The sequence below is a fragment of the Papio anubis genome, chromosome 8 (assembly GCF_008728515.1).
Source record: "Papio anubis isolate 15944 chromosome 8, Panubis1.0, whole genome shotgun sequence".
Lineage (NCBI taxonomy): Eukaryota > Metazoa > Chordata > Mammalia > Primates > Cercopithecidae > Papio > Papio anubis.
The window spans coordinates 98,372,479-98,516,657 of NC_044983.1; the positions used below are offsets into that span (position 1 = coordinate 98,372,479).

A 144,179-nucleotide genomic window follows, 5' to 3' on the forward strand; every position below is an offset into this window, starting at 1 on the left:
CTATATACATACCTATATACACATACATATATAAATATACAACATATGTGTGTGAGTGTATACACATCTTACTGGTTATATGGGGAGGTAGAGAAAATATAAGTTATGATCTTTGTCTATTTCTGAGAAAGATGTTTTGATCTAAGTCCTTAGGAAGTTCTACTAATTACCCCTTCCTACTAGGGTTTCTTTTTTTTGTTGTTTTTTGGTTTTTGTTTTTTGTTTTTTTGAGATGGAGCCTCACTCTGTCACTCAGGCTGGAGTGGAGTGGCATGATCTCGGCTCACTGCAACCTCCGCCCCTTGGGTTCAATTGATTCTCCTGCTCAGCCTCCTGAGTAGCTGGGACTACAGGTGTGCGCCACCACGCCCAGCTAATTTTTGTATTTTTAATAGAGATGGGGTTTCACCATGTTGGCCAGGATGGTCTCCATCTCCTGACATCTTGATCTGCCTGCCTTGGCCTCCCAAAGTGCTGGAATTGCAGGCGTAAGCCACCGCGCCCGGCCCCTACTAGGGTTTCTTAGGGGAGTGGTCTCTGCAATGAGGGATCCGGATGCCTGAATCTTTCTCCTCCTAGTGCAAGAAAGAAGCTGTAACCTTGTGGAAGTGATTAATTTCTCTGGATTCAGTTTCTTCAGTTACACAAGGAACTAGAGGATGCCCGAGGATGGGGCTACTGCAAACGTTCTGAGACTCTGACTCCCTTCTTGATTAACCTCTCTTTCCCCCGACCCCCCACCGCCTTTCCCTTAGAGCCATCTGAGTGAAAAATGTGTGAACATTGGTGGTTGTCTTGCCATCTGGCATTCTGTGTGAGGAAGGAGTATAGAGACCACCCAGCAGCCATACCTCCTTCTAGTGTAGCGGCACTCTACATTGCTTTAGGGGAATGCACTCTCTGTCCATGTGCTTGGGATGGGGGAGCTCTGACTCAGACGCCAGGCCAGGACAATCAGTGCCTCGAACACCCAGGACCCATGACTGGGCCCAATCAAAGTGAATCCCAAAACCTCTGCTCTCCCAGGAAGAGACTGCCTTTCCACCTGAGCTGGGGGACTGTGGAGCTAGTGGTGCTATACTCAGCTTATCACCAAAGGAGAGGGAATGTCTGTCTCAGAAATAAGCCAACAAAGCCAAAAGCTGGACAGACATAAACAGATTTGATGCATAATTTGAGTGCCTGAAGCCTTGGACTTTTCAGGCTTTTTGGTTTGTTTGTTTTTGAGACAGGGTCCCACTCTGTCACCCAGGCTGAGTACAGTGGCTTGATCATGGCTCACCGCAGCATCATCCTCCCTGGGCTCAGAAGATCCTCCTGCCTCAATTTCCCGAGTAGCTGGGACTACAAGGTACACCACCATGCCTGGCAAATTTTTAAGTTTTTTGTAGAGATGGGGTTTCATGGTGTTGCCCAGGCTGATCTCGAACTCCTGGGCTCAAGCAATCCTCCCGCCTTGGCCTCCCAAAGTACTGGGATTACAGGTGTGAGCCACTGCACCTGGCCCAGATTTTTCGGTTCTTAAACCATCAGGCTTTCTTCTTGGCTTAACTTAGGTTGGGTTTTCTGTCACATGCAGAAAGAGCCCTAATTTTCCAGATTTTGTTTTAATAATACCTAATTTTATTAAAAAGGACACAATAATCTCATGTGTTCGTATTAATTGTTATATCCTGATGTAACAAGCCAGTTTCTCTTCATTCACTGAGGGTCTATCTGAGCTTCTTCAGGTATTTTGAATCTTTTATCAATGTATGTGTAAGAAGATGGTAAGAGGAACCAATGATGGCTGCTGTCTCGTGACATCCAGTCACTTGAGAAGGGTTTCTAAATATTCTTAAATAAGCGGCATCTCATCTTCATCCTATTTTACAGTCATTATTGTGACAAAGGCTAAGTCAAAGAACCTCGGGGGAAAATCAGTGTTCCTTCGCTGGGCATGGTGGCTCATGCCTGTAATCCCAACACTTTGGAAAGAGGCCCAGGCAGGCTATCACTTGAGGTCAGGAGTTTGAGACCAGCCTGGCCAACATGGTAAAACCCTGTTTCCACTAAAAATCCACAAATTAACCGGGCGTGGTGGCATGCGCCTATAGTCCCACCTGCTTGGATGGCTGAGGCACGAGAATTGCTTGAACCCAGGAGGCAGAGGTTATAGTGAGCCAAGATTGCACCACTGCACTGCAGCTTGAGCTACAGAGCTGAACTCTGTCTCAAAAACAAAACAAAACAAAACAAAACAGTGTTCCTCTATTCCCTCTTATTGTTTTATTTTATGTTTCTTTTTTTTTTTTTTGTAGTGTACTGTTTTGATTTTTTTCTTATTTCCTTTTCTGTATTTTGTTAGTTACATTATTAGTGGTTATCTTGGAGATTTTAATTCAACTCTTAAAAATTCAACTCATGCAACAATCAATTTTGAATTCACATCACTTAGCTTCAATCATACACAAAAACTCTTCTCCTATAGCTCCATCCCCTTTTTATGTTATTAGTAATGTCACAATTGTTTTTTCTTTTCTCTTTTTTTTTTTTTTTTTTTTGAGACGGAGTCTCACTCTGTCTCCCAGACTGGAGTACAGTGGCGCGATCTCAGCTCACAGCAAGCTCCGCCTCCCGCGTTCGTGCGATTCTCCTGCCTCAGCCTCCCAGGTAGCTGGGACTACAGGTGCCTGCTACCACGCCCGGCTACTTTTTTATATTTTTATTAGAGACAGGGTTTCACCGTGTTAGCCAGGATGGTCTCAATCTGCTGACCTCGCCATCCGTCTGCCTCGGCCTCTCAAAGTGCTGGGATTACAGGCGTGAGCCACCGTGCCCGGCCGTATTGTCACAAATTACGTCTTTAGACATTATGTGGCAATTAATATACACCTATAATTATTATTTATGCACTTGTGTTTGAAATCATACAGGGAAGAAAAGGAATTACAAACTAAAAATATAATAACACTGGCTTTGTTTTTACCTAGGTAGTTACGTTTACCGGTGCTCTTTATTTCCTCACGTGGTTTCAAGTTACTGTCTAGTGCCCTTTCATTTCCACTTAAAGGACTCCCTTTAGCGTTTCTTGTAGGGTAAGTCTACCAGCTGCACATGTCAGAACAAGGAGGTGGGAACCAACCTAGGGATGTCTGGGAAAGACACTCGGCAGCTCTTTTCTAGAAGCCAAAATCGGAGCCAAACTCCACCAAGCACCCCATTTGGAACTGGACTCAGAGGGAAGCTGTGATCTCTTCTGCCTCACTCGACCTTTGAACTGGGAGTCAAGGCATCTAAGTTTTTGTTCTGGTTCTGTCCTTAACAAGCCGTATGACTGTGGAAAAAGTCACCTATCTTATTTGGGCCTTTTTCCTTATCTGTAAAATTAGGTGTTCCAGATCAGGGGCTGTCAAACTTTTTTTCTGTAAAAGGACAAATAGTATTTTAGGCTCTGTGGCCATAAAGTCTGGCACAACTACTCAATTCTGCCATTGTAGTGCAAAAAGTGGCCATGGACAATAGCTGAACAAATGGGCATGGCTGTGTCTTAATAAAACTTTATTTATAAAAACAGAAGGGAGGTCAGATTTGACTTGTGGGACCTAGTTTGCCAACCCCTATTAATATATAGCCTTGGAGAGTCCTTTGTTTTTTGAGACAAGTCTCGCTCTGTCGCCCAGGCTGGAGCGCAGTGGCGCCATCTCAGCTCACTGCAAGCTCCGCCTCCTGGGTTCACGCCATTCTCCTGCCTCAGCCTCGCGAGTAGCTGAGACTACAGGCGCCCGCCACCTCGCCCGGCTAGTTCTTTGTATTTTTTAGTAGAGAGGGGGTTTCACCGTGTTAGCCAGGATGGTCTCGATCTCCTGACCTCGTGATCCGCCCGTCTCGGCCTCCCAAAGTGCTGGGATTACAGGCGTGAGCCACCGCGCCCGCCGGAGAGTCCTTTTAATTTGAAACTATATAAGGTCTGATGATCTTCATTGTTACGATCAATGTCCTTTCACTCCTTTATACCATCCTAGGGCATTACCCCTATCAACAATACAATGGTAAGAATCACTGTTATTTTTAGGTGACTATGAGCCAAGCATTTTTTTTGTACTTTATTCATTCCTCCCAACAAACCTATTAGGTGGGTATTTGCTGTGGTCTGAATGTTTGTGTCCGCTACCAAATTCATATGTTGAAATCCTAATGCCTGTGTTGATGGTGTTAGGAGGTGGAGCTTTTGGGAGATGATTAGGTGATGAGGGTGGATTTAGTGCTCTTCTAAAAGAGACCCGAGGCCAGGTGCGGTGGCTTATGCCTATAATCCCAGCACTTTGGGAGGCGGAGGCGGGTGGATTACGAGGTCAGGAGTTCAAGACCAGCCTGGCCAAGATGGTGAAACCCCATCTCTACTAAAAATACAAAAGTTAACCGGGCGCAGTGGCAGGTGCCTGTAATCCCAACTACTTGGGAGGCCGAGGCAGGATAATCGCTTGAACTTGGAGGGTGGAGGTTGCAGTGAGTTGAGATCAAAGTGAGATTCCATCTCAAAAATAAATAAATAAATAAATAAATAAATAAATAAATAAATAAATAAATAAAAGAGACCCAGAAAGCTCATTCACCCCTTTCACAACGTGAGGACACAGTGAGAAGGCACCATGTATGAACCAGGAAGCCCTCACCAGGCTGAATCTGTTAGTACCTTGATCTCAGACTTCTCAGCCTCCTGAACTGTGAGACATAAATCTCTCTTATTATAAGCTACTTCGTTTATGACATTTTCTTATAGCAGTCTGAACAGACAGTACTATTATAATTCCCATTTTACATAAGAAGAAATTAAAGTCAGAGATATCCGCTAATAGATCCAAGGCCACAGAATTAGTGAGAGCAGAAAGCAGGCCGGTGTGACTCTAAAACCTTTGCTATGCTTTTTCCATCTCACATCATATATATGTATTTATATATATTTATATATTTATATATATTTATTTATTTATACTTATATATTTGTACTTATGTATACTTTTATATGTATATTTATATATGTATTTTTTATATTTTATATATATATATATTTTTTGAGACAGAATCTTGCTCAATCTTGGCTCACTGCAACCTCTGCCTCCTTGTTTCAAGCAATTATCCTGCCTCAGCCTCCTGAGTACCTGGGATCACACGCACCCACCACTACGCTTGGCTAATTTTTGTATTTTTAGTAGAGATAGGGTTTCACCACGTTGGCCAGGCTGGTCTGGAACTGCTGACCTCAGGTGATCCACTTACCTCTGCCTCCCAAAGTGCTAGGATTACAGATGTAAGCCACCATGCCTGGCCTGATTAAAGAATTTTTTAAAAGCACAGTAGAGAATCCAATTGTCTTGACAGGGAGGAAATCAAACCTTAAATACATTAAAGATTAAGAGTCAAAAATTCTACACCAACCCTTTTTTTTTTTTTTTTTTTGAGATGAGGGGCTTGCTATGTTGCCTAGGGTAGAGTCAAACTCCGGGATGTAACAAACTTTCCTCCTCAGTCTCCTGAGGAGCTGGGACTACAGGCACTCCAGGCAGGTGCCTGGCTCCACACAGACTATTTTTGAGTTATAAATACTTCAAGTGATTAGTTACCCCTTGAAGATGCTATCTCTCAAAATGCAAAGTCAGCAAAAGAACCTGTTGATGCTCTCAGAGAACTTGCCATCTGTTTGGCAAGACATATGAAAGAACTAGTGAACAAAAATACAGTCCCAGATTAACTGCAGAAGTGCTTTCAATTACCCTTCACTTACTGCAGCTGCCAGACAGATGAATGCATTCCCTCAGCACCACAATGCACTCTGAGTGCCTCTTGAGAACAGGACATTTGGGTACTGTATTAAGTTTCCTTTGGCTGCTGTAGCAGATTATCACAAACATAATAGCTTAAAACACAGATTTATCACATTGCAGTTCTGGAGCTCAGAAGTCAAAAATCAGGTTCAGTGGGCTAAAGTCAGGGTCTTGGACAGGCTGTTTCTTTCTGGAGGTCTGAGGGAAAAATTGGTTTCCTTGCCTTTTTCAGCTTCAAGAGGCTGCCAGCATTCCTTGGCTCATGGCTCTTTCTTGGTGTCACTCCAACTTCTTGCTTCTACCATCATTGCTATGGTTTGGATATTTGTCCCATCCAAACCTCATTTTGAATTTAATCCCCAATGTTGGAGGTGAGGCCTAATGGGAGGCATTTGGGTCATGAAGGCGGATCCCTCATGAATACATTAACGTCCTCCCTCAGGAGCTAGTGAATTCTTACTCTATTAATTCTCATCAGAGCTGGTTGTTTAAAAAGGGTCTGGATAGCCAGGCATGGTGGCATGCACCTGTAGTCTCAGCTACTTGGGAGGCTGAGGCAGGAGGATCACTTGAGTCTAGGCGTTTGAGATTGCAGTGAGTTGTGATGACACCACTGCACTCCAGCCTGGGCAACAGAGCAAGACCCTGTCTCCAAAAAAAAAAAAAAAAAAAAGGTCCTCGCACCTCCCCTACGTTTCCACTTCCTCTCTCACCACGGGATCTCTGCATAAGCCAGTTCCCCTTTTCTTCCCACTGTGAATAGAAGCAGCCTGAGACCCTCACCAGGTGCAGATGCCCAGTCATTAACTTTCTGAATTGTAAGCCAAATAAACCTCTTTAAAAAAAAAAAGATTTCAATAGTTTTTAGAGAACAGGTGGTTTTTGGTTACATAGATAAGTTCTTTAGTGGTGATTTCTGAGATTTTGGTGCACCTGTCACCCAAACAGTATACACTGTACGCAGTGTGTAGTCTTTTATTCTTCACCTCCTTCCCACCCTTCCCCCCAAAGTCCATTATTATCATTCTTATGCGTTTGCATCCTCATAGCTTAGCACCCACTCATAAGTGAGAACGTATGATATTTGGTTTTCCATTCCTGAGTTACTTCACTTAGAATAATTAAACCTCTTTTTCTTTATAAATTACCCAGCCCTGGGTATATACTTTTATAGCAACACAAAAAGGTTAAGATAGTCACATCTCCTACTACTTACTGACCCTCTTGCCTGCCTCTTACAAAGACTTTTGGAAGTACATTGGGCCCATCCAGATAATTCAGGAAAGATCCTTAACTTAATCACACCTGAAAAATCCCTTTTGCCATACAAGAAACATTTGTAAGTTTCTAGAATTAGGACATGAACATCTTTGAGGTGCCATTATTCAACCCACCACAGATACTATCCCCCATCTTCTCCTCCCACAGCTGAGCTGTATGCCTAGGAGGAGTTGGCTGTGTTTGTTTCTGGACTTGATTTCTGTTTGCTTTTGTAACTAATTTTAAAAATTAAGAAACCAATGAGGCCGGGCGCGATGGCTCACGCCTGTAATCCCAGCACTTTGGGAGGCCGAGACAGGCGGATCATGAGGTCAGGAGATTGAGACCATCCTGGCTAACACGGTGAAACCCCATCTCTACTAAAAATACAAAAAATTAGCCGGGCGTGGTGGCGGGCGCCTGTAGTCCCAGCCACTCAGGAGGCTGAGGCAGGAGAATGGCATGAACCTGGGAAGTGGAGTTTGCAGTGAGCCGAGATCGTGCCACTGCACTCCAGCCTGGGCGACAGAGCAAAAACTCCGTCTCAGAAAAAAAAAAAAAGAGAGACCAATGAAATCTGAGGGCAAAAAGAAACACTTGCAATGTGTATGGAAAACAAGTAAAATGAACTAAGGCAAGTCACTAAAGAAATACGGTCACATAGGGTATGTAGCATGCGCCTGTAGTTCCAGCTACTCAGGAGACTGAGGAGGATCGCTTGAGCCCAGGCATTCAAGTCCAACCTGGACAACATAGCAAGGAACTATCTCAAAAAAAGAAAATATGGTCAAATTAGGTGTGGCCAGGAAATCTGTGAAAGTTTTAGGAAATAATGCACAACTCAAGAAGGATTAATCAATATATATAGGAATGGCTTGTGTAAGAAAGAAGAGGCAGTATATTTCTCAAGGGAGATCTACTCAAACAAAAGGACTAGGCCCCATGTCAAAAAACTGGCCAACATGCACATTTAAATGTTCTTAAACGTTTAAAGTAGGTATGTTTAAATTATGATTTGCCTGCCTTAACCAACTTTTCAGGTTAACTAAGCAACTTCTTACCAATTCTGATAAGAGGAATCCAATTAAATTTGATTCAGAGTTTTAGAGACAATACTAATCAGTTAAGATAATAACTTGGCAGAAAGGTTTAATCAAGAGAGTGGAGCATAAACTGTATCGTGGATGTTATGTGGGATCTGAACGGATGGTTGGGGGTCAAAGCAAGGCACGTGAGATGAAACAAACAGCATACAACTGTAGGGTTAGAAATGAGTAGGAACGGTCATTTCAACCTATGAGGTAGAACCCTGATAATTCCGAGTGTGGTTCTCATTCCAGCAGTATCAGCAACACCTGGGAGCTTGTTAGAAATGCATATAGGGTGAGAGGAGGGAGAGGATCAGAAAAAATAATGAATGAGTACTACGCTTAATACTTGGGTGATGAAATAATCTGTACAACAAACCCTCATGACACAAGTTTACTTATGTAACAAACCTGCACATGTACCTGTGAGCTTAAAAGTTAAAAAAAAAAAAAAAAGAGAGAGAGAAAGAAAGAAATGCATCTTTCTGAGCACTGTGGCTCACTCCTGTAATCCTAGCACTTTGGGAGGCTGAGGCAGAAGGATTGCTTGAGTCCAGGAGTTCGAGACCTGCCTGGGCAACATAATGAGACCCTGTCTCAAAAAAAAAAAAAAAAGAAAAAAAAAAAGAAATGCATCTTTCAGATCTTTCAGGCCTCAGCCCAGACCCACTGAATCAGAACCTGCAATTTAACAAAACTCCAGGTAATTTAGCTGCACATTAACCTGTGAGAAAGGCTGGTTTAGAGAGAGCAAGAGTCTTCCTAAACTGCACTGTAGAGTTAATATGGTATATATAAAACATAATGACAACTGAGTTATTAAGCACCTTCTATATGCCAGGCAAACTACCAGGTGCTTTGCAAACCTTGTCTTACTTAATTCTGAAAGATCCCAGTCTTGTAAAATAGAATTGATCTTTATTCTCAATAATGAAACAATCTTTTCTGCTTTCTGCCATCCCTTTGGTTGAAGTTGGTATAAAGAATACATTAGTGTCTAAAAAATCTCAAATAATTGCTTTTTGAAATTCAGTATGTAAAATATTTTGACATAATATTTTTTTACTCCCTTCGTTGGCTGGGTTGCAAACTCTTACAGGTAGGAAGATCTCAGACTCCTTGATAATTTCAACCTATGAGAGAGAGAAAAAAAACAAAAAACAAACAAACAAAAAACACCAGGGGAAACTCAAAAGCATTCTGGTTAGGATAGGGTAAAAAATAAATTAAATAAAATCAGCAAGAAATACACTCTACTAAGTGGAATTTGTAAATGATAAATCAGATTGAACCAAATCTTGGGGAGTTTGCAATAAATTCTGGGTATTCCTACAGTGCTGCATGTCTCAGCAGTTTATGCAAAAAGGGAGGGTCAAACCTTCTGTTTCCAAAGAAGGCCTTAAGACAATCTGCCCTTTCCTTGCCCAGACTGGAAAATATGAAGTCCTTGTACCTTCTTGCTGCTCCCTGAGCTCAGTGCCCAGCCCATACCAAACAGGGTAGAAGGAGTACCAGCAGCAGCCCCGATGATGGGATGTTGGGATGTTGGGCAATAGTGGGGCACCATTAGTATGCCTATGCTTCACTCACAAGGGTGGTTTTCAGTAGGCCTCCAGTTCTGACTAAGCTCCTTTCAGCAAGATTCAGCCAGACACTGTGGCACACGCCTGTAGTCCCAGCTACTTAGGAGGCTGCTGCAAGAGGATCGCCTGAACCCAGAAATTTAAGGCTGCAGTGAGCTATGAGTGTGCCACTCCAGCCTGAACGACATTGCAAGACACCAGCCTCTAAAAGAAAACCCAAACAAAATTTAAGAAACAAGACAGATTCAGTGGTTCTTCACCCACTTGCAGACAGAGGGCCCCTAAAACAGACAGGGTCAAGTGCTGGGTCCTAGTGCTCCTTGCCGCTGTGCTTAATTGTGACAGGAGTGGGGGCGGAGGGGATAGGAGGGCTGGGGTGGGTGTGGGAGGGCATTCCTTTCCCTCAGGCTTTCACAGTGTACGTTTTGTATTCCAGAATCAGAAATCTGAGTGTAGGAAGAAGTGGGTTAGCCCTGGAGAAAGGAAAAGGAGGATCATGGTTCTCTGCAAAGAGCTGGAAGCTAAAAAGCAGGCTGTGTTTACTTACCAACCAGGACTAAGTAGGATCTTTGCCAGCTTCCAATACGGCCTTAAAAGTATATGAAATCCAATAAATATTTCTGCAAAGCAAGACATCTTCACTGCTTTACTCTCCACCACCTGAATCCTTGCAGGGAGTGTAGTGTGTATCTAATCAATCTATTAAAAAATACTTTAAAAGTTCTATATATGTATCAATATTTAATATTGTTTTTACATTATTTAAATGTTTTTCTAAATAATATTATAGTATATATATTCTGAAGCATTCTATTCAGTGACAAAGAATTATGTTTAGACATTTACATTTATATAGGAAAACTCATAACCTGAATATGTCCTGTGGGATCAAACCACTGACCCTTCCAGGATGGAAGAGACCTAAGGTAGTCAGCTTCCATCAAGTGGCCAGTTGGTCTCGTTGAGGAAAGGTGTCACATCAGGGGCTCAGTGTTGGTCTCTGTTGCAGATGTATCGGACATTTGATAATGGCAGCAGCTGGATAAGTCTTGGTAAGGGTTGAAAGTATAGTTAGTCCTCACTTTGCATGGTCCCAATATGCACAAATCTTAGTTACTACCACTTAGTTAAATCACACCAGAACCCCAACAACATGGTTTAAATTTCAGCTACAACGTTATTAACTGTGCACAATTACCCAAAGTACAAACCTCACTGTCAGCTCTTTTGTCCACAAATCACTATGTAAATAACAAATGCATAGCATGATCAATAACCAATCACACCACTCCTTTCAAAGTCCACTGATGATTGGCCACTGCACATATGTTCAGTTCATACACAGCAAAGCATGTAGCTGTGTTGCTGATTTTCCTGTGAATGAAGACACAGGATGATTTACAATAATGGATACTCAAAAGAGGAAATTGGCCAACAAAGATGAAAGCGCAGAAAAAAGTCCAAAAAGTGGTAACGCTGGAAGTGAACTCCGAATTGAATGAGTTACAGAAAAACAGTTCACTGTGAGAATGTGGCCACTGCGTCATTCAAAAGTCCCAGCCAGAGGAACTTAGAAAGGCAAACAACATAAATGGGGAAGGAAGTGTGGCAAAAAGCATGCTGTCGCAGAAGAAGTTGTCCTGGCAGAAACTTCACATTGAAGCAACTCTGGGAGATTTTTCATGATACTGAAGAAACAAAGGATACAATGTCAGAAGCTGATCCAGTCTTAGAAACGAGAGCAATTCATCAAGTCAGAGAAAAGATGCTCGCTCCATGTCGTAAGTTACATAAGAAGGTAAGCACTATCCAAATGACTCCTGTTGTTTCATTTACAATTTATTTACCCTTGCTATTTGTTTTCTTTTTCTTTTTTTTGAGAGGGAGTCTTACTCTGTAGCCCAGGCTGGAGTGCAGTGGTGCAATCTCGACTCACTGCACTCTGCCTCCAGGTTCAAGCAATTCTCCCGCCTCAGCCTCCCAAGTAGCTGGGATTACGGGTGTGCACCACCATGCCCAGCTAATTTTTTATATTTTTAGTGGAGACAAAGTTTTACCATGTTGGCCAGGCTAGTCTCAAGCTCTTGACCTCAGGTGATCCACCCGCCTTGGCCTCCTGAATTGCTGGGATTGCAGCCATGATCCACCGTACCCGGCCTACTCTTGCTATTTATTTTCTATGTTGTTTATTTACGTAGAAATTTAATGTTTCTAATGTTTAAATTACTAACATTTCAAAACCTTAGATAATATACATTTAATAGTATATTTTGAGCAAAGAACAATTCATGAATTGGTAGCTCTCAGAATCAAAAGAAATTCAGAATGCTTTATTGCAGCAGCATGGGCAGTGAGCTTTTACACAAAGGGAAGATGAAAGTGTACTTCACTGGATTAGGTGGAAAGACCCTAGTTAGAGGTTAGCTGGTGTTTTCTTATTGGTAGTCTTGAGTTTTGTTTTACTCTTTACATTGGGCTCCAGTCTGCTTACACGTAGGAACCTAAAGTACTAGGGTTGCCTCTGTCTTGTTAAAATAAAAACTTCAGCCGAATTAAATTTAAAGGAGTTTAATTGAGCAATGAATGACTCACGAATTGGGCAGCCCCCAGAATCACAGCAGATTCAGAGAGACTCCAGAGAAGGCTTGTGGTTAGAACAAATTTATAAACAGAAAAAGGGAAGTGAGGTACGGAAATCAGCAGTGAGGTACAGAAACAGCTGGATTGGTTACAGGTTGGCGTTTGCCTTATTTGAACACGGTTTGAACACTTAGCAGTCTATGAGTGGCTGAAATATGGCTGCTGGGATTGGCCAAAACTCAGCTATTGTTACAGGCGCATGCTTCTAAATTAGGTTTTCAATTTTGTATGCCTATTAAGCTAGGTTACAGTTTGTCCACAAGGACTCAAATATAGAAGCACGAAGTCTTTCTCAGGTCATATTTAGTTTGCTTTAACAGTCTAATGCCCTCCCTGTTAGAATTTTTGTTAAAAACAATTATTCTGTGTTTTTGGTGAGCCGCTTATGAGAGACTGAACAATACTTAAGCATAGGCACCCCTCCCTGTTACCATCACAGGTGAATTGTCTTTGTCTCTGTGGAACTCACAAGTCATGATGTCAGGCTCATTGAAGAAAGATTCCTTTTGTTGTTCACATCATTATTGTCACTCTGATCAAGGTGAGAGCATCTAATGTACCGCTGATGGCTGAGAGCATGCATTTAAGACTCTTGACAGAACACAGCAAACCAGGGTGATTACAATGATGACCATCAGGAGGATAATACCAAGAGACTAGAGTATGCTCCTTAGCCAAGGTCCTCATGAATCAAAACAGCTAAAATTGAATAAGTCAAGGAATGAACCAGAGGGGGATTCAACTTGTTTTAACCAGGTGGCCTGTTTGTTAATTTCTTGTGATCGAGTTTCTAATAAAAGAGGTATTTATCCAGGCACAACAGGAGGAACAGGGTAAAATGAGCTCATTGCATAGACTCTTCCTTGTTCACCCAATAGTCCAATGCAAGCCTATTATCTAAAACTACTTGAGTAAAAGAATTTAGAGATTTTTGTTGGATAGCTATAGCCTTAGCTGTAGAACCCGCAATAGTAACTAATGTCAAAGAAAAATTTTTGACCTTTATTTCATTTGTAGTCATCCCAAGCCATGGGAGAATGGACCTAACATATGATGCCCCCTTGGCAGGGTTGTCATCTGCTGGTCAGTTTCTTTTTAATCTATGATGCAGGTTTAGAGGGGTGTACCAATGTTTAGCTTCTGACTGGTTATGTAGTGACAATGGCACCTTTAAAATCCCTAGTCCCCACTGGCCTTTCATTCTCCGTCTGTCAAGGTATGGGGTGGTCCAAGCATATGGCTGACAGTTAAATTCTCTGCTGATGAAGATGTACCTAGGACATTCCTGAAAGCCTAGGGGGTGGGGGGGGAAGGATGTACCTAGGGTGAACAAGGCTCCTCCTTGGGAAACTTCAGTTATGGAGTAATTAGTTGGCATCACCTGTTTCTAACCAAGAGACTGATACGGAGTTATTACGTCCTAGAAGTCTGCCAAAATACCTATGTAGATAGGCATTCTTGTAAATAGCTCTGTTAATGTTCTCCTTTTTGTGCATAGCCTCCTTGCAATATGGTCAGCAGACCTGGCCATCCTATTCCATGGTTGGGTTAAAAAAGAAGAATAAAGGGGTCTAGAAGTTTAACTCTATAAAGAGACCAACGGTATAATCTAAACAGATTGTTGCATTTGAGATTCTGGCAAATTGAGTCACAAGATACACTAATGGGTCTCTAAAAAGCCATGCAAGTATTTTGACTTAGCATGGAAAATCCAGAATTTAGCAAAATTTTCTGCAGAAGCTATAGACTGTGAGATTCTAATTATGGCATTATCATGCTATACACAGATAGAAAGGAAGAGTAAGAAACAGGAGAGAAAAAGAACAGGGGTTCCATGATAGGAAGAGGAGGTTCTTTTTTGAGATGGAATCTCGCTCAGTCACCCAGGCTGGAGTGCAGTGGTGCGATCTCAGCTCACTGCAAGCTCTGCCTCCCAGGTTCACACCATTCTCCTGCCTCAGCCTCCCGAGTAGCTGGGACTGCAGGTGCCCGCCACCACGCCCAGCTAATTTTTTGTATTTTTAGTAGAGACGGGGTTTCACCGTGTTAGCCAGGATGGTGTCGATCTCCTGACCTCGTGATCCGCCCGTCTCAGGCTCCCAAAATGCTGGGATTACAGGTGTGAGCCACGGCGCCCTGCCCAGGAAGAGGAGGTTCTTGATCTCTGATCTTGGGAAAGCTGTCTACATTCAAGATGCCATCTGTTTCGGGGAGAGATGTTCCTGGTCAACTTTACCTTGAGATCCCTAACTGGTTGTCAGTTCTAAGAGTCTGGAAGGGCCCTCTTGAGTTGAGAAGCATTGGTCCAAAACTCAAGGCTTTACTGTATTGTAAGTGGTGAGAAGTTGGTGTGGTCCCTTCCAGTGAAACTCAAGGGCAGACTTTCTTTGATATAAATTCCAAAAGACGCAGTGTCCAAGTTCTAGACCATGAGGATTCTGATAATCAATCAGTGGGTCACAGAAAGCTACTATTATTACCTGATGGAAATACAGTAAGTTCTCAATTGATGCCATCATTGATAGTGTTTTGGAAACAATGATTTTAAGCAAAACAATGTTCCTTGAATAATGTGTTTCATTCAATGTTGCTTCATTTTAACATTGATGAGAAAAATAAAATTTGTTTTATTATACTTCTTTTTTGCTTAAAGTCACAGTTTCCAAGAGCTGATCAATGATTTTGTGAGAACTTATTGTATGCTTCAGCATAATTTATCAAGGTCTAGCAACACTGAGTCATACCCCAGGTTACAAATATGGGAGATACATGAAGCTCTATTATTAAGGGCATAGGTCTTCCAGTACAATTTCATGAGGTGTCATCTTGCACTTTCCAGCATGGGTAGATATAATTGCCATTAAATCCAGTGTTCAAACTTTTGGCCAGGCAATCCAGAAGATTCCATCATCTTGGCCAATTTTAGTTTTAGGATGCCATTTGTCTATTCAGCCTTTTCAGAAGACTAGGGATAAGGACAACAGTCATGCTATTTTGTTTGTAAACCTTTAAAAAATTGTTTAATAATTTGTCCAATAGGCCAGGCTTGGTGGCTCATGCCTGTAATTCCAGCACTTTGGGAGGCTAAGGCAGGCAGATCACCTGAGGTCAGGAGTTTGAGACCAGCCTGGCCAACATGGTGAAACTTCGTCTCTACTAAAAATACAAAAATTAGCCAGATATGGTGGTGCATGCCTGTAATCCCAGCTACTTGGGAGCCTGAGGCAGGAGAATCGCTTGAACACAGGAGGTGAAGGTTGTAGTGAGCCAAGACCATGCCACTGCACCCCAGCCTGGATAACAGAGTGAGACTCTGCCTCAAAAATAACAATAATAATAATAGTAACAATAAAGTTGTACAGTAAAATGAGTTCCCCTATCACTGGAAATCTTTCTAGGGATATCCCATAAAGGAAACACATTCTTTGTTTTTTGTTTTTTTGGTGGTCTTTTTTTTTTTTTTTTTTTTTTTTTACTACTGTTGTGGCATCAGTCTCCCTGCATGGCAAGGCCTCAATCCACCCTGAGAACAGGCATACAGTTACAGGAACATACTGATAGCCCATTTAGGGTGGCAACTAAATTAAGTTCTTTTGTAGGTGTTCACATGGTCCAGCAGGTGGTAGAAATGTACTGTTTGAAACCTTAATGGTTTTCACAGAATTATGAATCTCATAAATCAGACATGTGTTATAAACCATTTTTGCAACTTTAGAACAATTACTCCACCTATACTTTTTCATAATTTGAACCACTTTGTCTACACTATGGTGAGTTGTGGAGTGCAGAGCCTTTAACACTGGTAGTTTTAAGGACTTGAGGAGGACTAGGTGGCTGTCAGGGCCCTCAGTGAGTTCATGTTTAGTATTACATTTGCATCCTTTTAAGTGCCAATTTTGTTTTTCTAATTCAGGTGCATAGAATCGTTTATTGAACAAATTATCATAGGTGATTTGATCAGAATTAATGTTATAGAATTCGACCAAATTGCATACCGTAACATGTTTAGTGACAGCTACCTTAGCGTGGAAGTTCACTAAGGCATTGTCTTGATATTCAGGTTCAGTTTTACAAGTGAGCTTTAATTTTAATAACAGCAACTTGTGAGGGCAGCAAAATAGCAGAAAGAAGTTCATTTGCCTGGGGCTCATTTTCGGTGGTGGACCCACTAGAAATGAGGAAACCTCTTTGCTTCTAAAACATGCCAAAATCATGGACTACCCCCAAAGGCTTATCTACTGTCTGTATAAATGTTGTCTGATTTGCCCTGGGATATTTGACAGGCCTTGAGTGAGAGCATGCACCTCTGCTGGTTGGGCTGACTTCAACTGGGGAAGAGCTCCCTTTTCTGTTAATTCATTCTGGGTAGTCCAGGCATGCCCTCCTTGGTATTTTACTTCTGCATTTTTAGCATAAAATCCATCAGCAAAATGTATTATCTTAAGGTGTTTAATGGGACATCTTATAAATCAATTGAGGAGTCAATAGCTGTGATATGAGATTTACATAGTTGTGGTCCTCACCTTTGTCAAGTAAGGGTAGTAGGGTAGAAGGGTTAAGTAGATTGCAGCATTATTTTATTTATTTATTTATTTATTTATTTATTTATTTATTTATTGTTTTATTTTATTTTGAGATGGAGCCCCTGTTGCCCAAGCTGGAGTGCAGTGGTGCAATCTCAGGTTGCTGCAACCTCTGCCTCCCAGGTTCAAGCAATCAACTTGAGGCCGAGTTAGAGACCAGCCTGGTCAACATGGTGAAACCCCATCTCTATTAAAAATATAAAATTAGCTGGGTGTGATGGCACGTGCCTGTAGTCCCAGCTACTTGGGAGGCTGAGGCATGAGAATTGCTTGAGCCTGGGAGGTGGAGACTGCAGTGAACCAAGATTGTACCACTGCACTCCAGCCTGGGCAACAGAGCAAGTCTCCATCACACACAAAAAAAGAAGTAAGTTGAATCTATTTCTGACTCTTCCTTAGTATGAGAAAGAACATAGCAGTAGGTTATCAACATATTGAATAAGAGCAGAATTCCTAGGAAATTGCAAATTTGGCAAATCCTGATGCAAAGTCTGAGAAAAATAAGATGGGCCTTGGTAAATCCCTTTGGCATTATAGTCCAATTATATTGTTGATTTTTTTCCAAGTAAAAACAAATAAGTAGTGACTCCCTTTATCAGCTGGAATACTGTGTGTCCTCACTGTGAACCATTTTAAATTTTGGGGTACCTTATACAACAAGGTATTAGAATTTGGAACTACTGGTAACCTTAGTATTACAATCTTATTTCCTGCATGTAGGTCTTGAACAAATCTCCAATCTTGTCCACTGGGTTTTTAAAGTGGTAGACTGGGGTGTTACAAGGACGAGTGCAAAACATTAGAAATCTTTGTATAATTAATTCCTCTGCAATTGGTGACAGCCCCTGACTACATCTGGTTTTAGTGGATATTGAGGTAATTTAGATAGCAGCTTAGAATGACCTATTTGGGTTTTTTTTGTTTTGATTTTTGTGGGTTCAGCACTTTAAATATTTCCTATGTCATTTAAGGAGGAAGCCCACAAATATCTAGGTTCTTCAGAAAGAACAGGTTTTTATAGATTTGAGTTTCAGTGTTATCAGCTTCTGCCAGTATGTAACAGAGCAATTCAGGTTCAGGAAAGTCAGGAAATTATAAGATTATCTCTTTCCGAAGATAATTTTGTGTAAATTTTAGCAAGTCTTGTCCCCATAGATTCACTGGGGCAGCATCACAAAGTAAGAAGGCATATTTTTCTGAAAATGGTCCAAGTATCATTTGAACAGGTTCAGACATGGAGACATTTGGACTTGATTTTAAACCTCCACCATGAAACTATTCTTTTTATTGCAAGGAATTTGCTGATTTATGAAGGTGGGGTTTTAAAGTATATAAGGTGGGCCAGGCACGGTAACTCACACCTGTAATCCCAGCACTTTGGGAGACCAAGGCAGGTGGATCACTTTGAGGTCAAGAGATCAAGACCAGCCTGGCCAACATGGTGAAACCCCGTCTCTACTAAAAATACAAAAATTAGCTGGTATGGTGGCATGTGCCTGTAGTCCCAGATACTCAGAGGTTTAAGTAGGAGAATCGCTTGAACCTGGGAGGCAGAGGTTGCAGTGAGCCCAGATTGTGCCACTGCACCCCAACCTGAGCAACAGAGAGAGACTCCATCTCAAAAAAATAAAAATAAAAAAATTTAAAGAAGTACATAACGTGGCCAGGCACAGTGGCTCACATCTGTAATCATTACACTTTGAGAGGCCAAGGAAGGGATGATCACTTGAGGCCAGGAGTTTGAGATCATCCTGAGCAACATAGCAGGATTCCATCTCTACAAAACGTTTTTAAAAAAATTAGCCAGGCACAGTAGCATGCACCTGTAGTCCTAGCTACTTGAGAGGCTGAGGTGGGATGATCCCTTGAGCCTAGGAGGTCAAGATTGCAGTGAGCTGTGATCATGCCACTACATTCCAGCGTGGGTGACAGAGTGAGACCCTGCCTCTTAAGACAAAAAAAAAAAAAAAAAGATTAATGGGAAGTCTTATACAGTTTTGGTAAATACTGGAGCCACTTTATCTACTTTTTTTTTTTTTTTTTTTCCTTTTGAGACAGGGTCTCCCTCTGTCACCCCGTCTCAAGTGCAGTGATGCAATCATAGCTCACTACAGCCTCAAACTCCTGGGTTTGAGTGACCTTCGCACCTCAGCTTCCCAAATAGCTGGGATTACAGGCATGAATCACCCTGCCTGTTTCCCATTAATCTTAATTTTTGTTTCCCCTTGTTCATTTAAAGGTATTATGGAAAAAAAACCTGGGAGCCTCGTTAGTGTTATTATTCCAGGAGTCAAACCCTCAGGGGCTTCATCTGGAGGGGAAAATGTCTGGGTCAAAAGAAATGGGTTCATCACATGCCTAGTGCGAGACTGAACAATTTTGGCCAGGCATGGTGGCTCATGCCTGTAATCCCAGCACTTTGGGAGGCTGAGACGGGCGGATCACCTGAGGTCAGGAGTTCGACACCACCATGGCCAACATGGAGAAACCCCATCTCTACTAAAAATACCAAAATTAGACGGGCATGGTGGTGTGTGCCTGCAGTCCCAGCTGCTAAGGAGGCTGAGGCGAGAGAATCACTTGAACCCAGGAAATGGAGATTGCAGTGAGCCGAGATTATACCACTGCACTCCAGCCTGGGTGACAGAGTGATACTCCGTCTCAGAAAAAAAAAAAAAAAAAAAAAAAAAACTGGACAATTTTGATTCCAGTGGCCTGGCTGTTTACAATAAAGAAGGACATTTAGAGGCACAAGTTTCTTTGGTCCTCCTTCAGTATATTCATGTATTTGAAATCAATACTAAGAGGCCCCAAACTAAAGAAACTTGTGCCTCGAGATGTCTTCCTTTATTGTAGTTGCTGTGAGTATTACTTAAACCAGCCCAATCGTCCCATGTAACTGATGTTTATGGTTTCTTTTGAATAAACATAGAAATTAACCCTCCCAGGCTGGGCATAGTGGCTCATGCTTGTAATCTCAGCACTGTGGGAGGCCAAGGTGAGTGGATCACTTGAGGCCAGGAGTTGGAGACCAGCCTGGCCAACATGGCAAAAACCTGTCTCTACTAAAAATACAAAAAAAAAAAAAAATAGCTGGGCATGGGTAGCGTGCACCTGCAATCCCAGCTACTCGGATGGCTGAGGTAAGAGAATTGCTTGAACCTGGGAGGTGGAGGTTGCAGTGAATCCAGATCATGTCACTGCACTCCAGCCTGGGCAACAGAGTGAGACTCTGTCTCAAAAAAAAAAAAAAAAAAGAAAAAGAAAAAGAAAAAGAAATTGACCCTCCCAGTCTTGAAACTTGAGAAAGTTTCATTTGTCTTATCTGAGTTCTTTTTTCAGGAAATCAACCATCAGGCCTCCCAGATACTATTAAGGAGCTGAAACTTAACAGATGACCATATCTGGACAATGAAATCCAGACGCTTTGCTCATCATGATTGCCTACTAAGGGGTCCCCAATCCCCAGACCATGGACTGGGATCCATGGCCTGTTAAGAACTGGGCTGCACAGCAGGGAGTGAGTGGAGGGTGAGTGAGCATTACCAACTGAGCTGCATCGGCAGCACCATTAGATTCTCATAGGATCAGGAACGCTGTTGTGAACTGTGCATGCAAGGGATCCAGATAGCACACTTGTTATGAGAATCCAACTAATGCCTGATCATCTGAAGTGGAACAGCTTCATCCTGAAACTATCCCCTATCCCCCACCCCTACCACCATGTGTGGAAGAATTGTCTTCCATGAAACTGGTCTTTGGTGCCAAAAAGGTTGGGGACTGCTGGCTTAACTGACCACCTGCTTCCTGATTGACCAACTCCTCCTCCTTACCCCTTCCTAATCCCTGTTTGCCCACACATGGCTACATTTCTTCCCTGCTATATAAACTTCCAATTTTATTTGGTCAGGGAGATGGATTTGAGACTAAGCTCCCATCTTCTCGGCTGCGGCAACTGATGAAAGCCTTCTTCTCTGGCGATACTCACTTTCTCAGTGATTGGCTTTCTGTGCAGTGAGCAGCAGGACCTAAACCAAACCCCTGGCATTTTGGTAACATGAAGACATGAGCCTATTTGCCTCTGTTTGTGTTGTTGTTGTTGTTGTTGCTTTTGAGACAAGGTCTTGCTCTGTCGCCCAGGTTGGAGTGCAGTAGCACAATCAGGGCCCATTGCAGCCTCAACCTCCTGGGCTGAAGTGATCCTCCCACCTCAGTCTCCTGAGTAGCTGGGACTACAGGCACATGTCATCATGCCTGGCTAATTTTTTCATTTATTTTTGTAGAGATGGGGGTCTCTCTGTGTTGCCCTTTATTTGCCTTTTGATTTTTCTCTTGCTTTAGAATCCTCTCAGAATGTTCAACTGGGGCCACCAATTCAGTCATATCTATAACTTTCCATCCTGGTGTATGTTTTCTAATTAAATCACTAAATTTAGGATGAAGTCCATTTACAAATGCAGAAGCTAATGCCATTTCAGTCTCTGCAGGAAGTGCCCCTTGTGGTATTTCAAGTCCAGCATGTTTTATAAATAGTGTTTCTAAATGGGCTCTGTAATTTGAAATTGGTTCATCTTTTTCTGTCTATAAGATTGTATGATGGACCAATCAACTTTTTGTGGAAAAATCTTAGGAACTGAATTTGAAAGTCTTCGGCAATTCTTCCAGCTTTTTTCTGCCTTTCTTTTCAGGAGGTTTGGAGGGTCTTTCACATCCTCTGCAGGTTGGTCCCATTCCACTCCTGCTATCCATCTTCAAGCATCACCAGCTCGCAAAAGCACATGAATAAATTGGTAAAGATCAGGGAGTACTGGATCAAATGCTCCAATAAGGTTTCTGAATTCCTTAGTACATTTCCAGGAGGTTTTCTTGGGGCTAGGGAAATCATTTACAATGGCCCTAAGCTCAATTTTAGACCATGGAGTGAAGGTGATTATGGCAGGCATGCCTGCCTGATCAGAGGGTCTCCTTTTGCAAGCATTTGCCTAACTTCCCTTTTTTCATTGTCTTCAGGGTGAAAGGGTAGCTGGGCAAAAGGGTTAGTGAACTCAGAGTATTGAGGTAAGGACAGATAAAGAGAAGGAACAGTCAGGGTTAATTCAGTCAAGGTAGAGTCCTTTTTTTTTAATGTCCTGAGTTTGTTGCTTAAGATTTTCCTTTGCCTCCTGTAAGGAATTTTTTAGGGAGGCAATTTTTAATTCATTTTATCTTCTAGATGTTTCTTTGTACCAATTAAAAAATGCATCCCGTTGCATTTTAGATTCTTTCTTTTCCAATGTACCTCACAGGTGAACGATTTCATCTGGGTTAAAAGTTCCCCATAGTGACCACTCTAATTCTAAGTTATCTTTGTAAGATTAACCAATTTTTCTAAAAATGTGCAAGTCCTGGGTCTGTAATTCTTATACATAAAATTTGCTGGAGTTCCAGAAGATAGAGTGCCAGACTCATTTGATTCAGATGAACCTATTGTCAACAGGTACCTAGCCAAGGCCTGTATCTGGATCCAATCTGGTTAATCATCAAATCCAATTTGATCCTGGACCCTGTTTGCTCAAATGAAGTTCTAGGGAGCTCAAAATATAATTCATGGAGCTCAGTCTGAGAGGGAATTAATCACAGCATCCAGTTACAAACAAGAGAACAGTGAGCACAGTGTGGTCTGTGGCTACCTCCCCTGGTAGCTCTGTGTTCCTGGGGCTGCCAGAGAATGCCTTGGATCCCATTTCTGACACCAAATCTGTTAAAAATAACACCTTTAGACAAAATAAATGTAATAGAGTTTATTTTAAACAAAGAACAATTCATGATTTAGGTAGCGCTCAGAATCAAAAGACATTGGGAGTGCTTGGCTACAGCAGCATGAGCTGTGAGCTTTTACAAGGAGGGAAGACAATGAAAATGTTCCTGATTGGTTTAGTGTGGGAAGGCCCTGGTTAGAAGTCAGTTGGTGTTAGTTTTGTTTTATTGTTTTACATTGGGCTCTGTTTACCTAGAAGCTAAAATACTGGCCTGTCTCTGTTTAATGCCCTCCCTATTATGATTTTTTTAAACAATTGATAAGAGTATACTAAGTAGGCCAGGCGTGGTGGCTCACACCTGAAATCACAGCAATTTGGGAGGCCGAGGTGGGTGGATCACTTGAGGTCAGGAGTTCGAGACCAGCCTGGCCAACATGGTGAAAACCCATCTCTACTAAAAATACAAAAATTAGTGAGGCATGATGGTGGGCACTTGTAATCCCTGCTACTTGGGAGGCTGAGACAGGAGAATCACTTGAACCTGGGAGGTGGAAGTTGCAGTGAGCTGAGATCATCCCACTGCACTCCAGCCTTGGTGACAGGGTGAGACTCCATCTCAAAAGAGAAAAAAATATATATATACACACATATATATATTGTAAATATATATGTGTATATATAAAATAAATATATGTAATAATGTATATTATTATAAAATATATATTAAATAATAAATAATATTAAATAATATAAATAATATATAAATAATAAATAATATATAATATATGTATATATAAAATAAATATATGTATATATATACACACACACTAAGCAAATATTAGTTTTACTATAATTTTTCATTTCCTCTTTCATAACTGACAGAAAGACAGTTTTTAATATTTTGACAAAACTTTTTACAAGTTGCAGAACAATCATAATTCTTCCCATTGAGTATTAAGATCGCGTTGCACTATTCACAATAGCCAAGATATGGAATCAACCTGTAACCATCAACAAATGAATAAAGAAAATGTGGTGTATACCCAGAATGGAATAATCTACAGCAATCCATTGTGAAAGAGAAGGAAATCCTGTCATTTGTGACAACATGGATGAATCTGTAGGACATGTAAGTGAAATAAGCCAGGCACAGAAACAGATATCCTTTCAAACACATGGAAAAAGAAAAAAGACAAATTCTGCATGATTTCACTTATATGTGGAATGTATAATAGAGTTAAACTCATAAAGAGTAGAGTGATGGTTACTAGAGTCTGGGGGATGAGGGTTGGATTGGGAAGATGTTGGTTAAAGAGTACAACATTCTAGTCAGGGCTGAGTACAGTGACTCACGCCTGTAATCCCAACACTTTGGGAGGCTGAGGCAGTAGTATTGCTTGAGCTCAGGAGTTCAAGAGTAGCCTGGGCAATGTAGGGAGAACTGGTCTCTACAAAAAATAAATAAGCCGGCATGGTGGCATATGCCTGTGGTTCCAGCTATTGACTTGGTGCAAAAGTTATTGCGGTTTTTGCCATTATTTTAATGACAAACCTGCAATAACTTTTGCATCAATTTAATACTTGAGAGGCTTAGATGAGGGGATCACCTGAGCCTGGTAGATCACCAAGGCTGCAGTGAGCCATGATCGTGCCACTGCACTCCAGCCTGGGTGACAGAGTGAGACTCTATCTCAAAAAAAAATAAAAAAATAAAATTTTAGACAGGAGGAAAAAGTTCAGGAGATCTATTGTACAACATTGTGACTACAGTCAATACCAATGTATCATACACTTGAAAATAGCTAAGATAGTAGATTTTAAATCTTTTCACCACAAAGTGAGATAGTAGGTATGGTAGCTTGATTTAGACATTCCACAAGATATACATATATCAGATCATCATGTTGTATGCCATAGATGAGGAATCCCCAAGTGCCAGACCACGGACCGGTACCAGTCCATGACCTGTTAGGAACCAGGCTGCACAGTAGGAGGTGAGCAACAGGTGAGCAAGCAAAGCTTCATCTGTACTTACAGCTGTTCCCCATCGCTCGCATTACCACCTGAGTTCTGTTGCCTGTCAGATCAACAGCAGCATTAGATTCACATGGGAGCATGAACTCTACTGTGAACTGTGCATGTGAGGGATCTAGGTTGCGTTCTCATTATGAGAATCTAATGCCTGATGATCTGACACTGTCTCGCATCACCCCCACATAGCACCATCTAGTTGCAGGAAAACAAGCTCAGGGCTCCTGCTGATTTTACATTATGTTGAGTTGTATAATTATTTCATTATATATTACAATGTAATAATAATACAAATAAAGTGCATAATAAATGTAATGCACTTGAATCATCCCAAAACCATCCCCTCCCTGGTCCACGGAAAAATCATCTTCCATGAAATCAGTCGCTGGTGCCAAAAAGGTTGGGGACCACTGCCATAGATATATCTAATTTTTATTTGTGAGTTAAAAATAAATTTTTAAAATGTGCATTAAAAAAAGATGTCTGCATAGTTTCAGGTTGAACAGTTGTTTTTACCATCCCTCACCACTATGCAAAGCGAGGACTGCTTTATTTTTATTTTTATTTTTGAGACTGAGTCTCGCTCTGTTGCCCAGGCTGGAGTATAGTGGCGTGATCTCAGCTCACTACAAGCTCCGCCTCCCGGGTTCACGCCATTCTCCTGCCTCAGCCTCCCGAGTAGCTGGGACTACAGGCACCCACCACCATGCCCAGCTAATTTTTTGTATTTTTAGTAGAGATGGGGTTTCACCATGTTAGCCAGGATGGTGTTGATCTCCTGACCTCGTGATCTGCCCGCCTCGGCCTCCCAAAGTGCTGGGATTACAGGCTTGAGCCACTGCGCCCGGCCGAGGAGTGCTTTTATATGCTCTGGGAAGTATATACGGCCTCCATTTCTGTCACTGTGGCGATTCCACTTATGCATTCACCATGCCAGTCCAAGGCAACTGATGGCTTAGGAAGGTCAGAGACTGAGATGTTAAAATCCTTGGGGATATCTACCAACATGTCTCCATTCCATCTATTAGGGTTAAAGGTTTTTCTAACCTGGGCCCTGACCTTAGCACAGATCTACCTATATTTTTTTGAAGTTCAGCCACTTGGACTATTAGCCTTCAACTTTTTCTGTGCTGTCACTGCAGGGCTGAAGGAGCTTTGCATGCATCCACCAAGTCTGGCTTTCACATCTGAATTTCACACCTGGCTTTCACCCTAAGCTGTTCCATCTTTCTGTGGAACATCAGCGTCACTTAGCAATAGCCATCCAATCCCATTATCCTTATATCTACCTTTCCCTTCAACGTCTTGGATGCCTGATACATTGCACCTGCTAGTGCATTCACTGCCATTGGTACACTCCCAAGTCATTCCAGTGAAAGATTTAACAATTGAATGGGGCCAGGTGCGGTGGCTCACACCTGTAATCCTAGCACTTTGGGAAGCCAAGGTGGGCGGATCACGAGGTCAGGAGATCAAAACCATCCTGGCTAACACAGTGAAACCCCATCTCTACTAAAAATACAAAAAAATTACCCAGGCCTGGTGGTAGGCACCTGTAGTCCCAGCTACTCGGGAGGCTGAGGCAGGAGAATGACATGAACCCGGGAGGCAGAGCTTGCAGTGAGCCAAGATCATGCCACTGCACTCCAGCCTGGGTGACAGAGCGAGACTCCATCTCAAAAAAAAAAAAAAAAACAAAAAAACAGTTGAATGGCCACCATGCCAAAGGTGCCTGGGCTCTACCTGCCACCAGTGATGGGGTCCTCACAGCCAACCCAGTGGTGTGTGATCCACTTCCAAAACCATCTTACTGCCTGTTTTCTTGGACCACTCCTGGCATCAACTGTTTCAGGTTAGAGTCATCTAAGATATTTATTAGAGATCAATACCTATAAAAAATGTGAAAGGAAGCAGGATTGTGCTGAGGAAGAAGATAAACAACAAAGATAACTACAATGTCAGCCCATCAAAGCCTTTGGCCAACCCAGCAGAAAAATCTGGAGCAGGTGTAGCTTTTCAGAGTCTCCCCAGTTAGGTCAAAATGGTTGCGCCTTTACACCCGCAATTCCCTCAGTCACGGGCTTCGGGCTGTCCTGGGCATGACCTCAGATGAAGTGGCAGCTGAGGCTAGCCTTGTCGGAGCTGACAGCTGAAAGCTGTTTGCTGACCACACTCCCACAGCTGAGCAGCACGCCCTTGCTTGAAGGAGGATTTGGATGACACAGCCCTGTCTACCATATTTTGGGGGTCACATTCCTCACACCCAGCTCTGCCTCAAATAGCAACATTGACAGAAATTAATTCCAGTTGCAAACCAATTGTAGAATACTATAAAACCAGAGTACAAGTCTAATAGCATAAATCCAAATCTCATCCTAAGTGGAAAAGAAAGGGTCATTTATTCACATATTAAAAAACAAACAAAAAACAACCTTTGCCATGTCTTTATTACAACATGGAATCACAAAAAATAGTCATGTATATTTTTCTCTTTTAAATCTTCTAGGAAAAAAGATTGGGCATGGTGGATCACTTCTGTAATCCTAGCACTTTGGGAGGCTGAGGCGAGTAGATTACCTGAGCTCAGGAGTTTGAGACCAGACTGGGCAACATGGTGAAACCTTGTCTCTACTAAAAGTAATAATAATTTTTAAAAGCCAGACGTGGTGGCAGGCACCTGCAATCCCAGCTACTAAGGAGGCTGAGGCAGGAGAATTACTTGAACCCGGTTGGCAGAGGTTGCAGTGAGCCGAGATAGCACCACTGCACTCCAGCCTGGGCGACAGAGCAAGACTCTGTCTCCAAAAATTAAAACAAAAGTTAAATTTAAAATAAAATAAATCTTCTAGAAAAAAAAGGAATAATTTTTCCTTTTCAGTATCACTGGAAAAGCAGAGTCATCTAGTAAACCCTGTTACTAACATGCAGTTAAACTGTACAAAATTAAACACATCTCACATGACTGTCATGGGTTCCCTCTGCAGAGCTGAATCACATCTACAAAAGCAAACTCCCCTAGGAGAATAATAGAAACATGGAAAATGGGAGGAAGGCTCACTGTTACAGACACAGCAGGAAAAGAGCTCGGAGGTTAACCACAGCCTGAATTCCTAACATGCTGAAATAATAGAATGATTTCAGTCCACCAACAAGTGTTTCCTTAGTGTCTTCAGCATTGCCTCTGAGGCTCCAGAGGTCCTGAGGGGATGCTGAGGACCACAGGGACTAAATGACTCCCCCAAGGTCATGTTGCTCATTTCTGGCAAAATTGGGACCAAAACCCAGCCCTACTGACACAGGATGGTGCTTGTTTCTCTCTTCAGGTTTCTCTTCAGCGCTGAATGATATGTGTGGTATACGTAGGGTTATAAAACAAACCAAGGTAACAGCTTTGCTTCTTGTTTTTTTATTATTATTATACTTTAAGTTCTAGGGTACATGTGCACAATGTGCAGGTTTGTTACACATGTATACATGTGCCATGTTGTTGTGCTATACCCATTAAACTCGTCATTTACATTAGATATATCTCCTAATGCTATCCCTCCCCCCAGCTTTTTGCTTCTTTTCATGATGCTACTCCAGTTTCAAGATCACTGAAGCAGATGCCATCAGTGCACACTGGCTCTGGGCATGCCTTCCTCCCACCCTGAGCCTTCTCTGCCAGAGCTCACATTACCTGTGATCATAACAGAGCCTTGTGTGCCTGGAGATTATCCCTCTCCCCATCCCCTAAAGCAGCCCTTAATCAGTAACTGACAGGTATGGAATAGAAATATTTCCATTCCTGGACCAGGCACTGTGGCTCACGCATGTAATCCCAGCACTTTGGGAGGCCGAGGGGGGCAGATCACCTGAGGTCAGGAGTTCAAGACCAGCCTGGCTAACATGGTGAAGCCCCGTCTCTACTAAAAATACAAAAATTAGTCGGGCATGATGGTGGGCACCTGTAATCCTAGCTATTCAGGAGGCTGAGGTGGGAGAATCGCTTGAACCTGGGAGGCAGGGGTTGCAGTGAGCCAAGATCTCGCCATTGCACTCCATCCTGGGCAACAGAGGGAGACTCCATCTCAAAAAAAAAAAAAAGTTTCCATTCCTTTTCCTCTGAGGGGACAACTCTGAGATGAGACCTACCCCGTCCCCGAGACAACTCTGCTTGCTGTCACCCCATTCCCTTATTTGGCCTCTTCCCTTTCCTGCTCCATTTTCTTATTCACCTAATGATTTTTCCTGAGAATGCTCTCTATTTAAACCATTTTCATATGGATTATCCTTGTCTCAGAATGTGCTTCCGAGGAATCCAAATGAAAAAAAAACACCAACTCTGGAATTATTATTATTACTATTAAACAACCACGTTTTCTTTTTAATTTTATTTTGGTTTTTTATTGCAATATCATGGTTGTACATATTTATGGGGTACAGGTAATATTTTGATACAGACATACAATGTGTCATGATAAAAGCAGGGTAAATGGGATATCCATCACCTCCAACATTTATCATTTCTTTTTGTTGGGAACATTCTAAACCTTCTAGCTATTTTGAAGTGTATAATAAATGATTGTTAACTATGATTTCCCCACTGTACTATCAAATACTAGAACTTATTCCATTTAACTGTATGTTTGTACCCCTTAACCAACTTCTTTTCATCTTCCACCCCTTCCCTTCTCAGCCTCTTGTAACTACCATTCTACTCTCTGTCTCCATGAGATCCACTTTTTTAGCTCCCACATGTGAGTGAGAACATGCAATATTAGTCTTTCTGTGCCTGGCTTATTTCACTTAACATAATGATCTCCAGTTTTATCCATGTTGCTGCAAATGGTAGGATTTCATTTTTTAATGACTGAATAACTATTCCATTGTGCATACATACCACATTTTTGTCTTCTTTTTTTTTTGATGGAGTTTCGCTCTTGTCCAGGCTGGAGTGCAATGGTGTGACCTCAGCTCACTGCAACCTCCGCCTCCCGGGTTCAAGTGATTCTCCTGCCTCAGCCTCTGGAGTAGCTGGGATTACAGGCATGCACCACTACACCTGGCTAATTTTGTATTTTTAGTAGAAACAGGGTTTCTCCATGTTGGTCAGCCTGGTCTCAAACTCTCAACCTCAGGTGATCTGCCCGCCTTGACCTCCCAAAGTGCTGGGATTACAGGCGTAAGCCACCGTGCCCAGTCACACATTTTCTTTATTCATTCATGCATCAGTGGGCACTTAGGTTGATTCCCTGTCTTGGCTATTATGCCTACTGCTGCAATAAACCTGGGAGTGCAGAGATCTCTTTGACATACTGATTTCCTTTCCTTCAGATATATACCCAGCAATGGGATTGCTGGATCATATGGTGGTTCTATTTTTAATTTTTTGAGGAACCTCCATACTGTTTTCCATAGTGGCTGTACTACTTTACATTCCCACCAACAGTGTATGAGCATTTCCTTTTCTGACAACCACCCCTTCTTGAGCACTTACTGTGTGGATCTGGGTATCAGAATCTTGGTTAAAATCCTGGATCTGCTACTGACTCATTGTTTGACTTTGGACATGTTATTGAGTCTCTTATATCTAAGTTCCTTTGTAAAACATGGAAAATAATTTCTCTAAAGGATAGTAAGGACCTGTTTTATGTGGATGTGTGTTGAGGGTACTCAATTAGACAGTGAGCTGGGCTGCGGCCTTGGCACACAGTGAGGCTGCAGCTAAATAACTTTCCAAAGTGTCTATCACTGACATCTGTGGCCACGGAGTAAGTAAATTATTTCCAAGCTTTCTGATCACCAGGGCAAGATAAATAGTGATTTTCTGTATCCCTCATGAGATTAGGCCACTGAAAGGTTTTTTGTTGTTGTTGTTGTTTGTTTTTTTGTGTGTGTTGTTGTTTTGAGACAGAGTTTTGCTCTTGTTGCCCAGGCTGGAGTGCAATGGTGTGATCTTGGCTCACCGCAACCTTCACCTCCCAGGTGCAAGGAATTCTCCTGCCTCAGCCTCCCGAGGAGCTGGGATTACAGGCAGGCACCACCACGCCCAGCTAATTTTGTATTTTTAGTAGAGACGGGGTTTCTCCATGTTGGTCGGGCTGGTCTCGAACTCCCGACCTCAGGTGATCTGCCTGCCTTGGCCTCCCAAAGTGCTGAGATTACAGGTGTGAGCCACCGCCCTTGGCCACTGAAGGGCTTTGTAAGCATTTGTTGACAGACTGGTGACCATAGCCGGGTAAGCTCCCCAAGAGGATAAGAGTATTCTTGGGACACAGGGGGAAGAATAAACTGAAGGGGAGGGAATGGACCAGGCAAGAAGTGGAGCATCAGGTTGGTATATCAATATCAAAGGGAAAGGGCACCTGGTCCACTGAGGTCCTCCGGAGCAGCTGAAGATTTCAAAACAAGATAATGGTGATGGGGGTGGGATGGCCTGGGGGGCACAAATAGAATAGGTGAAACTGGATGTAAAGTGTGGGAATCTGTGTTTTCAACAAGCACCCGGGTGATTTGGGGATAAAGCCTAAGTAGAGGATCTTGTTTTTATGAGAATGTTGGGATAGAAGAAAATGCTGTAGTTTTCCAGGGAAAAACCTCAGCTGCCCTTGACATGCTAATTTGTATCTGAATTTCCAAGAAATGATGATTGCAACCCCTGCGGGGTTATAATCCAGCCCCCTACTGGGGCAGGTGGACCTTCCACCCCCAGGAATTTTAATTCCTGTGCCATTCATGAATGTATGCTGCCATATTTTTCAAAGCCCTAGGATGGGGCTTTCCTTGGACTAGATGAATCTTTTAAAATAGGTCTGAGCTCTTACTACACTTCCCATCCCTGTTTTATAAATGTAAGGTATTTACTTATTAATTATTACTTACGTAAATCACAATATTCTAATAGTATAAATGAATTCAGTTTTTTATTTTTATTTTTTATTTTTTAGAAGCTCTGAGGAGTGAATCCATAATACAGTTCAAAGAGAGATTTAAATTGCTAATTTCCCGGCACTGGAATGTGGGAAAAGATTGTCACAGATTTAGCATGAAAGCCATGTATTTAACATTCCTATGTAATAACCCTCTCTTAAATTGCACTTTGGTTTGAGAAACAGCAAGAACAAATTCCGCACTGGGGGAAACTTTGCTGTTGATTTCAAAGGGAATGAGAATTTATGGAGCACCTCTGCCCACCAGGAAAGAGCTTTCTCTTGAGTCTCCCACATGACTGTATACTATGTATCACGTTGGAAAGAACTTCTCTTTTTCCTAATGCTATCTGAGTTCTGCATTTTGCTGCCAGAACAGGGAAGTGAAGGGATACATAAGAGACATACGTAATAGAAATGTAAAAGACAAGCAATACCACCAGAAGATAGATATAATTTGGAACAAAGATACTTTTATTTGCCTAAGGCTCAGAAAGTCGTTTGCCAGGCGATGCTGGAAGGAATTAGTTGGCTTCCTCTCCCAAACCACTTCCTTGGCGCTCATTCTCTTTCAGGTGGACAAGATATGGCATTTTGACTGCTAGCAAATGTCAGATGTCATTGTGACATTTCAGTGGCGCAATTGGTGACAATTCAGCCAATTTTGGGGGGCACCTTCCACATGCCCCAGGGTCTGCGTTCAGCCCTTTATGTACATGGGCTCATTGATTCTTCCATATTTTCTAGAATGGGATTTTACCCTGGCTGGCACAGAGCAAATGCCCAAAGAATGGTAACTATTGTTTTGAATCATCATTATTATTTTTATAAATAACTTCCATATGAGGTGATGGAAAAATTTCAGATTTTGACTTGGGCCTTGGAAAACAGGTTCAATTTTAGTAGATGGAGGTAAAAGGAGGCAAAGAGTGACCTTATATAAACCCAAGGCTGAAGGAAGGCGGCTCTAAGGGGTGTGTGGGTGGTTAGGAGTATCTTGTCTGAAATGAAGTTTGTATACAGCAGGCTTATTTGAAGTCATGCCTAACAAGATTACTTTGGGTCTAATTTTGGAGGCTTGGTAGGCCAGGGAGCTTGGACATGAATTTAAAGACAATGGGAACTCACATTAAAGTTTCCGAAACGGCTGGGTGCGGTGGCTCATGCCTGCAATCCCAGCACTTTGGGAGGCTGAGGCAGGCGGATCACCTGAGGTCGGGAGTTTGAGATCAGCCTAACCAACATGTAGAAACCCCATCTCTACTTTAAAAAAAAAAAAAAAAATTAGCCAGGTGTGGTGGTGCATATCTGTAATCCCAGCTACTCGGGAGGCTGAGGTGGGAGAATCACCTGAACCTGGGAGGCAGAAGTTGCAGTGAGCCAAGATCGTGCCATTGCACTCCAGTCTGGGCAACAAGAGCAATACTCCATCTCAAAAAAAAAAAAAAAAACAACCATTTTCTGAAGGGGGAGCTGTTCTGGAGTATGCAGGAAGGATTGGAGTGGGAGGAGAACAAGGAGAGGAATACGTTTTAGCGATATTGCAGTTATTTCAGGTTAAAAGTGATAGAGTCAGGGGCTGAACCAGGATATAGGCTATAAAAACAGAAAGGAAGGGATATGTGTAAAAGAAATTAAGAAAGAGGACTTGTTAGGACTTCACGTCAGGTGAAAATTATGAGGAAGATGGATACATTAAAGAGAGTATAAAGGTCTTAATCTTGAAAGTATGGTAGTATCATTTCCAGAAAAGGGAGATGATTTTTAGATATAAATTGGTAACCTGACTTTGAACACATTGATTCTGATTAGAGTGGACCATCTCAGTGAAACTGTCTACTAAGCAATTGCAAGTGGAGGATGGGTAAATAGTGTAAACTCTAGGAGAAGAGAAGAATGGAGAATCTATTGTGTGGAAAGACTCACTTTTTGTGGGTAGAGGAGGAAGGGAGCCATTGCGGGAGAAGGAAGAGAGGTTTGATATGTGGGAAGAGAAGTGACATAGAAAGTAGCATCACATAAGTCAAGAGAGGAGGTAGATTAAAGCCAGAGGATGGGGAGTGGTCAGAAATGAAGAGAAAAGCTTGGGGCAGTAGACATCTGTGGGGGGCACTCCTGTTCTCCTGACCTCCCTGCTTCTGGATGATATATCAGAAGGCATTACTTCTATGATATGTGTTTATAACACCACACTAATTCTGACACCAAATGTGTGTGTGGTTTATTCCCCCAACACCAACCAATTCTTCAACTCTCCAGATGCCAACTGGATGTCCTACCATTTAATTAAATTCTGATACTAATTACTAGGAGTTAGCACAGGCCCCACAGGTTAAGGACTCATTCCTAAAGACCTCCCTCACTTCAGATGCCAATCAAAAGTCTGGGCCACTTATACTTCTGTCAATGAGAAGAGTCAAACTCTGTAAAATATTGGAAGAGATTTATTCTGAGCCTAATGTGAGTGACCAGTGGCCTGTGACACAGCCCCAGGAGATCTTGAGAATATGTGCCCAAGGTGATCGGGCTACAGCTTGGTTTTACACATTTTAGGGAGACATAAGACATCCATCAGTACATGCAAGATGTACATTGGTTCAGTCTGGAAAGACGGGACAACTTGAAGTTGGGGGGAAGTGGGGAAGGGTTCCAGGTTATAGGTAGATTCAAAGATTTCCTGATTTCCAGTTGGTTGAAAGAGTTAAGTTATTGTCTAAACACCTAGAATCAACAGAAGGGAATGTCTGAGTTAGGATAGGGGTTATGGAAACTGATATTCCCACTATGCAGAGGAAGCCTCTAGGTAGCAGGCTTCAGACAGAATAGATCATGAATGTTTCTTATCAGAGTTGATTCTCTCCTGGATCAGGAAAAAGAAGGAATGGGGATTCTCTACAAAATGTAGATTTTTCCTCACAAGAGACAGCTTTATAGGGCCATTTCAAAGTATGGCAAAAAATATAATTTTGGGGGTAAAATACTTCAATTTCTTTCAGGCCTGCTATTTGTCATGTGATGCTATACCATAGGCTGAGATTTGGTGTCTTATTGCTACAAAGAGTCTGTTTTGTCCGTCTTAAGATCTGTTTTAATGTTAATGCTGGTCAACTGTGCCGGAATTCCAAAAGGGAGGACGGTATAATGAGGCCAGTCCAACTCCCCCTTTGCATCATGGCCTGAACTAGTTTTTCAGGTTAACATTGGAATGCCCTTGGCGGAGAGGAGGGGTCCATTCAGCTGGTTGAGGGGCTTTGAATTTTATTTTTGGTTTACATAGCCAACCACTTATAAAGTCAGGGGGTTCCCACAACTCCCCTTTGGATTGGATAATTTGCTAGAAAGTCTCACAGAACTCAGGAGGACACGTTACTTACTACTGCTGATTTGTTATAAAGGATATTCTAAAAGATACGCATGAACAACCAGATGAAGCGATACATAGGGTAAGGTTGGGAAGGGTTCTGAGCATAGATGCTTCTGTGCCTGTGGAGTTTGGGGTGTGCCACCCTCCCAGCACATGGATGTATTCACCAACCCAGAAGCTTTCTGGACCCACAAACCCCACTTAAGGTTTTTATGGAGGTGTATTAGCATATGATTGATTAAAGCATTGGACATTGGTGATTAACTTAATCTCTAGCCCCTCTCCCTCCCCAGAGGTTGGGGCTAGGGGTGGGGCTGAAAGTTGCAACCTAATCACTTGGTCTTTCTGCTGATTCGCCCCCAACCTGAAGTTACCTAGGAGCCCCAGCCACCAGTCATCTCTTTGGCATAAACTCAGGTATGATTGAAAGGAGCTTACTGTGAATGATGAAGATGCTCTTCTTATACCTATCCTTCAGAAATTTACAAGGGTTTTAAGAGTTCAATGCCAGGAACCAGAGATGAAAACCAAATATGTATTTCTTAGTGTATCACCATATCACAAAGTGTTCCGAGGCTTAGAGAAAGAGGGTAGCTCTGCGGAGTCAAGATTGTAAATCTTGGTTGATAACTTTACTCAAAACCTCATGAATAAATCTTTTGTTTTTTTAGACTGAGTCTCACTCTGTTGCTGAGGCTGGAGTGCAGTGGCACCGTGTTGACTCACTGAAACCTCTGTCTCCTGGGTTCAAGCAATTCTGTCTCAGCCTCCCGAGTAGGTGGGATTACAGGCGCCCACCACCATGCCTGGCTAGTTTTTATATTTTTAGTAGAGACAGGGTTTCACCATATTTGCCAGGCTGGTCTTGAACTCCTGACCTCAGGTGATCCACCCACCTTGGCCTCCCAAAGTGCTGGGATTACAGGCGTGAGCCACCGCGCCCGGCACAAATAAATCTTAATCATGGTCAGTAGCAACATCCTTGAAGATGGCAATTCTGTCATTTTATTTTTCACATCATTGTCAGCATCATCTGGAACCGATATTTACTGACCCTCAGTTAGGATACCTTGGATGCAAATACAGAAATACAGTCTTGGCCAGGTGCTGTGGCTCATGTCTGTAATCTCAGCACTTTGGGAGGCCAAGGCAGGAAGACCACTTGAGCGCAGGAGTTCAAGACCAGCCTGGGCAATATAGTGAGATCTTATCTCTACAAAAAATTTACAAATTAACTGGGCATAGTGGTGAGCACCTGTAGTCCCAGCTACTCAGGAGGCTGAGGTGGAAGGATCACTTGAGCCCCGGAGGAGGAGGTTGCAGTGAGCTGAGATCATGCCACTGCACTCCAGCCTGAGCAACAGAGTGAGATACTGTCTCAAAAAGAAAAAGAAAAAAAAAAAAAAGTGGGTCGGGGGGGAGGGTAATTAAGGACTCATATTTTTTTCCATTTCTCCAGTGGAAGCCATCCCCAGTGGAAGCTTCATTCTCAGGGAGGTAGCAAGATGGCTGTAGCATTTCCAGATTGCAGCAGAAGCATGACTATTTTGAGGCAAAGGAAAGACCACCTCGTCCTGTAGGTCTCTCTTAAGAGCAAGAGAACTCCACGGAAGCTTTCCAGCAGATTTCCCCTTATGCCTCATCTGCCAGAATTAGGTCACAGGCAAATACCCGAAGCAATCATTGGCAAGAGAAATGGCATTACCTTCAAACATTAGAACCATTCCTGACAGTTTCCTCTGACATACGTGGCTAAAGAGATGGGTCCCTGAACAAAACTGTGGTTCTGTTAGAAAGGAAGAAGAGGGAATTGGACTCTGGGTGGGACCCTGGGTGGAGGGTACATTGCTTATCAGTTTCTAGGACTACAAAGACATGTTTACTTAGGATCCCTATTTGAAAGAGGCTTTTAACTAGTTGCGGGTAGACACACCAAAAAATGACAACAGAATGTTTAGTAAGGTTCTAAACACACAGTAGGCACCTAAAAATATTCACTGAATGAATGAACACATACTAATATTACACCTTGGGTGCTAAGTGAGTAACACAGCTATGCCGCAGAGGTTCAGAAGAATGACTGCTCAAGAAGTTCTAGTGCAATGACTCATCAAATTTCATGAGGTCCTGTGACAATGCAGATACCCAGGCCACAACCTCCAAAACTTGGATTCAGTGTTTTCATGGACTGCAGATTTAACAAGAATTTCAGTACAACCTCCATTAGTGTTAGGGAAGGTAGCTGCAGGATGTGGTTAGGGTAAACAGGTATTGTTTCCCCACTCCCAAAATCATTTAATGAATCATCAGATTAAAGACCTAGGAGTTTACCTTCTGATATTTATAAAGTGATTGCTAAGATCCAAAACATAGTGTTTGGCCAGGCTCAGTGGCTCACGCCTATAATCCCAGCACTTTGGGAGGCCAAGGTAGGCGGATAACAAGGTCAGGAGTTTGAGACCGGCCTGACCAACATGGTGAAACCCCATCTCTACTAAAAGTATAAACATTAGCTGGGCATGGTGGTGCGTGCCTGTAATCCCAGCTACTCAGGAGGCTAAGGTGGGAGAATCACTTGAACCCGGGAGGTGGAGGTTGCAGTGAGCCGAGATTGCTCCATTGCACTTCAGCCTGGGTGACATAGTAAGACTCTGTCTCAAAAACAAAACAAAACAAAACAAAAAGTGTTTAATAGTTCTTTTTTTTACAGACATGTAAAAAAGACATGAGCCACAACACCTGGCCACCTGTTATAGCTTTGGGGAGTTCCTCCAGGTAATCAAAGGAAGCTTTATTTTGGAGAAAGCTCCACAGTCATCTGAGGGCTATGTGATCTACTAGTGGTGTACACTTGAAGGTTTTTTATTATGACTTATAAGGTATAAGTCACTATATTTTGTGGAAAGAGTAAAGATAATGCCTGCCTTCCATACAGTCCTGGGATGCACATGGCAGCTCTGGGGACAAAGTGTTGTTTACAGGGCCGGGCACGGTGGCTCATGCCTGTAATTCCAGCACTTTGGGAAGCCGAGGTGGGAGGATTGCTTGAGGTCAGGAGTTTGAGACCAGCCCGGGCAACATAGTAAGACTCCATCTCTACCAAAGAAAAAAAAATCAGCCAGGTGTGGTGGTGCACACCATAGCTATTCAGGTGGCTCAGGGGAGAGGACCCCTGAGTTCGAGGCTACAGTGAGCTATGACGGCACCAGTGCACTCCAGCCTGGCTGACAGAGTGAGACCCCATCTCTAAAACAATTTAAAATTAAAATTAAAAAAAAGAAAGTGTTGTTTGCAATTGTTGGGATCCCCCAAATGAGACTTATACCATTCGGTGGGCACAGATTGACAGTAATGCCAACGTGACCTCAGGGTCAGCTGTTAAATCAAAAGTTCTAAGGTCACTTTACTCAACTGAATCTAGTCCTTATTTATGGAGGAACTGCCTGAGGGCAGTCAGCCCAGTCGCTCCTGTTTGTTCATGTTGCCAGCAGGGTGACATTATCAACCCCATGGAATGACTGAGCAATGGCAATAGGAATGAGGCTGAGGAAGACATTTGGAGGTATTGACAGGTGATTTGCACGGGAGGTGCAGGAGCTGGGGCCATCCCCCGCTGTTTTGGTAAGATTAAGAGGAGTGATGGTCAAACTGTGGTCACAGCCATCTGGCAGGAGATGGCTGACCCAGCAGTGAGTTAAATTTAGGGCACTTCTCCTAAGGTGCAAGTTCAAGAGAATCACACTAAGATGTTTTCCTTCCTGAAGAAAGCTCCGGTGATGATTTCAAAAGACAATGGTCGTTAAGGTCTCTCTCCCCAGCACTGGCTGAGGTCTAAGGTGTTACTTCCCAGATGCTGGGGTTGTTGTTCTCAAAGTGTGCTTAAGACTAGTATTCATTATTTCTGTTGGTAATTTTTTTTTTTTTTTTTTTTCCAAGATAGGCTCTCACTTTGTCACCCAGGTTGGAGTGCACTGGCAGGAACACGGCTCACTGCAGCCTCAACTTCCTGGGCTCCAGGGATGCCCCCACCTCAACCCTCAAGTTGCTGGGACTATCGGTGCCTGCCACTACACAAGGTTAATTTTTATACTTTTTTGTAAACACATTGTTTCACCATGTTGCACAGGCTGATCATGAACTCCTGAGCTCAAGTGATCAGCCTGCCTCAGCCTCCCAAAGTGCTGAGATTATAGACATGAGCCATCAAGCCTGGCCTCCTGTTGATAATTTTTTAACCACACCCTCCCCTTTAGTAAATCAGTTGCCCTATGTATCGTTAACTATTTTGAAAGACATATGTTTGTACATTCACGAATTAGGTGTAACAACACATAGGGGACTAAAGGGATGCTGCTTATAACCATTAAATACAGTGCATCAGTGTTTTGTGTTGTTTTTCTAGAGACAAGTTCTTACTCTGTCACCCAGGCTGCAGTGCAGTGGTACAATCATAGCTCACTGCAGCCCCCACCTCCTGGGCTCAAGTGATCCTGCTGCTTCAGCCTCTATAATAGCTGAAACTACAGGTGTGCACCACTGTGTCTGGCTAATTTTTTAACTTTTATTAGAGACGAGGTCTTGCTATGTTTCCCAGACTGGTCTCAAAGTGCTGGGCTCAATCTTCCCATTTTGTTCTCCCGAAGTGCTGGGATTACAGCACTTTGTGAACCATCTTGCCCTGCCAGTTTTTTTTTTTTTTTCTTTTCTTTTTTCTAATCAGATTGGTACATTATAACTACTAAATACTAACTTCCAGTTCTGTCACTTTTAGACTATTTGGTGTAAATAAGATGAAAATCAGATTTAGTCCAGAGGTGACTACTTCTTAGTATAGCACAGTACTAAGAACTGTTCAAAATCTTTTCCACTGTGTCATGTAAGCAAAGTAAAAAGTAGTAATAAACGGAACAAAATCCTGAAATGAAGGCGGGAGAGCAGAACTAATTTTTTAAGAAAATATATTCCTATTTCTATGAACATTTGCTGCTCCTAAGATTTCATGCTATTTCTAAGGAGATAATGACAAAAATGATGTTTTGTGCCGGGCATGGTGGCTCACTCCTGTAATCCCAGCACTTTGGGAGGCTGAGGCGGGTGGATCACTAGGTCAGGAGATCGAGACCATCTGGCTAACAGAGTGAAACCCCAACACGGTGAAACCCCATCTCTACTAAAAATACAAAAAATTAGCCAGGCGTGGTGGCAGGCACCTGTAGTCCCAGCTACTGGGGAGGCTGAGGCAAGAGAATGGCGTGAACCTGGGAGGCGGAGCTTGCAGTGAGCCGAGATCGCGCCACTGCACTCCAGTACGGGCGGCAGAGCGAGACTCCGTCTCAAAAAAAAAAAAAAAGATGATTTCTATTAGTTCAAGGACCAAGACTACGAGGGACCAGAGGAAAGGAAGTGACGGTTTTAACTACTCAGAAAACACCGTACCTCTTCCCTTCCCCATCCTCTGTCATAAAATGTTTGAAATCTGCTCTTTCATTTGATTGTGAAATCTGTTCAGCTACCCTTACTGAATGCTTACTAGGTGCAATGCATATTCAAGACTCTCTGGTACAAGGTGGTCTTGGTAAGGCTGATAAAATATAATGCAAGTGGAATTAGCTAAATGCCAATAAGTGCCACAAGAATTCGAAGTATAAAAGGAGTATGTCTAAGAGACGATAAAATAAACGAATAAATAAGAAAAAAAAAAAAAAAAGGAGGCCAGGCACGGTGGCTCATGCCTGTAATCCCAGCACTTTGGGAGGCCAAGGTGGGTGAATCACTTGAGGCCAGGAACTTGAAACCAGCCTGGCCAACATGGTGAAACCCCATCTCTACTAAAAATACAAAAAAGAAAGAAAAAAAAAAAAAAAGAAAGAAGTGAGAAGAGGCTTCACACCGCAGAGGACATGGGTTCATGCTAAAGCATGGCCCAAGGGGCCAGACAGCCTTGGTTTAGAACTCATACCTGCCACTTACTAACTTACTGAGCCCATGGTGCAGGTTGCATAAGTGCATGAACATGAATAGAAATATTCTAGAAGAGGCCAGCCGCGGTGGCTCACACAGTAATCCCAGCACCTTGGGAGGTCAAGGTGGGTGGATCACCTGAGGTCAGGAGTTCGAGACCAGCCTGATCAATATGGTGAAACCCTGTCTCTACTAAAAATGCAAAATTAGCCGGGTGTGGTGGCATGTGCCTATAATCTCAGCTACTTGGGAGGCTGAGACAGGAGAATCGCTTGAACCTGGGAGGTGGAAGTTGCAGTGAGCCGAGATCGTGCCACTGCACTCCAGCCTGGGCCACAGAATGAGACTCCATCCCTCCCCCCTCCAAAAAAAGAAAGAAAGGCCGGGCACGGTGGCTCACGCCTGTAATCCCAGCACTTTGGGAGGCCGAGACGGGCGGATCACGAGGTCACGAGATCGAGACCATCCTGGCTAACACGGTGAAACCCCGTCTCTACTAAAAATACAAAAAATTAGCCGGGTGTGGTGGTGGGCGCCTGTAGTCCCAGCTACACGGGAGGCTGAGGCAGGAGAATGGCATGAACCCGGGAGACGGAGCTTGCAGTGAGCCAAGATTGCGCCACTGCACTCCAGCCTGGGTGACAGAGCAAGACTCCGTCTAAAAAAAAAAAAAAAAAGAAAGAAATATTCTAGAAGGGTGTACCCAAGTGATTTTTCCTGAATGGAAGAATAATGTGTGATGTTTATATCTTCTTTTTGCTTGTCTATACTTTCCAATTATTAAACAGCTAATAAGTATTAATTGTTATAACAAGAATAAAGAAAAACATAGTTTAAAAAGCTGGTATTCACCGCTTGAACCAGGCAGGCAGAGGTTGCACTGAGCCAAGATCTCGCCACTGCACTCCAGCCTGGGCAACAGAGTGAGACTCTATTTCCAAAACAAAACAAAACAAAACAAGACAAAACAAAAAAGGCTGGTATTCACTAAATACTTGACATTTATTGCTATGACAATTTCTGTTCCTAGTCTTCTCAGCAAGGGACATGATCTATAGAAACGTGTGACCGTGTCGAGTCAGAAATTCACTATGAGGCTGGCATTCAGGAGCGGATCTCTTAGCTAGTGAGTGAACCTGAGGTGGGAGGCGGGACTCGACTCCAGAGGCAGGGCTCCAAATCGGATGGAGGACTAGCTAAACCAGGGCAGGGGCAAAAGCAGCTTTTAATCAGACACACCTACCAGTGTGCCATGTCAATTTACAGCTGCCATGGGAACAGCCAGGCGTTACCACCTCTTTCCATGGCAATGACATAATGACCCAAAAGTTACTACCGCTTCCCTAGAAATTTCCTCATAAACCGTTCCTTAATCTGAATGCCATTAAAAGTGGGTATAAATATGACCAAAACTGCCTTACTCTGCCTACTGGGTAGCCTCGCTCTCCAGGAGCAATCATCAAACTGTAACACTGCCTCCTCAGTAAAGCTGTTTTCTTCTACCTCTGGCTTGCCCTTAAATTCTTTCCTGGGAAAAGTCAAGAACCCTCATGGACTAAGCTCCACTTTGGGGCTTGCCTGCCCTGCATCAAACCTAGCTGACATCTCAAAGTGGCAAAGCAACTATAATTTATTATATGATTCAATTTTATTCTCATAACAATAGAGGTAGATATTATTGTCTCACCTTACAGATTAAAAAATTGAGGGTATTATACATTATGCAGTAAGTCACAAATTTGGGAATCTGAGAGTGTTATAAGTCAAGTACTAAGTTTCTCAGCCTCAGCATGGTTGACATTTTGGATTAGATAATTCTGTTTGGGGTCTGTCCTGTACATTTTAGGATGTTTACCATCATCCCCGGCCTTTACCCACTAGGTACTAGTAGCATCCCTACCCCTAGGTTGTGACAACCAAAAATGTCTCCAGACATTGCCAAATGTCCTCAGGTTGAGAATCATGAGTCTAGTATATTCATTAACCTTGAGCAATGAACTCCAAAAATTCAAGATATAAACCTCATACCATTTTCAACACTTCACCTTCACAGAGGCTTAGTTCTTAATTAAATCTTTAATAAATAGTGTTGATGATGAAAATGAACATAAATAATGATGTAATAAACATATTTTGCATAAATACTTTTCTATCTTTTGCATTATTTCCATTCTAATGACAGTCAAACAGAACAAACATTTTAAAGGCTTCTCATTCATACTGTTAATCACTGACTAAAGAGTTGTACAAATTTACATTTCTACTATCAGTTTAAGAGTCTGTCTTACCACACCCTCACCAGCATCGGTTTTTTCTGTGTATATTTCTATCTTTGCTAATATGAATTCTTATTTCTATTTATTTCAATATTTATGTTTATACAAATTTGTATTGTTCTTATTTATATTTTTGAGCACTAATAAGAGTGAATATTTCCCATATGTTATAGCCAGTGGCACTTCTTTTTTTCTCAACTGTTTTGTGCTTTTTGCTCATTTGGCTTTCAGGTGGTCTTAGTATTGTTCTTTTTTTTAGAGACAGAGTCTCGTTCTGTCACCCAGGCTGGAGTGCAGTGTCGCCATCTTGGCTCATTGCAACCTCTGCCTCCCAGCTTCAAGTGATTCTCATCCCTCAGCCTCCTGAGTAGCTGGGATTACAGGCATACACCACCACACCTGGATAATTTTGTATTTTTTAGTAGAGACAAGGTTTCGTCATGTTGGCCTGGCTGGTCTTAAACTCCTGGCCTCAAGTGATCCATCCACCTTGGCCTCCCAAAGTGTTGGGATTACAGGCGTGAGTCACCGTGCTTGGCCCTTAGTATTATTTTTATCAATTTGTTCAAGCTCTCTGTATATTGTAACCTGGATAGCATATATTTCTACAAAAAAATATTTTGCATAAAGGCATTAGAGCTTAGACTTTATTAAAGCTCTGGGAAGATGGCAAAGGATTTAAATCACAGCAACTGAAGGAAGCTTAAATTGAATTCTAAACACTTCTCTTTTTATAAGTCCTTTGTCATTTGTCTTTCTCTTTTCTCTTTCTTTCCTTCTCTTCCCTATGCCTCCCTCCCATCTCTTCATTCCCTAATTTCTGTTGCTTTTCAGTGGAAACTAGCTTAGTTATTTCTTTGGTCTTTGCCTCCATTTACCGATACTCTCTGTTTGTCTTCCACCCTAGTGGAAGGTATTAGTTTATCAAGGTATTTTCTTAAACGAGGACACTTAGTTTAAGTGTTACGCCAGTAACAACTTTCAAGATATCTTGATTATTATACCAGAGTGAAAAAGAGTTCTGAATCCTGTTGCCCTATTTGTTTCAAATACTTTCTCCACTTTGTTTAACTAATGGGTAATAGGCTTAATACCTGGGTGATGAAATAATCTGTACAACAAACCTCCATGACACAAGTTTACCTATGTAACAAACCTGCACATGTACCCCTGAACTTAAAAAATATTTTAAAAATTAAAAAAAGAAAACAGTAATCAAAAAACAAAATAATTTATTGCTGGTATGATTCCATCCTGCACAGCTGTTCTCTGGAGTGTGGTCGTTTACCTCTGTCTGGCTTCTCTCCTACCTAAGTGCTTGCTGCCACCCATGGAAGATTTGATGGACATGGACATCAGACTCCTGAGGCTCCAGAACTATCTTTTTGGTTGTGAACTAGAGGTCAACAAAGATTATCACTTTAAGGTGGATAATGATGAAAATGAGCACAAGTTATCTTTAAGAATGGTCAGTTTAGGGGCTGCTAGAAAGGATGGATTGTATATTGTTGAAGCAGAAGTAACGAACTATGAAGGCAGTCCAATTAAAGTAATACTAGCAACTTTAAAAATTATGTACAGTCAATGGTTTATCTTGGGGGCCTTGAAACAACATCTCCTGTGGCCTTAACACTCAGTGCGTTTCAGGGCCTGGGCATAGGAGTACACAGCACTTACTAGGTGTGAAGGAAGACGCAAAGCAGGAGATGAAGAGGAGGGAGATGTGAGACTCTTTAGTATATCTGGAAAGTGATCTGCCCCTGGAAGTGGGTGCATTTCCACAAGAAAAAAATAAAACTTCTTGCTGATGAAAATCACGATGATGATGATGAAAAGGAAGAAGATTTTGATAAGGGGAAAGCTGAAGAAAAAGCTCTAGTGATCTATACAGGATACTCCAAAAAATGCACAAAAATAAAACCAAAATAAAAAAGACTCAGAACTATCAAGATTAAGAATCCTTCAAAAACAGGGGGAAAAAACCTCTTAAAACACCAAAAGGACCTAGTTTTGTGGAAGACATTAAAAGCAAAAATGCAAGCAAGTATAGAAAAAGTTGGTTCTCTTCCTAAAGCTAAGTACATCAATTATGTGAATAATTCCTTCTGGATGACTGACTAGGAAGCTATTCACGATCTCTGGAAGTGGAAGAAGTCTCTTTAAGAAAATAGTTTAGGTCAGGTGCGGTGGCTCACGCCTGTAACCCTAGCACTTTGGGAGGCCAAGGTGGGCGGATTACTTGAGGTCAGGAGTTCAAAACCAGCCTGGCTAACATGGTGAAACCTCATCTCTCCAAAAATAAATAAAATAAATAACAATACAAAAAATTAGCCAGGCAAAGTGGTGGATGCCTATAATCCCAGCTATTCAGGAGGCTGAGACAGGAGAATCGCTTGAACCTGGGAGGTGGAGGTTGCAGTGAGCAGAGATTGCACCATTGCGTTCCAGCCTGGGCAACAGAGTGAGACTCTGTCTCAAAATAAATAAATAAATAAATAAATAAAATAGTTTAAACAGTTTGTTAAAATTTTCTCTTTCTTTTCTTTCAAAAAATTCTTTTAACCAAATGGTTCTTATAGAGACAAAAATTATCTGTCATTTCATTTCTATAACAGTTGATCTCTAACTGTCCTTTTTATAATTCAGAGTGAGAAGTTCCCTACCGTGTTGGATAAATATTGTCCAGGTTCCATCGGCAAAAATGTGTTGTCCAAAATGCCCCTTTAGTTTTTAAAGACGAAACTCCATCCTTTGTTTTTTTTTTTTTTTTTTTTTTGAGAGAGTCACACTCTGTCACTCAGACTGGAGGGCAGTGGCACTATCTTGGGCTCACTGCAGCCTCTGGCTCCCGGGCTCAAGCGATTCTCCTGCCTCAGCCTCCCAAGTAGCTGGGATTACAGGCATGCACCACCACACCCAGGTAATTTTTGTATTTTTAGTAGAGATGGGGTTTCACCATGTTGGTCAGGCAGGTATCAAACTCCTGGCCTCAAGTGATCTGCCCACCTCAGCCTCCCAAAGTGCTGGGATTACAGCTGTGAGCCACCGTGCCTGGCTCTTTGCTTGGTTTTCAGTATATATGTATGTATGGAATATTATGATAGGACATAGTAGTAGCTGTGGTCAGACAAATGGAAATCATGGGAAGACAAAAATATACAAGTGAAATACACTCAGTATTTTAATAAAGGAAAAAATAAATTTTTTCCCTTGAAAAAGTTGTAAGAAAAAAACAAATCTTCTCGTATGCATCTTAGGAGTGCTTTAAACTTAGATGTTTCCAGATGAGTCGTGTTTAGATAGGTGGAAATGGAGGAAAAGGTGTGGCATGCCCATGGATATCTAGTATGCTTATATACATAGTACAGTATTAAAAAAGTGAGTTGCTTCTCTGTAAAAACATATTACTTTACTATTAGAAACCATTGGAGAGCAATCATGCCCTGCTTATATTAAACATCTTTGCTAGATTCTTATTTGATTTTTTGAGATGGGGTCTTGCTTTGTTGCCCAGGCTGGAGCACACGGCGCACTCACTGCAGCCTCAGACTCCTGGGCTCAAGGGGTCCTCCCATCTTAGCCTCCTGAGTAGCTGGGACTATAGGCATGCACCACCATGCCCAGCTATATTTGCTAAATTTTTAAGTGAGATACATTCAACTTCATAAAAATTAGAGCTAACATTTATTGAGCACTCTGTTATACTGCCTCCCAAGTATAACATGGTAATTAAAACACTGGAGCCCAGGCACGATGGCTCACCCCTGTAATCCCAGCACTTTGGGAGGCCCAAGTAGGCAGATTACTTGATCTCAGGACTTGGAGACCAGCTTGGCCAACATGGGAAAAACCCGTCTCTACTAAAAATACAAAAATTAGTTGGGTGTGGTGGTGCACGCCTGTAGTCCTAGCTACTCAGGAGGGCGGGGCACAAGAATCACTTGAACCCGAGAGGTGGAGGTTGCAGTAAGCTGAGATTGCACCACTGCTCTCCAACCCCGGCGACAAAGCAAGACTCCATCTCAAAAAAAACCCCGAAACTAAAAAAAAACCCCAAAAACATTGGAAAGTGCTGCGAGGTATAATTCAGTTTAGCAACTAAGAATCCAAGACAAATTCCAGCACTTTGGGAGGCCGAGGCGGGCGGATCACGAGGTCAGGAGATCGAGACCATCCCGGCTAACACGGTGAAACCCCCTCTCTATTAAAAATACAAAAAAAATTAGCCGGGCGTGGTAGCGGGCGCCTGTAGTCCCAGCTACTCCGGAGGCTGAGGCAGGAGAATGGCGTGAACACGGGAGGTGGAGCTTGCAGTGAGTAGAGATCGTGCCACTGCGCTCCAGCCTGGGCAACAGACCGAGACTCCGTCTCAAAAACAAAACAATACAAAACAAAAAAAAATCCAAGACAAAAAGTCTGCTTCAGGACCACACACAAGCACGAAGAAATCAAGATAGTTCAAGCATAGACCTAACAAAAAAAAAAAATTGCCTTTAGGCTCATTTTGTGATGGCAGATAAAAGCCTCTGGAATTCTGACAAGTTTGTGAAGCCATGTTACAGAACTGGTTATTGTAATTGCGTGAACTTCATCCAAAACTGGTGAAAGCATCAGGCTGGGGATAGTCTGGTGGTTGTTACTTTCTGTCCGACCTAATACTGAGGCTCTAAGAAATTCTGTGGTGAATTTCTGTAGGGGGACACAGCAGAAAAGGTGTAACATAGGTCAGAAAACCTGGGTCCTATAATATATAGTAATAATGACGACCATTTACTGGTTGTTTCCTAGGTACCAGGCATTGTGCTAACCGCATGCTTCATTTAATCCTTACAATACCTCTGTAAGGTATTTATTATTACCACCACTTTGCAGGTGAATAGGCTGAAGTTCAGAGGTGTAAGGTCACACAACTAGTAAGTAGGAGAGCCTGGATTCAACACCTGGTGTCTATTCCCTTGTGCTAAACAACACCGTGCCCTCTGATTCTTCACTTTCCTCATCTGTAGATCTAAAAGGATTAAATTAGAAAATCTCAAAATTTCTACTGCTTCTAAAACTGTGTTCTAAATTACCACATTACTATCTATCTTCCAAAGCTAATGAAATATGCAGGGTTCCGGGGAGCTTGATACCTATTTTTCTCCAAAGGACATGATTTCCCCTGTCTACGCCTCTGTTCTAAAACCTTCTTTGGTTTCCCACTATCTAACATGGTTTCAACTATTTATGAGGCACTTTCGTGGCAAGGAGTGATTCTTCCCAGTGGACAATCCTAAGAACCAGCGCAGTGCTTGGCGCACAATAAATGCTCCATAGACCATTTATGAAATTAAGTCTAAGTGGACTTCAAGGAAAATGTGAATCTGCTGAAATGAACCACTAGCCAGGATATTAGGTAGAAAACCAGGCTGACGAAGAAAACCCCAAGTGGAGAAGCCCTTTTAGGGGGCTGGAGACAATTTCTGACCCGCAGAAACCTGAAGTGGAGTGCCGTTAGGCATGGTGGCGGTGACGTTTACAGGTGGCGGACAAAACGCCGCCTGCGACACTGGAAGAAGCGGAAAACCCCACCCATCCTGGAACAACCGCAACCAGCCCCAACGCTGGGGTCCCCTTGCCGCCCTATAGCCTCCTAGTCCCGCCCCTCTCCCAAGACCCGAGGGAGGCAGCGGCTGCGGCTGCGCAATGGCGCCCGCGTAGGCGGAGCGGCGCGCGCGCGGTCAGCTGACTGCTGGGCTGGCACGTGACTTGTTCTGTGGGCGCTGGGGTAGAGGAAGCCTTGAGGCCGGAGCTTAGGTCGGGAGGGGATGGAGCGCTGAGCCGATAGCGTCCGCCAGGCCGCCCGCCTCCGTACCTGTTACTGCTGTCACTTCCTCGTTTGACACCTTCCTGGGTCAGTGAGCGATGGCTCTCCCCGGATGGGGAGTCCTGGTCAGGCCGAAGCTTGCGCTGCGATCGCCGTCTGGGAAGGACGGGGGTGGGTGCGGGGGCAGAGACCGTGGCGTTGGAGCTGGAGCTGGCTGGGTGGCTGTGTCTGCTTTCTCGGCGCCAATTCACCGTCTGGGGCCTAGGTTCCGTCTCTAAGGAAGAGAAGGAGGGAAAAAGAGAAAGCTCTCGTGGGTAGTTAATGACAGGCTGAAAGGAGAGATACAGCGATTTGGCACCTTTCTTCTTGGGTAGGAATGCACGCCGCCTGATTGAGGGGGATGAAGTGACAGAGAGGTCCAGGTGAGGCTATGGAGTGGTGTGTGTGAGGGCACAGCTAGCTCAAGTGCCTTCACTGGGTGTGTGTGGGGGGGAGTTCGCGGGTGTCAGGGGGTCGGGGGTGGTGGATGACAGTTTAAAGGCCTAGTAGCCCGTCACTGCAGGCAGGGAGCCCTCACAGAGTACACAAGGTCCCCCTAGGAATGGGAAAGAAGAGGAATCCAGAGAACCCAACTATTTTTTAGTAGAATGGGGGAGGGTAGGCAAAAAACCAAAACAAAACCCTAGAAGAGAACTTGGTGAGAGTCACGTAAGGCATATTGAATCACTTGAGAAACAGGAGTGTGGGGGAAGCTAGTACTCTTTTCAGAGGAAAATTCTGATATGTTAGGGAAAAATCACATGCTTCAGTGAGAGCCCAGTACTTAGCACCGCTCTGGGAATGGAGCGGTGGGATGTAAACAGTCTATCCTTAGGAGTTCACACTAATGTTGGAGAGAAAAGTTACACACAGGACACGTTAAAATACGATGCAGTTTATATATAATTACCAAAAAGAGAATGCGAAGTGCTTAGAAAGTGTGGAGCAACGACACGTGTAAACTGGCACTATGGGAAAATATTCTGGAGGAAAGAAAACTTGAGTCTTGGCAAGCCCTTAGGATTTGAACAGGTTGAGAGAAATGGGAGTAATTTTACAGACGGGGAAAGCCACAGTATTTGAAAGCCTGAAGACTGGGATAGGGAATGCTTCTTGGGGAGTCAGAAGTCTAGCTTTTGTAGTGGATTGCACTGTGGAGAAGTGGGAAAGAAAGTTGGGAGTCAGGTAATGAGGACTTTTGAATGGTAGTCATTTACTTATTCATGCAAATAATGTGTATTGAATACATGCTATATGCAGGTACAGTGCTGATGGTAGGGTTTAGAAAATTGTCTTTATGGAGCTTACAGGGAAGCATAGGGGATGGATTTTAAAAATCAAGCGTGAAATGTGCTTTGAAGGAATAACGGTGGTATGAAAGAGTGTACTGGGGCATGTGTATTATGGAAGATTTAAAAAAGGCATTGCTAAGAATATGACTTTTTAAAAATTAAAACAATTTTGTTTATTTTCTTCATACCCTCTCCCTCTGAGAGGGTATGACTTCTGACCTGAGATCTGAAAAGAGACTGAAAAAGGAATGTGAAGGTGTAAATGAAAAGAACATTCCAGGCCTGTCAGAGTGGCTCATGACTGTAATCCCAACATTTTGGGAGGCTGAGGCGGGAGGATTGCTTGAGGCCAGGAGTTCAGGAACAGCCTGGGCAACATAGTGAGACCCCCGTCTCTACAAAAAATAAAAAAATAACTAGCTGGGAGTGGTGCGTGCCTGTAGTCCTAGCTGCTAGGAAGGCTGAGGCAAGAGGATCATTTGAGCCCAGTAGTTCGAGGCTGCAGTGAGCTATGATCATGCCACTGCACTCCCTCCTGGGAAACAGAGCTAGACCCTGTCTGTGAAAAACGAAAAAGGAACGTTTCAGGCTGAAGCAACAGCGTATGTCAAGGCCCTGAAATGTGAAGAGGAAAAAAGCTTTTCAGCGTTTTTGAAAGGCTAGCGTGGCTGACACGGGGAGGGAGAGAGGCAGGTGGAGAAAGCTGGGGTCAGGCCAAGCAGAGCTTTTATTCTAAAAACAGAGGGAAGCCAGTGAAGATTACAGGCAGTGGATTGAGACAGGTTGTGGCTTTTTTTTTGGGAATAATGGAGGGTAGCAAAAGTGAATGAGGGGAGACCCGCTCAGGGAAACATTGTTGTCATCCACTGAAGGATTTGAAGGCAGGATACCTTCTCTCTCCACTGAGGACTTAAGGAGAACGTTTAACTGTACTCACTTTTAGGGGGTTCAGGAGTTGGGGAAGGGAAAGAATGATTAGATTCTATCTACACCCTTCACAGGGTAGTTGTAACTACCCTCGAGGCAGTCCTGAAGTACGTAGCGGAGGCTCTTTTGCAAAAATTTGTTTTGGCTTTTCAAATTTATCCTTTTGTAAGGTCGTCTATTTCAGAATATCTTTTATTGAAATATGTTAGTTACAGGGAGGGATCACTTTCATGTCTATTTTGTTCTTACAGTTCTTTGAAAAACAGTGAATGAAAATGCTATTCTTTATATAGATGGGAACCTGGAACTAGAAACAGGTAAAGTGATTTGGCTGAGTCCGGAGTAACTGCCACAGTTTCTGACTGCTGATGTATTCCTGCTGATTACCTACACAGTACTAAAACCACAGTCACATCTAGAGAAAAGGGCAAGTTTTTTGAAGTGCACAGTAGTCTTTGATTCAGCATTTTTTTTTTTTTTGGCGAACTTCTCCCTGAAGATTCAGCACTTTTGATGAACTTTTTCTGGTAGAACAGCTTCAAAGGAATTGGCAGTGGTGGGCTGTGTCTTATCTGTAATCTTGGGTAGAGCTGTTCAATTTACATTTCATCTGGAGGAGACAATGAACAACAAGGTGAACTGAAAGTGCTCCGGTTGTCAATCACAGTTCTTTGGCAACAAGTGAGTCTCAAATTATGCTGAAGAGTGAGTCTCAGGGTTCTGTCTCAGAAGTCCTGGATCTTTTTCTTTTTTGGTATACCTTGCAGGGACTAGATAAAATCTAAAGAAACAGTACTCAGGATCTAACTAAATGTTGAGAGCTAGATAGTGTAATTCAGCTTTTAAAACTTGGCACAAAATACTCATTTTTATTTTTTTGGTATATTGGTCTTAGGAGCCTCATGTACATTAGTTTTTGCAACTTAAAAAGAAACTTTAGGGCTTCAAAAATCTGATTTTGTGATTATTTCCACAACTCATGAGATAATACCATTGGCCAACTGGAATGCCAAAGTAAACCTTTGCCAAAGGTCTCCATGCAGTTCACCCATCCCTAAGCAGTAAGTCTTCTTTTGAACTTGATTCTGCTTAGGAGTACTACAGTTTTGACTGAGTACCTCCTACTTACAGTTTTGCTCTTGGACATATTTAAATCTATCTACAGGTTACACCTTTTTCACTTTTTGGATGTGCAATTATATATCATTTTATTTATAAATTAATTCATGTTAGATTTCCATTTTTCATCAATTTTTTAAGAGAGAGTATAAACATTAGCATAGTGCCCTTGGGAAGCTTAGGCAATAAACCAAGGCAATCTAAAATTTCCTATTGACGTGAGTGATTCTTGGAACTAGAAATTTCAAACTATATTCTTGATGCTGAAACAGAATTTTTTTCCAGCGGTACATCTACTTCTAACATTATACCATGTGCAAATGTGCTATGCATTTATTGAGTTAAAAAAATGAGCCAGGTAGGCAGTGGAGGAGAGGTGCTTTGGTTATATCAGGGGATGAAAGTGTTAACTGTATATCTAAAATGTGGGGGTTTGTGTGTCTGTGTGAGTATGTGTGTGTATTTGAAAATGCTAGGTAAGTGATGTTTTATAGAAAGGGATCAATGTATCTTCTAAGGTATTTTAAGCAGACTATCAATGAATAAGAAGTTATAAATTAAGGCATGTTAACAGGTGGTTTAACTTTACCATGAAAGGTTTTCCTTTTGAATCAGCCCATAGTTTAGTGTTTCTGTGTGGGTGCTATTGGCAGTTTGGAGGTCTGTTTCGCCCCTCCCACTAAATGCTGATTAGCGATCTCCACATTGGGACAACCCAAAATGCTCCCATACATTTCCAAACTCCTCCTAGAGGAGAGAGGCACCATTTGGTTGCAAAACATGCATGTGGTGTCATTGTTTATTTGTTGGGCAGCTATTAAGATGTTGAGGATACAGAGGTTAAAAGTAATATTTTAATAAACTGCATATAATGGAATTCAAGTAATTTAAAATCCAGTTTTTGATGTTTTAATGTAACTCCTTTAGTGTAAAATTACTGAAACTATATGCTAATATTTATTTGAGGCACTTGTCTTTCGTAAAACTGCATGAATAACTCAAATAGAGTCCCCTCAATCTCAATAAAATGTAGTCACTAACTGACTTTGGGCAACTAATTTCACCAGCTGTTCCCTCGTTTGCAAGTGGGGGTGGTGATAACATCTCTTTTGAAGGAATTAAGTACAAAATTGCTTCAGTAGATGGAAGTGCTTATCACTGGGCACGGCACATGGTACATATTCAGTGTTACCTGTAAACAGAATCTCAACCTTACTTAGAGTCATGAATTGGAGAAAACTAACTTATCTTAAAGTCTTTAAGTTGGTGAATTTCATGCCAAAATACATTGTATTAGAGATACACCTTCTAGCAGAATGTGGTACCGTACTCCAGTCACTATTATAAATTACCGTCCCTGAAGAAAAGGGAAGTCATGTTTTGTGAGCCATGAGTGTAGATTCAGGGAATCCCCTGGCATGGAAGGAATTATTTGCCCTCTGGGTCACTGCTGAGTTGCCTGTGCAGAGGAGGAGTCTCTAGAAGCTGAGAAGGTTTTGGTGATTACTTGCAGTAATGGGTGTTTGACAGGGCCCTCCTGGCCACGTCTGCCAATTCAGCAGCTTTACCAGAAGTTACTAGAAGTTTTTCCAGCATTGTATTGTGTCTGTGTTACATCCCCAACCCCACTCCACGATGTCACAATGTGTTTCCAGTTTTTATGATAGGCATCTATGTGAAAGTAAGGCTTTGCTTTTACATATTGCTTTCTAGGCAAATGTGGAATAAAAAAAACTGTAGTTGTTGATAAAATGTATCTAATAAAGATTAAATTGTCTTTCATATTTAAGTATACTTATGGCAATAAATTATGGTAGACTTAATAGGATTATAGAGCATTTATAAGTGTTGTTTCCATTGAAAACAAAGCATGGAATATTTAAGATTTATTTAAGAACGGCGGGGCCGGGCGTGGTGGTTCACGCCTGTAATCCCAGTGCTTTGTGGGGAAAAGGCGGGCAGATCCCTTGAGGTCAGGAGTTCAAGAGCAGCCTGGCCAACATGGTGAAACTCCATCTCTACTGAAAATACAAAAAATAGCTGGGCATGGTGGCTCGTGCCTGTAATCCCAGCTACTCAGGAAGCTGAGGCAGGAGAATTGCTTAAACCCAGGAGGCAGAAGTTTCAGTGAGCCGAGATGGCGCCGATGGCACTCCAACCTGGGCAAAGAGTGAGACTGTCTCAAAAAACAAAAAACAAAAAAAAAAAACTACATCATATATTCTGACAATTTAAACATCTCATTTCATATGAATCGTGGAAGTATTCCTTGAAAGGTAAAGTTACTGAAAATGTTTAAACAAATTGTATTATGTGCAAGCCCCTGCCACAATCCCAGTTAAGATGCTTCTGTTTTGAAGGATAGAATTTTTACATTCAAAGAGGAAATAGTTATTTTTACTTTTTATTTGTATGGTGTTAGTGATTTCTAGGGTAGGATGTGGCAACTTTTTACCTGAGTGGATTGTGGTAAATGTTTCGCATAGATCAGTTCTGTTAAAAGTTGATGTACACATTTAGAAGACTAAATGATACTTCACTGATAGCTGAGGTATGCCTTCTTATGCTTCTTAAAATAAGCTGCTTTAGTAAACTTGGTATTTTCAAGTATTGAAAAGGAAGTTGTTTTGCATGGAGACTACCTTTTAGGCTTAATTTATTGTGAAATTTAATTTACCGTGAAAGGTGATTGCATTTCAGAGACCACGGTTTGGTTTTCTTGAAAGCATTAAAATCAGTTAAGTGTTGGAGCGCTTAGTGGAGTGCGGTACTGTTTTCTGCAGTTGCCCCTATCTTGGGTCAATCCCATACCTTCCATTCACAGAAGCAGTGCCAGCAGCTGTCTTGTTCAGGTTTATAACCCCCCCCCCCACCACACACACACCTTTTGTGTTGTAATCGTTGTTGTTTTGTTGTCTTTGTATGCAAATCAATTGTGGTAGGAAAATAATCCATAGCCTTCAAACTCTCAGAAGTGGGAGATAAAGTAAATGAAATTAACAGTCCCAGAGCTTTGGATCCAGGTTTTTTTGTTTTTTGTTTTTTCCCTTTCCCCTTTCCTCACACTTTTTTCCCTTCCATGTTGAAAAATAATTGTTACTTTTTTTTTTTTTTTTAAGCAGCACACTTACTGCAGTCAGACAAAATAGAAGTGCCTACAGAATTGACTAGTGTTTCCCTTTTACCTGCCTGTATCTTCAGTGTTTTTTTCTGTCTTGACATCTGTATGAAGTCTTCCTCCCACCCTCCCTGCACACACACAGACCTGCCTACTCATAAGACCTGCCACTCTCTCCCACCCCCAGTTGTAAGCTCCATGAGGACAGGTTCTACATTTTATTTGTTTTGTTTCTCAGAGCCTGCTACAGTTTTGGGAACTTAAGCACCCAAAATATTTTGTGAGATGAATAAGAGCTTAAATTGAGAACAGTTACAGTCAGATGAGATGTGTGACAAAATATAAAATAGATGTCTGCCTGATGCTGTTAATGACATGAGTGTAAGTAGACATGTGGGAGAAGTAGTGGAATTACAGTAACAGGTTTTGTGCATGGATGGACTTAGCTGGGAAAATCATTTTGTTAAGGGAGGCTTGGGTTGGCTTAAACTGGAAGAGAGAAGTTTGTTTTGTGCGAAACAAGCAAAGGCAGAGTAGGAAAGAGAAAGGAGACCTGGGGTCAAGATGGATTAAGAGAGCTCAGGAGGAATGCGAGGATAAGGCAGAAAAACTCAGACAGGGACACTAGTAGTGATGACAGTAAAGACTGGCAGATTTGAGTTTTGTTTCCAAGAAAGAAGCAGGACTAGGGGTGTATGTTTTTGTGAGTTGTTCAGCCTTCTGTCCATAGCCTTCAAGAGTATTGCCATTTCTTGTAACATTAAATATACTGTATAATCATAGAAATGCCTGTTTTGTTATAATGGTTCTGAAATTTGGGTGAATTACCTGAGGGACTTAAAATAGAAAAAAAGAATCCTGGGCCTCACCTAGTATAGGTTCAGGTAATGAGTATAGGAGCAGAAGAGGATCCTGGATATTGCAATCCAATCCTCTCGTTTTACAAGTGAGGACATTTATGCAGACAATTATATGCAGAACTGGGATTAGATTTCGAGTCTTCATATCCTCAGTGCAGTGCTCTGGCAATTACATTGTGCTTCCTGAAATTGACGTTTTGGTTTCCTTTGGCTGTGATTCCCAGTGAGGTAAAAGGACTGTTTACCAACTTTGATCACATCTTCAGAGGTAGCTGCAATTAACCACATTTGCCGTTCTCTTTTGTATGGACTCCAGGACTCTTTGTTATAATGCCATTTAATGGTCTCTAAACTTTTTAGTGTTTTCAATTATGAGGATACTGCCCTAATAAAGATGTGGTGGGGCATTTTTGTGTGTGTGTTTACATGTAATAATTTATTATTAAAGAATTAGGAAAAAGAAATATACAGAAAGGATGAAAACAAATGTTCATAATCACTCCCAAGAGGTAATTGTTAACAGTTTTTTTTTTTATAATTTAATGTTTATACCTATACATATCCTTATTTCCTTTCTTAAGATTGGCATAGCTAGGTCAAAGGATATGCACATTTTGTGTGTTTTGATAAATATTTCCCAATTGTGTTCCAGAAATTGTCCATCTTTTGTTTCTTTTTTTTCTTTTTTAGACAGAGTCTCTCTCTGTCACCCAGGCTGGAGTGCAGAGGTGTGATCTTGGCTCACTGCAACCTCCGCCTCCTGGGTTCAAGTGATTCTCCTGCCTCAGTCTCCCAAGTAGCTGAGATTACAGACGTGTGCCACCACATCTGGCTAGTGTTTGTATTTAGTAGAGATGGAGAATTTCACCCTGTTGCCCAGACTGGTCTTGAATTCCTGTGCTCAGGTGATCCACCCACCTCAGCCTCCCAAAGTGTTGGGATTACAGGCGTGAGCCACTGAGCCCAGCCCATCTGTTGTTTCTCATCTGCAGAATTTTCTTGGGCTCTCGTGTAATATACAATTATTTGAGATTATTTTAGAAATAGATGATGCAGTGTATTTAAGATATATCTTAGGTATTTTATTAATGATGACAAGTTGTTCTAGCTATATTAATGCTTTTATTTTATTTTAAAAAAAATTTTTTTGAGATGGAGTCTTGCTTTATCGACCAGACTGGAGTACAGTGGCACAATCTCGGCTCACTGCCACCTCTGCCTGCCGGGTTCAAGTGATTCTCCCACCTCAGCCTCCTGAGTAACTGGGACTACAGGCGTGCACCACCATGCCCAGCTAATTTTTGTATTTTTAGTAGAGACAGGATTTTACTATGTTGGCCATAGTTGGTCTCGAACTCCTGAGCTCAAGTGATCCACCTGTCTTGGCCTCCCAAAGTGCTGGGATTAAAGGTGTGAGCCACTGCACCTGGCCTATTAATGCTTTTAAATAAATTTATATTTTACCCATCAAGATAACACGCCTTACATCTGCAGATTAATGACACATAAGTAAATGTTGGAGACATTTATTCAAGCTGCAGCTGTTTTTCTTTTTAAACAAAAATGAACATTTTCCTTGTTAGTACAAAAGCAATACATGTTCATTGTGTTCCATTTTTCACAAACACAGTAGTACACCAGTCTTTTAGCCTAGATTTGGTAAATTTTTGCCTTTTATTGTTGTCAATCTTGTTTTCTGGTAAATGTTAGGACATGGGGCTGAGAGAGGCTGGGAAGTTGTGGCTGAATCCCTGCATAGAAACAAACAGAACAATTAGCAAAACTGAACACTTGTGAATAATACGTACAACAAAACTAGATGAGACTTCAGTTTTTGTCTGCAGTGGAGTAACTGGTACCATATTTGCTTTCCCACCATAAACAATTACAAATCTGGACAAGATATATTAAAAAACTGTTTCCAGACATCAGACAATAGGCAGTATGGGAGCTGAGAAAAAGGAAATGAGTAATTCCTCCTGCTTTTTCCTGTGGATACTCTCTGCACCATGTTTTAGGAAGCGGACACCCATGCAGAGCGTCTTGGTCTTGCTGAGTCGAGGAGACTGGACTTGGGGAGGGTTTATCTGGCTGAAATTCGCAGGTGGGATTGACAAAGAGAGGGAGCTAGGAAGAGAAATAAACACCAGAAACTTACAGGGGGATCTCTGCAGGAGCGCTAACAACGAATGAGCAAAGAGCTTTAAAGAATTGACAGAGCTTATGGTGCTGGGAGGCATTTGAATTCTGACCACATATGGGGGAGAGACCTTATTGAATACCTGGGACATTCAATAGAATCCCCAAAAGGTCAGACCTCAGTATTAGAGACTAAGTTAGCCCTAGAGTAAGGCCTTAGATCTGTCCTAACAATGTTTGAAAACAAGCCTTGGGCGGATCAAGCTGATCCTCTGCTAACTTACCTGCCCACCAGAACAAAGTACAGCACTCTTAAAAGGAAGACAGCAAAGTCCAGTGATAAACAGTGCAACATTTTTACAAATATGCTCAGTGTTTTAACAGAAAACATAAACATAATGAGGAAAGAAATGGAAGATATTTTAAAAATGGAACTTAAAGCAAAAAAATACATAAGAAGTGAAATATTCACTGGTGAGAAGAATAACAGATAAGATACTCCAAAGAAAAGGTCAGCAAACTAGAAGATACAGCAAGAGACTGTTAGTCGTATTTGTTGCCATAAAGGAATCTGTGAGACTGGATAATTTATAAAGAGGTTTCTTTGGCTCACAATTCTCTAGGCTGTGCAAGCATGGCATCCAGATCTCAGCCTCTGTTGAGGCTTCAGGAAGCTCTTGAGTCATGGCAGAGGGGAAGGGGAGCAGGAGTGTCACTTGGTTGAGAGAAGGAGCAAGAGTTAGGGAGAAGGTAACAGTCAGATCTCATGACAACTTCTTACTATGGGGAGGGCATCCTGTTTTTAACAATAAGATTTCAAGGTAGCTTATTACTCCAGGGAGAGCACCAAGCCATTTATGAGGGATCTGTCCCAATGACCCAGACAGCCACCAGGCCCCAGCTCCAACAATGGGGTATTTATTCAACATGAGATCTGGGGAGGACAGACATCCAAACTATATCACTATCCAAAATAAAACACAGTGAGAAAAACAACTGAGAAAAATGAATGGAAGCTCAGTGACCTGTGGAGCAGTATCAAGTAATTTAACATACATGTGATCTTGTATGTTAAAAGAAGGAAGTGAAGGCAAAAACATTTGAGAAAAAATAATGGCTGAAAACATTTCAAATTTGATGAAAACTATGAATGGATCCAAGAAACTCAACAAACTCCAAGCAGAGTAAATACTTGTGACCTTGGGGTAGGCAGATTTTTCACATGCTACAGAAAGCATATATTATAAAACAAACAAACAAAAATAAACTGATAAATCGGACATTGGCAGAATTGCAAACTTCTATTCAAAAGCATCATTAAGAAAAGTCAAGCCACAGACTGAGAGAAAATATGTCAATATGTATATTTCACAAGGAAGTTGTGTCAAGATCATATAAAAATTTTGTGGAACTCAATAAGTGAATCCGGTATTCTAAAAACTGGGCAAAAGACTTGAATAGAAAATATACAAATGGCAAATAACATGAAGAGCCCCTGAACTTCATTAGTCTGATTAGAAATGCATCATGAAAATGCAACATAACCCTGCAACCCACTGGAATGGCTAAAAATGAAAAGACGAAGAACACTGAGTGTTGGTGGAGCGTCTGGAGCCTGAGTACCTTGCTGTTGGGAATATAAAATGTTATATATCTGCTTTGAAAAACAGTTTGGCAGTCTCCTCTCCCCTCCCCTCCGTTCACCTCCCCTTACTTTTTTTTTTTTTCTTTTTCTTTTCTTTCTTTCTTTCCTCACTCTGCCGCCCAGGCTGGAGTGCAGTGGCATGGCTCACTGCAACCTCCACCTTTTGGGTTCAAGCAATTCTTGTGCCTCAGCCTCCTATGTAGCTGAGATTACAGGCCTGCACCACCACACCTGGCTAATTTTTGTAATTTTAGTAGAGACGGGGTTTCAGCATGTTGGCTAGACTGGTCTCGAACTCCTGGCCTCAAGTGATCCACCTGCCTCAGCTTCCCAAAGTGTTGGGATTATGGGTGTGAGCCACCATGCCTGGCCAATTTCCTATAAAATTAAATATACATTAATCATTCAACTTATAAATTCTACTTTTAGAACTTTTTATCCAAGATAAAAATATATCTTCACAGAAAGCTTTGTAGAGGAATGTTCATAGAATCTCTATTCTTAGTGGTCCCAAACCAGTAGTAACAATCCAAATGTTCATCAACTGGTGAATGTATGAACAGACTATAGTAGATGTATACGATAGAATACTAAGTAATAAAACAGATTGAACTACTAATACACACAACATGGACAGATACCAAAGACTTGCTGAGCAAAAGCCAGATACAAAAGAGTATCTAATGCATGCTTCCATTTACAAGGAAATTCTAGATCAGGCAAAACTAATCTATAGTGACAGAAAGCAGACCAGCATTTGCCCAGGTTTGGCAGTGAGGTAGGGATTGACTGGACTGAGTGTGAGGGAAGGTTTGGGGATGATGGAAGTGTCCTTAGTATTGGTTTTGACAGTGCTCACACAGATGTATACATTTGTCAAAAACTCATCAAACTCTTCTTATGGGTGCATTTAATTCTATATACATTATATTTTAATGAAGTTGATTTTATAGAAAACAGTGGAAGTGAGGGAAGCTAACCAACTATAATCCAGGTGCTTGATGTTATCTCATTTAATCCTCACAGTAGTTTTTATTGAAGAATATTCAGCAAATATTTTCTGAGATTCTACCATGCTGGTCTCTATGCCAAGTACTGAGGATAAAATGATGAGCAAAAACTATCATGATTTCCACTTACCCTCCTGGGCAGTTTATTTGAAAGACAGATATTAGTAAAAAGTGCCCCCCCCCAACCCCCAGGGAAATACTGCAAAGAAGGTGCTATGAGAGCATATAATACATTCATCCTTAGCATATATGTTCTCATATGATCTATGATGAGACACATACTACATAATGTATCTTTTATAATATATAAGATGCTTTATGTGCCCCAGTTTCTTTGTAACTACTACCCCTCTACTGGGGTTTCTCTAACTACTAAATGAGTTCATACATATGAAGTGTTTTGACTGGTGCTAGTAGATAGGAAGTGCCCAGTAAGTGTTGGCTGCTATGAACATTTGACAGTTCTAATTGTCTAATATTGCAGGGGTACACCTGTGCTAACTCAGGGAACGCTGGAGTAGGACTGCATATTGGGGGAGAGATCATAAGTTTGACTAGAAGTGTTGGGTTTTAGCTGCTTTTGAGACATCCAAGTGGAAAATGTCTTGTAGTCAGATGTGGATACTGGTTGGGTACAACTCTAGATGCTGCAGAGGGCCCTGGGCTGGAGACATACATTTCAGAAAGTGTCCAGCATCTAGACTAGAATTGCCTCAAGTGTAGAGGAGATCATTAAGAAACGTGCTATACACACATTCACACATACACATACATACACACACACACACACACACACACACACACACACACACACACGGACATAGACCTGGATCTGAGCCTTGAGAAACTACCATTTAATCAGAGTGCCTTTTTGATCATCATCGCCTCTGTTTAGCATATGATTTGCTACATTTAGGCCAGACTTCCTTTGTATTCAAGATAAAATAAAGGGAAATAATTATAAATAAAAACGAGCAGTGAAGGAGGTGGTGTCAGGTTCTTGGTGAGTTGATGACAAATGGCCACCAATTTTTACAATTTGTTTCCTTGCAGCTAAGAGAAAAAGGGAAATATGTTTAGCAACATGGATCCCATTTTCCGATGAATAAAAACATACATACTCATCTGCAAAGATAATTTTTGTTTGAAACTAAACTTAAATTGTTCTTAAATTTCAAGGATAATTTTTTTTTTTTTTTTTGAGACGGAGTCTCAGTCTGTCACCCAGGCTGGAGTGCAGTGGCTCCATCTCGGCTCACTGCAACCTCTGCCTCCCGGGTTCAAGTGATTCTCTTGCCTCAGCCTCCTGAGTACCTGGGATTACAGGCGCATGCCACCATGCCTGGCTAATTTTTTTGTATTTTTAGTGAAGACGTGGTTTTGCCATGTTGGGCAGACAGGTCTTGAACTCTTGATCTCAGGTGATCTGCCTGCCTCAGCCTCCCAAAGTGCTGGAATTACAGGCGTGAGCCACTGTGCCTGGCCTCAAGGAGAAATTTTTTTACCTGACTTGTGTGACAAGTTGACAGTGGACATCGTTTAAAAATGGAAAAAACAGATTTTGCAAAATACTTACGATGTTACTGTCATAGGAAGTTCTTACATTCCTCCTTAGGTACTTAAGTAGCTTGTCTTTCCTATTAGGCTCTTCACTGAGAGTTAGTTTGCTTTGATGAGGGGTAGAAGAACTGAGGCCATGGCTTTGCCTGAAGTACAGATAGGTTCTTTATCAAACCCTCTTTTTTGTATCTTTGACTTTATTCACCCTTGACATAAAAGACAAAAGCTTACTTAGGAACCTGCAGCTCTACCAATTTTTAATTTTTACTGTAAAATAAGAGTTTTCTGGAAGACTAAAAAACACATTTAAAAAACGTGAATATTTTTGCCTTTGTTTTATCTCTAATCAGACTTTTTGTTTGGTTCCATCATTGTTATATTTGAATTTGAATTTTATTTATTAATTCAACAGGCATTTATTAAGTCCCTGCTATTGCCAGGAATTTAGTGTATTCTGGCTCTCAGGGTTTCACAGAGAAGAAGATATGATTCTGGCTCTTCAGGATTTCTCAGTAAGGTGGAGAGGAAAATATGTTATAAAAATGAGGGAGAATATGATGAGTGCGTAGTAGGGGCATTTATAAAGTATGAGTAAGCAAAGGATATTTCCCATCTGGGATATGGGGGAGAGTCTTGGGAGGTAGGATGAGGTGGGGCAGCAGCAAATACAGTCACCCCCAGAAAGTGCGGCCGCATGGAAAGGGGAAGGTCTAGGTACACTATTTTATTCATACTTTCCGACAGCTGGGTGAAGAGAGGTGTCATATTTCCACTTCACAGATGAGGAAACTAGTAAGGGGGTAGAGTCAGAGTTTTAACTGTTGCAGGACTCCAAAATTTGTGTTCCTTCCTCCATGATCTGGCAGGTCCATTGAATCTCTAGTATCTGATCTCTAGTCTCAAAGTATACTTTGAATCTTGAATTTTGTGTGTGTGTGTCCTTTTGTTTGGAGGAATCATTGTTCCTTCTAGGAGGTAGGATAGTTTTGGATGCTGGGCAGTGCTGCTTTAGAAATTGTGATGATCCAGGATGAAGGGAACAAGTAAAGGAAGCTTGGATCCCTTTATCAGAATTCACCGTACCAACAGGCTGCTCTGAGCCTGGAACCAAACATAGGGTGAAGGTGTTATTGAAGCTTACATGTGGATCGCTCTTCAAAGAGGACAGCCCAGGCGCACCAGACCACAGAACGTTCTTTTCTCCTAGTGTGACACAATAGAGAGAACATGGCCTGTAGAGTCAAACACAACTGAATTTGAACCCCATCTGCCAGTCTTGAAACCTTGGGTAAACTACTGACCTCTCTGTGTATTACTGCCTATCTCATGGGTTGTAGTGATAATGGAATAAAGTGATGTATGAGAAGTGAAAAGCACGGCATCAGACTTAGAAGGCACCTTTTCCTTCCTTTCTTCCTCATCTTCTAACACCTAGGCTCTAGGGAGGTCTCACTTAAAAGCTAGAATTATGAGCACAGTGGCTCACACGTGTAATCTCAGCACTTTGGGAGGCTAAGGCAGGAGGATTGCTTGAGGCTGGAAGTTTGAGACCAACCTGAGCAACATATCAAGACTCCATCTCTACAAAAAATAGAATTTTTTAAAAGCTAAATTAGAGAACTTCTATAATATTTTTAGACTATAGTTTTGTTCAGAATTTATCATGACATTATTTCCTTTGATCCTAATAAAAGCTCAGTGAAGTAGATAGGGCAGGTATTATTCATAGATGAGAAATGAGGTCCTCTTTCCTATTCCTTGAAATCCTTTGAAAGCCTGTTAGAAGGAAAGATTTTCTGGAACTCTAAGTAGTATGATAGTGACATCTACTGTAATAGCTCATATTATTACAATCTTTGAGGAAGCAGCAGTTTAGATAATTTAGCACTATCATCAGGAAGAATTTAACGGTTGACTTTACTACCTGCCATTTTGGGAGGAGAGGAGATACAAAAATTTATCATTAAATATACTAACAGAAAACCACTTGCATAAAATTATTATAACAAAATCTCAATTTTCCAGAAACCACGATCACTTAGAAGATCTGGATTACTAAAAGAGGTTTAAAGCTGCTATTAGATTTTCTAATAACTGAAAATGTTCAAGTTCAAGATAGTTTGTGCTAAAAAAGCTAGATTCGGTAAATGCAAGAGTATTAACTGGAAGAAACCAGAGATAGGTGGTGAGGTGATCCAGGTGTTGCGAAGAACAGGGACAGGATGACAAGAGGGCAGGAGATAGGTCCACGAGATTTTAGCAGGAATTTATTTTTAAAAGCAACTTCTTGAGATAGGTTCTGGAGTTAGTATAGGTATAGCCTGAGCCTTGCAACATTATGCAGTTAGATTGTCGAACATATTGACCCCCAAATACGTTTTTAAATTGATTTTTTAAAAATAAAAATAATTTAAAAAAAAATAGAGACAGGGCCTCGCTATGTTGACCAGGCTGATCTTGAACTCCTGAGGTCAAGTGATCCTCCTGTCTCAGGATCCAAAAATACTTTTAAAACACATCCTAAACTCTAAAAGCATTGTCTGCAATGTATTATACTTGGTCATAAGAAGATATAAACAGACTAGTAAGCATTTCTACTAGGTGTAAAACAAAAAGGTTGTACTTTGAGGATTAATTTGGTATCTAGATTATTCTCTGAATATCCCCTTTTAAAGTTCACTAAAATTTTATTTTTTTTATTTTTTTTTTATTTTTTATTTTTTTTGAGGCGGAGTCTCGCTCTGTCACCCAGGCTAGAGTGCAGTGGCCAGATCTCGGCTCACTGCAAGCTCCGCCTCCCGGGTTCACGCCATTCTCCTGCCTCAGCCTCCCGAGTAGCTGGGACTACAGGCACCTGCCACCTCACCCGGCTAGCTTTTTTTTGTAATTTTTAGTAGAGACGGGGTTTCACCGTGTTAGCCAGGATGGTCTCGATCTCCTGACCTCGTGATCCACCCGTCTCGGCCTCCCAAAGTGCTGGGATTACAGGCTTGAGCCACCGCGCCCGGCAAAATTTTATTTTTAATAAATTTGCTCTGCAATGTTATGTTTTAACTTGTAAATTAAATACATTCTTGTAACAATTGTACAAATATTTAGTTTTGAAGTATTTCAGATATACAGAAAAATTTTAATATTGCAATTAATGACATCCATGCAGATTAGCAAGTATTAACATTTTGCTATATTTGCTCAATTTTTTAAATGAAATCTTACACACAAAACTAAAGCTCCTTTCTCCTATGCATATTTTAGTATTTTCAGTAAGTGTATATAACTCTGAACAATATATACTATTGTGTGTTTTTCAGTTGTAGAAATAGAAACTTACTCTGCTGGTAGGAACTTAAGTTGATAGAGGCTTTGGAGAACAGTTTGGCAATACCAGAAGGGTTGGCAGTGGTGTGTGTCAGTTGTCTCATGCTGCACAACAAACAACCCCAAAACTTATTGGCTTAAAACAGTGATTTCTTATTTCTCCTAATTTTGTGGGTTGCTGGGGTAGTCCCTCTGTTTGTTTTACCTGGACTCATTGATGCAGCTGCATTCAGCTGGGAGATTGGCTGGGCTGGAGGGCTCATAATGGCCTCAGTCACATGTTTGGTGGTTCATGCTGGTTGTTGGTTCTCTACATGTAGCCTTATCACTTGCAATAGGCTAAACTGGCTTCCTTATGTGGTAGTCTGAGGGCAGTGGTCCAAGACACAAGACCTCTTGAGGTCTGAGCCCTGAACTTGCATAGTGTGGCTTCCATGTGTTTTGTTGGTCAAACCAAGTCACCAGCTCCACCTTTTGATGGAAGGAGTGGCAGAGTCACACTGCATAGAAGCATGGAAAGACATGTCGCCACTATCTTTGAAGACATATCCTATAACTCAGCTATTTTACTTTTATCCCAGAGAAAATCTTTCATAGATAGAGACATGTACACATTGTTCACAGCAGAATTGTTTATAATAGCAAAAAAGTAAAAACAATTGAACAGTCATTACAGGAAGAAGCAGATAATAAATTTTAGTTTACTCATATAATAGAATATTATATATCAATTAAAATTAATGGTCACTGGATAATTTTAAAAATAGGTTGAACGAAAAAATCAGGTTGGAAAAGAGTATGGTAGTTCAAGTTCAGTATTTGAAGTTTCTCAGGTAGGCTAATGAAGATTTTGCTTTTGCTTCTGTTTTGAAATCAAAACCGATCTTTGGATGGTCTCATTAGAGCGTGGGGCTCACGAGTAGCTTCCATCCTTGGATGGCCAGTTCAGCTGTGCTGTTCTCTGACCAGACTGGCTGTCACTAAAAAGCTTGTGTTTAACTTCTTGGCCATTTGGGAAAGTGTAGCTCTTTCATTTGAGAAGGTGTAGGTAGAGCTGATAAAGGTTTAACTCTATCAGTAATGTCAGAAAAGTCCGCGTACAGTACAGTTTCTTTTAAAAATTTTTTTTTCTAGAATATGGTTTCTTAACATATTCATTTGATACCACCGTCTACATCTGTACCGGGTTTAACCTCCATTTCTTACCTGTAAATGGGAAGCATGATATTTACCTCATAGAGGTGTTGGGAAGATGAATTGAGCTAATAATGCATTTAGAGCAGTACTTTTTATATGGTAGATCCTCTCTAAACAGTAGTTAGAAAAATTAACAAGTATATAGGATGACATCTATGTTAAGTTCACTTTCAAAGGTATTGTAATGGGTAGGTAGCATTGATTACCTAATCATAGGTACTTTAATTAAAACGAACTACTGTAATTATGAAAGTCCATTATGATTAACTATAATACTTTACATTTTAAAGGAAAGTTACATTTACAAACTTTTTTCACCTTAATTATCTGATTTTGTTGTCAGGACAACTTCGTAAGATAGTTATGTTCAATTTAGAGACATTAAATATTAGTTTCAGGAGAGATTAAATAAGCAGTGTTAGCAGAAAGCTTATGTTGGTTCTCATGAAGGCACATTAAAATGGGAATAATGGTACCAAAATACTTTGATTTTTATCACTTGTGTTTATGTGCTTTACCTACCTAGATTCTGAATAGTTTTATCTCTGTAGTTTTTTCACCCTTCTGTGTGCGTGGGAAGGGGAAGGAGGAGGAGGAGGAAAAGAGATTGTAGAGAGGGTTAAGTGAATCTTAATGGGACTCTTTGGAAAGGAAGATCTGCAGCCTGCCTCTCAGATCCAAAAATGTTACATTAACGCCACCCTCCCAACTCCCTGTATTTTAAAATAGCCGAGCAGATTGGCAAGTTTTATTTGTTTTTTGTTTTTTGTTTTTTTTTTTCAAATTTGTAAATGTTCAATGGCAACTAAGTGTATGCATCAAAGATTTGAGATTTCTCTAGATTGACTATGGATTAGAATTAACCACCAAATTTACTAGCCTTGTAGGATTTGCTAAGCCAATGTGACAAATTTATCTGGTGACTGCTGTTTATAAATGCATTGATTCAATTAAATTCTTTCTTCAAGATAAAAGTTATGCTTTTTTTTTTTTTTTTTAAATTTCCTATTTTTGGTTGTAAGCTTTAAAAGTTTGAGATAGGTTGGGTGCGGTGGATCACTTGAGGCCAGGAGTTTAAGACTGGCCTGGCCAACATGACAAAAACCTGTCTCTACTAAAAATACAAAAATTAACTGAGCGTGGTGGTGCATGGCTGTAATCCCAGCTACTCAGGAGACTGAGGCACAAAAATCGCTTGAACCTGGGAGGCGGAGGTTGCAGTGAGCCGAGATTGTGCCACTGCACTCCAGCCTGGACGACAGAGTGAGACACTGTCTCAAAAAAAAGAAAAAAAAAAAAAAAGTTTAAGATAAACCTATAAATTTGTAACTTTCCACCTTTTTGGTTGAAGGAAACTATTGGTGGCTGGTATTTTGGGTAATCTCACTTCTTGACTAACTCCCATTAAGAATGTTTTATAATGAAAAAAAGTAGGTACTTCACATACTAGGTTTTTATCACCTCACTTTCCTGATATCATAAATAAATCATTTTTTTCACCATTTATATAGATTTACTTTGAGGTAGGTAAATTTCACTTTGCTGGAGATCATATGCCATTATTAGATTAGTTTTGAAACAGGTTATATGTTATAATGTCTCCTATGACTCTGAAAGACTTTAGAAACAAATGATTTTAAATGTATTTCTTTTGTTTTGTTTTACATTTCAGAATCTCTCTTGATTTTTGAGGAAATACCCAGTAACAAACATGACTGAGTTCTGGCTTATATCTGCTCCTGGGGAGAAAACCTGTCAGCAAACATGGGAGAAATTGCATGCGGCAACTTCAAAGAACAATAATCTTGCTGTGACTTCCAAGTTCAATATTCCTGACTTAAAGGTGAAGCTGCACTGTGCAGAATTGCATATGAGTTCATCATCCAGGGGAGGGCCAGTTCTCTCTGTTAGTGGAAATGAGATACCCAGGTTCCTTCCAAAGAAAACCTCCTCTCCAGCCATTGGCATGATTTACAATGTATCTTCTTTGAAATACTAGAAGTAAATACCAAATTGAAATAACATCTCTCTACTTAGGCTTTTTGTGCTCTTCTAAATTGCAATGAAAAATCTTATGAAAATGTTTGATGTATTACATTCACAAATACCATTTTCAGAAATTAAAACTCTTAGTAGTATATATTCTTAAATATCATAGTGACGTTGTTAATAAATTTATGTTACACTGATTCTTACATTGTAAATGTGTTACCATAGCACCTACTTAATCATACTTGACAAATCTAACCCAGTTATTTAATCTGGTTAATCTATTTAAGATTTACTGTATTAAAGATTCGTAATCTAGCAACATCAAAGTGAAGCAGGTATCCAGTAATCAGTTGATGGAACATCTGTAAAGAATGGAAAAGATCATGATACTGACATTTTGCTAGTTAACTGAATGAGGGAGTCATAGGCAACATTCATTTAAGAAGTATTTAAAATGACTGATTCTTGGTGGGGTGCAGTGGGGCCTGTAAACCCAGCACTTTTGGGAGACTGAGGTAAGCGGATCTCCTGAGGTTAGGATTTTGAGACCAGCCTGGCCAACATGGTGAAACCCAGTCTTTACTGAAAATACAAAAATTAGCCAGGTGTGGTGGCAGGCGCCTGTAATCCCAGCTACTTGGGAGGCTGAGGCAGAAGAATCGCTTGAATCCAGGAGGCGGAGGTTGCAGTGAACCAAGATCACCACACTCCAGCCTGGGTGACAGAGCGAGACTCCGTCTCAAAAATATAAATAAATAAATAAATAAATACAATAAAATGACCAATTCTTAATATTTTTGGAGTTACGGATACCTTTGAGACAGGACGTTTCCTCCAAAACGTACTCACTGTGCACAGTTTTGCATGCCAATTTAATTACAGACCCTCTAGCACACATCTGTGGACCTCCTACTCGAGAGCCTGTGTTGTAAACTAAGATTTCAGATGATCCAGTGTCATTGAATAGTACAAGCACAGACCTGTCTTTGAGGAGTCTTCAAGTCTTAAGTGGTGCTTGTACCCATGAATTAAAGGATTATCTTGTACATATAAATAGCTTTGAAATGTCTGGCAAACATCTTTTAACATACTTACACATTATGAAATAAAATAGGGAGAATTTAAGATTCGCAAGAACTTTAAGTCAAGATGTATCAGCTTGTATTTTTTAAAAAAGGATGCCAGCTAAATAACAGAATATATTTTCCTTTTAGGTTGGCACGCTGGATGTCTTGGTTGGCTTGTCAGATGAACTGGCTAAACTGGATGCATTTGTAGAAGGGTAATGTACTTACATGCATGGAGTAGAGCAAAATGGGAGACACTGTTATCAGGCTCCGTGGACACTGCGTTTATTATCACATGTGTACTCTGCTTACTGGAATGGTTTTAGAAAACAATGACTTTTTTCCTTTTGTGTATCAGTTTTATGAAGGTACAATTTACATACTATAAAATGCACCTGTTTGAAATATGAAATGCTGATTCTCTTTTTACTATCTTTATTGGGATATAGTTTACATGCCGTGCATTTCACCTTTACAGGTGTACAATTCAATGATTCTTAGTGTATTCAGACTTGCGTAACCATTGCCACAGTCAATTTTAAATATTTCATCATCCTCTATTCCTATTCCCATGAGCAGTCACTTCCTGTCCCCACCACCCACAAATTGTTCTGCCACTATAGATTTGCTTGGTCTGGACATTTCTTGTAAATGGAATACAATACATGGTCTTTTGTGACTGTCTTCTTTTGCTTAGCATAATGTTTTGAAGTTTATCCAAGCTGTTGCACGTATCAGTATTTCATTTCTTTTTATTACTAAATAATATTCCACTATATATGTGTACACACACTTACCACATTAATCCATTCATCAGTTGATGGGCATTTCTTTTGCTTCCACTTTTTGGCTTATAAGAATAATGCCGCTGTGCACATTTGTGTACAAGTTTGTATTCTTAAATATCTTCATTTTTCTTGGGTTTGTACCTAAGAGTGGAATTTCTGGGTCATATGGTAACTCTATGTTTCACTTTTTGAGGAACTGACAAACTGTTTCCCAGAGTGGCTGCACCATTTAATATTCCTGCCAGCGGTATATGAAGATTCTCATTTCTCTACATCCTTGTCAGCACTTGTTACTATTTGTCTTTTTGATTACAGCCATCCCAGGGGGTATGAGATAATACCTCATTTTAAAAAATTTGCATTTCCCTGTTGGCTGATGTGATGTGATGTGTTGAGTATCTTTTCATGTGCTTTTTGGCCATTTGTTTTTCTTCCTTGGAGAAATGTCTGTTCAGATCCTTTGCCCATTTTTAATTGGCTTGTCTTTTTGTTATTGAATTGTAAGAGTTCTTTATACAGAATATGCTAGATATAAATCCCCTATCAGATATAACTTGCAAATATTGTCTCTTATTCTGTGAATTGTCTTCATTTTCTTTTTTTTTTCTCGAGACAGAGTCTCGCTCTGTCAACCAGGTTGGAGTGCAGTGGCGAGATCTCGGCTCACTGCAGCCTCCGCCTCCTGGGTTCAAACGATTCTCCTGCTTCAGCCTCCCGAGTAGCTGAGATTACAGGTGCCTGCCACAACGCACAGCTTAGTTTCGTATTTTTAGTAGAGATGGGGTTTCACCATGTTGGACAGGCTGGTCTCGAACTCCTGACATGATGCAGCTGCCTCAGCCTCCCAAAGTGCTGGGATTCCAGGCATAAGCCGCCGTGCCTGGCCATGTCTTCATTTCCTTGATTTTGTCCTGTGAAACATGAAAGTTTTAAATTTTGATGAAGTCCAATTTATTTTTTTCTTTTGTTGCTTGTGTTTGTGGCATTGTGTCTAAGACACCATTGTCTAATCCAGGGTCGTATCGTTTTATGTCTATGTTTCCTTCTAAGAGATTTACAGTTTTAGCTTTCACATTGAGGTCTTTGATTCATTTTGAGTTAAGTTTTATGTATGTTGTGAGGTAAGGGTCCAACTTGATTCTTTTGAATGTGAATATCTAGTTGTCCCAGCACCATTTGTTGAAAAGACTGTTTTTTCCCACTGAATTGTCCTGGAACCCTTACTGAAAATCAATTGAACATAATATGAGGGTTTATTTCTGGACTCTCAGTTCTGTTTCATTGATCTATGTTTCTCTCCTATGCCAGTACCACATTGTCTTGATTATTGTAGCTTTGTAGTAAGTTTTAAAATCAGAAAGTATGAATTCTCCAACTTTTTTTTTTTTTTTTTTCCAAGATTGGCTATTCTGGGTTCTTTGTCTTTTTGTATGAATTTTAGGATCACAGTGTCAAATTTCTGCATATAAGTCAGCTGGAATTTTGATAAGGATAGTGTTGAATCTATGTATCAATTTGGGGAATGGTATCATCCTAACATTATTGTCTTTGATCCATGAACATGGGATATTACTCCATTTATTTGAAGATGGCTATGCTTTCGTCTTCAAAATTCAGTTGGAAGAATTTTTCTAAACTGCAGTTTTTATTACTTTTGAAATTCAGGTACATGTGTATTTGAGCTGAAAATGGTTATAGGCTGTTTGATAGCTGCTTTTTGATTAGTTGGCAGAATCAATCTACAGTTCCTTCACCTCTGGGGATACAAAGCTTTTATCTTAGAGTTTAGATACATAGGTGTAATTTGTAAAATACAGAATTTGGAGAATCTTAGAAATGTACATTCGATAGAAGCTTTAAGGGAATAATAGGCTTGGATAGGAGGAAATTTTTTTGTGAAATCTATATGGAAGATTTTCTCATTTCTGCTGTTAAAATGCTTTTCTGAATTGATAGAACCACCTCAAAGCGACGCTGTGGCAATAGAGACTGAGGTCAGGGTTGCAGAGAGAGAGATCTTTTAACATAACACCATGTAGTGAGGAAGTAAACAGATCTAAGGATGTATTGATGGTCTTTAATATTGGAATCAAGAAGGCCACTTAGGGCCGGGCGCGGTGGCTCAAGCCTGTAATCCCAGCACTTTGGGAGGCCGAGGCGGGTGGATCACGAGGTCAGGAGATCGAGACTATCCTGGCTAACATGGTGAAACCCCGTCTCTACTAAAAATACAAAAAAAATTAGCCGGGCACGGTGGCGGGCGCCTGTAATCCCAGCTACTTGGGAGGCTGAGGCGGGAGAATGGCGTGAACCCGGGAGGCGGAGCTTGCAGTGAGCCGAGATCACGCCACTGCACTCCAGCCTGGGAGACACAGTGAGACTCCGTCTCAAAAAAAAAAAAAAGGCCACTTAGCAGACAGTTTCACAGTAGATTAGTTAAGAGATAGTAAAATCTCAATTGGGACCAGACACTTGGTCATTAGAATGGAAAAGAGAAAATGAAAGGAAAAGCAACTTTTAGGATTATAATTCCATATATTCATATAGAGCAAATGAGTATTATGAATTATTATACATATAATGGAAATAATTATGATACACTCAAAGCACGAACTGATGGAAAGAATAGTCTCTTGGTTTCTTGCTTACACATTTTTAATTGAGAAAAAAATTTGAGGAAACTTTATTTTCAGTTGTCATCGCTGGAGTGAGTCTTCCCTGAGGTCTCATCTACCTCATTACAGTTACAAGTTATGACAACCAAAGAGACACTGAGAAAGGAGGCCCCGAGAATATAATTATTAACATTTATTTGTATCCATGTCAGTCACCTTGATGGCTTTATAATTCTTTCTTTAAATTGTTAATGGGATGTCCTGAATATAATTTAAAGTTTGCCCAGATTTTAAATTTTATTTATTTTTTTAGAGACAGGTTCTTGGTGTCACCCAGGCTGGAGTGCAGTGGCACAATCATAGCTCATTGCATCCTTAAACTCCTGGGCTCGAGCAATCCTTTTACCTCAGTTTCCTGAGTAGCTAAGACTATAGGCTTGCACCACCACACCCAGCTAATATTTTTATTTTTATTTTTGTGGAGACAGGGTCTCGCTATGTTGTCCAGGCTGGTCTCAAACTCTTGGCCTCGAGTGATCCTCCCACCTCAGCCTCCCAAAGTGCTGAGATTACAGGCATGAGTCACTGTGCCCAGCTGGCTCAGAGTTTTTAGGGAAGGAGTCTGAAAAGTATTAAGGGCAAATGTAGTTAGTTTGGTGAGTAGAATTTAAAGTTACCTGTGCAGTGTTCTGAAGTCAGCTGTTCTATTCTGCATTGTTCCACAAGCACATCTTCTTCAGTCCTCCTGAAAGATACGAGGAATTTAAAAATCTTGTTGTTGTTAGATTTGGGTAGTATTGACAGATGATAGCTTAATGACTTAAATGCTCCAAGTGTTAAAGTCCAAACATTGTAGAATATGGTATATGTGGTAAATCGTAGTTTATACTTTCTTAAAAATGTAATCATTGGAGCAGATATTTTTGAGGTGACAATTTGTACATTGACACAGATCCTCTTGTAAATAGGCTTAGGGAGATCTCGAAGTTCTGGGTTATGCGACGTTAAGTTTATAAATTTGACACCAGATGATTCTACACTCTAAAGTACTTCTATGGGTGAACATGCAACATTTTAGAGTGTTCATAGCAAATGGTTCTGTTTACAAGATGCTTGTCAAATTTTATGAGAATGATTTGGCCCTTTTGAAGGAATGGGTGAATTTTGGAGACATAGGCAAATGTATGTACAAACCTCAAGTTAAACGTGTTGAAGACTTATGACTTACATCATTATTTCTGAAATTGTTCTAATTTTTAGGTTTGAGACCACTCAGCATAGGATTGTCATTTAAATTTAGCTCTTCTATCACCTTTCCTGGGCCATTGTTTAAACTGTCAACAAGCCACGCTCTGTGGCTCATACCTGTAATCCCTCCTGCTCGAGGGGCCAAGGCAAGAGGATCATTTGAGCCCAGATGTTCGAAGCTGCAATGCACTATAATGGCACCACTGCACTCCGACATGGGCAACAGAGCGAGACTCTCTATTAAAAAAATATATTTTTGTACACATATATATGTACACACACACACACACACTTTTTTAAGAAAAAAAAAACCGTTACAGGAATTTCTTAATTTGTCTTCCAGTTTCCCCTCCTAGCTGTTGAGCATATAGTCATCAAAATACTTGTCCTGAGCCCTGTTTCAACTGTGTTACGTCCCTGTCTAGAGTGTGGCTTCAGAGGCTATATATCTGCAATCTGGCATCCTGCTTTCCTAGCCTAAGCTCCCCTCCCTACTTCTCAGGCTGCGGCTCCCATCAGTCTGGACTCCTCACCATTCTCTGGATGCCTACTGCTTTTCCAGCTCTTATCTTGACTCACATTATGCCCCATGGCAAGAATATGCTTTCTTCCCAGGTAATCATCCTTGTAAAACCATTTCTGTCCTTCATTGCCCTGCTCATGAGCCTTTGGGCTTTCTTGACTACGGTAGCTGCAAGTGATCCCTTTTCCCTTTATCTCTCTCTGTCTGCAACCTGGCAATCTCAGCTGGCACTGACCTCAGATTGTTTTATATTTAGTAATTTATATATTTTTGTATCTTTCCAATGAGATTTTAAGCAATGTGTGAAGGTAGTGATTTTGTCTTGTGTGATTCTGAATCCCACCCAGGGCCTAGAGGCAGACATGGAATGAGGAAGAGAACGCTGGACTCCAAAGTCAGGACAATGTGTTTCTAGTCACGTCTTTGACATTAACTGGTCTTGTGACTTTGGATAAGTCACTTATTCTTTTATACCTCAGTGTCTTATAAATGAAAGAATTGACAGGGTCATATGTAGGTGCCTTGATTTAGGTTGGTGCAAAAGTAATGGAGTTTTTGCCATTTTTTTGTTTCTAAAGTAATGGGCAGAACCACAATTACTTTTGCACCAACCTAATAGTTTTGGCATTATGGCTTCCTCTATAGCATAGCTCCTTGTCGATAGTAGATGCTCAATAAACAATTAATTAATAATGTAGGACCTAATTTTTCATCATGACTATTGCTTACGTTCTCTTGCCTGTAAGATCCCTTTTTTCCTAAGGGAAACCGCAGTGTCTTGTATGTCGCAGGAACATGGTGAGTGCTAGTTCTCGGCCGCCTCCTTTGTTCTTGGTCCTTGCATTGTCCAGTTTTTGGCATATAAATATATGCCTCTTTACAGACTGTTTCTCACTAGCTTCCCACCACTTTCTTTCTAGACTAGTAGACACACTGCATGTAGTCTCCTTAAAACTCTACAGTTACTCAGTTGACTTTTGCATGTAACAAAATCTTGGTCCATTTTATCCTTAAAACATTATAAGGTAAAATCCATTTATTGTATATTATATGGATAGGTATAATGGGAACATACATAGTCAAACTCATGTCTATATATAATATGTTCATCATATAGAATGCAATTTAGATCTTTTTCCTTAAAATGGTTAATTTTTTTTCCTCCCCAGAGTGGTTAAGAAAGTGGCACAATACATGGCCGATGTATTGGAAGATAGTAAAGACAAAGTTCAAGAGAATCTGTTGGCTAATGGAGGTAAGCTAATGCTCATGATTGATCATTATTAACTCATATAAAGTGAATAACTAAGCTACAGAAACAAAAAGTAATGTAAAAAAGTCTATAGAAAAGGACACTAAATACAATAGAAAGCCATTAAAGTACAATTATCATTACTGAATTTGGTGATACTTCCAGGTACATCCTGTTCCCTGAAACATAATCTAGTAGAAGACAGTCTTACATAATATATAATATGGCTTATGATATGATGCCAAGTCCCCTGCAAGAGCAGTATTGTAAAGATTTGCCTTAGTTCTTTCCAGGACCTATTTGTTCACTCATTTACAAGTTTCCAAGTTGTATATCTCAGCATTGTTCCAGTTGAATACCTGCTGTCTTATGTAGGTTTTTGTATTTCATAGTATTTAGCTATTAAAGCCTTAGAACGGAAATTATTAGTTTTATTGCAGAATAGTGCCTCCCCCCATATGATTTTGGCATTTCTTTACTTAATACCCATAAAATAACTTACTTACTTCTCTGTAGATAGAAGCCAGTATTTATATAGAGTTTGCTCTATGTAGTAATGACTTTATAAAGATGATTCTGACCCCATTGTTTTCACTTGTACTTGCATTTCTTATTTTCTTATGAAATGTCATTTTAGCATTTTACTTCATTTAAAATTAAACCCATCTTTAGTGATATGTCATTATAATAGGAAATAATGAGCTGGGCATGGTGGCTCACGCCTGTAATCCCAGCATATTGGGAGGCTGTGGCAGGAGGATCGCTTGAGTGCAGGAGTTCAAGACAAGCCTGGGCAACGTAGGGAGAGCCTGTCTCTAAAAAACCCAAACAAAAAGAAAGAAAGAAAAATAAAAAAATTACCTGGATGTAGTGGCGTGTGCCCATAGTCTCAGCTAGTCAGGAGGTTGAAGAGAGGGGATTGCTTGAGCTCAGGAATTCAAGGCTGCAGTGAGCTATGATTGTACCTCTGTACTCTAGCCTGGCTGACAGAGCAAGACCCTGTCTCTTAAAAAAAAAAAAAAAGAAGGAAATAACGCTTTCCTTTCATTCTCTATGGGATCGCCTACTCTGATAAGGTTACTATATTTTAAATCCAGTGTTCTGGAAATCTCATTTCTTCTTGCAAATAATAGCTGCTCAATAAATATTTAATCAGTTAAAAATGTAGTAACTTATTCTTGCTCTTTGTTATCAAAGTAATTGTGATCTCATTGTTTACTGTGTCTGTTAATTTGTGTTTTGAGAAAGAACAGAAGGTAAGTTAGATATTAATAAGTTAATTTGTGTTGTCTTTACTGATCTTCTATGTATTTTATGAACTAGGGCAGTCAGTCTAGTAGGTGGAATGGTGGTTGACCAAGAGGGCAGTGCATCTAGATAGAGTTGCTTTCGGAAATACCATCTGTGTTGTTGACTCACTGGTATTATGTAAGGAGATATTGAGAAGAGAAAGGTATTTTTATATGAATTACTTTTGTCAGTGAGTGCTGCCGTAATTGCCATTTGGTTTCTCTGTCCTTGATCCCGTTAGGGGTGAAGTCACTTTGATTACTAAACTTCCAAGGAATAAGTTGTTGAGTATTTTTTTAGCTCTACATGTTTTATTCTTGCCATTTGAAAGTGAAAGGGTCCATGTTTTGAAAATTGTTAAAATGTGAACTCCTGGAAACAGTCATCGCATGGTTTTAACAGACAAGTTTATTTTCAGTTTGCTTGGGTAAGTTATCAAAGAAAGAACATACTTTTGTGAAATTCTACTTATCGAGGAGGCAATTTGAAGTAGTTTCTTAATCTTTGTGTGTCTCTCCTACATATGAAGCATATTAGGAATATGTACATATTTCATTTTTAAAGTAATCAAATTAGAAGGAGCATCTTAATTTGTATTAAGTTTTGATTAAGAAGAAGAGATTACAAGGTAGAAATTTTGATTAATCCATGTTACTTAATATAGTTCACATTTAATCAGGAGTCTTCAGAAATGACATCTTTGCTGATTTCCTCAATGCCGATTTCAGCGTTAAAATATATTGCTGTGTAAAAAACTGAACAATTCTGTTGCTTCTCTTCAGTAATTAGTTTATTCCCTTATTTCAGTGGACTTGGTTACTTATATAACAAGGTTTCAGTGGGACATGGCCAAATATCCAATCAAGCAGTCCCTGAAAAATATTTCTGAAATAATTGCCAAGGTAAGATAATACTTGAGACAAGTAGGACACATTGATTTATAGTGGCTTTGCTTATTTTATAATTTCACTATGAAATACTTTTTAGGTTTTGATAAGGCAACTTAGTTATATGTCACAGATAGAGGGTATCCTTACTACAACTTTAGACATTAAAAGGTGTTAAAAGTATAACACTTTCATGTGTAGATTATCTAAGTTGTATACTTAGTTATGTAATTAACTTGAATATTACATCAACAGTGTTTAAGAAAGTGTGAAAATTCTGTATTATTTATACAAATTTTAAGGGTACCTGAGATTGTGTAGAATAGGAAATTGGAGTCTATTAAGATTTCTTAGTCATTCAGGTAGGTGATAGTGGTCACTGAAGTATGTTTGTGTGCATAGTGTACTTGTTCAAACATTAAACCCTATGGGTTCTCTGACCCCTTCCGACTATTTAGTTTTGATCCTCTGCCTGGAAAAATTCCCCTATTCATGTGCCACATAATTTTATGTAGTTTCAGCGAGTACATGGACCTTGAAGCCGATGCATGAACTCACCAAGAGCTCCTTTTATATTGAGAAATCCTTGAACTTGAGAAGAAATGTAAAAGTCTGTTTTTTCCCCCAAGATCTGTTTGTGGAATAAAAGTCTTAACAGTAACTATAATGAGACAAATAGACAAGGACCTGTTAATTGTTTGCCAGCATTCTTATTGACCTGGCTGGGGCAAGAAGTGTAGTTTAAATTATTGGACAGACTTTCCTTTGCTCCCAATAACTTTAGTTGTACAGTGTGTTACATAGTTAAATGTAAATAAATAGACTATCAAAGATTTCAACTAAAGTCATCATATAATTTGATGACTATAGTTTAAGAAACTATTATTTACATTATTTGATAATATAAAGTGGTGTTCTTACTGTGACTGAGCCTTGTTTTCTGGATCCTTAAGGCTTAGATCATTTGCTCCCTGATGCTGCTGTAGATAGGGAAGCAGGCTTAGAGACGTGAAGTGACTTACCCTCATGCTACACAGCTAATAATGCTAGAACTGTGTTAAAGTCAGTTCTTTAAATATTGTTTACTTCACATTTTCTCCCTATGTAGTTAGTTTAGTATTCGTTTGAAAAAGCAGCTTTTGTAACATTTATGAATAGATGCAACTATAATTTTAATTTCATAGAAAAATATTCTATGTAATAGTGATGTTTGCAATAATTAAAAGTCCTCATGTAATTTAGTTTATTTTGGAAAATATCCTTCAGCCTTGTGAATTGAAGCCTTGTAATTAGTAATCTCCAAACCCAGTAGCCTAGATTCCATTTCCATGGTTTAAGAAGTAATATAATAATAATTAAAATACGTGTGGACTAAAACATTATTTTTAGTAGAAAAGATTTATGTGGAAATTATATTAAAAATGAAGTAGACTGTTTTTTTAAATGATCTCCTAAAGTCGTGCTTTTAAAATAATAGAATATTCTTACACACTAGAAACTAGTGAGTTTTTTTGTAGAAGTTAAAGTTTAGCTACTTTGTTAGTATTAGTAGAGGCAGATTTAGGAAAATTTTGTCTATTTTTCTTCTTTTTTTTCGAAGGGAGTAACTCAGATTGATAATGACCTGAAATCTCGAGCATCTGCATACAATAACCTGAAAGGAAATCTTCAGAATTTGGAACGAAAGAATGCGTAAGCAGATCAAGTATATTTGAGTATTAAGAACTCGGGAAGCACACTAGCATACACCAAAGGAGATGTTTTTGGGATTTAGTTAGTTTCAGTTTATGTTGTTTCTGTAATCAAAATGGTATTTCTTTTACTTCATGGAGAAAAGCTCACTAAGATAAGTTTATAGAATTCAGACTAGTCAAAACAGATGTGAGGCTGATTTATTATACTTGTTTTATAAATAATACTTGTGAACTGGGTCCTGGCTTATCCCTTTATCCGTTTGATATTTCACTGAAAAATAGTCTAAAATTAATTGTTTTAAATGAAATCATAGTTTAACTGCATAGTAATTACCTATCGCTTAACTATAGAATAATCCTTTTATGATGTAACAATCATTCTCTTATCTGTTTTCAGAGTTTAGGTTTTTCACTCATTAGGTTTTTAAAAACAGGACTGAATTGTTTTGGTTGATCCCCTCATACTATGACTACTACAAGTGCAGCTTTAAGCATGAAAGTATTCAAGTTGTGCCTTCATATCCTAGAGGGAAAGTTGGTTGGATACTATGAGTGATACAAACAGGGCAAGACATATTTATTATAGCAAAGTGATTACTGGAAGGCAAATGAAGACTGATTTGAAAGAGTTAATTATTGGGTTAGCTACCAAAATTGCCTGGTATCAAATAATACCCAAGTGAGGGAAGAATACCGAAGGTGTTGTGCTTAGATGACATAATTTCATAATTATATGATAGAATAGACTTTAATTGATATCTAATGAGTAGATAGCACTTTTCCAGTCAAGATATTATATATGTAGGCAAGAGAAGAGCTGAGTTATAATAATTAAAGCAAACACAAAACACTAGAGGCAAATTTTGATAGAAGATATTTCCTTGGTTGCCAGGGTAGGATATATTCAGCTAAATGATGACTCCTTACAAAGTAAAACTCTTAACTAAGACTAATCCCTCTCAATGTATATATAGTATATGTGAAAATGATTAGCCTGCTGTTTCTTTACTTGTGTTACAGAAGCACATAATTATCAGCCTAATGATTTTTTTTTTTAATTCCTCAGAGGAAGTTTGCTAACTAGAAGTCTAGCAGAAATTGTGAAGAAGGATGACTTTGTTCTTGATTCAGAGTATCTCGTCACATTACTGGTAGTAGTTCCCAAGTAAGTCTTTCTATTACAAAAGGTTTTACTTGTTAAAATACAAGAAAAATGTTAGTATCTAGTATTGTAGTTTGAAGTTTTCCATAAAATCGAAGCGTAAAAGGAATATAATCTTGCCATTCATTCAGTCAATCAGCATTTGCTCATGTGGCACATAAAGTAGAAATTAGATCATAACCTAGCAATGGAGACTTCAATTATAAATTGAGTTTCCAAATCAAATTTAGCAGCTTGGTAGAGTTGGCTCATTCAAACATTAAGTAATGCTAAATTATTGATTGTTTAACAAATACAGATTTTAGATTTCTCAAAATAGGAAGGTCTTTGCATTTTTTCCCAAAAAATTCTTTATGACTGGTTAGGATGAATTAAGCACTGTAAGACACAAAGAATGGATTAGAGCAGAGATTAGCAATTTTTTTTTTCTATGAAGGGCTAGATAGTAAGTATTGTAGGCTTTGTAAACAATGTGATCTCTGTCACAACTACTCCACTGTGTCAACTTTGTGGTTATAGCTTAAGTTGCCATAGATGATATATAAATGAATGGATGTGGCTGTTTGAATAAAACTTTATTTACAAAAGAGGCTTGGCTATGCGCATAGTTTGCTAACCACTGGACTAGACAACCTTTGATATCTCCTTAGGATTAGGCTTTCTGTGTTATTTAATATTTGATCATAGTTAATCTTGAATGAAATGAAGTGAAACCTTTGGGTACTTGTAGGAAGACCTGGACTCTGTGCATGTCTGTATAGCACTATTAATGGTTTCACTTTTGACTTACACTGAAGTCTTGCTATCAGGGAATGTTTGGGGAATCCGAACTCAGGTGGGAGGTTTGGGTCTTTTTCAGAGTATCATTGCATGAAGACTTCCTTGCTGTGCTCTGCATTTTTATCTGGTTCAGAGATTGGGAGTACTAGAAAATGATGCCTCCGTGGAATTTGCAGTGGCTACAATATTGTCTCAGTTCTGCATTTTTTCCCCCTTTATTGCAGTATGCTACCTTTCGGATTTTTCTTTGCAGAGGGAGAAGGCCTTAAATCTGAGGATTTCACTCCAGAAGTTTTATTTTGTGTTCTAGTTACATAACTCCCCTCTGCTATACTGAAACACTGATTATTTTTAACAAATTCTATGTATCTGTGCTTTTTTATACTATGTAGGAAAATAACTTTTGCCCAGATAAAATAATTTGACTCATTCAACCTTTATTTAAAACTCGAGGTCAAAACCAGAAATTTTTATGGTTTTCTGTACCTTGTAATTGAAACATAGGACATAAGACATCTTACATGATGAATTATTCTCTATCCTGGCCTATAAACACTATAATTATTTGTTTTCAATCTCAAACATAGTTGTCTCTCCCCACACCCCGGGAAGCCAGTGGCCTCTAGAGGTGGTTGTTGCACAATACTTTGTGGCAACATAGTTTACTGTCACTTCATTTACTTACTACCTCATGGTACTCTGTGCTTTCCATAAATACAGTTTTTTTCAGTCCTTCATAACTGCCACTGAGCAGGAGTGATAGTGATTTTAGCATGACCATTTTTTAAAAATGAGGCACTATACGTATGAACCTATGCAGCTTGAAAATAATTTACAATCTATACTGTGCTTTACTTCCTTGTCAAACGTAGTTCTAGGATGTGCCTCTTTTGCAATAGTTACTGGAGGTAGGGTGGTGATCTGTATTTCCTGCATTACTCAGTGTATTGGAAATTCATTCTCAGTAGGAAACCTGAATTTTTTTTTTGTTACATAGAGTTGGAGTATACTTGCTATAGCCAGATTTCCTATTTGTCACATAATTTTTTCTCTTCCTTGATATGGCAGGAAATAGGACTTGTTTTTCTTTTCCAATGTGTATTGTACCTTTCCTGCAGGTTAAACCACAATGACTGGATTAAGCAGTATGAAACACTAGCCGAAATGGTAGTTCCAAGGTCTAGCAAGTAAGTAGAAGTTTTTGTAAAACCATTTGGTTCCTAGAATTCCTTTCAGAGTCTGGATGTTGGCTGAGGAAATATGTTTGCTGTCTTGCTTTTGTGATAAATTGACCTCATGAGTGAGTTCTGTGAACTCTAGTTGTAATAATTTTAGACCTAGAAGGGACTTGGCACAGTCTGTTTGACAGCCTCCTGTTTATAGACTTAGAAGTTTGAGGCCGGTGAGGTATTAATAGTTTGCCCAGGGTCACACATCTCGTTTGTGGCAGGGCTAGAACTAGAACCTAGGTGTCTGGTGTGGTACTTTTTCTGCCTCACTGTGCTGCCTTTTGAAAATTCTTTATTCACTATTGCATACCTACTATGTGTCTATAATTCCTCATTTTATTTGGCAAAGGAAGTGTACCAGAATGGCTACTGGACTGCTGTATTGATCTCCAGATGTTCACCATCACTTTGAGCTTAGATTTTACCCAATCTGTATGTTCCTTTTATTTAAAAAACAAACCTGTTTTTATTAAACACTTTTTAAATTTATAGATTTAACATGCATTGCCTAATTTGAAATTTACAAGTCTGTGAAGAAGCATGGACAGGTATTACTCTTATTCTCATGGAAGAAGAAGTTAAAATGCTTAAATAGTTCCCTGAGGCATATGGCTGTGTAAAGCGTCCAATGGCAGAGTTAGGGCTAGAACTCACATCTTTTAGCTCCAGGTCCTGTACCCTTTTTACACTATTCCATGTCATTTTTCCATGTTCTGCCATTGCCACACTAGATATTCTTTGAGAAAATATAAATACAGTGTATCTCCACCCATTCTTTGAAAAAATATAAATACAGTGTATCTCCACCCCAAAGGATTCTTATAGATACATATATGCTTCAAGGGGAGGCAGCAGGGTGGAAGATATAGGAGGTAGTCAAGAAGTGGAATTAGTAAGGTCAGGCCCATGAAATATTTTCTTTTCCAGTTTCATTGTGTCATGTGGGAAGTAGCTTAGTATAATGGAAAGAGTCCTGGACCCAGGGATCTGAGTTCTATTGCTGGTTCTATCACTGGTAGAATCTGTCACTCGTAGGGTCTGTCAGCGGTAGGGTTATGACTTCAGGTTGTCCAGATTCTTGGTGTTTTAAACAAAGAATTGGACAAAATGCCCAGCAAAGCAAAATAAGAATGAAGCAACAAAAGAACAAAAGCAGGGATTTATTAAAAATGGAAGAAAGTACACTCCACAGTGTAAGAGCGAACCCGAGCAGTGGCTCAAGTCCGGATACAGAATCTTCTTGGGTCTGAGTAACTCCTACAAGTTTCCCATTGGCCACTTCATGCTCACCTCATGTAAATGAAGTGGTAGCCTGCAGTCAGTCTCATTGGTTGCAGAAAGCAGCCAACCAGAGGCTGAAGTGAAGTTACAAAGGTCACACTCCTGTGCAAACATCTGATTGGTTGCAGAAAGCAACCAATCAGAAGCTAGGGTGGAGGTAACAAAGTTACACTTCTCTGCAAATGAAGACTTGGCCTGGAATCAGTCTGATTTGTTGCAGACAGCGAATTTCCCATCTGCCATGCAGGAAAGGTCAAAAGGAGTAGCCTCTGGTCCTTTTGTTACTTAGGCATGGAAAGTTAGGGTTTTCCTTTCAATTTAGTTCTAGGAAATCGGGGTGAAACAACCTTAGGTTCCCTGCCTCCAGACCCTATTCTCCTGCCTCAGTTCTGCTACCAATTTGCTGTGTAACCTGGGGTAAGTCTTTTAACTTCTCTGGCCTCATTTTCTTTGTCTATAAATGAGCATAGCCCCTTCCTTGTATATATTTTGAAGATATTTTAAGGCTTGATGAAGTATTCAAAATACAAGATAATGTTACTGTATTTTCACAAATGTTGATCTTTTAGGAACTAAACAACAAACTTGTGCTCATTGTGAATTTTTTTTTTTTTTTTTCATTTGGGGGAATGCCTTCATTCTTCACATGGTAACCTGAAGACTACAGTTATGTCTTCATATTAGTGTCTCACTTAGGCTGTTGATACTGACAGATCTGTAGGGCATTAGAACCATAGAGATTGACTCTGTGTCTAGGAGGCAGGTGGAGGAGGAGAATGAGGACCCGGTGCACACAGAATGTCCTCCAGAGGTGGACATACGCCAACCCAGATGTCCAGGGGGATGGTGTGTAGGCTCATTAAGTAAGCTCAGATTTACTCTGATAGAAGGACTTTAAAAATATTCCATCAGAGATTTAGATCTTTGGACAATCACTTTAGTAGTTTAAAGGGCAAATTTCAGGCAGGGAACAGTTTAATGCAGTCAAGACTTGTTTGCAAATGACTTGTAAGTGCACACTAATCTTCTGAGAGCTCCCAGCCTTTCCTTGCTCAGTGAAAACATCTGTTCTACCTATTTCTCAGTTCAAAGTACATTTGGAATCACTGACTCAAAAACTTACCTGTTTAAATTTAGTCAGAGACCACATAGCACTAGCTCAAATAGCACCATTAAGAGTATGTGCAGTTAATGTAGGGGCAAATAGGCTTTTTTGAGTGAGCCTGGAATTTTGTCTGCCATTTAGGAAAGATCTCTATGACCTGATGCTGAATTTTTGGTTTATCACACCCAGCATTTCTGAGTAATTACTATGAGCTAGTCATTGTTCTGTGTGCTTTACACAAGTTAGTTAATTATGGTAGTAACATTACTTTTTGGCATGATAACTTGAGTGATTATTGTTGGGAGTAGTGAAGATGAAAGTGGAATTCTGAGGTAGAATCGATTGAAAAATATTCACTCTAATATCCAATCTAATATTTTTCAATCTGTTGTTCTAACTGTCCTCAAACCTGAAAGAATTTTAAAATTCACAAAATATAACTATTTGTAAAATGTTCTACAAAGATTGGACAGTTTTGAAATACTACCGTTACTGTGAGGCTAAATGCAGCAATGTGTATAAATGCCATGTCAAGGCTGTGGACAAAGAAGTGGAGGCTGGGTTGCTGTTCTGCTTTTTTTTTTGTAGAAACACTGTTCAGAAAGAGGTGCTTTTCACTTGTCCTTTCAGAATTACCACTTTCCTTTTTTTAATTTTTTTATTTTTTGTCTACTTTTGCTTATTAAAATAGTCTGAATGAGTCAGATCACTGGTTAACTTTTGCCTTTTCTCTGTCATTGGAAGCAACATCACAAACTCATGGGTGCTTCACAGAAGTTTTTGTTGAGAGATCTGAAGTCCCCAGTGAAGCAGAACAGCCTAGCTAAGAAGTGCAGAAAAAATGATATTGGCCACTGTCCAGGAGTTTCTCTATGTTTCAGAGTTTCTGAGGGAGATGGTCTGTTCTCCTGTCAGTATCACTTCAACCACACCCATGGCTCTAACTTCAACTGCAGTTTTCGGACTCCTACATCTTTATCTGTGGCCAGCTTTCCCCCTACCTGCAAACTCACATACCTGGGTTCCTACTGGACCACTCCATGTGGTATTTCCTAGGTAACTGACACCCCAATCTCAGACTCAAACTCTCTCGTTGCCTTGAAGTATATGGCAGCAACAGCTGCCCAGTGATCCAAACCGCAAGTGTGATAGTCATTTTGGAATCTTCCTTCACCCTTGCACCCCAGCTCCCCAACAGACCCCCCCGCCTGCATTAGTCTAATCAGTTGTGGCATTTCCACCTTCCATAGTATTTGGTTGAACCATTAAAAATTGCTGTTTTGTAGGTCAAAAAATGGTCAAATATCCACAGTTTCACATGGTTAAATCTACTCTCCCCACTCCCCCAAGAACCACTGCTACTGCTCCAGCTCTGACTCCCTCATCCCTTGCCTGGACCATGGTAATTGACCCTAGCTGGTCTCCTTTTCTCCGGTATTTTCTCTTCTCATCAGTCCTCCACGTTGCTGCTGTTTTCATCTTTGTGACATACAAATGTGTTACTTTTCTGTCTAAAACCCTGCTTATCCCTCCCTATTTTGACTGCCTGCACTCAACACACACACACACACACACACACACACACACACACACCCCCTTCTTGTACCCTTATATGTATATATATATTTTTTTTCTTTTCTTTTTTTTTTTTGAGACACAGTCTCTCTCTGTCACCCAGGCTGGAGTGCAGAGGCGTGATCTCGGCTCACCGCAACCTCTGCCTCCCAGATTCAAGTGAGTCTCCTTCCTCAGCTTCCCAAGTAGCTGGGATGTGCTACCACACTCAGCTAATTTTTGTATTTTTAGTAGAGATGAGGTTTCACTATGTTGGCCAGGCTGGTCTCGAACTCCTGACCTCAAGTGGTCTGCCTGCCTTGGCCTCCGAAAGTGCTGGGATTACAGGCATGAGCTACCATGCTGAGCCCCAGTTATACATACTTCTTGCAATTCCTCAAATGCACCATGCTATTCCACATCTGTATTCATTTGCATATGGGGTTCTGTCTGGAACGTTATTCTCTTTTTTGCCTTTCTTTCAAACTTCCACCTGGTATCACCTCTTTGGTGAAACTCCTTTGACTCCCCTCAGATAAAGTAACTAATTCCCCAGTGTATCATGTATATTTTCTGTTGCAGCACTTACAACTCTGTATTGCAGTTACCTGTTTATGCCTGTTTCCTTTACTAAACCCACACCTGGAGATCAGGAAATGCTGTCTTAGTTTTATAGTAATGTCTAGCAAGCACTTGCATTACAGAGTCTTAGTACATGTTAAATGACTACAAGTCCATTATAGTAAGGACTCGTGGTTTATTTTTTTATACAGTTTTTAAGAAATACCTTTCCCTAGGGGAAAGAGAAAAAGCAAGTGGCTTTTATTTATTTTTCATAATAAGGTGGCAGAGTAGGATTTAGTTATAAGGTGAGATGGAAGTTTTATCTTGGCTTTTATCACCATCAGGACTTTGAGTAAGCCATAGGAATTTGCTGTGTCCCAGATCTCTGCACAATAGCTAGGAACCTGTTTAATAGGTAACCTGCTCATTGACACAGGGCCATGTCAAGCACCAAATGCTTTTGGAAGGGTCTTCAAAACAGCAAAGTGTTGGATACTAAAAGATTAGTATGCTAATAGTGAAGCATTATTTGTGGCTCTGAAATAGCCTGCAAGTTAGATTTAGATTTGTTTTGATCTCAAGCAGTTCACACATCACTGAGTAAATCTTGGCAAAGCAGAAGATCCTTAAATGGCTTTTTTAATCGAGCTCTGTCCACTTGGTAGCTGCCCTTCATTGGGTTTGATGGATACCAGGAGCAAGAACTAAGGGTAATCATTTTGAGAAGATACAGTCTAACAGGAGGTTTCAGTGTTCTAAATCCAGAGTACTTGCGTTTTCTTTGCGTGTCAGAAATGACAGTGATCAGTACTCCCAGAGCTGTCTGCTGGTCATTCGCTAGGGAGGTGCCCCTGCTGGCTGGCTGACCAGAAGTGGGGTAGATTTAGTACTTAAAGCCATCCTGTGATTAAACACTGTAGTTGCCTCCTGAATTTACTTGGCTAACCAGGTGGTTCTTAGGCTTCAGGAAAAACTACACTTGCTTTAAAAATTTTTTTAATACAGTATCTTTAAATTCCCCAGCATTCCTCCATTTTGTAAAATTTACTTTTTCTGATTTCAGAAGTACCACATTGTAAGTAAAAACTAAACATTAAAAAACAAAGAAAACAGCCAACAAAAGGGCACAGGACCCTTTTGGTAGTGAGGGATATGTTTATCGTCTAGATTGTGGTGATGGTTTCGTGGGTATATGCGTATGTCCACACTTCAGATTATAGACATTAAATGCGTACAGTTTTCTGTATAACGATTATATCTCAGTAAAGCTGTTTAAAAAACACTAAACATTAGAAGACCTCCAATATGTGAAAGATAGAAAGGAGAAGAGACTCCCCTCAGTAACATTCCCTGCCCCAAGGTTATCCCTGTGGAACAGCTGCCCGTGCAGCCTCGTGGACCTCACGTAAGGACTTCTATACAGGAGGCACTGTAGGTAAATTCTGAAAGCCAAATTTGGGCCATACTATCACAAGCGATACCATTCCCATTTCAAACAGTGGACTTTCACCCAAGGTATCACAGATTTAAATGACCATTAAAATTTCCTGGCAGTTGTGTCTAGAAAGGTCTTTCCAGTGATGTCCATGGAGCTGTGACTGAATGGAAGTTGTGACCTCACTGGGACCTTCTGAAGCCTAAAATGGAGCCATGGGATGCATACAAGCACATTTATTCAGAGATTATTTAGACAGTTGTGTTCATCAGGTTTTTGGTTTTTTTTTTTTTTTGACAGAGTCTCTCTCTGTCACCCAGGCTGGATTGCAGTGGCACAATCTTGGCTCACTTAGCCTCAACCTCCCCAGCTTCAGTGATCCTCCCACCTCAGCCTCCTGAGTAGCTAGGACTACAGGCGTGCACCGTCAAACCTGGCTAGGTTTTGTATTTTTTGTACAGACACAGTCTTGCCATGTTGCCCAGGCTGGTCTCAAAGTCCTGAACTCAAGCAATCACCCACCTTAGCCTCCCAAAGTGTTGGGATTACAGGCATGAGCCACTGCACCTGGCCTGTCAGTTTTTGATTGAGAGATGTCATGGGAGCAAAGGAAAGATCCAAGGTTTGATGTACTGGCAATGCAGAGAGGCTAGGCTGGGCCTCAGTGGGGCTGAGTTGGCCTGGAGAAAGGAAGAAAGAATTAAGTTTCCAGAAAAGAAAAGTGTGCTTATCAAGGAGACACTGGAAACAAAGCAGCCTGGCGCTAATGTTGATTGAAAAGTGTGGTTCTTAGTGTTTGGATGCTTTACTGGAGTTAATGTCTAATTTTGTTGGTTAGTAAGAAAAAAAGTATCATTAGCAAAATAAATCATAAACATTCAGTGTATTCAGTGTTTGAGGCAATCCAGTTTGAAAAGCTTTGAGGTAATTTGGGAAGGGCTATTATACCCTACTTTTCTCTTCTACCTGTTTCTGAATTTTGCCCTTAATATGAAAGACAGCAATATGTATAAATCTTTAAATGGACTTCTTTTATTTTTTTTCCATAGTGTTCTTTCAGAGGACCAAGACAGTTACCTGTGTAATGTCACCTTGTTTAGGAAGGCAGTTGATGACTTCAGACACAAAGCCAGGGAAAACAAGTAAGATGATTATTTTTGTGTGTATTTACTTTGTTAGATCAATTGTATAAAACATGAACAGTTTTGTTTTTTCCCCCCAAATTTAGATTCATTGTTCGTGACTTCCAGTATAATGAAGAGGAGATGAAAGCAGATAAAGAAGAAATGAACAGGCTTTCTACTGATAAGAAAAAACAATTTGTATGTGTTTTAAATATTTAGTATTATCAACATTAAGCAGAAGAAAAAGTGATATTACTTTCCTTTGATTTAAAAGAAAGTAAAAATCTGCTTTGGTTTTAAGACATTTGATTTTAGTTTTTTTTTTTAATTGAATAATTAGAATGAATTTCCTCTAAAGCTTAACTATTCTAGAGATAACTATTCTATTTCTAAGAAAGCTTTCTTCTAAAGCTTACATCTGTCTTAGATCGAATAGAATAGTTACCTTAAAATACATACTTAAATTACTCCACCTAAATCCATATCAGATATTAATTTTAAATGCAGTATTCTGGTTAACGTCCTTGTAGGTGAAGGGAGATTTTAGTTAAGTAACAAAGTTCTTTTCAGTAAGACTTTTTACTTTCTTGAGGCAGATTTGTTCAATGCCTCAGTCTTTTATTGAAGCAATTTGTATTGAAATTATTGGAGAATTGGTGTGTTCTAGGTGTAATGGGAAACAGGTGGAATTGTGAAAATGAAAGATGGTGTTAACTTTCTTGCCATCTTCAAGTGTGGGATTACTGTGAAGACTAAAAGCTTGTTTGGAAAGGGAAACATGAGTGAAAATGTGTTTCTCTTAATAATGTGAGAGGAAATGAAGGGATATACTGAAAATTATTTCCAGGTACTTTATAAGCCATATCAACTAGGAGGAAACTAATTCCTCCAAGTAATGTCCAAAATAACCAGCTTTTTAGGGAAAACCCAAAATCCTTTTATAGAATAGATATTTTGACCAAAGATTTCCACTTTGTTTTGCTATCCTTTTTGCTTTAATTAATTGGTTGGTACATCCAAATGAGCCTAATAATGTTATCCAAGTAAGTGTTAGCTGAATTGTTAATGTATGTCTTTTAAGTATCGAGAGAGAAGGTATTTAAAATCCGCTTAATCGTACTAAATATATGAAGTTTAAAAAGAACTTACACTACATAATTTAGAATGTAAAGAGATTTTAGATGTCTAGACCAACTCCCTTTTTTACAGATGGGAAAACTAAGAGCTAGGGCTGTTAAATGACTTGCCTACATAACTGTTTATCTTTGTTATGAAGTTGTTTGTAAGTTGAATTTTATTTTACATGTATTAAATATTTTAGAGTATCGTGTAGTAAATTCAGATCTTTGTATTTTGATTTTCAAACCTAAGGCATTTCTATATTTTGTACTGATTTAACTACTTTTATTAAAATATATACCTTTTTCTGTGTTAGTGAATTGGTTCAATGCATTTTAGCATCTGTTGAGATCACTCAGTAGTGGCTAACCTTTTAATCTAATTTAAGGTAAAATATCTGAGATAATGAGAATGATAGTGAAACATGTAGAAAGTGAATTATGTGACTTAAGTCTTCTATAGATTCCTAATATGTAGTCACTTAAAAAAATTTATCTAATTGCTATTTCTAAGACCAATTTGTGGTAATTTTTTTTTTTTCTTTTTATAGGGACCACTTGTGCGGTGGCTGAAAGTGAATTTTAGTGAAGCATTTATTGCATGGATTCATGTGAAAGCGTTACGGGTTTTTGTTGAGTCTGTTTTAAGGTAAAGAAAGTTAATTGTCAAACTTGGAACTGAAGAGTTCATAGATGCCTTACATTGGACCTCTTTATTATAACAGAGTCCAGCAATAGGAAATTGATTTGGAGAAACCAAAGGGCCAATCATGAGACAGAGGTTGTCAGTATCATCATACAGCTTATACAATGCGTATTAGTCTTGTTCTTTAGCACCAAGTTTAGAAAAAGAGATTTATGCTGCCATACCCTCAGGTTCTTTTTCTTGTGTAGGTACTTAAAAGTAGATTAAATATTAACCAATATTTGTTTAAAAGGAAGATCTTTCAAATGTTTTATATGTCATTGGACGCATAGTATGCTGATGACTTATTGGAATCATTTCATATTAACCTAAAGTATTTTTATATTTTGAGATACTTAAAACATCACATTCTGATCCAATGTATGGGTTGCTCATATTAGAAATAGTTCTTAAAAACCCAGAACCTTGGCCGGGCACAGTGGCTCACGCCTGTAATCCCAGCACTTTGGGAGGCTGAGGAGGGCAGATGACGAGGTCAGGAGATTGAGACCATCCTGGCTAACACGGTGAAACCCCGTCTGTACTAAAAATATAAAAAAATTAGCCAGGTGTGGTGTCAGGCACCTGTAGTGCCAGTTACTTGGGAGGCTGAGGCAGAGAATCACTTGAACCCAGGAGGTGGAGGTTGCAGTGAGCCGAGATTGCACCACTGCATTATTGCACCACCGCACTCCAGCCTGGGCAACAGAGTGAGACTCCGTCTGAAAAAACAAAAAAAACAAAGAAAAACACCCCAAAACTTATGTGTAACTATGCTCACTATTTTTAAATTTTTTCAAATTTTCAAAGTAGATGTGGGTAACCTCATGTTATTACCATAAAAGTATCTGCTGACCTTACTTATTATTACTTCCTGAGGATATTCATATATTACCTTACAAATTGAATGGTAAGCCGGGTGCAGTGGCTCACGCCTGTAATCCCAGCACTTTGGGAGGCCAAGGTGGGCGGATCATGAGGTCAAGAGATTGAGACCATGCTGGCTAACATGGTGAAACCTCGTCTCTACTAAAAATACAAAAATTAGCTGGGCGTGGTGGTGCGTGCCTGTAATCCCAGCTACTCGGGAGGCTGAGGCAGGAGAATGGCTTGAACCCAGGAGGTGGAGACTGCGGTGAGCCAAGATTGCACCACTGCACTCCAGCCTGGCGACAGTGAGAATCCGTCTCAAAAGAAAAAAAAATGGAATGGTAATTGAAGTAATTCCTAGCAATTGGCTTAGAGATTTCTAGTGGACAGTGAGTACCAAAGTTTTACGTTTCTGTTTATATTAAAGTTTTTTGTGTATATTAGTTTCAGTTTCTATATATATTAGTTGAACTTGTAAAAGTAAAGTGAGATACTGTCTCCCTGTTAACCATGATTAAAGAGTATGAGAATATTTGCTTTGAAAAGAAAATCTCTTTACATGTTTGCTTGTATTGCATACTGTATTTCTGCTTTTTTATAAGGTATGGCTTGCCGGTGAACTTCCAAGCAATGCTACTTCAGCCTAATAAGAAAACTTTGAAGAAACTGAGAGAAGTATTACATGAATTGTATAAACATCTAGACAGCAGTGCAGCAGCTATTATTGATGTAAGTACATATTAGCCCAGTAGAGTAAGAATTGAAGTGAATTTCAGAAAAAAATGATTGAAGGAAGATAGAAAAGGGAGAGTAAGTATGATACTTAATCATTTTTTATTACTTTGAGGTTCTCAATTTGTTACATGAACATAGTAATTTACATCGTTTACCCTGTTTTATACTAATTATAGCTGTGTTTTGCTTCTTGGCATTTCTACAAGCTGATAGTTACCTTGCTGTGTATCAGATGTTTATAGCTGCAGAAATACGGAAACCAGTGATACTAGTTATTTATAAAAACTATAAATTGCAGAGAGGAAGAAAATAAGCAGTTATTTTAATTTTATTTGGTAGAAGCGAGAGAGTCAATAGATGAGTATTTTCAAGGTAGGTTCATTTTTCTAAAATGGCAAAATGGCGTATCTGGGCATGGTGACATATGCCGGTAGTCCCAGCAACTCAGGAGGCTGAGGCGGGAGGATCACTTGAACCCAGGCCTTTGAGACCAACCTGGGTAACGTAGCAAGACCCCACCTGAAAAAAGAAAAAAAACAGACCAAAATATATATATATGTGTTTATATCTTCTTTTAAACAAAAGTGTTATTTTTTAAACAAAAGATATAAACAGAGTTACTCGTGTTTTTTTGTTGTTGCTCTTTAAAATTGTAGTGGGCCGCCGGGCATGGTAGCTCATGCCTGTAAACCCAGCACTTTGGGAGGCTGAGGTGGGTGGATCACCTGAAGTCAGGAGTTCGAGACCAACCTGGCCAACATGGTGAAACCCCATCTCTACTAAAAATACAATAATTAGCTGGGTGTGGTGGCGGGCACCTGTAGTCCTAGCTACTTGGGAGGCTGAGGCAGGAGAATCACTTGAACCGGGTGGGGGTGGTTGCAGTGAGCCAAGATTGTGCCACTGCACTCCAGCCTGGGTGACAGAGGGAGACTCTGTCTCAAAAAAAAAAAAAAAAAAAAAAAATTGTAGTGGACTTTTATTTTATATTTTTGGTTTTAAATATCTTGCTGATTTTTTTTTTTTTCTTTTTAAAAGTTTAGGGTGGATGGTAGTATCTCACATAGGCATTAATTAGAACTATGAAAAATCAGTTTTTCTTGATAGAAGGAAATGCAGGAAATGACTTGCTAAACTTGTTTTATTTTTCTTTCTTTCTTTCTTTTTTTGAGATGGAGTTACGCTCTTTTGCCCAGGCTGGAGTGAAGTGGCATGATCTTGGCTCACTGTAACCTCCGCCCCCTAGGTTCAAACGATTCTCCTGCCTCAGCCTACCAAGTAGCTGGGATTATAGGTGCCTGCCACCATGCCTGGCTAATTTTTGTATTTTTAGTAGAGATGCGGTTTTGCCATGTTGGCCAGGCTGGTCTTGAACTCCTGACCCCAGGTAATCCACCCACCTCGGCTTCCCAAAGTGCTAGGCTTACTGGCATGAGCAACTGTACCTGGCTGACTCGCTACACTTTCATGAAATTGTGGATAAAATAAGAGGTCTAATTATTTGATACATAAATGTTCTAGCAGTAAATTCTTACAACATGCATATATAAAAAGTGTTATCCTTGCTTGTTTTTTGTTTTGCCATCAGATCTTGCTCTGTTGCTCAGTCTAGAATGCAGTGGCATGATTCTGGCTCACTGGAGCCTCAACCACTATGCTCAAGTGATCCTTCCACCTCAGCCTCCCATGTAGCTGGGACTATGGGCACGCACCACTGCTCCTGGTTAATGTGTTTATTTTTATTTTTTGTAGCTATAGAGTCTCACTATGTTGCCCAGACTGGTCTTGAACTCCTGGGCTCAAGGCGTTGGCCTCTCAAAGTGCTGAGATTACAGAATAAGCATTACCTTTAAATCATACTTGCTTTATTTTTACTCCACATTTTGTAAGTCTTGTATCGCATCAACTCAGTATTCTAAGTCCAAGATTTAAAAAGTTAATTTTTACAGTGTACATAAAAAAGGTTGGTGGGATCATGCTAAATACATATGCAGGCTTTGCAGTCAGAATGCTTGAACCTGGCTTTACCACTTACTGTCTGTGTTTCCTAGGAGAAGTCAGTCTTTCAGAGGTTGTTTTCTTATTTGCAAAATGGGAATAATGTCTAACTCAGATAAATTAACCTTAAGTGCATACATTTAGCTCAGAGTAGATGTTCAATAAAAAGGTAAATGTTAATACTTGCTTTCTTTTTTTCTGAGTTCTGTAAATACAAAATTGAGTAATTGTCTATTTTTTCCATAGGCTCCTATGGATATTCCAGGTTTAAACCTGAGTCAACAAGAATACTACCCCTATGTGTACTACAAGATTGATTGCAACTTGCTGGAATTCAAGTGAAAATGGGCTCCTCCCCCGACAATCCTGTCCTTGTGTTGGTGTGTGCTAACAGAAATAAGTTGCAGTATGGTCGTACTTTCACCTCTAGTATCCTTTGCTTGCTTCTGACCCCCTTTCCTAGGTGAATTCTCCCACAGTGGTCTGTATCTCAACATTTTCTTTTTAAAGGAAAATATATATATATATAGTTTCTTTTTATTGATCAGGTCTGTAAATGTGTACTAAAAAAATCAGAGTTTATTTATAAACAGAATAGTTTATTTAAAGAGAAGTTCTTTTCCTTATTGATATCATGGTATGCATTAATTCCATTTGTTACTATTGTGCACAAAAGCCCTGTTCACAAGGGAATGGTGTAAACATTTATACTGTTTTGTTCACTGTATTTAGTAGACATAACTGTTGAATAGTTACTGAATCGTGATGTAAAGAATATGTGACCATCTTCAGGTATGGGATTTCTAAATGTTTCAAATTTCAATCAATGAGCACTGTCAACACCCACAGGAGGAATAAAATTACCTGTGCAAAGGTGTATTGTGGTGTGTGTAACTTAAGATTACAGTTCAGTTTGAGAGTTAAATGATGTCATAGCTCACTTGCTATGATACTTCCAGGATTTTGTTATGTGCTGAGGTGTAACCATTTGTGTTATCTGACGTATGATTTAATTGAGCCAAATTTGGGTCAGAACTAAATTTGAAGATTACTTCTCAGTATATGATGGGTATTTACATTTGAACACTAGAATTTTAGGTCTCTCAAATAATTAAGTATAGGGCCAGTTTTGAATAAAGTCTAGCAGAACTATGCAGCTTTAGTCATTTGTTTTGTCTAAATCTGTATTTTACGTATTTTCTTCTTAAGATCTATAATTTTGGCATTCATGTCATTTGTGACGTAGTCTGAAAATAGAGACATTGGTGGCCTTTAACATCTCAGAAGTGAATGACTTAGTGTAGTGTCCTGAAAGAGCTTTTAAAAGAGGATTTTGTGGCAATGCTTCTCTTACTATGTACTCACAGGTTTGCAAATGGGAAAAAGAAGTTTACATTTCAGTTTAGGGGCATGTCTAAGCTGTGCTATTCCCTTTAGAAAATTAGCCTCCAGAATATTTTGTTTCAAAATTTTATGTTATTTCATAAATAACTTTAAGCAAATACAGACGTCCACAATGTAGAACATGAGAGACCCCCTCCATCAATTTCCACCTCCCAAGGGAAGTTTATATATTTTTCTAGGCCCTTTTCTATGTCTTTACATCTCTCTCTCTCACACACACACATATACACACACAGAGTTTATTTTTAATAAAATAGGATTATACTATGCACATTCTGTCACTTGCTTTTTTGCTTAATAGTATATCTAAGATAATCCTTTATGTCAGTGAAGCTAGAGCTACCTCATTCTTTTAACCAGCTACATGGTGTTCCATCGAGTGTCTGCCATCATGTGTTTAGCCGAGTGAATGGTTAGTCTGCTTGTTTTTAGTTTTTACTGTTAACAAACACTGCTGCAGTCAGCATCCTTGCACAGATTTCTTTGTATGCTTGTATTAGTTTTTCTGTAAGATCCCAGAACTAGAATTTGCAGGGTCGTAGGTTATGTGCATGTAAGTTTTTGACACTCACTGCCAATTCATCTGTCAGAATTCTAAACTAAAGACATGTTTGGAATGTGGATTTATCTTCAGTTTTTCCTTGGACAAGAGAAAGCTGTGAAAAATTTTGATATCAGAAAATTCTGTTTTTTTGTCTTCTTTTGCAAAACATGTCACTAACCTGAAGCTCAGCCACACAGTGACTTTTAAGGTTTTATTTAGACTTTACTGTTGTTCTCATGAGAATAGGTACAGACTGCGTAAGGTTTAAAATCCCAGCATATGTCGAAACTACGGGACTTTCACTGTGGTTTCCGCCAGGGGACTTACAGCAGAGTGGCTGAGTGCATGCTCTGAGGCCAGGTCCCAGCTCTGCTGCCGACGAGCTGTGTTGTCCTGGGCAGAATGGTCTCCGAGTTCCAGTCCCTCCTCTGGAACATGGGCATGGTTAGAGTGGCCACCTCGTTAGGGACGTTGGGGTGAGTTGGTGTGACCCCATGTGCACAGAGAGTGCTGCGAGTGGTGCACGGTGAGAGGCTGATGCAGGTACTTAGCCCTTGGGGAACACATGTAGTTCCTTTTCACTGTGTTTAATTTGGGAAAATCCAGGTCCACATCATTGTAGAGTCCAAGGGTTAGAAGGAAGTCATTGTGTCTAACATAACGTCGGAGCAGTTTGTGTCACTGAGCTCCAGTCTGTGCTGGATTATTGATATTGTTGGTGGCCGTCACCATTCCTGGGAAGGGACTGTCCCAGGCCACTTGCCTCCCCAAGGAGTCTCCTGGTTCTCCTCAAGGATAGTGCTTAGATAACAGATTCATTAAATATTTACTGAGCGTCTGTCAGGAATCATTCACATCCACACCATCCTCCCGGCCCCTCCCTGTGTTGTTCATGGAGGGAGCACTGGCAGTCCCCATTTTCATGTATGGAGACTTCAGGTCAAAGAAGTGAATTCTTTGTTGAGTTACAAATTTTGAGCCAGTCAGAATTTGAACCTAAGATTTCTGACTGCGGGGTGTCACACTTCCCGCCCCACACTCAACTGTTGTATGAATGAGCCAGACACATTCCTTGACCTGAGTCCGAGATGGACAATGGTATAGGAAAGATATTAGGTATGGAGAATCAGATGTTAACTTGTATTGCTATTTGTTTTGTTTTGGTTTTTTTGAGACAAGGTCTTGCTCTGTCACCCAGGCTGGAGTGCAGTGGCATGATCAGGGCTTACTGCAGCCTCAACCTTGACTGCCTGGGCTCAAGCAGTCCTCCCACCTCAGCCCCCTAAGTAGCTGGGCCTACATGTTTGCACTACCATGCCTGGCCAATTTTTTAAATTTTAGCACAGATGAGGTCTCAGTATGTTGCCCGGGCTGGTCTCGAACTCCTGAGCTCAAGGGTTCCTCCTGCCTCAGCCTCCCAAAGTGTTGGAGTTACAGGTGTGAGCCACCGTGCCTGGCCTGTGTTGCTATTATTTTTGGCAGGAACCCAGGAGTCCAGAACATTTCATCTGTGATGGGTTAGATAATGTGTCTAGTTGTTTGCATGCCAATTTTAGTAGCCTCAGTTATTCAACCTAGGAGATTTTTCTACCTCTCTACTACCCTGCTGAAGTTGCTCTTCAGCAGAAAATCTTTGTGGAACATATTCCACACTTTGAAATCTTCGTGGGACAAAAGATCTTTGTGGAACCAATCTTTGTGGAACATATTCCAGCTTTTTGAATGAGTGCATATCCAGTAGTACCTTTAAAGTTATACTTTGTACATAACAAATACTCAGCAAATGTGAACCTTTATTTGCTCTTACTTCAAAATTAGTCCCAAATGTTGGAAATAAAATATAGGACATTGATCTAGATATGAGGTTTTTCTCCTTCATTCTCAGATGTTGAAGAAATCAAAGTAGCATATGCACAAGGTTAAAAACCACATATACAAATACTATAGAACAGCTTATAATGAAAACTTTGCCTGCCTTTATAAAAAATGTGATTATCGTCTTCTGTTAATGTCAATAAAAGATGGTTTGTCCTAGAAGGTCTAAAAATGGTATTATGTTCTGGAGGAAACCTAGCAAAAACTTTCCTAGTTTAGTACTTGTCTCTAAATTGATGTTCACCCATTTCAATATTGCAGACTTGTTCATGGTCTTTATTTTTCTAGCGTAGGTAACAGTTGATTCTTTAGATTCATATATGCAGGCAATTCTTGCTTTCTAAAAAAAGGAATATGGGACATTGGAACCATTTTATTCACCAGTGGATTTACCCTTAGAGTATTTTTAGATCTGAGCTGATGACTTGTTAGAGAAAAAGGGAACAGAGTAAAGCCATGGAAGCCGTGAACAGGAGGAGACTGCCGCCTGGCATGGTTTCTTCTTCTGGAGAAGATGAAACTGAGGAGAAACAAGACAACATCCTTCATACCAAGAATGGTCAAGATGATGCAAGAAGAAAAAGGCTTTCAAACAAATCAGAAGGCAGTCAACAAACACAAGGGGGACATTCCTTCTCTGGCAGATGCTCAAAACTGAAATTACTTACTGTGTACACTGGGGCTTGTACTTGGGGAATTTAATAAAAATGCTCATTACCAAACTCCATAGAGATGTGGTTTAAAGTCTTAAGTAGATCCGAGGAATAACCTACATTTTAAACAAATACCCAGGAGAATCAGAGGCTAGGGGTTAGTCAGTTATTATCGGATACTGTCTTTTAAAGATTCTTCCTCTGAACCCTCAGATTCGGGTGTTGATTTAGAATTTATAAGCATCTTGAGGTCTCATTCAAATAGTGATTCTTCTCTATTAACAGAGACCACACTTACTAGAATCTTCATGGGTAAATCAGCTTTTTCTACTGTCATTTGAAGAAATATTCCACATCGTTAAATCAGTAGAACTGGAGAGTTCTGTCTCAGCAGAAATTGATCAATAAAGATGTCTTTTGCCCTTGGAAGGCCATAGAATAATATCAAGTTGAAATTTGCAAGAACTCTTAAGATGATCAAGGTCACATTTTCATCTTTTAATTGAGAACTCATTCTGGACATGATTTATCACTGCTTTTAAAGTGTAAAAAGGAACAACCAAGCAGACTTTGAAAGAATGGTTTATGTGAGGAAGCCTTCCTCCCCCCCAGAAAAGGGCTATTAAGATGAAAGTGAAAAAAGGAGTTGGAGGCAGCAAAGGTTATTGTTGATGTTGGACAAAGGAAGGAATAAACTGTATGATGCCACCTTGAACTTGAAAGTCATTTGTTTTTAACTAGAAGATGAACAGGAACTATTTAGAATATCAAATCCCAAGAACAGCTTTCATGTATTTTGTTAGTTCCTAGATATGTGGATGACCTCACCACAAAGTCCTGTGACAGATCTTAATTATTTTTTTCACCAGCACAACTTGCCATATTTTACATAAACTATTTAGATGCATATTTAGACTGTCTCAAGAGTGCTTTATAGTCCAGTACAGGTTTTGTGCATTGTTAGACACTTGTTTTTTGAATAGAAGTTGTGACTATGCAGATACCATATTTTACCACGAGAGGGCACTCTGGTGCCATTGAAAAGCAAACAGTTTCTCCTCCCTGCATTTTTGGTTCTGACATGTACAGTCAGTTTAGAGAAACCTATACTCCACTGCAGTCTGGTCTGGTATATTTTGTTACAAGCGTTTATTAATATAAAATCCTCAAAAAATGTTAGATGACTTATTTATTTTGTGACACTCTAGCCTCTGTGTGTGTGTGTGTGCATAAAACCCACACACCTTTCAGCAGACGGGTGCCAGCCAGTGGCAGTTTTCACTGAAGATCAAATGAAAAAGGTAAGGATATATGTATGTGTGTGCATGTGCATCATCACTTACTCAGATAGTTACTGAGCATGTGCTATGAACCAGGCATTGCATTAGGCGTTGGGGATTTAATGCAAGCCGTCAGATGGGCACAGTGCCTACCTGCCCTGATGGGGCGTGCAGCCTGGTGATCTGGTGGCAGTCTTACTGGACAAAACACAAACCTGGCAACCCTAAGGTAGGAAAAGGATTTTACTGATCTGTGAAACCCACAGTCTGAAAACATACTGATTTAAGGGTATCTGTCCAGGAAAGTCAACCTATGTTGTCAGTCAGTGGGTAAAGAATAGACACATCATTTTGTCACGTTTGACCACCTAGTCGGCCTGGCTTAGCACTGTCCAAAAGAATTTCCTATGATGGACATTCTATAGCTGTGCTACCCAATGTGGTAGCCCCTAGTCACATGTGACTGAAGATCACTTGAAATGTGGCTAGTGTGACTGGAACTGAATTTTTTTTAATCTATTTTTTTTTTTTTTTTTTGAGACAGGGCCTGGCATTGTCGCCCAGGCCGCCTTCTGGGCTCAAGCCATCCTCCCTCCTCAGCCTCCCAAGTAACTAGGACCACAGGCACACACCACCACATCCGGCTTTTTTTTTTTTTTTTTTTCCAGGTAGAGACTCCTCACTATGTTGCCTAGGCTGGTCTCAAGTTCCTGAGCTCAAGCAATTGGCCTGCCTTGGCCTCCCAAAGTGCTGGGATTACAGGTGAAAGCCACTGCACCTGACTAACCTTATTTAGCTAATTAAATAGCTACATGTGGCTGGTGGCTACTGTGCTGGACATACAGGTCTAGTTGGTCACACCTGGCTAATGAGCCTTTTTGACCTTGAGTTTCCAGTATAGCCCATATCCTTCGGCTTTTTCGTTTGTTTTTATGACTGTACGAGCCAGCCTTGCTTCTGCTTACTTTGATTGCCACATTTAACATCCCCGCAAGCCTGAGAGAGGAAAGGATTGCTCTTGGTATCATTGTTGATGTGCCTCAGATTGCTACGCAGGACAGCATTCTCTTTGATCACAAAAGACAACTACATATACTTTGTGCATTGATGTGCACAAGAGTAAACTGGTTGTTGTATTGAAAGACCAGAAGCTGTTTCTGACGGGAAATATTGAATCAGCAGAATTGAAAACACAGCTGTGTGGTTCTAATGGGAATATAATTTCTCCTGTCAATCACTGCTCGCTTAGTATCCATTGTGTGCAGGGCATTCACTATTCCAGCCTCTGCAGGGAGACATCAGGGAGATGCTCACCACGTGCTTTTGAATGACATTATTTGTCTTTATTGACTGAGAAATGTAAGAGGTTCATAAAACATTGAAACCATTAAGGCCTTATTTGAGAAGTCTAGCAACTCACTGTTGCCCTTGGAAAGAGGCAAATAGGAAGGGGAGAGCCCTCTGTCAGAGACTTGTTTTCCATCAGTGACATGTGGCATGGATTTTACCTCCTACTGTCAGCTGGCCACCCTCTGCGTTCAGGCTTGTGAAGCATTCTGGAGGCCTCCCGCCCCATCCTCCACTCCCAGCTCTTCTTTTGGCATCTCCACTGGCCATATTTCTTTCCAGGTCTATTCTGACAGCCTCCTAACTGGCCACTTGTCCCCGGTCTCTGGTCACCTTCAGCTCACCCTGGCTGTGAGGCCGGAGGACTGGCAAGTCACTGCGCAGAAATCCCGAATTGCTGCTCACTTGCCCTCAGGATAAAGCCTCTGTTCAAACTGGACTTCTTTCCGTTTTAGAATTGGCTTCTCTATGTGTTCTCTGAAAGGAGAATATCGTTTACTGTTTGTTGATTCGATGGCGGCCGCTTTGGAGGAGGAATTGAGACCGTAGATGATTCCTAGGGATGCTCCAGCAGTCTCCTTTCCTGCCTCCTCCAAGTGGGACACATGGGCAAGCTTCACATCTGTGCTCTCTCAGGATGTAAAATTGTGGGCAGCCTAGCATCCCAGGGTCTGAATCATTCCTTCCTCTGTAGAAGAAGGATAATGAGGATAACACTATAGGACTATTGTGAGAATGAGGATTAAACTGCAGGTCCAAATCTTCTAGCAAGGTACATGGCACAGATGAGGGGCTCAACATATTAACTGCTGTTGTTCTTGTTAGTACTACCCTTTTCCATGCTGCATGATTTGTGTTTCTTTTTTGCCTATTGCCTCATATCTTACGTGAGTTGAAATTAGTTCCTCTTTAACTGCATCTGTTTAGAAGGCAGATATCCCATTAAAAACCTGCTGGCATCACATGACCAGCAAGTTCAAATCCAAGACAACTGAAACCATATATTCACACAAAAACCTGTACACAAAAGTTCTTAACAGCATTATTCATAATAGTTAAAATTGGAAACAACCCGAGTGAGCATCAACTGATGAATGAGTGGATAAACAAAATCTGGTGTATCCACACGGTGGAATATTACTCAGCCATAAAAATAAATGAAGTACTGACCCATGCCACAACATGGATGAACCTAGAAAACATCAGGCCAAGTGCAAGAAGCCAGACACACAAGATCACATATGACTTCATTTATAGGAAATGTCATGCGTAGTGAAATAAATCGGTATAGAAAGAAGATTTGTGGTTGCCAGGAACCAGGATGGGAAGGGATTTGGTGGTGACTGCTAATGGGTACAGGGTTTCTTTAGGGGCAATCACGTTCTGGAGTTAAAATAGTGCTAATGATCACACAACTTTATGAATGTATTAAAAACCACTGAATTGTATACTTTAGAAGGTGAATGTTACGGTATATGAATTGTTTCTCAATTTTAAAATCCTACCAGGAATTAGCTCAGATTTTCTACAAATTCTCTTAATTCTTTGCTTATCTGTTTATATCAATAGAGTTTTTAAAAATTAATTTGAATTCCCTTTTATGAACGGTAAGGAGATTTGCCCTTTGGGGTTTCACTCCGTCCAGTGCTCTTGCTGTCGATTCTGTCTGTTTGCCTTTTTTGGTGTTTTCGTTTGTCTACTCAGCATCTCATTTGGCCTTGGCTGCAGCCATCTGCAGCCGCCTCCTCCACTTGGGGGTTAGGTCGCAAATCTGTCCCAGAGTAGCTCATCTCACCGGTTATCACATTAGCAGTCACTCATGTCAGCAGTCCCTGAAGAAAAGATAGCTGGCTGGCTGGGGATACAGCGTATGAAACTTTGCTGGTCTGATGATATCTTTCTGTTGTTTCAGTACACGTGTCACTGGCAACTTGCTTAGGTAAAAGTGCCCATAGTTCCATCATTTGTTCAGCAACCATTTGCTGAGGGCAGAATCCTCATTCACTTAGTGAATACTTAGTAATTGTTCAATACCTGGGTGCTAGGGCAGGAGCAGCCAAATGAGAAAAAGGACGCTGTCCGCATGGAGCCTACCTGCTGGTGGACGATACACAATAAACATAGTGAACAAGGTTAAGACTTTTCGCCCTCTGCACCTGTAAGGCCATTGAGGACTGACCTGGACTGGGAATAGGTAGGAAGAGCTGCTTCAGAGGGGTGTCTAGATGTACCCCAGAAGATGCCAGCCACGTGAAGACGTAGGGGAAGGAAGTGGCTCAGAGAGGTTGGGTAACAGAGGGTCAGCATGGCAGTAGCCGGCTGAGTGAGGGGTGTGGGATGTGCAGCAGATGCACCAGGCAGGGTCTTCAGAAAATGGTGAAGAACTCAGACTTTTTACTTCTGACAAAGAGAACCCATTTTAGGGTCTCATGTGCATGTTTCAAGGATCACCCCAGCAGTAGTCATACTTGTGTGTTTGTAACCCCAATTTCTTACGTCGTGCTTGACACATGTCATAGTAGGCACTGGGTTCTGGTTCATAACTGAAGTGGATGAATTCATGGAGAATGTACTAAACCCAGAAGTGTGCCAGACTGCACCCGAAAGTTCTCTGCAGCTTCTCAGACTTTAAGAGTGTTTTGCAAACATACTGAATGCTTTGCCTGGGTCTTTCCGTGAAGATCCAGGCAGAACTTAGTAGTAGTAATTCGTAAAATTTATTATTAAATTCTTTTGCGACTGCCTTGATTTCTGCACATAGTCATCATCTGTTTATCAAATTGGAATTTTAAATAATATTTGACACATCACTGGTTGACTCCACAGCTCCGGTTGACTCCACAGCTCCAAATTAGTCACACGGTAGTCTTTTGATGATAGCCAACATGTGACAACAGGGATATTTTGCATGAGGCAGGGAGCATTCTGGTTTCCTTTTCATTTTTCCAATATGTCATATTTCTCGCTTCCACTCTTCTTAGAGGGGAGGGTTGTCTTTTTGCTTCAAACTATTATAGGCTTTTGCTGAGAGACAAGGGGCTATGATCCCCACTTAGTAGAAGAAGTGTTTAAGTCTATCATATAAATTGTTGCTGCTCCAACTTCTCTCTGTCCCTGCCTCTTAAGTCATTTAAGGTATTTGTTTGGGTAGCTATATCGGATTTCTTCTGTTTTCCAGGGGAAATACAGCAACTTTGGAGAGACGTTAACATGGGAATATATGAATTGATTGCTTGAGAAGTGTTAGTGTTAGTTCTGGAATGGGGTCCTGTGTCATTAGGTACTTACGTTGAAAGGAAATGTAAAATTTTCCATAGTCACAGCTTTCCAGATTTTAATTGGCTGCTTGCCCTTGTGTCAGACTTTCTTTTCTAAAATAAATGTTTTGGATGGCTCTTATCTTTACAACCAGGCACACAGCTTCAGTTCCTGCTGACTAGGAAAGTTAACTCTTCAGCTACATGGTGGTACACAATGTTGTCCCTGCTCAGCAGCCCTTGAACACTCATTAAATCCCACATTAGAGTTGCAAAGAGACAGTAACATTTATTTGGTGCCTCATTTTTTTTTTTTTTTTTTTTTTTCTGAGATCAGATCTTGCTCTGTCCCTCAGGCTATATAGTGCAGTGGTGCCATCAGGGCTCACTACAGCCTCAACTCCCAGGCCCAAGTGATCCTCCTGCCTCAGCCTCCTGAGTAGGTGGGACCACAGGCACACTCAGATATTTTAAAAAATATTTTGTAGACTATGTTGCCTGGGTTGCCATTGTTTATCTATCTATCTATCTATCTATCTATCTATCTATCTATCTATTTATTTACCTTTTTTGTTGCCTAGTTTCCCCCCTGTTCTTTGCTTCTTAATTTTGGTTGTTCAAAATCTTTCTTTTAACATTTTGGTTCCTCTTCAACCTTGGGAATTCTTCTGTTTCTATTCTTTCTTGCCTTTTCCTTGCTTCATTTCAGGACTCCTTTCCAATGAACTTGACATTTTTTTCCTGCAAGGATTGTAGTTTAAATGAAAGCCCACTTGCTTGAAACTTTATGTAGCTAAGCAACTATTTCAAATTCTTTCTCAGGTTGACGGTAATAAATGATAAAATCATGCAGTGAGGTAGTGTGTGTGTTCTCCAAAGACAAGAGTTCAGAGTTCTGAGTTCTCTAAAGACAAGAACCAGTATATGAAGAGGTTTATTATAAGAAACTGGCTCACATAATTACAGAGGCTGGCAAGTCCAAAATCGCTGAGTAGATGTCCTGGTTTGAGTCGGAAGGCTGGAAGCTGCTGTAGAACCCAGAGGAGCTGAGGTCCCAGTGCAAAGGCATCAGGCAGGAGAGTTCAGTCTTACCAGGGTCAGCCTTTTGTTCTATTCAGCCTTCAACTGATTGGGTGAGGCCCACCCACATTATGTCTGCTTTACACAAGACAACTAATTTAAATGTTAATTTCATGTAAAACACTGATATGGTTGGGCTGTGACCCCACCCAAATCTCATCTTAAATTGTAGCTCCCATAATTCCTTTGTGCTGTGGGAGGGACTCGATGGGAGATAATTGAATCATGGAGGTGGTTTCCACCATCCTGTTATCATGGTAGTGAACAAGTCTCACGAGGTCCGATGGCTTTATAAGGGGAAACCCCTTTCACTTGGCTCTCATTCGTCTTGTCTGCTGCCATATGAGATGTACCTTTCGCCTTCCACCATGATTGTGAGGCCTCTCCAGCCACGTGGAACTGTGAGTTCATTAAACCTCTTTCTTTTGTAAATTGCTTAGTCTTGGGTATGTCTTTATCAGCAGCCTGAAAATGGACTAATACACCCTCACAAAAACACCCAGAATAATGTTTGACTGACCATCTGAGCACCCTGAGGCCCTGTCAACTTGATGCATAAAATGAACATCTCAGGCAGCTCTTGCTTTCTCAGTTACAAAAGGCCCCGATCCTGGCCTTGGGGTTATTTGTTGTTTGACATATACAGAAATTAAACCCAAATATTTTTTAAAAAGGACTGAAATCTCAATTCCTAACCATGGCATTATTTTTACATTTATACTATTCCGATGCCTGTTTACCACATTTTGTACGCATTCTTTGTACTGGTCTCTGGTCATCTGTCTCCCATTCTTCACAAGAATTGTTCCAAATCTTCTCCCCTTTTCACAGAGTCCCTTCCCAAAACTCCAACTCCTTTGTGCTTTGCTTAAGATCTGGCCTCTTCCCGGATAGGAGAGGTTATTTACCTTGCTGAGGTCACACAGCTACTGTGATAAGACTGGGGTTTAATTTGAAGCCGTTGGTCTTGGTAGTTGTGGGAGCCTGCTGGGTGTTGGCACTGTGCCACGTGCTAAACGCCCCAGACTTCCCCATGCTGGGTCCTCCTCGTGCTGGGAGGGTGTGTCCTCTTCCAGCCAGCGTGCCCTGCCCCTTCTGCATGCCACACTCTGCTCTGATCTTCCGCCCAGCACCTGTCCCTCTGCACACAGGCCTTTGCCGCTTTGTTTGCTCCTAAATTTTCTTCTCTTTTCTGTCTAATTCTCTCCTTTTTATTTGCATTATATAAACACAGTTCTGTTTCTTTCATTAAGAAAACACCTCTCCCACCAGGCACGATGGCTCACACCCATTATCTTAGCAATCTGGGAAGCTGAGGTGGGAGGATTGCTTGAGCCCAGGAGTTCAAGACCAGTCTGAGCAACATAGTGAGACCCCCATCTCTATTTTTAAAAAAATTAGCCAGGCGTAGTGGTGCACACCTGTAGTCTCAGCTACTCAAGAGGCTGAGACAGGAGGATGCCTTGAGCCCAGGAGGTTGAGGCTGCAGTGAGCCAGGATCATACCACTGCACTCCAGCCTGGGTAACAGAACCAGACCCTGTCTCAAAAAAAAAAAAAAAAAAAAAAAAAAAGACAACCGTTTTCTTTGACCCCTATGTCCCTCTCATTTGAGGAACTATCTATCTTTTCATTTTCCTCCACATTCTTTATTCTTTTTAACCTCCAAAGAGACCCTCCACCCGCATTACGTGCCTTGCCCTGTTAATAATGTACGAGTGCTATGTATGCTTCATTGTACATAAATGTTTTACTGTGCATTAAGGTCCATTCCCCATGCATATGCGCATGTACATTGCACTAACTACAGTGCACAGCATGTTATAGTGCAAGATTACATAAGATAGATTCAACACTTGGATATTGTCCAGTACATTAATTTCTTTATTTTACATAGGACATAATATCATTGATTGTACATGGCACATTGCATCAAATCAATCCTCAACAACATGCTTATCACCTCCAATAGGATTGCTTTGCTGCAAAGCTTTGATAAGCCAGCAACCTACTCGGGAAATGTCCTTCTTGCTTTGGGCCCATAAAACCTGGGGGCTTCTAGACTTGAAACTGTACCTGACATCTGTTCTCACTTTAGGGCCATAGATTTGAAACCACTCATTTGTTCCCCCTAAATAAGACATCTCAGTGACTGATGACTAACTAGCACATGATCACATGTAACTGTGGTGTCATGTATTTGGTATTTTTTAATTTTGGGGGGTGCTGGGATCCAACGTGGCTGCCAATGCCTTGACACAGTCAACTAGATTGTAGCTGTGCTTAAATGGAATATTCTTTACTCACATAAAATCATTTGGTGCTAATTGATTCATGCTCAATGGTCATAATAAAAACAAGATACAGACGGACACATACAAGCAGTTCTTCCTGCCATGTATGGTTAACTTTGCAAACCCCTCTACCCTCCTTAAGCTCTTGTAGTATCTGAGTAAGTCTTTTATTCTTGCCAACCCTGCCCAAATAAGAAATCTTGTATCTACTGACTGCTAGCTAAAGCTCCTATATATACTCACATGCTATTAAATTTAATTATAAGTTCATCTAGCATTAGCCCAACTCCTAATTAAAGCATTTTTCAAAAACCCAAACAGCAATTAAAAATTAGGCTTTCTAGGCTAAAAATTTTTTCCTACTAAGATTATTGAAAGAGCCTCCAATGCCACATAATTTAGCAGTTTTTCCCCAAGAGACAATTTTCTAGATATAAGTCGATGTAGCTCAGTCCACTAAAGTAAGGCACTGAAAATCCCTAGATGGGTTCATGTAACTCCATAAACACACAGGTTTGGTTCTGGCCCTTCTGTTAATTCTTAGTAAGATTACATGTGCAAGTATCTGCATTGCATGTGTAATCAGTAAAAGGAGCAGGCATCAAGCACACTAATTGGTAGCACCTAACATCGTGCTCAACCACACCCCTACAGGAAATAGCAATAATCAAAAGCAATAAATGAAAAGTTTGACTAAACTATGCTAATTTTCCTTAGGGTTAGTAAATTTTGTGTCAGTCACCACAGTCGTAAACCTAAATTAATAAAATCTGAAAAGCACGTTTGTGTTTAGGATAGTGCAAATAAACTACAAAAATGACTTTAATATGATCTGAATACACAATAGCTAAGACCTAAACTGGGATTAGATACCCCACTATGTTTAGCCATAAACTTAAAGTTATTCACTAGAGTACTATCAGCAACAGCTTAAAACTCAAAGGACTTGGTGGTATGGTATTTCCATCCCCTCTAGAGAAGCCTGGTTCATAATTAATAAGCAGTGATAAATCTCACTATTTCTTGTCAATTCAGCCTGTATACTACCATCTTCAGCAAACCCTAAAAAGGTCATAAAGTAAGCACAAGTACTTACATGGAAACATTGGGTCAACGTGTAGCTTATGAGATGGAAAGAAATGGCTTACATTGTCTGATTAAAGTACACCCAACCCGTGATAAGCTTTATGAAACTACAGGCCAAAGGAGGATCTAGTAGTAAATTAAGAATAGAGAGCTTAATTGAATACGGTTGTGAAGCATGAATAGACCACCCATTACCTTCCTCAAATGCTTCAATAAACCCAAGTTTATAATTAACACAGACCCATCTGTAAGAGGATATGTCAGAACAAAGAATATGGGAAAGTGTGCTTGGACAAACCACGATGTAGTTTAACTCAAGGCACCTGGCTTGTGCCTGGAAGGTTGGACTAAAACTAACAAAATTTAACAACTACATACACATTTTAACCAAAACATTATTTACAACAGGGAGAATAGGAGATAGAAATTTATTTAGATGCTATAGAAAAAGTACTGTAAGAGAAAGATGAAATAATAAACTGAAAACAGAACAAAACAAAACAAAGCTTACCCCTTATGCCTTTTGCATAATGAATTAACTGGAACAATTTTACAAAGAAAACTTTAGCTAAAAACCCCAAAACCAGATGAGTTACTCATGGACAGTTACAAGAACAAACTTGTCCATATGGTGAAATTGTGAGAATATCCTTCAGTAGAGGTAAATGCCAATTGAGCTGGGTGAGCACTGAATTTCAATTCAACCTTCAATTCAATTTACCTAAAGAAATATTTAACCTTAATGTAAATTTAAGTGTTAATTTAAAGAGGGACAACACTTTAGAAACAGGAAACAACCTTTTATAGAATGTAAACTATTCTGAGTTGGCTTAAAAGCAGCCATCAATTAAGAAAGGGTTCAAGCTCAACAATCAATATCTTAATTCCAACTATTTATATAAACTCCTAATATTTTACTGGACTAACCTATGTATAAATAGAGGCAATTCTGTTAATATAAGTAACAAGAAAAAATTTATCCTTGCAATAAGCTTATATTAGATACAATAGCATTCCTGTTAGCTGATAGTTGCCAACTCAATAAATTAAACCAGTCAATTGACTGTTTATCTAAACAAATATTGCAGGGTTCAGTGGCTCACACCTATATTCCAATGTTTTAGGAGTCCAAGGTGGGAGGGTTGCTTGAGGCCAGGAGTTCCAGATCCCATCTTTACAAAAAATAAACCAATTAGCCAGGTGTGGTGGCATGTGCCTATCGTCCTCACTACTTGGGAGACTGAGGTAGGAGGGTCCCTTGGGCCCAGGAGTTGGAGGTTGCAGTGAGCCATGATCACGCCACTTGCCCTCCATTCTGGGTGACAGAGTGAGACCTTGTCTCTAAAAAACAAAAAAGACCAGTTGTTAACCCTACGGAGGCATCCACTACTGCACTACTTAAGGAAAGATGAAAGAAACTAAAAGGAGCTCAGCAAATACAAACCCTGCTTATTTGCCAAAAACATTACCTCTCATATAACTGGTATCAGACTAGTATGTCACCTGCCTGGTGACACATGTTTAACGGCTGCAGTATTGTGACCATGCAAAGGTAGCATAATCATTTGTTTCCTAAATAGGGACTTGTATGAATGACCACAAGAGGGTTCAAGTGTCTCTTACTTTCAATTAGTGAAACTGACCTTCCTGCCCCTGCAGAAAGGCAGGGATATTAAAATAAAACAAGAAGACCCTATGGAATGTAAATGAATTAGTCTACATAACACAACTTTAACCTAACTACTCAAAGGAATAACATCTAATCTACCAGACTAAAAATTTTGGTTGAGGTGACTTCAGAGCACAACACAACATCCAAATGATTAAAATCTAGACTAGACCAGTCAAAGTAACGTAATTACTTATTAACCTAAGCAATTTAATCAATGGAACAAATTACCCTAGGGATAACAGCACAACCCTATTTTAGAGTTCATTATCAACAACAGGGTTTGCAACCTCGATGTTGAATCAGGACATTCCAACCGTGTAACTACTATTAACGGTTCGTTTGTTCAATAATTAAAGTCTTATGTGGTCTGAGTTCAGACCGGAGCAATCCAGATCCATTTCTACCTATTCAGTATTTCTCCTAGTACAAAAGAATAAGAGAAATAGAGCCCATTTCAAAAAACTTCCTCAATTTTAACAGATTATATATAATCTCAACCTAATATACTATTAAATGTCCTGCCGAGGACAAGGGCTTATTGAGATGGCAGAGCCCAGTTATTGCGTAAAACTTAAAACTTTACAATCAGCTCAACTCCTCTTCTTAACAGCATGTTTATGGTTAATCTTCTACTTATTAGTCCCCCTCTCCTTGCAATAGCATTGCTAACAGCTGAATAAAAAGTATTAGATTATATACAGTTTCATAAAGGACCTAATATTGTAGGCCCCTATGGCCCATTTCACTTCTTCACTAATGCCATAAAACTATTCATTAAAGAACCATTAGGACCACTAACATCTTCTTTACTATCATATGCCATTGCACCCACCCTGGTCCTGACCATTGCACTTACTATGTGAATTCTACTAACCTTACTGTACCCACTAATTAACATGACTATAGGAACACTATTCATTTTAACCACATGAAGCCTACCCATATATTCCATCCTTCAATCAGGATGAGCATCAGTTTGACAATGTGCATTAATTGGTGCACTATGAGCAGCAGCACAAATGAATTTATATGAAGTTATCTCAGCCATCATTATTAGTTCTCTCAATAAGCAAATCATTTACATTACAACTTTAATTGATACCTGAGAATACATATGACGATGTTTTTCATCATGATCCTTAGCCATAGTATGATTTACTTCAACAGTAGCAAAAACTAATGGAGCCTCATTCAGTTTGACACAAGGTGTTGGAACTTGTGTCAGGCTTTAACATTCAATATGCTGCAGGGCAATTTGTCCTATTTTTTTTTTTTTTAGATAGCATAGTACACCAACATCATTATAATAAATGCGCTAACCACTATCGATCACCTAGAAGAACTCCATGATATTCACATACCAGAAATTTATACACTCAACTTCATCCTGAACACCCTTTTCCTACCTTATAGTTCTTGACTTTGAGCATTATACTCATGATTCCACTATGATGAACTCATGTACCTTCCATGAAAAAATTTCTAACCACACAAACTAGCCTTATGCATATGACACATCTCAGTACCTATTTTACTACTGCATATTCCACCACACACGTAAGAAATTTGTCTGATAAAATAGTTACTTTAAGAGAGTAAATGATAGATTTAAGTCCTCTTATTTCCCGAATGATAGGAATTGACCCTACTCTAAAGAATTCAAAAATCAGCCAGGTGTGGTGGCTCACACCTGCAATCCCAGCACTTTGGGAGACTGAGGCAGGTGGATCACCTGAAGTCAGGAGTTCGAGACCAGCCTGGCCAATATGGTGAAACCTAGTCTCTACCAACAAAACAAAAATTAGCTGGGTGTGGTGGCACATGCCAATAATCCCAGCTACTCTGGAGGCTGGGATAGGAGAATTGCTTGGACCCGGGAGGCAGAGGTTGCAGTAAGCCGAGATCTGACCACTGCACTGCAGCCTGGGAGACAGAGTGAGACTCCATCTCAAAAAAAAAAAAAAAAGAAAAAAAAATCAAAAATCTCTGTGCTGCCTAATATACCATATTCTATAGTAAGGTCAGCGAAATAAGCTACCAGGACATATCCCCAAAAACATTGGTTTATATTCTTTTCATACTAATTAATCCCCTATTTTTTCTACCATTCTATTTACTCTCTTCATAGGAAAACAACCACAATGTTTAGCTCACATTGATTAATAATCTAAATGGGATTAGAAATAAACATATTAGCCATGATTCCCATTTTAATGAAAAAAGCAAATCCATGATCCACAGAAGCAGCTACCAAATATTTCTTAACACAAGCAACCATATCTATACCCGTAATGATAGACAGCATCATTAACATATTGTATTCTGGGCAATTAACGTCATAAAAATTCCCAACCAAACAACATCCCTAGTAGTTACCATAGCACTAATGATAAAACTTGGACTCTCCCTATTCCATTTCTGAGTCCCAGAAGTAACATAAAGAATTTCACTAATACCGAGCATAATCCTATTAACATGACAAAAACTGGGACCAAGTTCAATTATATTTTCAATATCATTATCAATTAATCTAAATATAATATAAATAATCACCATATTATCTATTCTAATAAGAGGATGAGGAGAATTTAATCAAACACAACTATGAAGACTCTTAGCCTATTTATTCATCAACTGTGCATATAGTCTGAATAATAACTATCCTTATTTATAATCCCCCACAATAATCATAAACCTTCTAAGTTTTATCATTCCACTGGTTACCATATTCACAATATTTAGTTTAAACATAAATACCACAACACTATCACTATTGCACACATGAAATAAACTACCAATAATAACTTCTATAATCCTTATGACTCCATTATTCTTAGGAGGCCTACCCCTACTTACAGGATTTCTACCCAAGTAAATTAACATTCAAGAATGTTATTATGCCAACATTCATAATTATTTTCTGTTTTCTTGCCCCCCATTCATAACTGTTAGTGTTACTCAACTTATATTTTTATGTATGACTATTCTTTGTCATTAACTATATTTCCAACAACCAACAACACAAAAACAAAATGACAATTGAAAAATATAAAACAGCTTGGGTAACATAGTGAGACCTCATCTCTATTAAATATTTTTAAAAAACCAAAAAACTAGCTGGGCGTAGTGGCATGCACCTGTAATCCCAGCTACAAAGGAGGCTGAGGCGAGAGGATCACTTGATCCTGGGAGATCAAGGCTGCAGTGAGCTATGATCATGCCACTGCACTCCAGCCTGGGTGACAGAGTGAGACACCGTCTCAATAAAAAAATTAAAAAATATATATATATAAAACAAACATTCCTTGTCCCATCACTTGTTATACCATCAACTCTTCCCCTCCCACTTTCACCAATATTCTCGACATCAAACTAGCAATTTAGGTCAGATTGACTAAGAGCCTTCAAAGCTCTAAGCAAGTGCCCTACACTTAATTCTTGAAACATAAGGATTCCAAGACTCTTACATCAATTGAATGCAAAAAAAAAAACCCCAAAACCGTAATTAAGTGAAATCCTCACTAGATTGGTGAGATCCAAAGTCACAAAAACTTAGTTAACAGCTAAAACATTCTTTTTTTTTTTTTTTTTTGAGACAGAGTCTCCCTCTGTCGCCCAGGCTGGAGTGCAGTGGGCTTATCTCTCGCTCACTGTAAGCTCCGGCCTGGTTCACGCCGCTCTCCTGCCTCAGCTCTCCTGAGTAGCTGGGACTACAGTCGCCTCACCACCTCGGCCCGGCTAATTTTTTTTGGTATTTTTAGTAGAGACAGGGTTTCACCGTGTTAGTCAGGATGGTCTGGATTTCCTGACCCCGTGATCCGCCCACCTCGGCCTCCCAAAGTGCTGGGATTACAGGCGTGAGCTCCTGCGCCGGCCAACAGCTAAAATATTCTAATCAACTGGCTTCCATCTACTTCTCCCACTGTCGAGGGAAAAAAGGCGAAATAAGACTGGGCAGAATTGAAGCTGCTCCTTTGAATTGGCAATTCAGAGTGAACATTCACCTCAAGACTGGGTGAAAAGAGGGTTCAACCTCTGTCTTTAGATTTACAATCCAATGCTTACTCGGCTACTTTATCCTCATTAACCCTTGATCATTCTCAACAAACAATAAAGAGAGCGACACTGTAATTTTCTACGTGGTGCTTGAGCCAGAATGGTAGGGACTGCCCTAAATCTTGTAATCTGAGTAGAATTAGGTCAACCAGGAGTCCTATTAAGTGACAATCAAATTTATTTATTTATTTATTCATTTATTTTGAGACCGAGTCTCGCTCTGTTGCCCAGGCTGGAGTGCAGGGGTGTGATTTCAGCTCACTGCAACCTCCGCCCCCCCGGGCTCAAGCTATTCTCCTGCCTCAGCCTCTCGAGTAGGTGGGACTACAGGTGTGCGCCACCACCACACCTGGCTAATTTTTGTAGTTTTGAGACAGAGTTTTGTCACATTGGCTAGGCTGGTCTTGAACTCTTGACCTCAGATGATCCACCCGCCTCAGCCTCACAAAGTGCTGGAATTACAGGTGTGAGCCACCGCGCCTGGCCAAGTGACAATCAAATTTATAATGTCATTGGCACCATATCTTTATGGCATACCTATTCCAATTAGGCTTTCAAGATGCAATATCACCTGTATGATAGAAGAACTTCTACACTTCCATGATTACAATTTAATCAGCTTTGTATCTATAATGATCGTTTTAATATTTATGCCTATTTTAATGAGAGAACATGGCAACTGATTAGTCCCCTTATTAATCAGAGACCCTGATATAGCATCTCCCTGAATAAATAACATGATTCTGACTTCTCCCACCATCATTTCTACTCCTGCTTGCTTCCTCAATAGTGGAAATCAGCGCTGGCACAGGAGTAGCCACCTGTTCTTAGGCAGAAGTCTTGAGCACACAGGAGCCTCTGTAGATTTTGCCATTTTCTCACTATACCTAGCAGGTGTCTCATCAACCTTAGAAGCTATTAATTTATTACAATTATTAACATGAAACCACCAGCTGTGTCCCAGTCTCAGACACTACTATTTGTCTGATCAGTGCTAATCACAGCTGTATTATCATTTCTCTCCCATTCTGCACTAGCAATCATATTCTTAAAAGACTGAAACCCTAATATCACTCTTTAAAAAATCTAGGTGCAAGAGGAGATCTAATTTTATATCAACATTTATTCTTTTTTTTTTTTTTTTTTTTTTTGCCACCTGGAAGTATATATTCTTATCTTCCCTGGCTTTGAAATAACCTCACATATTATAACCTATAATTCTGGGGAAAAAGAATCATTTGGTTATATAGGAATGGTGTGAGTCATGATATTAATTGGTTTTCTAGGCTTTATCATATGGGCTTATAGTATGTTTACAGTAAGGATAGACATTGACACTCAAGCATATTTTACGCCAGCCACTATGATCACTGCTATTCCCACAGGAGTTAGGGTTCAGCCAACTGGCAACCCCGTGCAGAGGTAACATTAAAAAATCTCCAGCTGTATGATGAGCTTTAGGCTTTATCTTTTTATTTACAGTTGCTGGCCTCATAGAAATGGAATCAGCTGACTCGTTGCTAGACATTGTTTTTCACAAAACATGTTATGTGGCAGCACATTTCCACTATGTCCTATCAATAGGAGCAGCCTTTGCCATTATAGGAGGATTTCTTCACTGATTCCCACTATTTTCAGGTTACACACTCAATTCAACCCAAGCCAAAATTTATTTTACAATTTTATTTGTAGGTATTAATTTAGCTTGCTTTCCATGATACTTCCTTAATTTATCAAGAATTCTCTGAGTTACTCCAATTACCTTGATGCATATAAAACATGCAATTCCATCTCATTGGTAGGCTTATATATTTAATCAATGGCAGTAATATTAATAATCTTCACAATCTGAGAGACTTTCACGGTAGTGGAAAGAAGCCAAGAAGTGCCAAGAAAGTAGCGAGAATTCTCAGTAGTGGAACTTTCAACTACAACTTGAATGGCCTCCTGGCTGCCCACTAGCATATCAGATATTTGAAGAGCCTGCTTACACAAGAACTTAGAATAAGAAACAAAGGGGCTTGGCATGACGGCTCACACCTGTAATCTCAGTACTTTGGGAGGCAGAGGTGGGTGGGTCACCTGAGGTCAGGAGTTCGAGACCAGCTTGGCGAACATGGTGAAACCCCATTTCTACTAAAAACACAAAAAATTAGCCGGGAATGGTGGCGTGCGCCTGTAATCCCAGTTACACGGGAGGGTGAGGCAGGAGAATCACTTGAATCTGGGAGGCGGAGGTTGCAGTGAGCAGAGATGGCATCACTGCACTCCAGCTTGGGCAACAAGAGTAAAACTCCATTAAAAAAAAAAAAAAAAAAGAGAAAGGAAAGAAGGAAAGAAGGAAGAAAGGAAGGGAAAGGAACGAAGGAAGGAAACATACTCCCTTAACTGGTTTCAAGCTGATTTCATCACAATTATGACTTTTTTTTCTTCTTTTTTTTTTTTTTAGGGAGGCAAAATTTTACCTCTACCCTTTCAGGGTGCTTTTTATTTTTTATTTTTTACAATGTGCAGGTTTGTTACACATGTATACATGGGCCATGTTGGTGTGCTGCACCCGTTAACTCGTCATTTACACTAGGTGTATATCCCAATGCTATCCCTCCCCCCTCTCCCCACCTCACGACAGGCCCCGGTGTGTGATGTTCCCCACCCTGTGTCCAAGTGTTCTCATTGTTCAATTCCCACCTATGAGTAAGAAGATGCAGTGTTTGGTTTTCTGTCCTTGCGATAGTTTGCTCAGAATGATGGTTTCCAGTTTCATCCATGTCCCTACAAAGGACATGAACTCATCCTTTTTTATGGCTGCATAGTATTGATGGTGTATATGTGCCACATTTTCTTAATCCAGTCTATCATTGATAGACAGTTGGGTTGGTTCCAAGTCTTTGCTATTGTGAGTAGTGCCACAATAAACATATGTATGCATGTGTCTTTGTAGCAGCATGATTTATAATCCTTTGGGTATATACTCAGTAATGGGATGGCTGGGTCAAATGGTATTTCTAGTTCTAGATCCTTGAGGAATCGCCACACTGTCTTCTACAATGGTTGAAATAGTTTACAGTCCCACCAACAGTGTAAAAGCATTCCTATTTCTCCACATCTTCTCCAGCACCTGTTGTTTCCTGACTTTTTAATGATTGCCATTCTAACTGGTGTGAGATGGTATCTCATTGTGGTTTTGATTTGCATTTCTCTGATGGCCAGTGATGATGAGCATTTTTTCATGTGCCTGTTGGCCGCATAAATGTCCTTCTTTTGAGAAGTGTCTGTTCATATCCTTCACCCACTTTTTGATGAGGTTGATTTTTTCTTGTAAATTTGTTTAAGTTCTTTGTAGGTTCTGTGTATTAGCCCTTTGTTAGATGGGTAGATTGTAAAAAATTTCTCCCATTCTGTAGGTTGCCGGCTCACTCCGATGGTAGTTTCTTTTGCTGTGCAGAAGCTCTTTAGTTTAATTAGACCCCATTTGTCAATTTTGGCTTTTGTTGAAATTGCTTTTGGTGTTTTAATCATGAAGTCCTTGCCCATGCCTATGGCCTGAATGGTATTGCCTAGGTTTTCTTCTAGGGTTTTTATGGTTTTAGATCTAACATTTTCGTCTTTAATCCATCTTGAATTAATTTTTGTAAAACATGTAAGGAAGGGATCTTCAGCTTTCTACATATGGCTAGCCAGTTTTCCCAGCACCATTTATTAAATAGGGACTCCTTTCTCCATTTCTTGTTTTTGTCAGGTTTGTCAAAGATCAGATGGTTGTAGATGTGTGGTATTATTTCCGAGGGCTCTATTCTGTTCCATTGCTCTATATCTCTGTTTTGGTACCAGTGCCATGCTGTTTTGGTTACTGTAGCCTTGTAGTATAGTTTGAAGTCAGGTAGTGTGATGACTCCAGCTTTATTCTTTTGGCTTAGGATTGTCTTGGCAATGCAGGCTCTTTTTTGGTTCCATATGAACTTTAAAGTAGTTTTTTCCAATTCTGTGAAGAAAGTCATTGGTAGCTTGATGGAGATGGCATTGAATCTATAAATTACCTTGGGCAGTATGGCCATTTTCACAACATTGATTCTTCCTATCCATGAGCATGGAATGTTCTTCCATTTGTTTTTTGTCCTCTTTTGTTTCGTTGAGCAGTGGTTTGTAGTTCTCCCTGAAGAGGTCCTTCACATCCCTTGTAAGTTGGATTCCTAGTTATTTTATTCTTTTGAAGCAATTGTGAATGGGAGTTCACTCATGATTTGGCTCTCTATTTGTCTGTTATTGGTGTATAGAAATGCTTGTGATTTTTGCACACTGATTTTGTATCCTGAGACTTTGCTGAAGTTGCTTATCAGCTTAAGGAGATTTTGGGCTGAGACGATGGAGTTTTCTAAATATACAATCATGTCATCTGCAAGCAGGGACAATTTGACTTCCTGTTTTCCTAATTGAATACCCTTTATTTCTTTCTCCTGCCTGACTGCCCTGGCCAGAACTTCCAACACTAGGTTGAATAGGAGTGGTGAGAGGGCATCCCTGTTTTGTGCCAGTTTTCAAAGGGAATGCTTCCAGTTTTTGCCTATTCAGTATAATATTGGCTGTGGGTTTGTCATAAATAGCTCTTATTATTTTGAGATACATCCCATCAATACCTAGTTTATTGAGAGTTTTTAGCATGAAGGGCTGTTTAATTTTTTCAAAGGACTTCTATGCATCTATTTAGATAATCATGTGGTTTTTGTCCTTGGTTCTGTTTATATGATGGATTACATTTATTGATTTGCATATGTTGAACCAGCCCTTGCATCCCAGGGATGAAGCCAACTTGATCATGGTGGATAAGCTTTTTGATATGCTACTGGATTTGGTTTGCCAGTATTTTATTGAGGATTTTTGCATCGATGTTCATCAGGAATATTGGTCTAAAATTCTCTGTTTTTGTTGTTGTGTCTCTGCCATGCTTTGGTATCAGGATGATGCTGGCCTCATAAAATGAATTAGGGAGGATTCCTTCTTTTTCTATTTATTAGAATAGTTTCAGAAAGAATGGTGCCAGCTCCTCTTTGTACCTCTGGTAGAATTCAACTGTGAATCCATATGATTTTTTCAACAAGCAAAATTACATAACTTCGTCAAGGTTAATTTATAGGTTAAAATTCTTTATATCTTTATGGCATACTCATTCCAATTAGGCTTTCAAGATGCAACATCACCTGTGACAGAACTTCTACACTTCCATGATTACACTTTAATCATCATTTTCTTAATTAGCTCTTCAGTCCTTTATATCATTTCATTAATAGTAACAACTAAACTAGTCCACATGAGTACTATAGATACTCAAGAAGTAAAAATTACATGAACTACCCTACTGATATTATTTTAATCCTAACTGCTTTACCACCTTTACAAATCCTATATAGGCATACCTCAGAAATATTATGGGTTTGGTTCCAGACCACTGCAATAAAGTGAGTCATATGAATTTTTTGGCTCCCCAGTGCATATAAAAGTTATGTTTACATGGCTCTGCAGTCTTCTAAGCATGCAATAGCATTATGTCTTTAAAAAGTACACACCTTAATTTAAAAATACTTTATTGCTAAAAAATACTAACAATCATCTCAGCCTTCAGTGAGTCATAATCTTTTTGCTGGTGGAGGGTCTTGGCTCAGTGTTGAAGTGTGGGTGGCTACTGACCAATCAGGATGGTAGTTGCTGAAGGCTTTGGTGGCTGTGGCAATTTATTAAAATAAGAGAACAATGAAGTTGGCCACATTGACTCTTTCCTTCACAAAAGATTTCCATAGCTTGTGATGCTATTTGATAGCATTGTATCCATAATAGACATTCGCTCAAAATTGGAGTCAAACCCTGCCGCTGCTTTATCAACTAAGTTATGTGATATTCTAAATCCTTTGTTGTAATTTCAACATTGTTCACAGCATCTTCACCAGGAGTAGATTCCATCATAAGAAACACTTTTTTAAAATTATACTTTAAGTTTTAGGGTACATATGCACAACGTGCAGGTTTGTTACATATGTACACATGTGCCATGTTGGTGTGCTGCACCCATTAACTTGTCATTTACATTAGGTATATCTCCTAATGCTATCCCTCCCCACTCCTCCCACCCCACGACAGGCCCCGGTGTGCGATGTTCCCCCTCCTGTATCCAAGTGTTCCCACTGTTTAACTCCCACCCATGAGGGAGAACATGCGGTGTTTGGTTTTCTGTTCCTGCAATAGTTTGCTGAAAATGATGGAAGAAACACTTTCTTTACTCAACCACAAGAAGCAACTCCTCATCCGTTCAAGTTTGGTTATGAGATTGCAGCAATTCAGTCACATCTTCAGGTTCTACTTCTATCTAATGAAAGTTCTCTTGCAATTTCTACTACATCTATTGTTACTTCCTCCACTGAAGTCTTGAACCCCTCAAAGTCATCCATGAGGGTTAGAATCAATTTTTTTCAAATTCCTGTTAATGTTAATATTCTTTTTTCTTTTTTGAGATGGGGTCTCACTCTGTCACCCAGGCTGGAGTGCAGTGGTGTGATTTCAGCTCACTGCAACCTCCACCTCCCTGCAACCTCCACCTCCCAGGCTCAAGCAATCCTCCCACCTCAGCCCCACAAAGAGCTGGGACTACAGGCTCATGCCATCGTGCCCAGCTAATTTTTGCATTTTTTGTAAAGATGGAGTTTCACCACGTTGGCCAGGGGGGTCTTGAGCTCCTGAGCTCAAGTGATCCCCCGACCTCGGCCTCCCAATATGCTGGGATTACAGGCATAAGCCACCATGCCCCAGACCTGGTATTTTGAACTCCTTCCATGAGTCACAAATGTTCTTAATGGTAAATCCTTTCTGGAAGGTTTTCAATTTACTTGGCCCAGATCCATCAGATGCATCACTCTCTATGGCAACTGTAGTCTTACAAAATGTATTTCTTAAATAATAAGACTAGAAAGTTGAAATTATTCCTTGATCTATGGGCTGCAGAATGGATATTGTATTAGTAGGCACAAAAACAACATTTAATCTCCTTGTACATGCCCAACAGAGCTCTTGGGTGACCAGATGCATTGTCAATGAACAGTAGTATTTTGAAAGGAATCTTTTTTTTTCTGAGCAGTAGGTCTCAATCGTGGGCTTAAAATATTCAGAAAACAACGCTGTAAACAGATGTGCTGTCATCCAATTTTTGTTGTTCCATTTGTGGAGCACAGGCAGAAATAATTTAGCATAATTGTTTTAATTATTAATTTATTTTTGAGACAAGGTCTCACTGTGTCACCCAGGCTGGGGTGCAGTAGTGTGATCAAAGCTCACTGTAACCTCAAACTCCTAGTCTCAAGGAATCCTCCCTCCTCAGCCTCCTGAGTAGCTAGGACTACAGGTGTGTGCCACCATGCCAAGCTAATTGTTTTCTTAAAAAAAATTTTGCAGCAATAGAGTCTTGTTATGTTGCCCAGGCTAGTCTTAAATACCTGGCCTCAAGTTATCCTCCTACCTCAGCCTCCCAAAGTGCCAAGATTACAGGTATAAGCCACTGTGCCCAGCCTATATAATACATATGTATGTGTGTATATATATGTGTGTGTCTGTCTGTGTGTATTTTTTTTTTTTTTTTTTGACATGTAGTCTTGCTCTGTTGCCTAGGTTGGTTGAACTCTTGGGCTCAGGCAATCCTCCCACCTCAGCCTCGGGCTCAGGCAATCCTCCCACCTCACCCTCTCAAGTAGTTGCAATTACAGTAGCTAGAATTATAGGCATGCACCACTGTGTCTGGTTCTTTGATTTAGCATAGTTCTTAAGGACCCTAGGATTTTTGGAATAATAAATGAGCATTGACTTCATCTTAGAGTTACTAGCTGCATTAGCCCCTAACAAGTAGGTCAGCCTGTCCTTTGAAGCTTTGAAGTCAGGCATTGACTTCTTCTGTCTAGCTATGAAAGTTCTTGATGGCACCCTCTTCCAATAGAAGGCCATGTTGTCTACACTGAAAAATCTGTTGTTTAGTGTAGCCACCCTCATCAATGATCTTAGCCAGATTTTCTGGATAACTTGCTGCAGTTTCTCTATCAGCACTTGCTACTTCACCTTGCATTTTTATATTATGAAGATGGCTTCTTTCCTTATACCCTATGAACCAACCTTTGTTGGATTCCAACTTTTCTTCTGCAGTTTCCTTACCTCTCTCAATTTCATAGAATTGAAGAGAGTTAGGACCTTGCCCTGGATCAGTCTTTGACTTAAGGGAATGCTGTGGCTGGTTTGATCTTTATTCAGACCCCTCAAATTTTCTCCATATGAGCAATAAGTCTCCCTCCCTCCCTTCCTTCCTTCCCTCCCTCTCTCCCTTCCCTCCTTCTCTCCCTCCCTCCCTCCTTCCTTTCTTCCTTCTTCCTTTCTTCCTTCCCTCCTTCCTTCTTTTCTCCCTCTCTCCCTACCCCACCCCCATATTTCTCTTATGTCAAGTGAGGCAGTGGGAGTGGAGAAGGAACAAAGAATAACTGGTTTTGATTAATTAGTTATAAGCATGACCGTACTTAGATCAGCCTGGCTTCCTTTCTTATTATTCATGTATTCACTGGAGTAGCACTTTAAATTTTTTCAAAAACTTTTCTTTTGCATTCCCAACTTGACTAACTGATGCAAGAGGCCTTGCTTTCAGCTTCAACATGCCTTCGTCACTAAGCTTAATCATTTCTAGCTTTTGATTTAAAGTGAGAGATGTGCAACTTTTCCTTTCACTTGAACACTTATAGGCCATTGTAGGATTACTAACTGACATAATTTTAATATTGTGTCTCGGGGAACAGGGAGGTGGGAGCAGGGGAAGAGGGTTGGGGGAACAGCCGGTTGGTGGAGCAGTCAGAACACACAACATTGATAATTAAGTTTGCTATCTTATAGGGTGCAGTTTGTGGCACCCCAAAACAATTACAATAGTAACATCAGAAATCACTGATCACAGATCACCATGATAGATATAATTATATGAAAAATTTGAAATATTGTGAGAATTACCAAAATGTGATACAGAGACATGAAGTAAGCACATGCTGTTGGAAAAATGGCGCCAACAGACTTGATCGATGCAGGGTTTTCACAAACCCCCAATTTATTAAAATCACAATATTTGCACAGCACAATAAAATGAAGTACAATAAAATGGGACATGTTTATACATAAGAGATCAAATTAACAACCTCCAACTGCAACAGCCATAGGCCACCAATGATGTTGAAGTTATTAACATATAGAGTGTAAAGAACTGAACTTTGATTCTTACGTAATTCCTACAACAGACCTAATGGTAATGAACTGGGAGAAATTCAGCAAGGCCTGTTCAGATTCATTTCTGTGTCCCCTCGTCTTCAGGGATGAGAACGTTCCTTTCCTCCGGGTATACAGAGGGCATCACTCGTGTGTCCCTACTTCAGGGGGAGGTCAGAATTATCCATCCTAGGTTTTTATGGCCTGCTTCATGGGAGAAGGGTGGAAGAAGGCGAGAGTGACCTTCCCGCTTCTGCTGTTTTCTCAAGTGCCAAGATGCCATCATTTAGGGTAGTGTATCCTGATCCTCATCAGCTATTTATGAAAACACAGAGCAAAACTTCATCTTTCTAAATAGACCGACGTGTGTGTAAATGCCTAGGAAAGGCCTGGAAAGCACGCTCTGCTGGGAAGGTACCAGGTGGGAGTGAGGAGTAGGCCACAAGGACTTCTACTTGGCCTGTATGGTGGGCATTTTTTTTTAAATTTATTTTTTATTATTATTATACTTTAAGTTCTAGGGTACCTGTGCATAACGTTCAGGTTTGTTACATATGTATACTTGTGCCATGTTGCTGTGCTGCACCCATCAACTCGTCAGCACCCATCAACTTGTCATTTACATCAGGTATAACTCCCAATACAATCCTTCCCCCCTCCCCCCTCCCCATGATAGGCCCCGGTGTGTGATGTTCCCCTTCCCGAGTCCAAGTGATCTCATTGTTCAGTTCCCACCTATGAGTGAGAACATGCGGTGTTTGGTTTTCTGTTCTTGTGATAGTTTGCTAAGAATGATGGTTTCCAGCTGCATCCGTGTCCCTACAAAGGACACAAACTCATCCTTTTTTATGGCTGCATAGTATTCCATGGTGTATATGTGCCATATTTTCTTAATCCAGTCTGTCACTGATGGACATTTGGGTTGATTCCAAGTCTTTGCTATTGTGAATAGTGCCGCAATAAACATACATGTGCATGTGTCTTTATAGCAGCATGATTTATAATCCTTTGGGAATATACCCAGTAATGGGATGGCTGGGTCATATGGTACATCTAGTTCTAGATCCTTGAGGAATCGCCATACTGTTTTCCATAATGGTTGAACTAGTTTACAATCGGTGGGCATTTTTTATAGTGAGACTGTATTTGAGTCTAGTATTATTTTCTTAATCAAAACCTTTTTTCCTAAGTAAAGAAAGAAGGAATAAAATATCACAAAGCCTGCTATTATGATATACTTTATAACATGGGAATTTGTTTTATTCTCCTTAGCACAATTCAATTATTATAACTGACTTAAAAATATCCTTTGTATTAATCCTCATTAATTTATAATTACCATTTAATCCAGTGTTTTTCAAGCTGTAGACTAAGATTTATCAGGGGTTTGTGAAACCAACATATGGAGTTTCCATCAGTACTTTCTTAACGAAAAAGAAAAGAAAAGAAAGAAAGAGACCAGGTATGGTGGCTCACCACCTCAAGGAGGCCAAGGTGGGAGGATCACTTGAGGCCAGGAGTCTGAGACCAGCCTGGGAAACATAGGGAGACTCTGTTTCTGCGAAAGTAAAAGTAAAAAAAGTCGGCTGGCATGGTGTTGTGTCCCTGTGGTCTGAGTTACTCAGAGGGTGAGATGGGAGGATTGCTTGAACCCAGGAGTTCGAGGCTGCAGTGAGCTGGGATCAAGTCACCGCATTCCATGTCTCAAAAGAAGAAGAGGAAGAAAAAAGGAAGTAAAGGAGGGAAGGAGGGAGAAGGAGGGAGTAAGTAAGACCTCAGAGTAGAACAGAATAGAGTAAAACAAAAAGCATTAGTGTGCTATGCAAGCCATAAGCGCAAATACTGTTTTGCAAAACCTTGCGATGTAAAATGTATTTCTTGCTGTGGGCTGTGGCCCCCAAATTTTGAAACTCACAGACAAACCATTTTCTGCTTGACTTTGTGAAGTGGCTAAACAAGACTGAATTTGTTCTTTCGTGTAGTTGTAGTATACATTATCTTGAAGAATCAAACACTGAAGAAAAAAAAAAACAAGCACTGCAGGTTTCTTGTTCATTCTTGCTATTTTCTCATTAAGTTCCCCTTTGAAAAGCAGAACTAGGAAAGACTGCAAATGTTGATGGATAAACTTTTCTGCTCCTCCTTACCTGGGCTCATTAGCACAGTCAAGGAATCTCTCAAAGTGAGGCATTTAAGAGGCTTCTCCTGGTTTCCAAAGTGCACCATTCTTTTTAACTTAATGAAGAAACCAGCCAGCAACTAGATGATCCATCGAAAATTTCTTTTAGCCTAGATTTCCTATTGCAAAATATCAAAGAGATACATTTAGAATCATGAGTATTTCAGATTTGTCAACAGAGAACCCAAAAGTCATATTATCATTTTTTTTAAAAGAACGGATGCCTTCTTTTACCCTCCATTTGCCTTTTTAAAATTTACTTTTAGGCTGGGCATGGTGGCTCACGCCTGTAATCCCAGCACTTTGGGAGGTCCAGGTGGGTGGGTCACTTAAGGCCAGGAGTTCGAGGCCAGCCTGGCCAACACAGTGAAACACCATCTCTACTAAAAATAGAAAAAATTAGCCAGGCATAGTGGTGTGCGCCTGTAATCCCAGCTACTGGGGAGGCTGAGGCATGAGAATCGCTTGAACCCAGGAGCTGGAGGTTGTAGTGAGCCAAGATCATGTTACTGTACTCCAGCCTGGGCAACACAGTGAGACTCTGTCTCAAATAAAAAATAAAATAAAATAAATAAAATTCGTTTTTATTATTTATTTATTTATTTATTTTGGAAACAGAGTCTCGCTGTATTGCCCAGGCTGGAGTGCAGTGGTGTGATCTCTGCTCACTGCAAGCTCCGCCTCCTGAGTTCAACGGATTCTCCTGCCTCAGCCTCCTGAGTAGCTGGGACTACAGGCGTGTGCCACCATGCCCAGCTAATTTTTGCATTTTTTTAGTAGAGATGGGGTTTCACCATGTTGGCCAGAATGGTCTCGATCTCTTGACCTCATGATCCACCCACCTCGGCCTCCCAAAGTGCTGGGATTACAGGCGTGAGCCACTGCGCCCAGCCTGAAATGTACTTTTATATTCAAACAGTTAGTTCCAAATAGATCCTTTATTTTTATTTATGCATGATTCCCCCATTTTATTATTTGTATAAATGTATGGGTTACAAATGCAATTTTGTTACATGCATAAATTGTGTAGTGGTGACGTCAGGGCTTTTAGGGTATCCATTACCCAAATAATGCACATCGTACCCATTAAGTACCTTCTCATCATCCATGCCCCTCCCAACCCCTCACCCTTAGAAGTCATATTATCTAGATGGAGGAATTTGGAAAGTGGATTTTCTGAAGTCATGTTTTCTAGGATAAGGCATATATTGTCTTTGCTGTGCAGTGGTGCAGTTAAATTTATCCATGTACACCTAGTGAATTGTATTAATCACATGGAATTTGTTTAATAAGAGAAGTTTCTGAGCTGAACACACCACATACGTTTAAACATGGAAACGTAACTGTCTCTTCTCTTCTTCTTTCCCTGATTCCAAGCACCTCACCTTACCCGTCCGCCCTTCAAGCTGGACCACATTAGCCGCTGAAGCATGTGCTCTTCATCAGGGCCTGGAGAAGCCTCAGTGTGAGGCAGTGAATAAGGCACTGAGACAATCTGGCTTCCATATGGCTAATGCCTAATTAATTTAGTTCTCCGTCATTCCTATTTCCCGCAAAAGAGAACAATTCAAATAATCCATAATCCCACATAATTATGTTATTGTTTTAATGTATTACATTATGTATGTCTGTATGTATGTAGTATGTGTGTGTATATACATATATATATAGTGTGTGTGTATATATACCATAGTTGTGATTTTTAAAATGTCCTATTTGGTAATCTGTTTTCACTTATCTAGCACATTCTTATTTAGTGTGCCTGATTACCCACTTTTAATTTTAATGCAAGTGTTCAGGCTATTTCCTTTTAATAGAAAAGGAAATGGAACCAGATATAGATGATCCTGTTATTTAAATCTATATTTATCTACAGAAGCAGCGTGCCTGCTGACTTAGCTCTAAGAAACAGCGAGTCTTAAATAGAAAAGCAACAATCAGCTTTGCTTTATTTACTACTGAACTAAATTCCACCTACCAGAATTCTCAGAATCAAGTTCTATTTCCAGTCTACATTATTCCTTGGGCTATTCTATGTAGACTTGCGATGGGGAAATCAGTTCTGAATTCACACTTCACATGGTATTTTGCTAGTGATCATTCTGGTGGCAGGGCCTGAAGTGGCCATGAGCCTTTGATATTCTAGTATGATGTTTGGTTGTACGATGGGGTCTGCAGAGTGCCCCACTGTCTTGGCTTGAGGGGTAGCAAAGAGTTGAGTCCAGAGCAAATCCTCCAGTTAACCCTGTCCAAGGGCAAGGGTGAGATGTTTCCCTTCCCCGTGCCATTGCCCTGATGGGTTCTAGGGACCTCTTCTCCTCAAAGAGGCTTTATGCAAGTCCTGCAACATTAAAAGTAAGTCAGAAAGGGACCAAGTCTTGGGCACAGGCAGGTGCCACTCTTGGAGGACGGTTAGTGGATGACAGACAACCTGTCAGAGAGGTCATGGCATATACTGATGGTTTTCTCCTTGGCAGAGTAGCTCCATATTCCTTTTCCATTCATCCCTGGGGGTAGCACTCACTTTTCCCTATAGAGACAGAATATGCCAGATATTCATAGGCTGTATTGCAGCTAGGAGAGGGCACATGTGACCAGTTCTAACCAATAAGATGTAAGGGGAAGTCAGTTGAGAGTTTCTAGGAAAGATATTCCTCCTTGCTAAAAGGAAAGATGCACAAGAATAGCACTCCTTCTCTGCCTTATGGGGTTCTGTCTGTGGATGCAGTTACATGAGGGTGTGATGCTTGGAGCTATGGCAGCCACTTGCATCCATGAGGTAACAGCCTAAGAGAAAGCCCAACCCTCTGAGATAGCAGGAGATAGAGCCTGGGTTCTTTTTTTTTTTTTTTTTAGACAGAGTCTCGCTCTGCCGCCCAGGCTGGAGTGCAGTGGCGCGATCTCAGCTCACTGCAAGCTCCACCTCCTGGGTTCACGCCATTCTCCTGCCTCAGCCTCCTGAGTAGCTGGGGCTACAGGCGCCCACCACCGCGTCCGGCTAATTTTTTGTATTTTTAGTAGAGACAGGGTTTCACAGTGTTAGCCGGGATGGTCTTGATCTCCTGACCTCGTGATCTGCCCGCCTCAGTCTCCCAAAGTGCTGGGATTACAGGCGTGAGCCACAGCGCCCGGCCGAGCCTGGGTTCTTGATGACAGTAAGCTGCTGAACCAACCTTAAGACCTCTTTTTTAGGACTTCTTATGAGATAATTGTCTCTGTTAAGCTGTCTTTAGACAGAGGTGTTACTTGCAGCCAAAAGCATTGTAACAAGAAGTCAGTGGGAACGACCTTCAGAAAGCTCCCCTGCTCTGGTGGCATTTATGCCCACCAGGATGGAGGGTGAGGCTGCTGAGTCAGCTCCTGAACCCATGGCTCTTTCAGGAATAAGGTCCCCTTGTCTTGGGCTCCGTTAACCTCTCCCTTTCTCCCTTCATCCCTGTTGCCCTCCCAGTCCTTACCTCCAACAGCCTGGGAAATCTGTTTGTTGTCTGAGGATATAGAAATCTGACCCATACTCATCATAATTTTTCTGTGCTCTGAATTTTCTCAGGGTCTAAGCTTTTGAAACTAAAAATAGACTCCTCTTTTTGAGGGCTTTGTTTTTGTTTTGAGGCAGAGTCTCACTCTGTTGCCCAGGATGGAGTGCAGTGGCACGATCTTGGCTCATTGAAACGTCTGCTTCCGGTTTCAAGCAATTCTCCTGCCTCAGACTCCCAAGTAACTGGGATTACAGGCGCTTGCCACCATGCCCGGCTAATTTTTGTATTTTTGGTAGATACGGGGTTTCACCATGTTGGCTAAGCTGATCTCAAACTCTTGACCTCAGGTGATCTGCCCACTTCGGCCTCCCAAAGTGCTGGGATTACAGGTGTGAGCCACCACGCCCAGCCAATAGACACTTCTTTTTTTTTTTCCCCTACCATAGCGTCTTTCAATTTGCAAAATATTCTAGATGCTTAAATGGGAAGAAAGCCAAGAGGATGTGTGTGTATACATTGTAGTAGAGGACAGGGGTGGGGTGGGGGAAGGCTATGGTGGTGGTGACAGAGGATGTGGCAGATAGAGGAAGAAAAACACAGATCTCAGCTCACTGCAACCTCTACCTCCCAGGTTCAAGAGATTCTCCTGCCTCAGCTTCCCAAGTAGCTGGGATTATAGGCACCACCACCATGCCCAGCTAATTTTTGTATTTTTGGTAGAGATGGGGTTTCGCAGTGTTGGACAAGGCTGGTCTTGAACTCCCAACCTCAAGTGATATGCCAGCCTTGGCCTCCCATAGTGGAACTCTAGCCTTTTTAGAGATGCTTGTCATGAACATTCACAGTCTTAATATTCAGAGGAGGACATGAGTAAAATCACAAATAACATTTTAAAACTCTTAAACGTTGCCCCTTTGTGATCTGTCAAAAAGGCAAAGTCATTTTCAAATCCAATAAATAGCTTTCATTTGCTCCAGTCATTAAAAAAATAATTTCAGAGCTTCTGTGTGCTAGGGTCTAGGTGCTAGGGATATAGCAGTATATGAGACAGAAAGAAATCCCTGCCATCAAGGAGTTTTCAGTCTAGAGGGGCAAGGCAACTAACGAACAAATAAAGCAAAAGAGAGAAAGAGAGAGAGAGAGAGAGAGCGAGAGAGAGCCGGGAAGCACTAGAAGACGCTGGGGGAGGGACTGTCATTTTGAATAGGATGTCAGGTTTCCTGAGAAAGTGAGAGATCTGAGCAAAGGAAATAAGGAGGAAGCCATGAAGATACCTGGGATAGGAGCTCTGGGGCAGAGGGAACAGCAAGTGCAAATACTGAAGGCAGGAGACCTCCCGGCACGGATGAAAACAGTTTACATTGGTGTGGCTGGAATGGAGTGGGCAAGAGGAAATTAGGAGAGACCAGGTTTCCAGAGCTGATGGGCAGCCAGACTGAGGAGGGCCCTGCTTTGGGCAAGGGAAGCTTAGAAAAATGCCTCTTGGTTGACTTCCCTCTGAATGGCTGGCTAACTGGTGCCACATCCTATACTCTTGGTTGTCAGAGGTCCCAACTTGCCTCTGGGTTTATTCTATGCTGTAGCAGACAATTTTAAAGTCACCTGCACATCATGCAGCTGATGTGTGGGAATTTCTGAAGAAGTCTGAAAATTCAGACGGCATTCCCTCAGGCACTAGGCAACTGAATTTTGTTTTACTTCTTTTGTACTCCGTATCTGGCACATTTCTCTCTCTCTCTGTCTCTGTCCCTATCTCTCTCTGTGTCTCTCTCTCTTTTGAGACGGAGCCACTCTCTGTCACCAAGGCTGTAGTGTAGTGGCCCGATCTTGGCTTACTGCAGCCTGGACCTCCAGGGCTCAAGCGATCCTCCTACCTCAGCCTCCCGAGTAGCTGGAACCACAAGCACACACCACCACGTCAGGTTAGTTTTTAATAGAGACAGGGTCTCACTATGTTCCCCGGTCTGGTCTTGAACTCCTGGGCTCAAGCAGTCCTCCTACCACAGCCTCCCAAAATGCTGGAGTTGCAGCCACCACTCCCCGTCCTTCTGGCATATTTCTGTTCGTGATATTTCTCCTCCCGGAGGCAACGGTGACACTGAATATCTGATATATATATATTTATAAATATATGCTGTTGAAGATAAAAGGAAACCAAGTTTGCATTTTAAAATCTTGGTGAAAAAATATGTCATCAAAAGTACATATTTATCATCAATCCTTTAAAAAGTACCACTTCGGTTGGCTTCTGTAGGCCCTTCTCCTTGCTGTGTGTTGATATGGAATCTCTGCTATCTGTGCGGAGGTCGCTGTGGGTAATTTTTGTTCTTCTCTTGTGGAGGAACAGATTTAGCAGGAAACCCTGCTGCTCGCTACGTTGGTTCATCTCTCCCTTTGCATTTTGTCACGTTGGGTCTTTCCCCTGGTTGGTATGGTGGTGCAGCAGGGGGCTCTAGCTGCAGAAGGTAGGTTGAGGGCTGGGAGGAGGCCACACTGGGGAATTCTGCAGGTTTGATGGGAACAAAGGATAGAACTGAATTTCTTCTCCCATTGTCTAGTACTGACCCCGCCTGTAGTGCCTCTGAAATTTTGACCTGGTATAAAATCTTTGAATGAACAGGGATTCTGAAGGCCAGCCCGTTTCTGCCTTTATCATCCATACATGTGCCTCAGACTGTTCTTGGCAGATGGGCAAAGGATTGAATAGTTCCACCATGTCAATGTATTTGTTTTTGACAATCTCTCTGCTCAGTTAACATTTACTTAATTATTTGTACCATGTTCTAGTTAGAAATGCCCACCAGCTGCTCATCAACTACATTCCAAACCTTGGTGTTCTCGAAGGGAGATCTGAGTGTGCTGAGTGGGATGATCCAGTCAGTCATTCCTCAATAGACATCTACTGAGTGCCTGCTGTGTGGGGGTCATTGTTAGCTGTAGGAGTTACAGAGAAAAGAAAATATTTTAACTCTGGAGAAGCTCATGGGTTTTTTTCTAGCACTATTGAAAGGACTCAAAAGATGGTTCATCCTTCAGCCCCAAGGTCCCTTTTGATACTTTCCTTGTGGATTGGGTCTTTTTTTTTTTAACAGAGTTTTGCTCTTGTTGCCCAGCCTGGAGTGCAATGGTGTGATCTCAGCTCACTGCAAACTCGCCTCCCAGGTTCAAACGATTCTCCTGCCTCAGTTTCCTGAGTAGCTGAGATTACAGGCATGCACCACCACACCCGGCTAATTTTGTATTTTTATAGAGTTGGGGTTTCTCCATGTTGGTCAGGCTGGTCTCAAACTCCGAACCTCAGGTGATCCGCCTGCCTCGGCCTCCCAAAGTGCTGGGATTACAGGCTTGGGCCACCGTGCCTGGCCGGATTGAGGATCTTTATGTCCTACTGGGGCCAGAGGTTGGGCAGGCAGCTCCGGCTAGAGATGCTGATGATGATCTAGAAAGCAGTGAGGCTCAGAGAAGGCAAGTGCCACCCCAGAGTCACCCGGTGGTCTGGTGAAGATGTTGGGGAGGGATCCCAGTCATTTCAGAAAAAAATATTTTGGAGACGCCTGAGTTTGGAAGTAGGAGAAAGCTTAATTGATGTGATGCAGGAACATCTCTGAGGAGATGAGGAGGGCTTGAAGCCTGCAGATGTTCCAGAACAGAGAAAGCTCTCTCCTTTCCTTCCTCCTCTTACCTGGCATGCGTCCTCGCCCCAGGATCTGGAAGGAGTTCAGATGCTCTCCCTTCTGGGGCCTGAGGACAGAACTCAAGAGTTAATCAATGTAATGTGCTTAGAACCATGCCTGGCACACAGTAAATGCTCTGTAAATGTCTGTTTATTGTTGTTATGCTATGATGATAACTGGTCCAAATTATCTAACCAGGCTTTTCATCTGAGTGTCTCATCAGCAGTGGGGTTGCTGGGCTGAATCCTATGCAGGCCACCTTTTGGCAGATGGCACATCTCTGCTGCAACCCTTGCCAGTACCATGTGACTAGATCCCTCTGCAGCCACGATTAGTACTTACCTGGGAAGGGTAGGAGCTGGGGGAGGCTTGCAGGCCCCACCCTCCTTAGAGCAGGACAGGGGGTCACAATGAGATGCCTTCCATGGTCATTCTGGTTCTTTCCACATAGCAAAGAACCCCAGGACACATTTTGTACTCAGGGCAGCAAGAGGATTCCAATCTCTCTGTGAGGAAGATGGAGGTTCTTATTTGGGAAAGGGGACTCTGGAATACTCAAGAAGTGTCAAGAAATCCCAACTTACCCTGCTGTCGGAGAGGATGCCCAGTAAATATGGAGTGGGCAGGTTTTCTCATGTCCCTGGTGGTGTGAGACCTGTTGGGTTATGACCTGATGGGTTAACCAATCCTCCCGAACCTCACCAGGATTCTTCCTAGAAGGTGCTCAAGAATTTATCTGGCAATTGGATTTAAAAAACAAAATAACAAAACAAAACCTCCCCAAAACAGGTAACTAGGGCTTCCCTGACAGCAGGGGGCTCCAGTCACCCACATGATAAATGTAAAGCAAACGTTTCCATTACAGATTTGTTTTGGTAGTGTGATTAGACGTTGAGTTTAAGATACATGCTTAAAATTCTTTTGCAGAGGAAATCTTAAGACTGCCATTATAGAAGCTGCCTAAAAAGTGAGACAAGAGTAATTACTTACAGTATCCAGTATCCACCAGGTATGTGGTATAATTATTAAAAATTCATAATATCGCTATCACCCACATTTCTAGAGGGTTTGCTAAGTGGCAGGCTCCATGCTAAGAAGCGCTTTACAGTCACCATCTCATTTAACTGTCGTAACAACGCTGTGATGGTACAACTCTAAGAAACTAGATGCAGCATCACTGTGGCCTGCCCAAAGTCACCTTCCTCAGCCCTGTCTGGCCCCAAAGCTGTGTTCTTAGAACTGCTAGGCCAGGCCTTACTGCCTAATGCCTGGAAAGTCACTCTTTTCCTTACGAACGGTTATTCGTGTTCTGGAAATCAGCCAAGCCCTTATAGGAAGACTCTTGTTTTGGATTTTGAGGAGCAGGGAGAGAATATGTATCATGATCTGAAATACAAGAGGGAAAAAAAGAAAATGGTCTGGCTGGTTCTGAAATCTGAAATTGAATGGAAGGTAGAATCTTTTCAGCTAAAGTGGGTTTTTGTCTCCTGCTGGGGCATTTTCCCAGAGGTCCATGTTTTTAGACCCAAAGTCCTTTTTCCTCTCCTGTCACTTCAGGATTAGACCAGAAGGCAGGAAACTGGATTCTAGCCCAGGCTTCTCCCCTTAGCTTGGGTCAAATCCTTAGCCTCCTAGAATGTTCAGGAGTTTTATTTGCATGTAACGTGGGGATACTCACACTGCCCCTTTTAGAGCTTAGGTTGGCCATGCCGAGTGTTGCACAAATGTGCTGTATCACTGTGGTCAGGACGACGCAGGCAAAGAATCTAGGCACTCTATATAGAAGATGCACGCAGACTGCCTTTTAGGGAGGGCCTGAGTGAGGGAATAAGCACGCTAGAGAGAGCAGAAAGCTTCACAGAGGTATATTTTTGGGACTGATGCAAAATTCCATGCCGTGACGTTCCAGTGACTCAGCCCAGTGGGTGGAAGTGATTTTAAATAATGACAGTATCATCATCTCCCTCCTCCTACAGTATCACACATCACCAAACACACACTCACCGGCCCCAGCTCTCCACAGGGCTGAAATGAATGGAGCCAACACATGTGGTTCTCTGAGCAACAGGGTAAGATAACACATTTATTGTGCAAACGCTTTCTCTTCCCCAGAAACCAAATCCAGGTAAACAAAGGGTGATTTTTAAAAAGTCACCTTGCACATCCTCAAATTTTAAACAGTCCTCTGGGAGTTAAGTGATTATAATTATAGCCACCACCATCAGGGAAGAGGCCACTTGAATTAATTAGAAAGGGAAGCCACCCAATTTCAGTTAAAAATATTTAAAAATTGGTAACATTTCAGGCAAAAACCGCGGTAATTGGACTGGGCAGCTTACAGATGCCTCTTTTCAGACAGAATAATAGGGGAATCAGCCCAGGACAGAGGGTGCAGGTCATGACCGGGTTTGGATCTAATAAGTGGGGTGCAGGGGGTGGCGCCTGGAACCAAAACAACGCCCGGCACAGTGGGGAGTCTTGTGTCCTCCCGGAACCCGGGGGCCTCCAGAGGGAAAGGGTCAGTTAAGGACGTTGCTGGGGCTTCTGAAGGAGTGCAGTGACCCCAACAGAAATCAAAGCCCCGGAGCCAGCAGTGGGGGAAACAGAAGAGTGGTTTCCTAGGAGGCGCCTCCTTGTGAATAAAAATGAATCGGAGATAGAAAAGGTTGGATCGGAAAGGAAAAGAAATGCTGGGTGGCATCCACTGTGGGAGCCAGAGGTTGCGGGGAGGTGGGCAGGGTTGGAGCCTTCAATTTTATCCTCACCTTTGCTCATCCCAGAGCCTAAGGCTCCAGATTGAGAGCTGGAACCATACGTGAGTTATTTTGTATGCATCATCTTAAGAATCAATCATCATGTACTGTAAGGACAAACACGAATTAAAAAATAAAAGGCTTAAGTCTCCCTGTTAAAGATAAGAGATTTCTCTCCCCTCCTTTTTCTTGGAACTTTTACTTTAGAAACCTTATCATTGTAAATTCTTTCTTCTCTCTTTGAAATATATATAAACCCTTTTGAAGACTAGATTGGCATTTTTCAGCTTTATGACCTAGGAATGTCTTTCTCAAGGATCAGGAGGCCATCTCTTTGCAATGTAAGCAGTAAGGGAGGTAGTATCCCTATGTCCCAGTTTCTGAGGGAAGTGAGGGGCCTAACCTCAGTGGGCACCTCGCCCCAAGTTGCAAAACCACCTTCTCCCATAAAGATAGGGGACGTTGGCAGGGCGCAGTGTCTCACGACTGTAATCCCAGCATGTTGGGAGGCCGAGGTAGGTGGATCACGAGGTCAGGAGTTCAAGACTAGTCTGGCCAACATGGTGAAACCCTACCTCTACTAAAAAAATACAAAAATTAGCTGGGTATGGTGGCACGTGCCTATAATCCCAGCTACTCAGAAGGCTGAGGTGGGAGAATTGCTTGAACCAGGACCCGGGAGGCAGAGATAGCAATGAGCCAAGATTGCGCCACTGCACTCCAGCCTGGGCTACAGAGCAACACTCTCTCAACTAGTTATTGATGATCTTGAAAACATGTATGTATGGGTTATACCCACTTGACTATATAAAGGGATGAGATTTCTTTCTGTCTTTGCAATCTCTCAGCAGACTGCCTGCAATGGGCACTACATTCTGGTTTAATGCTTATTCAATACTCAAAGTGTTTTTGTTTTCTATTACTTTTGTGGAGAGGATTTCTGGGTTGGGAGAAGATTTTGGTTGTGGTTATATTTCCCCAACAGATCTTACCATATGTCTGTTCTGTGCCTGGCCTCCTGGACTCAATCCATATTTGTAAGTACAATGTATGTCACCTTGGCTTTTTATAGCTAAAGTTCTCTTAAAGGACCCAAACATTTCCCAAGACATGATCTTAAAGCTTGGTGAAGTAAGAATCAGATATTATTATTTTCATTTTGTGGTGGTCCCAGAAGGTAAGGGGCTTGTCCAAGCTCATGTAATCTGGAGAAAAGCAAGAAATTGTTAAATCTCTGTACTGCAAGACACTCCATGCCTGCTGCCGTATCACCCATCCTGCAGCAACCCATGCCACATGGATTTCCACTCTATTAGAATATTATAGTTTTCTTTTCTATCACCTGGAATATTCACCTTTCCCCCAAATCCCTGCTCCTGCTCTGTATCATCATATTTGATCCACTCCTAAGTATAATATGTGTGCACGACAAAGGGGGGCACATGTCCCCAGAAAGACTTGTTCATTAATGTTCACAGCAGTTCCATTCACGATCGCCACAACCTGGAAGCAACCCAAATGCCTATCATCAGGCCAGTGGCTGAACCAGCTGTGGCATATTTATACAATGGAATACTACTCAGCCACTCAAATAAACTACCTATACATACATGCAATAGTATTAGTGAATTTCAAAAGTATCATGCTGAGCTTAAAAAAAGCCAGATACAAAAGACTGCACATGAATCCATTTATGTAAATGTATGTAAAAGATTACCAGAGTCCCATGTATGTAAAAGACTGTACATGTGCCCATTTATTAAAATTCTGTAACAGGCAAACTAAGCTATAGTGATGGGAAGCAGCTCAGTGGTTGACCAGGGTGGGAGTGAGAGAGACTGACTGCACATGGACACAAGAACACTTTATGGGATGGCAGAAATGTTCTCTCTCTTGGTTAGGGTGGAGGATGCACACATGTATCATTTGTCAAAACTCAAAATGTGCACATAAATTGGATATCTTAGTCTGTTCAGGCTGCTCTCCCCAAATATCACAAATTGGGTGGCTTATTGACAACAGAAATTGACTTCTCACAGTTCTGGAGGCTGGAAGTACAAAATCAGGGTGCCAGCACGATCAGGTTCTGATGAGCGCCCTCTTGACAACTTCTCACCAAGTCCTCTCATGGTGGACTAGATAGGGGAGCTCTCTGGGGTTTTTTAAACAAGGGCATTAATCCCACTCATGAAAGCTCCGCCTTCATGATTGAATCACCTCCCAAAGGCCCCACCTCCTAACACCATCACACTGGGGCTTAGGTCTCCACATACCAATTTTGGGGGGGAACACAAATATTTAGTCCACAGCAATGGGCATAGTTGATTGTATGTAAGTTATGCGTCTATAAAGCTTATTCAACAAACAATTATACAGTTTTGTCTATGCACAAAATTTTAACTAAAAAAATGCAGTTTACTTTCTCAGCCAAGGTGACCTGGTTCACAGATGACAAGGAGAGCGACCTTTCTGCAGAGTGCTCTGCATGCATCACAAGGGTTGCCCCTAGCCCCTCCCCAGTCTCTGAAAAGATGCAGACAGAGGGCTGGTCATCATAACCTGCAGCTGGGAGTGGTGTGTTCCCAGAGTTCTTCTCCCAGGAAAGCCTGCACTGTCAGGAGAATCACATGCAGCCCACAGCTGGCGGGCTTTGTAATGAATCATGATGCTTTTATAGGAAAGAAAGGGCTGTGATTCATATGTGTCATCGTTGATGGGAATATTAAGGGCTCCCTTCTCCTAGGGGAAAAATAGAAAACTCTCTCTTTAAATATTTCATTTCTTTCAAAACAAAAAGTCACTTCAGCTCCTTCCCACTGATTCATTTGAGAGAAAAGCTGTCAGGCCCTGTATTTGGTTGAGGCAAATCCTTTCTCAAAACAAGATAGTGCCATGTGTAGGAGAATCACCTAACTCTTGTCAGTGTTTATCAGATGTGGAGAGAATACCTGCTTCTCTCTTTGTCATGTGACCCATCGATCCTGCTGATCTCGTGCCATCAGCTGAGGGGTGACTGGGTTTCCCACCCACAACAAGGGTTCAGGCAGGGGCCATGGGCCTGAATTGTAATTCAGTGTTTTGAAACAGCACAGTTACTAGAGGCTGGGAAGGAAGTGGGATGAAGAAACATTGGTGAATAGGTGCAAATATGCAGTTAGACAGGAGGAATACGTCTAATGTTTGATAGCACAGTAGGTGACTGTAGTTAACAACAATGTATTATGCATGTCAAAACAGCTAGTAGAGAAGATTTGAAATGCTCCCAACACAAAGAAATGATAAATACTCAAGGTGATGGATATCCCAAATGTCCTGATTTGATCATTACACATTGTGTATATGCTTCCAAATACCTTATGTACCCTGTAAATATGGACAAATGCCATGCATCATTTAAAAAATGAAAAAAATAAAATAGACATCATGAAGTCAGCAGATATCAGAATGGGATCTGAGAGAGATTTTAAAAGAGGCCTTTGTACACAAATCAGATTTCTATTTACCTTAAGTGTGGGCTTCCTTGAAGTCTCAAGGAAAGAAAGTGAACCAGACTAGCATTTCTCAGTCCAGAAATCATGGGCTGGCAAATGATCTAATTTCTTTCTAGTAACTCCAGAAGCAAGGGAGCTGAGAAGAGGATTGGAGGGCCTGAGGCAGAGGGGACTGTGTGGTTGCTAACATGGGTCTCATGAGCCTGAGGAGCTGCTACTGGGGACAACTTGAGGCCCACTAACGTCACCCTCTACCTTGCCATCAACAAGTCCCTCTTGGTTTTGGAAACGTCGAGTCTATGAAGCCAGTGAAGCCTCCTGAACCACTTCAGAGTTGTTAGGTTTACATTAACAACCAAACCCATCACCCCATCCCCGGGAGTTTAAGACAGAGGCCAAGGGGACTGAAGAAAGAAAGAAAGGAAATAGAATAAAGACAAGAGTCAGCTCAAAAGCTTCCCCTTTCCTGGAATTAATGGCAGCCCCAAATTATTGTCATCTGTATTAAAAATTGTTAGGTAATTAATGTGTGCATCTCTTCTGAAGCAGATGTCATGTAAGACACTAGGAAAACTGAGACCTAGTCCTTACTCTCAAAGAGCTCCCGGCTCAGTAGAGGAAGCTGATACAGAAACTCGATCTCATCATTCAATGTTTTAGAAACAGTAACAGTGATAACAGGCTGGTGGGGTGGAGATGTGTAGAGAAAACAGAGACAGCATCCATGGTTCCAGACATCCTGATGACCACAATAATAATAGTTTACATTTATTGAATGCTTACTCTGTACCAGACATTGTGGTAGGTTTTTACAGCACATCTTCCCTTTGCCTTCCAACAACTCTGTAGAGGAAGCAGTATCATCATCTTCAGGGTCACCCTGATGGCACAGCCCACCCTACTCTGGCGGCCCTGGGAGTAACAGGCATCCATTCAGGAAGGACTGTCCTTTCACCAACACCACCCATGGCTGACAGCCAGCATGGTTCGTTTCTAGGTGTGCTTGGCCCTGAAATTCAGCTGATCCTGCTCTAGCTATTTGGGCTGACGTTGAGCTTTGAGGTGGCCCAGGGAGAGGGAAAGCTGACACAGAGGCTGAGACCTCAGTAATGAAACGAGCGGTCAGGGAAGTGGGGGTGGATTTACGGACAAAGGCAGTGGTTTTAGGGTTGAATTGTGTCTTCCCCAAAAGATAAGTTGACATTCTAACCACCTGACTCTCTGCAGGATCAGACCTTATTTAAAACTAAGATTGTTGCAGATGACTTTAGGTCATATTGGAGTAAGGAAGGCTTTTAATCCAATATAGCTGGTATCCTCCTAAAAAGAGGAGAAAGACACACAGAGAGAAGATGACCACGTGAGAATGAAAGCAGACGGGAGTGATGCCACGACAAGCCAAGGGACACCCAGCATTGCCTGTTGTCACCAGATGCTAGGAGAGAGGCATGGAACAGACACTCCCTCAGAAGGAACCACCCCAGCTGACACTTTGATTTCCGATACCTCCAGAACCAGGAGAGATTGATTTCTGTTTTAAGTGCCCAATTTGTGGCTCTAGGATGCTAATCGTAAACGCTAGCATGAGAAAGGGCTTGGTGTGTCTGAAGAAAGATCAGAAGGCAGGCGTGGCTGGCAGTGTGAGTGAGATGGGAGGGCCTCCACGACCTCTCTGGCTGGGTTGTGGGCCGCTGTGGTCAGCATGCCTGTCACTGCCCCCTCGTGGCCACCATGGGATACTCCGAGCTGCACACTGGCCTTTGGCCGCAGAAAGAACATTCAGATTGAGTCAAGAGAGCTGGGTTCAGCCTACCCCTTTATTTCTAGTTAGGTAACTCGCATTGCCACTTTGCTCCTCTGTCACATGGGAGGAGGATTATGACATCTGGCCCATCCATCTCTCACGGTGTGAGTGGGGAGCAGGGGAAACTGTGTTTGGATGCTTACCATGAATCATTTCTACCAGGATGTTAGGTGCAACTTCTCCTGTTATTCCACAGTTTCAGCAGAGACCCCAGAGGGAAAGAAAAATAACTGCTTATCTATCCAGGACTCACTAAAAGATTACAAAATCCATTTTCAGACTTTTAGGTCCTTATATGCCTGGCGACTACACAAGAAGGGGCTGGGGGGACAGAGCAAGGGACAGGCAGAGGGGAGTTCTTTAGAATGAGAGCTGTTGGAGGGATGAGGCAGGAGTGTCTCACCGTGCCCCCTTCCTGTCCCCACCACCACCCCACAACAAGCCTTGTGAGATTTTGAGGCTTCAAAACAACCCGCAGGAGCTTGACAGGTGCACTGGGGAGTTGGAGGGACAAAAGGACTCATACTTGAGCCACATTTCAAACCCTAAAGGCCAAGCCCTGTTAGAGTGGCCTATGGTGGCAGGATGAGGAGAGGGGGCGTGCAGTGAGCTGCACTCACAGCCACAGGGTGCAGGAGGGTGCTTCCCACGGCTGGATGAGGACCCCACAGAAGAGAGCAGGCGCTGAGTTACCTTGAACGGGACTCTGCCCCAAAGAAC

General features: G+C 40.9%; 1 protein-coding gene across 3 annotated transcripts; it reads left to right on the forward strand.

Moving 5' to 3' along the window:
- Nucleotides 1-11,080: 11,080 nt before the first annotated feature.
- Nucleotides 11,081-100,815, forward strand: ATP6V1C1 (ATPase H+ transporting V1 subunit C1). 3 transcript variants are annotated; one of them, XM_021942553.2, is made up of 13 exons: nucleotides 11,081-11,533; nucleotides 68,942-69,112; nucleotides 70,476-70,543; nucleotides 76,672-76,757; nucleotides 78,852-78,946; nucleotides 80,532-80,623; nucleotides 81,692-81,790; nucleotides 83,686-83,754; nucleotides 90,785-90,877; nucleotides 90,964-91,057; nucleotides 92,529-92,626; nucleotides 94,135-94,261; nucleotides 96,512-100,815. In XM_021942553.2, exons 2-13 carry the CDS (start codon nucleotides 68,981-68,983, stop codon nucleotides 96,605-96,607), a joined length of 1,149 nt encoding a protein of 382 aa, XP_021798245.1. In that variant the 5' UTR covers nucleotides 11,081-11,533; nucleotides 68,942-68,980; the 3' UTR covers nucleotides 96,608-100,815. The 3 variants fall into 3 exon arrangements, with proteins under 3 accessions (XP_021798245.1, XP_003903096.1, XP_009211717.1); XM_003903047.4 differs by lacking the exon at nucleotides 11,081-11,533 and adding an exon at nucleotides 48,931-49,132; XM_009213453.3 differs by lacking the exon at nucleotides 11,081-11,533 and adding an exon at nucleotides 49,263-49,467.
- The last annotated feature ends 43,364 nt before the right edge of the window (nucleotides 100,816-144,179 follow it).

Coding starts and splice junctions, on each gene's coding strand:
- ATP6V1C1 (XM_021942553.2), top strand. CDS start 68,981: ATGACTGAGTTCTGGCTTATATCTGCTCCTGGGGAGAAAACCTGTCAG. Junction 83,755..90,784: donor GTAGTTCCAAGGTCTAGCAA/GTAAGTAGAAGT, acceptor TTTTTTCCATAG/TGTTCTTTCAGAGGACCAAG. Junction 91,058..92,528: donor CTGATAAGAAAAAACAATTT/GTATGTGTTTTA, acceptor TTCTTTTTATAG/GGACCACTTGTGCGGTGGCT.